The sequence below is a fragment of the Hyperoodon ampullatus genome (assembly GCF_949752795.1).
Source record: "Hyperoodon ampullatus genome assembly, chromosome: 6".
In the NCBI taxonomy this organism is placed as follows: Eukaryota; Metazoa; Chordata; class Mammalia; order Artiodactyla; family Ziphiidae; genus Hyperoodon; species Hyperoodon ampullatus.
Window position 1 is genome coordinate 112,824,177 of NC_136919.1, and position 138,061 is coordinate 112,962,237.

Genomic DNA, 138,061 nt, shown 5'->3' on the forward strand with positions numbered 1-138,061 from the left:
AGCAGAGCTCAACGGGGAATTGGGTCTGGACTCTTCGATTCAGAAGACGTTTGAGCATCCGAGAGTCAGACACTCCGCTCCCCAGTGCACTCGGGCACTCGCACGGTGTCCCCCGCTAGACAGCATGGCAATAAATGGTGTGGTTGTGTGGACACAGCTGCCCTGTTCTCCTGCACCCTTTGTGTCCTCCTGCCCAGGGCTCCACTGCTGATTCAGGCCCATCTTCCTAAGGAAGGCGAATTAAATTCCTTTTCCAGCACAGGGGTGTATGGGGGCAGTGTGTGTGTGGTGGGGGCCAGAGTGGTAAACAGAGACAGGCTCTGGCAGTGCAGATCTGATGTTCCCTGGTACCTACCAGGAACCAGCCTCTCTTGGCCAAGCAGCACTGTTTTTGCGCGGCTTGTCTACAGCTGAGAGCCGGCAGCCCTGGAGACACCACAAGGGAGTGGGCCACCTGAGGCATCTGTATGCAAGTCTCCTTTTTGGTGTTTATGTTGTGAGCGGTAGGACTGCTTTAATGGTGAACAGTGGGCCTGATACTTTAAAAAATCTTGTCCCTAAGTGTATGCATGTGGCGACCCTCTGAGAGGGGTTCCCAAGAGCACTCCAAGGCAGGGAAGATGAAGATGCAGGGTGAGGCCTGACCCGTGGCTTTCAACTCGTTTCCTTTTTTTTTTTTTTTTTTTTGCGGTACGCAGGCCTCTCACTGTTGTGGCCTCTCCCGTTGCGGAGCACAGGCTCCGGACACGCAGGCTCAGCGGCCATGGCTCATGGGCCCAGGCGCTCTGCAGCATGTGGGATCTTCCCGGACCGGGGCACGAACCCGCGTCCCCTGCATCGGCAGGCAGACTCTCAACCACTGCGCCGCCAGGGAAGCCCCGCCTCGTCGCTTTTTAAAAGCATCCCCCTGTGGGTTACCTTTAAAAATACCAGTGCTCCAATCCCGCCCTCCACCAGTTAATCACATCTCTGAGGGTGGGCCCACAGTTGTTTTTAAAGCTCTCCAGGTGATCCTAATGGGCACCCAGGGTTGAAAACTCCTATAGGCTAAATAATGGAAGATCACTGTCTTTCAACGTGGATATGGACCGGTGGGTCTCTCAGACGCTGAGAGAAGGGTAACCAGAATGAAAGGGTTTCTTTCCCTCATTTGGAAGATGTCTGTCTTTAGAGGGAACAAGAGTATTCGTACCACAGCCTCAGAGGCCAGAAAACCAAGATGGCAGCCCGGAGAGGCAGGGAAGGGGGTCTTTGAGGTTATCCTGGTCCTTCGGTGTCAGAGTGGAGTCACTTCAGAAGGGAAACCCAGTCAAGTATTTCCCTGCTCGGAACAAAACCTGTGTGTTAGTGATGAGTGTATGGCAGTAAGCTGTGATCTATTTTCCTCACTTCCTTTGGTTTTCCCTTAAACTTCAGTAAAATTCTTTTTAAAAATAATCCCTACCATCATGATTCAGCTGAGCTGAGGGGAAATGAAGAGAGGGTTTTGGTCTGGCTTTGGGCTGGAGTTGTACCAAGGCAGAGCAAGGTCGGGAGGGGTCTGTCGGAGCAGCTCAGGGAGCAAGAGACTTGGGGCGGGGGGGAGGCAGGGGCGGCTCTCACAGCTCCTCGCCCACCTGAAGCTTCTCCTGGCCTTCTCACTGCTCAAACCTTGGAGGGGATGTAGTCCCATCCCACCTGGCAGGCAGATGAAGGAGCCCCAGCGGGCCCAAGACAGGCTGTGGTGGACAAAGGAAGCCTGCCCGCCGGTCACCTGCCGTCTGGGAAGGCCCGGGTGGTATCAGTGGGATGAGGGAAGGAGCTTCTCTTGAGGGCAGCCACCCTTTCCTGCTCACTTCCAACCCACAGAGACATTTAAGCGGGAAGGCAAAGTACGCAACACCTATTTACTCAGCCAGGGACCCACTCCCTTGGAATGACCTCCCCCAGCACCCCTTCCACGTTCTAAGTGCTTGAGAATCTGGGTGAGGCCCTTACTGAGGCGGGCACGGAAAACGATGAGGAGGTGCCACCTCAGGTCCAGAAAGTCCTCACATCCCCTTAGGGAGTCGTGCCCTCATTGTGCCCTCAGAGCAACTGGGTCCTTGAGCTCTGGACTCCTTGCTCGGTTGAAGGCACTGTCCCTTCTGATGCAGTGCAGGGACCTGCTCCATGGCAATAAGAGATGGAAGTCCCCCTGGGAACCAGGGGAACTGCCCTGCTACCCATGCAACAAGATCTCCACCAACCCCCGTGCCTCTCAGAGGCAAAGCCTCCTCTGAAGCACAGACGCCATCATACAGGGGGTCAGACAGCCTGAGTGTAAGAGCAGGTTGTGCAATTACTGCCCATGGGAACCCAGCTCCTGGCCCACTGACGGCAGCCTCCTATCGGTTGATTGGGACAACAGATGATTCCTGAAGCCTCTGTAAGAGCTGGCTTTGTAGGTCTTCCTCCACCACCTTCCACCAAAAGAAGTTCTCACCCCGAACCTTCGGGGGCTCATTTTGGATACCTGGATTCCGAAAAGCCACCGTCACCAGCACGTTCAGGCAGATGCCATCAGTTTGGTCTTTGCCCAGGTGCTGCAGTCCAAGCAACCCCTTGGTCTCCACTGCCAAGTGGTGCAGGGTCAGACACTCCTGTAGCAGACGCAGGACGGCCATCTTGATGCCACCCCTCTGCTCTATGGGAGCAAAGCCACAGGCGGTGATGGGCAAGTGAGGCATCCCCACTGTGCCCACCAACACCCACACTGTCTGGACACTGGTAAAGGTGGCTACGAGCCGCTGGCAGACCAGACTGCAGGGAAGCTCTTGGGGCAGAAGGAGAGGGTGCCTGGCTTGCTGGCGATACTGGGCGGCTAGCTCTATCAGATGCAGAATGTCGTGGGCTCGCAGCGGGGTGGGCAGCGAGGTTCGTGGGTACCAGCCAGCCTGCAGGGACTCCGCATCTGCCTCCTTGGGAGTCTTGAGAATTCCACCTGGGGGTGATGTAGGTGACAGGGTAGGGGGAAAGGTATTATGCTGAGGGAAGTGCTGGGCCTGGCAGAGTAAAGGGCCACCCAGGCATCTAGCCCTGACCCAGGGGAGGCCCCGAGTCAAGTCCTCAGGATGGAATCTGGAGATGCCAGGTTTGTACCAGCCAGAACAGGGGCTCATCTCACCTGAGGACAAGCTGGGGAAACGGTGTCAACTGCCCTCTGCCCACACTGCCATCCACTGGGCCATACCTGTGGGGCGAGCGAGGAACACAAAGCGGATCCAGGCGGGGCCCCGCTCCTCCACAGATAGCAACGTTAAAGGCTCACATTGCAGCCCGGCCTCCTCCTTCACCTCCCGCTGCAGCGCCTCCACAATGGTCTCCCTGGGCTCCATCCTCCCCGCAGGAAGGTACCACGACCCACGGCACTCCTTCTTGGCCTCCTGGATCAGTAGCACCTCATCCTGAAGGGAGAGGAAGGATCCTCACCCACCACAGCCGGGATGGGAGCTCCTGGGGAGCAGCACAGCCAGCAGCCTTTGCTTGCCCTGGGTCCATAACGAATCTCAGATACAGCTGCTCAATACCCACATTCTGGGGGACACCCTGAAATTGCTGCGCTCTCCAGGCCACTGGCCCTTGTGTGTCTGGGGACTGCAGCTGCCTCTGCAATTCATCCCTCTTTGCACTCAAGTTTCCATTTCAGAAAGGGGCTAAGATTCCTGGGAGCTGCTTCAGGGGCTGGAGATTAGGTGTCCCAGCGAGGGCTGCCATGTGTCCTGCACTGATTCATGTCTGCATAAGTCACTGCATATCTCTCACCTCCCCTTGTGGTTTATAAACTGCTTGTGGCCAGTCCTCACAGTGGAGTCTAGACTTTGAAACACACTCCAAGCCCTCACCCCGTACAACTCCTACCTATGGCTCCGGCCCCTTCTAGCTGTTGTCACAGCAACTTGTACAGGGATCAGCACCAAAAAGAGCATCACACAGGGTGTCAGAAGGCCTGAGTGTAAGTGCAGGTTGTGCAGTTACTGCCCATGGGACCCAGGGGAGGTCTCTGAAGCACTGGACAGGTCTTTAAGAGAGCCCACTCCGCGGCGGGCACTGTGCTAGATTCTGGGGAAAGGAAGAGGCGTAAGATAGCCTCGAGGAACTGAGGCCTAGAGGGATGGGACAGGCAGGCTCCTGGGCCTTTGTTTCTTTCTTTGTACGTCGGGACAATCGCAGGGCTGGGCTGCACAAGGCTCAGATGTAACTGTGAGAGTGCTTTGCAAAACTGGGAAGAGCCACACACCAGCAAGCGGTGCCTGTTGCCGGTATGTCCTCTGTCCCCACCGGGGTTGCCTGCGAGCCCGGGAGGCCTGGTCGGTGGGCCTGACGGGCGGACGCTCACCTGCTCGTTGAGGAACACGGCCAACACCACGTAGCAGACGTTCTTCCGCAGCCGCACCTGCGCCGGCGTCTCCCCGGCCGGCCCCGAGTCATAGCTCTGCACGCGCAGCCCCCGGCCCCCCAGAACGGCCGCCAGCGTCCCTGCCAGGTCTTCCGAGGCCATCGGGTCCCCAGGGAGAAGGCGGGCCCCCCGCAGACCGGCCAAGCCGGGTGGGATGAACTTGGGTGACCGTGGAAGGCGTCGCACTCACACCCTCCCCCTGCGAACTCGGGCCGGACGCGCTCGCAAAGCGGAAGCGCCCGGCGAGCCCTGGCCGCTGATAGGCTGCGCGTCACCGCGGCCGGCCCGGATTGGCTAGCTCGCGTCTGTCACGGTGGGGCGGGGCCAGTCCGTAAAGGGGCTGGGCACCCCGCCCTGGCAGTGCGGACCCCGCCCCACTTCTGCCTCTCTATCGGTTTCTCCTCTCTCTTTCCCGGCGCAGCCAGCCGCCAGCCAAGCTAATTCCTCCCGCGCGCACTTGTCTGCACCGGTCCCGACGATGATGTCATCCTGCCCGCAGGCTGCGGAGCGCCTCAGCGGCCAGCGACGGTGACGTTACAAGCCCGAAGACGTCCCCCGGGCCCGAAGCTTGGACCCACTGTCCAGCTTTTGTCGTAAACAAACCACGGCCTTGCCCGAAATGACACTTCCCAGATAACCTTTCTTCACTAAAAATGGACTTGGATGTCACGTGGCAGGGAGGACACGAGCTCCTGCCTTGGAGGAGATTTTGATCTAGTTGGAGACGTGGACGTAGACATATAATGGAAAGTCAACTGATTTATAAGCCAAGGACTAAAAGATTGGTTTGGGCATGAGATGCTACAGGCGCTCAGAGGAGTGAGGGAGCAGAGCTGGGATGCTCAAGGTGTGCCTGGCGATGAAAGGCGGGATTTGGGGCAGAGATCAGCCTGCCCAGCCTTCAGTATTCTCCCGGCCGCCTGCCTGCCGCATTTCCCTCGCAGGGTCAGGGCCCTCTGCCCTGTGGGGGCCGGGTCCTGCTCTTTGTTGTCCACCCCCCCCCCGCCGCCGCAGTTAACGGAGCCCTGGGATATTGAGAGATGGTGTGTGGGTTGATTTGGGGAGCTCCTGCTTCCCCCGCCGCCTGATCTTTCCTCCTCAGAGCTTCCTTTAACCTCCTCCCAGGACAGGAAGGCAGGGCCAGCTGGAATGAAGCTGAAATCAGCCAAGTCTGAGCTCTTCAGCCCCAGTGAGGGCTCCCCTTTCCCTCCTGCTGGCTTTGGGCATGTCCCTTTTGGGGGAACAGTAGCTTGGTGGAGCAGACAAAGCGCTGGACTTGGAGCTGGATGCCCAGCCACTGCTCCCTGGCTGGCTCTGTACCCTGAATAAGTTGTGGGCCTGTTCGCTCATCCTGTATGCTCCTAACAGCTCTTCCTTCCCAGGACTGTCGGGAAGGTGAGACATCATGAGAGGAGCTCTGTGGGCTGTCTGGCGAGGGTCACCACCACCAGGCAGCCCACCAACCCTCCAGGCTGGGCCCTCCTGGCCACAGCACTTGTTGCTACCACACAAAGGTGCGTTTTCATGAAATGTGCCTACAGGGCCACCATGAACTAGACCTACTCTCGGGAATTCCAGCCACACCAGATCAGCCTCCTTAGGCCCTTCTCACATACTGAACTTACTGCAAGGTCCCTGGAGGCAGGGTGCTGGATTAGGCTGTGGAGTATCCCCGGGGGACCCGCAATCTTTTGAGGCACTTGGTGAACACTGCTGCCCCTACCCCTATCCAAGACCTGGCACGTCCCAAACAACTGAACTCACAGGGCTGAAGTCAGGCCCCCAGGACTGCAGAGCAACTTGTCGATGTATTTGCCGCACATATATGCGTGCGTGCGTGTGCGTGTGTGTGTTTAGACCTTGCTTTTCCCATCTGTGAAGTAGGGACAGTGTTAGTCCCAGACTCCTTTCTGCCTCCCAGGGATGATTTGAGAGAGAGTGAGGTCATGTCTGGGCAGGGCTCTGAGAGTCTCAGAGGCAGCCTAAGATAAATACCAGATGTCCTAACTGACCGGAAGAGCAAAGGCTGCAGCAGACCGTGTCTCCACTCCCCCCATTATCACTGGGAAAAGCGCTCCTCTCCCGTTAAGTGGACCTAATCACCCCTGTGATGAAGAGCACATGAGAAACTTGAAAACCAGTTGTAAACTGTGAAGGGCCCCACGGGCAGAGGGCCCTTGAGGGGGTGTACCCAGGCCTTGGCAGATTCTGAGGGGGACAACAGAAAGTAGACTTTCTCAAGGTGCTGGGAGACAGAGCACACACCAGACTGAGTCAGGAGAGACCCCAGGACAGAACTGGAAAAGCCAAGGGAGGGAGGGGGTCTGAGATAGAAACTTCCAGAACCGGAAACAAAGGTAGGTCTCCATCAGGTTTGCTCTGCATCCTCCTTTCCCACAGTGGCTGAGCAGCACAGTGGACAGAAGTGGCTGAACTGGTTGGCCCCGCGGTGCAGTGCTCCCAGCACCCACAGGAGCCAGGCCTGAGCCAGTCATTTTGGGGCCTGTGGACACACGTGCATGGGAACAGGAAGGCAGTATAGGCAACCTCAGAAACAGGCCAGGCAGGCAGGGTGGGGCAAGGGTGTCTGTGAGGCTGAAGTCATTTAGGGAGCAGCAGCCCTGGCCCTGGACAAAGCAGGAAGGGTGAGGAGGATAGTAGCCCAGAGTACGGGGAGGAGGAGGTCTGGCTTCAGCCTGTGCCCTGCCACTAGCTTGCTGGGTGACCTTGCGGGAGCCACATCTACCCTCTAGGCCATCTGTTAGGTGGATGGGTGGATCCTAAAACAGAAAACTGGTGAAATCCCAATAAAATTTGTTGTTTAACTCATGGTAGTGTTAATATCAATTTCTTACGTTTCGATCACTGTGCCACAGTTCTATAAGATGTTACGGATGAAGGGTAACTGGGAACTCTCTGTAGTATCTTTGTGACTCAACTGGAAACCTCAAATCATTTCAAAATTAAAAGTCTAAAAAAAAAAAAAATAGGACTTCCCTAGCGATCCTAGTGATTAAGACTCAGCGCTCTCAACTGCCTGGGGCCCGGAGTCCCCACCTGGACAGGTTTCATTCCCAGGTCGAGTTCTGAAACATTTGGCCCACCTGCTGCTCGCTAGGAGCCAGACCCAATATGCCCTCAAGGGTGCCGTGACCTGCCATGAAAGGGGAGGCCTCAAAGAGGTTTGGAGGGAAGAGAGGGCCTGTTCCGGGGCCATCACCATCTTCCCACAGGAAGGACCCCGTGTTTGGGGTTCTGGAGTGACATCAGGACACGACTATACAAGGTGAAATGTAGGTTAGGATGGGTCGCTCCGTGCCACTTGGAACGTGATCAGCTCTGAAGTGCACGCACCAGAAGGAGGAGGACAGAGGGGACGGCAAGCCCATCTGCAAAATCCATTAACACGAAGACTATAATGTAAATGAGGCGGCTTAAGTCAGGAAACTTGGTTCAAGTCCCAATTCTGCCACTAAAATTGCTGGGTGACCTTGGGTGACACACTTAACCCCGGCCTGCCCGTTTTCTCTTCTGTAAAATGGAAATAAGTAATGTCGACCCCAAAGTTGTGATAAGGGATTCAGTGAGATCCCTGGCACATAAGTGCAGTAGTTCCTTAATTTCTTCTTTTTGCTTTTTTTCCTATCCCGTGGAAAAAATGAAAATAACCTAGCTTTGCAAACAATGAAGAAACCTAACTTTTTAAAAAATGAGAGATGATTATGGAAATCACTGCCAAGCCACTTAAGGGAATATACACAGCCATTTAAAATAAAGGTTAGATAGCAACCCAGGAAATGATCACAATACATTTTTACGGAAGGAAACCCAGCATGGCTTCCCTGGTGGCGCAGTGGTTAAGAATCAGCCTGCCAGTGCAGAAGACATGCGTTCGAGCCCTGTTCCGGGAAGATCCCCCATGCCGCGGAGCAACTAAGCCCGTGCTCCACAACTACTGAAGCCTGCGCTCTAGAGCCCGTGTTCCGCAACAAGAGAAGCCACCGCGATGAGAAGCCCGCGCACCGCAACGAAGAGTAGCCCCTGCTCTCCGCAACTAGAGAAAGCCCACGCGCAGCAACCAAGACCCAACACAGCCAAAAATAAATAAATACAATAATAAATAAATTTAAAAAACAAAACAGGAAACCCAGTACAAAGCACCCCAATTCAACCATGTGTAAAACAGGTCCCTGGAGAACAGACTAAAGGAAATACACCAAAAGACTAATAGTGGTTGGATTGGAGGTGAGTGGAGGTGGGCCTACAGGTTTCTTTTTCTTATTTTCTAAATGTTCTGAAAGTATATTAAATTTATAATAAAAAAAATTTATTTCATAAAACATTCCCTGAACCACTGCAGGAACAACTGTAACACGAGTTGGAGGATGTTGTGGTGAGATGTACAAGGGCAGGGGAGTGGGTGGAGTCACACCAGAGGGTCCCAGGGGGAGGGAGGGGCTGTCAGCTGTCTCAGACAACCGGCCAGTGGGCATGGGGCTGGCCATGGTTACCGAGGGCAGAAGGCTGGGCAGGGGCTCTCCCGGGCCAGACTCCCGGAGCTCCAGGTCAGGTCAGACAGGAGAGATGGGGTAGCCTGGAGTTCGTGGGGAGAGTGAGGCTTCCAGAATCTCCGGTGCCACACAGGGAGATGGCCTTGCTGCTGTGGCCCAGACCTCTGCCTTGCCCGCTGTCGCTGTCAGGAGTATCCTCAAGGGCAGCCCCCTTGGAAGGCTCCACCTGCTTCTCTGCGGGAGGGAGGGACCCTGCCCCCCACCCTAAGAAGAACAGGCAGGGGTGTTTGAGGTCCCCGTCACCACAGCCTCAGCCCCCTCCCACCCTGCTCCATTTCCACGTGTCCCCTCCCTCCCCAGTCCATGTGGCCTGCAGGAGCACGGCCAACTACACTGCAGCATTCACAAAACAACAGCCTTTAATGGAAATCAAGAAGGAAGGCAGTGAGAGGAGGGTGCAGGGATGGGACCTCGCCCATAGCAACCCCTCCAGCCAAGCCTGGGCAGTGGCCTGACACTGCCCCCTCCCCACACTTCACAGCTCTCCGGCAAGAGGGCAGGATGTCGGTGGCCCTTGTCCAGCACGCCTGCGGTGCAAAGGGCCGCCTGGGAGCCCAGGAGGATGTGGGTGATATAAGCAGAGCTCGGGCACAGGTGAGACAGCAGGAGATGAAGCAGCAGCAGCGGGTGTTGCTTAAGCCAGAATGACTTCCGAGGTCCCCCAAGGAAGGGCTCTTCGTCTCCTGGGTTGGCGGGCAGGGGTTGGAGGGAGCCGGTCACCCCCAGTGTGAGTCTGGTACCATGGAGAGGAGCTCGGGCCGGAGCAAGTGCTAGCCTGCAAAGGGCAGGTGCGAGCTTCAGTGGCACTGTGGTTGTCAGCCTTAGGGCCCAGGTCAGGGGCAGGGAACGGTGTGCCCTGCTTGTGTCCAGAGTGGTGCTTGCGGGATTGAGCAGAAGTCCCCAAGTTCCCCGGTGCCATTCTCTGCTGAAGCTGTGGCTGGGCTGAGCACTGGTCTGCCTGCTCCCAACCCCTACCCCAGACACCTGGGATCCCCCTATTTAGCCTCTTGCAATGTTCCCACAGCCAACTTCACTGCTTGGAACACAGCCCAGTCCATCTAGGAGAAAAGGAGATGACAAGGAGTTTACAGTCACGCCCCGGGCTCTCCCTGCCGAGAACACCCTCCCTGGGTGCAGCTGTGCCGTGGGGGGAATTGGGCAGCACACCCAGGCTCCTGGCCAGTGTCACACTCACCTGGGCATAAAGCAGGCGGCAGTCAGGGGGCAGGCTGGGCCCCTGGTGGCAGAGCTGAGCAGAGAGGGCAGAGGTCTCGGGGGACAGGAAGTGCTGAGTGACACTCACTGTGCTGACCAGCCCCTGCACCTGTGCCAGGGAGGGGGCGGGCAGGAGGGTCAGTGGGGACTCAGGATGACGCACCCTGCCCCACTGGTTCCTGAAGTCTGCTTCCCCAGATGACCCCCACCCAGCTCTCAGAGAGCAGAGGCCCTGGATCCAGCCCTAGCCACCCCCAAAGGGCGTGGCCAAAACCAGGCCAAGGGGATGCCAGAGACGGCACAAGCAGAGTGGGCACCCAAGGACACAACGCCCAGTTGGCTCGATGACTTCAAGACCACTAGGCTTCTCCTCTTCCCCGCAGTGGAGGCGTGACTTCCTGCTCTGCCTAGCTCCAGAGGGGAACTGAGAGGGACTGAGAACACGCTGGGGAATGCCTCCGATACTCTGAGCTCTCCGCAGGGCCCCCGCCTCCACGCGCCGGGGAAGCACCTGGTGGGGAGCCCCCGCGGGCACCAGCACGGCCTCTCCGGGGGCCTGCAGCAGAGTCCAGCAGCTCACACCCCACTCTTCCCGCAGGCGCCGCCGCAGCCCTGCATCCAGGTAGCAGCTGCCCGGGGTGCCAGGCTCCAAGTTTCCCGCCCCGGCAGGGCACACCTCAAAGAAAAGGAGGAATGAGCAAGGCGGGAGGCTAGGGCGGGGCTGCAGGAAGATGGGGCATGGGCTGCCCAAAGGCCAGGGGCACAGGAAAGAGATGCAGGGGTCAAGTCTTGAAGGGCAGGGGGCGGACATAGGGGTGGGAGAGAAAGGAGCGGGATGGTGAAGGGCTGGGGTCTCTCAGGTTGGCAGAATAGAGATGTGGCTGCAAGGAGCTGAGAGGAAAGGATTAAGGGCTCTGAGGCTGGGGGTCTAAATCCCCGCTTTCCCCAGGGCTAGATGCCTTGAGTAGCCTCTGTGGCCCTGGCCCTGGGCCGTCTGCTCCCTCCTTCAAAGGGACCCCTGTCTCCAAAGCCCAGGAAGACGTCCTGCATAACCTCAACTCATAAGCTATCTGCACCAGGAGCTCTTAATTGTGGAGTCCTGTGAAGATCCTGAACTGTGTGCTACACTGTAGGTGAGCAGGTAGCTGTATGTCCCTGGGGAGACAATCCAAAGCATTCGTCAGATTCTTCTAAGATCCCAGATCCAGAAAAGGCACAACCACATGGAAGTTCTGACTCCCCAGTGGATGGACCGACCGGCTTGCCTGTCCAGGCTGAGGCCTCTGAAGCAGGCACAGCTTTGGGGGGCCTTCACCGGCCCAACCAGGGCGGGGAGCTCCTTGGGTAGATGGGAACTCGTGGAGGCCAGGGCCCAAGGAACACCTGCAGAGGTGAACCCAGCATCGTGCTTCAGCTGCCCACCAGCTCCATCCAGCCCTTCAGCTAGAACTTCAGCAATTACTCCTGGGCTTAGGGCTCAGGCCTCCAAGACCAGGCCATGGGAAGAGGGGTGCTGGTGAGTCAGGTTGGACCCTTAGGGTAACCCCAGGCAGGTGCCAAGGAAGTCCAACCTGGAACGAGAGCAGCGTTTCCCAGGCCACCCAGTGAGAACATGCCCCTCAGACCTTCCCGGTGAAATTATCGGGTTTGGCTATGCGGGACTGCCCACAGCCAGCCACACCCAGATCAGACAAGGCCATCTATGTATGAAGGCGTGCTGCTGTCTGCTCCCCTCTGCGTGTTCCAGCACCTGCGTGAGTCCATCCAAGTGCGTGCATCTCCTGTGGGCAGGAGGGTGGCAGTGGACAGCCACATTGACACCTGCACGTCCGTGTGTGTGCATGTGCCTGAGCAGGGGTGACACTTGGTGGGCGTCCTTTCCCCAGGACAGTCAGGGCTCAGCTGGACTTTGGAACCACGGGGCCTTGCCCACCTCCCGCTCACTCCCTCCTCTTCTTCCCTGCCCCCTCTCCTGGCCCCGTGTCTCTCTCCACCTACCACGCTGCCTCCCCTTAGCCCTTCCTTTCTAGCACCTCAAAGGGCACCTCCTCCTAAGGTGCAGATTTCCGAGAGGGGAGCGGTGGGACGGATTCTCAGGTGAGCTTCCTGTTGCCCTTCGGCCAGCCCCACCTGGAGCCTGCAGCAGGGAGGCTGCCTGCCCCCAGGGGTAGCACAGTGTAGCGACCCGGGCTGGGAACAGCCACAAGCTCAGGTCCCAGCTTTACCACTCAGCTTCAGTGTTCTCACCTGCAAAATGGGAAAGCAGCAGTACCTACTGCACGGGGTGGTCGTGACAATTAACAGAGGTAATGTACCCAAGGCCCTGAGCACAGTGCCCAGCCTGTGGCAGCTCTTGCTTCATTTCATCACTAGGTCCCCCACTTTCTGTGCGCCCCACCGCACACCTCTCAGGAGGGCCCAGTCTGCCTTCTCTGTACTAGTGGAATCCAGCTCACCTGAGGCAAGGGAGCGAGCACACGGGGCACACACACAGAGGGAGAGCTTCTGGGGCTGGAAGGGGAAGGGGAGAGCTCCCGGCTCCCTCCTCACCATCTGGAGAAAGCGGCGGATGCGCTGGGCGTCCTGTGCCCGGAACACGTGCCACACGGTGCTGACCTGGCTGCCCGGAGACCAGAGCCCCTCCCCATCCAGGGCTGAGAGGAAATCTGGGGGAGAAAGACGGCTCAGGAGGGCCCAGGGACAGCAGAGACGGCACCTCGCATCTACAGCTTGCGCCAACCCTTGCTTCCGGCCCAGGACGCACCTTTCTGTGTCCGGTGCCAGGCAGGCAGTGGGGCTTCAGCACGTACCAGGACACTGACCAGGTCGGTCACCTCCACACAGAGGTTCTTGGTCCCCAGATGCCCACACTGTGGGCTCACACCTGTATGGAGGTAGAGAAAAGACACTTGGGAATGGGCCCCAGGACCTCGGCACTGACGCACGTGTTCTCGGAGATGACAGGAAGGGGGTAGGGACTGGGCAGGAATGGAGTGGACACTCACCATAGGCCGCCCACAGCTGGGGCTCCAGTAGACGCAGGACAGAGCCCCAAGGGAGGTAGGAGGCCAGGTTGAGTTTCCCATGGCGGGCACAGTACTCTGGGAGTGGCAGGCTGGCAGCCAGGCTCTCTACCCTGTGTGTATGGGGGGGGGGGGTCACACCCAGCAGGCTCAATCCAGGCACCGGAGACCCCGTCAAAGCCCCCAAAGCTAGAGTAACTTCCCAAGGCAAGCACAGAGCACTAAGCATCACAGGGCCAAGGAGGAGAGGCAGGGAGGCCCGGCCAGCCAGCCCTATGGCACCACACACCTGCTGGTGTCCTCGTCCCCCAGAGCTCTGTGCAGCAGGAAGACCGAACCCGCATCTGAGTTTGGGCGAACTAGGGGAAGAGACAGGAAGGCCATTGGCCCGGGGAGGAGCCTCCTCGGCCCAGAGGCCCTGCTCCCGTGGCAGCAACAGAGTCCAGTTTCTGCTCTGGGCTCTGCTTCCAGCTGCCCCCAGGGTCACTCTGGGACTTCGATGCTCCCCCCAGCATCATAGGGGCTCCCAGCTCCTCTTCCCCACATCAGGGATACTCACTCTCAGGCCGGGAGAAGCCCTCCCAGAACGTTGTGCTGCCCAGCCTTGCGGGCTGGGGAGGTCTGAGGGGGGTCAGTTCCTGCACCTGGCCTCCAAGCGCCCCTAGAGCTTCTGTCCCCCACAGGTGGCCTTGCAATGTCCCCTGAATCCCTGACACCAACACAGGCTGTAGTGGGAAAAGAAAGGGGAACACGGGGAGAATGGATGGGGTACCCAACATGGCCAGGCCGGGGCATGGTGTAGGGGCACCAGAACAGCGTGGGGACAGGCCCTGTTGTTCCCTCTGAGGGATGGACCAGGTCTGCCTGGGCCTCGGGATCAAGGCCCTGAGGGTAGGTGAGGCTGTGAGAGCTGGGAGCCTCACCTGGCCCTGCCTCCAGTGCTCCTGGAAGAGGTGGAAGCCTCGCGGAGGCCTGGGCTCCTGCAGCCACAGCAAAGCCCCAGGGGGAGGCAGCCGGGGCCGCACCGGTGAGAGGGGCAGGCCCAGGCCTTTGCGCAGGCCCGGCCTGGCCCGCAGCCCCGGCCCCAGGGCTCTCTCCTGAATCTTCCGTTCCACTACCTGCGCTATGATGCTGTCCAGGATGTTGGTGATGCGGTCGTCCTGCGGGGAGGGAGGGGCGGAGAGGCAGGCGTGCTCAGGACCTGCCTGACCCTGCAGGGAAGGCCAGCCCAGTTTTGGCCCCACGCCCCCAGCCCTCCCTTCGTGGCCTCGCTCACGCTGGGCAGGGCCGGAGTGACAGGAGCGAAGGCCATGTGTATCCGTTCGTGCCCCAAGCAAAGTTTGACAGCAGTGGAGGCCAGTAGTTCACAGAGAGAGGGACAAGGCAGGGGCCCTTGGCCAGCACGGTCCTCTGCCGGGGTCTCTCTGGAGTCTGGGGTCTCTGTTAGGAAGGAGAGTGGTGAGGGGCTTCACCTTTCTCTCGAGGCTCCATTGCCCACGTGCTCGTCCCTCCTCTCCCGGCGGAGTCTGCTCTGTCCTCACTGGCACTGACCATCTCAACTCTGGTCTGGATGCACTTGCCTCCCACCAGCTCTCCTGCCAGCGTGTCTAGGACCTCTCCAAAGGAGGGGCTCAGAACAGGGGTCTGGCTGGAGAGGGGTTAGGAGGCTTGTCCTAGATTTTATTTAGGTTTATTTTCTTTGGAATGACTTGACAAGAGAGATGGTGATGGGGGGTGCTGGGGGAATGGCTAAAGCCATTCCAATCTCTCCTGGGGATTCCAGCCTGGCTCAGCCTCCCCCGCACAGTCTGAGCAAGGCGCAGGGGGCTGCTCACCCTCTTTAATGTCCTTGGTCCTGTTGGTATCCCTGTTGCAGGAAGGTTGTGGAGTTGGGGGAGTTTTCTCCGTCGGCTCCTTCTGTTAAATCCAGCCGCCATCCCACCCCCCATCCAACCAGAGATTTAAAAATGGCAAATGCATCTCAATCCAATTCAACCCACAGGCATTAACAGTAGACTCAATGTTAAGTCCTAAAATCGTGTTTACAAGGAGTGAAATGTCATATGATACAACGTTAGGTGGAAAAAAGTTGCCCATGGACTTATGCATACAGCACGATCTAAAGTATACTCAAGGGCTTCCCTGGTGGCGCAGTGGTTGAATGTCCGCCTGCCAATGCAGGGGACACGGGTTCGTGCCCCGGTCCGGGAAGATCCCACATGCCGCGGAGCCGCTGGGCCCGTGAGCCATGGCCGCTGGGCCTGCGCGTCCGGAGCCTGTGCTCCGCAACGGGAGAGGCCACGACAGTGAGAGGCCCGCGTACGCAAAAAAAAAAAAAAAAAAAAAAAAAAAAAAATAAAGTATACTCAAAAGAGGCTGGAATAAATATATAGGCAAATGACTGGAAAAAAATATGTCAAAATGGTAACGGTGGTATTGTAAGCCACCGCTGTTTTCTTCCTTATTCTTGTCTGTATTTTCCAAATTTTCCACAGTGGGAATGTGTACGGTGCCTGGCACACAAAAGGCATTTGATAAACCCTCTCTTGAATAAATGACTTTTTAATAAAAACATGAACTTCATAAAAACTTTGTGAAATGCACACTGAGCACCTGCTCTGTGTCAGGTGCGGGGAATACTGAGAAGGTGGGCCGACACTCCACCTGTAGGAGCCTGTGCCTGGGAAGTGGAAAGACAGGACTCCAGCAGCTCCAGCAAGATGCTGGAATGAGCACAAAGAGGGTGGGACCTCCAGGCAGACAGAGAGTGAGGACTGCTGCTGGGCAGGGTGGGGGGAGGTGGGGCAGAGGCTGGAGCTCACTCCATGGATCCTCATCCCCAGGGGAAGAAGAGAAGAAGCCTGATTTCACCCAGCTTCCATGTCCCTCATCATTCCCCTCAAAAGAGAAGGACCAAACCCTGCCAAAGTTAGGAATTTGCAGACACACCGCCTAATCCTGGGGCGCACCAGCCAGTGCCCTGTCCCGTGCCCTGCTTCTTACCTGCTGGCTCCCATCCCCAGGGGTCCACACCCGGGCATCAGCTTGGCAGGGGCAGTGCCCCCGGATGTCAAACTTGACCCAGACCTGGTGCATTGCAGTGCTCAATTCTGCCAAAGCTGTGAGGGGGAGAAGGGAGATGGAATTTGCCAGTGACTGCAGACAGGGGCCCACTTCCATGTTGCTTGGCCTCATCAACCAGGAGAGCATGGGATCGGGCCTGAGGGGCATCCAACCAGGAAGCTGGTCTCCCCCAGGACCTGCCCTCTGTACACCCCACCCCTCCAAGAAGGCTCACCCTGGCTGGAGACAAACTGGGTGAGCATCAGGGAACAGGCACTGTGCCCAGCCTCCTGGGTACACTTCTCCATGGACTGTTCCTGAGAGCCTGTTGGGGGTAGGAAAGGAGAAGCTGCAGGTCAGGAAATCAAGATAAACCCAGGTTAAGGTCAGGGAAGAGGAGCAAGGGCACGATATCTAAATCGGGGACCTTGAGAATCTACAAAACATGGGCTTTCTGGGAAACCTGAGTTCCCTAGTGACATAGGATCCTTTGCTTGCAGAACGCAGAGCCGTTAATATGCTGAGTGCGTTGCAAGATGCAAGACAATCATGTAGAATATGGTGTTCCAAAAGGCTTCTGACTCTGGAACTCTTTTTGGCCATGTCTATTGGAACACTGGGAAATTTCAAGTGTTGAGGCGGCGGAATTGAGCCAAGGGAGAGAAAGCTGAGAACCTTGAAGAGAGCAGGACTTGGAATCAGAAGACCTGCCTTTAAATCCTGGGCCCAACACTTACGAGCTGTGTGACCTTGCACAAGTCACTTAACCTCTCTGAGTTTTTCTCGTCTGGAAAACGGAGGCCATAATACCTACTTCACAGTGTTGTCAGGTTTAAAAAGGTGCAAGCTGAACAAGGTGAGAGATAGAGAGTAGGCACTCAGCTTCTTTTAAGGATATGGGCATGGCCCTCTGATCTGGGGAGAGGAAAAGGTCTGCTCTAAAGGGCATTGAGCAGTGGTAGCTGAGGCTGCGGAGGGAGACTTTCTCAGGGAGCCACAGCCAAGAAATGACCATGAACTTTTTTTTTTTTTTTTTTTTTGCCACGCCACGTGGCATGTGGGATCTTAGTTCCCCAACCAGGTAGTGAACCCGTGCCCCCTGCAGTGGAAGTGCAGTCTTAACCACTGGACTGCCAGGGAAGTCCCTGGCCACGAACTCTAGAGCAACCCTCCCGAAGCCCCCAGCTCCTTTCCTACCTTCTTTCTCCCTGGTCCTCCAAGCGCCCGCCATGCGACCACAGGCCACACACAGCCGGTGGCTGCAGCAGGGGCATCGCCAGTGGGTGTTGAAGAGTCCATGGTGGCAGCGGCTACAGCAACGTGGAATGCCTGGGTTGTCCTCTGTCCCGGCTGGCCCCTGGCCTGCTGACCACAGGAGAAAACAGGGTCAAAGGGGCCTCAAGTCAGTGGCCCCTTTGAGGACCTCATGTGGAAGGCCTCCAGGAAGGGATGGACACACAGGAGCAGTTTCCACTGAGGGGCTGCCCCAGAAGGGAGACAGGCTCCCTTGCAGGCACCCTTGAGTACTCGACAGCCCCTGTAAAGAACCTACTCGCTGCACCGTCCGTCTGCAGCCAACCCTCCCAGGCCAGTGCAGGCTGCACCTCCCCGGCGCCTGCCCCAGGGCTCCCTGAGCCACAGGACTCCCAAAACAGTCCTTCATCTCCCCAGCCCACAACACAGTGGTGTTTCCTCAGGGGATTCCTCTGTATCTCAGAAGAGGAAACCTTGGGAGGCTGCTCCTTCCCTCACCCAGAGTTTCAGACCAAGCCCTTGTTGGTAGGTGGGAGGTTGCCAGTGAGCACACGTTCATATACTCATCGACACACACTCGTCCCATCCAGGGCTGGGTGCTGGGGATTCAGAGCTGGTCAGGACCTGGCACTTGCACTCCCAGCACTCACATCACAAGGGGGGAGATGGGCCCATAAACATGGTAATGCTCCTGGCATCATGGGGTGGGTGCTAGAGTATGAGTGGGCTGGAAGGAGGAGGGTGGGGACAGCTGCACAAACGGCCCTGAGCGATGAGTAACTTTTCATTCACCAGGTAGGAATGGAAGGGAGGCGCAGTCCAGACAGAGGGAGCAAAGGGTGCCGAGGCCCGAGGGGGCGGACAAGCTCAGGTGAACCAAGAGGGCCGGGCAGACCGTGATGCTGTGTGCCGGGAACCGTGATGCGGTGTGCCGGGAATCGGGGCGGAGGGGGTGGCAGGGTGGACAGGGGCTGGCTGTGAAAGGGGGAGGGTCTGGACTTCCTGGGACAAGAGGGAGCCACCAGGGGGTTCCATCCAGGGAGTGACAAGACGGCAGGAGTGTCTTGGCATTCCCTGTGGAAGGGATGCAGGAGGGAGAGCCTGGAGCCAGAGGGATTAGCTGATTGCCTCCTCCCATCTCTAACCTCGGCCCCAGTGCTACCAGCTTCCCAGGGCCCAACCGCCCCGCCATCCCGGAAGCCTTCCTTCCCTTGCAAAGCTGCAGGGAGCTCCGCCTGACCCCCGCCTCCCTCCCGGTGCCCTTGCAGACACTTGGCATTCAGTCTCATTTCCCCAGCAAGCCCAAAGCTCTTAGAGGGTTGGGCCAGACCAGGTTTTACACCTTGCCAACATCCCCCATCCAGGCCAGAAACTGGAATACAAGTTGACTCAGAGCCTGAGCTGGGAATAAGGGCACAGTGGGGCAGGAGCTCTCCAGCGCTGGCAGCTGGTTGGTAGGCAGTGCTGGGGGAGGGAGGTCCCATGCTCCTGGTGAAAGCACTGACCACAGGACCGGGCCGTCCCGGGGTCCTGAACGCCTGGTGGGGCCTGCTCACCTTCCCGCTGGGCCCAGGCCAAGACCTCCCGCTCCCTCCGCAGCACGCGGCACAGTCGGTCTCCCAGAGCACTTAGCAGGTGCTTGGCGAGGCCCATGCTGAGCCCGGCCTCCTCCGGGCCAGACCCTCCTCCCTCGGAGCTGGCTGCTGAGTCTTCCTCCTGTGGCTGCTCCCCTCCCAGAGGCAATCTGGAGGTAGGGCAGAGGAAGGTGAGCAGGGAGCCCCACTGGGAGGATGCTGGGGGCAGCCAGGGGCAACAGACTCACCTGGGAACGGGCTGGGAGTGGCAGGCCGGCCCTCCCGCCTCACCAGCTGCCTGGGCACAGCTTTGGCACTGAGTCATGGCTGCCGGGGGAGCCACGCAACGTGTATCCTGGAGCCCTGGGTCCTGGAGGCTGGCCCTGATGTCTCGGGGTCCTGAGGGGACAATGTTGCTGGTCAGGAGGCTGGGCTTCCTGGGCTTCTGTGAACCCCAGGCCCTGCCTTAGCACCCAGCCCGTCCCCACACACAGCCAGCGCTGCCCCTAGGCCCGGGCCTACGAGGCCTGATTCGGAACGAGGGAACCAGGCAGCTGGAAACTTCAAAAAGGCTGAGCCTGAACGTGGACTGACGGGCCAAGTTTGGGGCAGCTGGGGCGCAGGATCCAGTCGGTGGAGACTTGGGTTAGCTCAGCCTCAGCCTCAGTGATACCGTTGGCTGTGTGACAGTGTGAAGAGACAATCCCGACGTGGACGGAGGGCGATGGAAGGTGAGAAGGCCGGAGAGTTTCAACACAGGCCACAGGTGCAGTAACCCAAGAAGTCGGAGGGGCCTACAGCTTCCCGGCCCAGGCAGAGGCCTGGAGGAGCACAGACAGACCCATGCCAGGTACAGGGGTGCAAGACCAGCGAAAGAGTCCTGATCCAGGCCCAGCAGTCTGGGAGGCCAAGAAACCGAGGTGACCCCGAAGAACCGAGGCGATCCCGAAGAACCGAGGCTGGGGTCAGCAGTGCCAGAACCCTCCATGAAGGGCAGAGCTTGACAGAGGGGTCCAAGATGTGCCCAAGTCCTAACACTGGCAGAGTCCAAACTGAGTTCCCACGATCCAGCTGGCCCAGAGAGTAGTTGTTTGTTCCTGAGGCAGGACAAGGGGTCCTTCAGGAGATGTAATCCCCCCGATGGAGGATTTGTGGGACAAGTAATCACAAAAGTGACTGTTCATTGAGTACTTGCTAAGTGCCATTTATGTGAATGATATTGTTTAATCTTTGCAGCACTGTTTATGGGGTAGGTGCTGTCTTTATCCCCATTTTATAGATGGAGAAACTGATTCCCAGAGAGGTGAAGTAACCAGCCCAAGATCACACAGCACCAATCAGCAAAGTCAGGAGCCAGGTATTCTGACTCCGGAGTCCACACTCTGAATCCTGTCATTATACTGTCACCAAAACGCCATGGCTCGGGAGAAGACACACGAAAATAGGAGCCACATGCTGGACGGGTCTGGCCTGTACATGCTAAGGACTCCCAGAGAGCTATCCCATCCAGGTGGGCAATTGGACAGCTGGGTGTGATCCACTCATAAAAGACTTCTGATCCCACCTCCCTGCAAAGCCCCAGTCCCGGTGGCACCCTCCCAAGTAGGGCCCCCTGCAGGCTCTCCCCTGTCCCCTTACCTCTGTGGTCATCACGCTGTTCAGCCTCTGCCTTGTTCCCAAATGATGAGTCCAGCGGCTCCTGCCAACCTCTGGCCCCCTGCCCCACACTGCCCGGGAAAGGGCCGGACGGGCGCTTGGCAGCTGGGCTGCCCACTGCTCCCTGGACCTCAGGGCTGCTTGCCCTCTTGAGGGCCCGCAGCTGGGCTGCTGGGCTTTCCTCCTCCCCAGAGCAGCTGTCTGGGCACCCAAACTGCTCAGAGTGTCGTGTGAGCCATGTCTTCTTCAGCTTGGTGTGATGGCTGGGCGGGCAGGCCCTGGGACCAGGGGCCTTGTTTGCTTCCTCGCTGGATTCACTCGGCCCACTGGTGCCCCCCTCCAGGTCCTTCTGGCACTTCCCACAAGGGCCAAGACCTCCATCTCTAGCTGGTGGGTGAGGTGAGCAACCGTCCACCTGGGTGGTAGGAGGCCCAGGAGAGGGGCACCTTGATATGGCTGATGGCCTCAGCTGGTACCCAAGGCTCCCGCCTCCCGGTACAGCCCAGACATTGCCATGAACCAGGCCTGGGGAGCAAGTGGGCCACGGGGTCGGGGGAACAGTGTCTGGATGCCCCAGGACAAGGGGGCAAAGATTCTGATGCCTGCCGACTCCTGTCTCTCCAGTTCTCTGGAGATGCCCACCAGGGGCTGAGCCCAGCAGCCCAGGTTCCACAGTTGCCAGTGGCTCCTTTGCCAGCCTGAGAATGCTTGGATCCTTGTGGTAAAAACCCTAAAGAGAGGAGAAGGGATTAAGCTCGTGCTGACTTTGCTTCCCAGTGCTTAAAAGGATGGGCAGAACTGATAGCCAGCAGGTGTGAGCCTGTGTGGCTTTAAGGGTTGTGAAAATACTGAAGAACATACTGGTTAATAGGCACTGGTCCCCTAACTGCCTCCGCCACAGCCCTGGCTACCCCAGACCCTTCCCCAGGATTTCTCAGGCCTCCCCATAATCCAGCAACTAAAGGCTTAATGCCTGGCACAGTCAAAGGTCCTCCAGGATCTATTCAGATTATGCGATGCCGTGTACCACACTGGATTTAAAATATTTTACATCTCATCCCTGAGGTGACCCTGGGGGTCACTTGTGGGGGAGGTGCCAGAGGTACAGGCCATGGGGCCACCTGCCCATCCCACTCCCAGATACAAGGCCTTGTCTGCCCCTCCCCCCAGGACGAGACCACACATTCTGAGGCCCCAGTTCCCAGGGCCTTGTTCTGGGTGGACAATGCGTGAGTCAATTCCTGAAATGGCCCAAAGGCAGGTGAGGCCTAATGAAATGGGTTTGCTCAGAAGAGGAATTGCTTGGGGTTGACTACGTCTGAGCTGACAGGTTCCTCCTCTGCCTGGGTACCACCTTATCTTTTCATCAAAATGGAAGGGCAGAGTGGTTTGGCCCCGGCAGGGTTGCTCAGGGGCCACTGAGCCCCGCTGCATGAGCCCCAGGTACCCTCTCGGCTCCAACACTCACCTTGCTGCCTAAGCTGAAGGCAGAGGGCACTTTGGGCTGGACTCCGGAGTACCCCCAGGGGTGTGGGGTCAGGGGCCAGTCACATGGACGCTCTGGGGGCAGGCTGGACACTAGGTAGGGTGGCAGGCAGCTGGGCACCCAGAAGGGAGCTTGCTCAAGGATCTTGGTCTCCAGAAGAAAGGGGCAGTGCAAGGGTCGGAAGGTCACAGGGTCACTCTTGGGAGGGCCACCGTTATGCTCAGGAATCAGTGGGCCGTAGCAAGGTGGGCACGCTGACCCACAGAATGCCAGCGGATGGGTAAGCATCGCCTCCTTCCAGCACAGCGCCTCCTTGCTGCCTGACCAGCTAGCCTTCCTCTCCCCGTTCCGGGGACCTTTGCCCTCCACCAATGGGAGCGTGTCCTTTGGACTCTGGGGGAAGCCAGGGGGGAGCCAGGAGCCTGGGGTGCTCAGGACACCCCTCCAGAAAGGAGCAGGCTCTCCCAGGCACAGTGCTGCAGGGCTCAGGCCATCTCGTGGTGGGGTATCCGGCTCTGGTCCCACGATGCCATTCTCAGGGGCTGTCTCCTCCCAGGCTGGGCTGTCCTTCAGGAAGCTGGGCGTACTCTCCATCACTCTCCTGCCCTCATGGGGCTCTCCCAGAGGGGGTCCCTGGAGCATAACCACCAAGGCATGAGCTGCTTAGGCACATACCTCAAGCACCCTACCGCCTGGTACAGAGTGGGCACCGCCCTGGCAGCCCCAAGGCACCCCAAACCAGTAAGACAAGTGACAACCTACAACTGGGCTCCACATTGCCTGCCACATGAGACTCGAAGGACCCGCCTGAGTGGGATGTTCCAGTGTGGGAGGTCATCCCTTCCCCTGAATGCCTGGAACTTGACAGCCCACCTGGGCCACAGCACCTCAGTAGAGACTGCCGATTCTAGGATGACATGTCCTGGCCTTGTTGAGCCTGGAACTGGTCATGAGCCATGGGGAAGGACAGAGGGCAAGAACCCAAAAGATGAGCTCCGTGGAAGGCACTGCACTGGGAGACAAGAAGGCTGGATCCTGGCCCTGATCCAGTCACCTGCTGTGTGACCTTGGGCAAGTCACGTCACTCCTCTGGTGCCCTTGTGTAAAATAGGGCTGGGAAATGGGCAGTCTCAGAAGCCTCTTCCCTGGGCTGCAGTCTCTGGTTCTGGGGGTGCTGCTTCCCCACCCCCAGCCCTCAGCCCCACCTAGGCTTGTTTGGGTGGGAAGTGCAGACAGGGCAGGCTGGAGTCACGGAGGAAAGCAGGGCTGCTGCCTGGAATCGCTCCCTACACCTGGGCAGCCCCGAGTCTGCCTCTTCCAGGTGCTGTAGTTTCTTGGCTTCTGAGGCAGAGCCCAGGACAACTGCTGAGGGCTGGGATCTCCACCACTGCCCCCAAGGGAGGGAGGGAGCCGGCACAGGGGAGGGGAATTAGAGGCCTCAGCTGGGATGGGTCAAGATGCCCCAGTCCAGCCGGCAGTGCTAGGGCGGCCGGTGGACGCTGGTAACTGCAGCCTGGCCGAGGGGAGGGAAGGAGGCGGGGAAAGCGGGCTGGGGCCCAGAGAGAGGCAAAGGAGGGAAAATTGAACGTGCGTGCAAAGGACCAGGATGACAGGTGGCACCAGAGCCCCGGCGCTCTCCCAGCACGGCCACGTTGGCCCACTGGGGGAAGCCCCAGGAAGGAGGGGAGGCAGCCCAGGGAGCCGTGACACAGGGCGCTCGGGTTTTCTGGGGCCACCGCTCCGACGCGATCCAGCCCCGTCGGGCATCCTAACTTTCAGAGGTGTGGCCAAGCCCAGAGGAGCAAGGGGAGCTCGTTCCCTGCGTGCGGCGCGGGCTCGGCTCAGAAATGCCCTGCTATGGGCGTCCCCAGAAGGCGCGCGCCCGGCGCCCCTCTCGGCCCTTACCTGGGCTTCACGCGCCGGGCGCGACGCGGGCGGCGGCGGTCTTTGTGGCCGACGCCGGGCGCCCTCTCCCCATGGGCTGGCTCCGGGGCCTCCCGGCCAGCGGGCGAGGACTCGTTCCTTCTCCCGCTCACTGCTCAGCGCGCTGGCTCTCTCTTTTCCCCGGGGCGGCGGGGGCGCTCTAGGGCCGCAGGTTGGAGGGGTCGGGCTCCGGGATCTGCAGGATGCGGCACACGGCGCGGATCGGCCGCACCAGCTTCTGGGCCGAGGCCGTGGGTTGCGCCATGGGACGCCGAGACTCCGTGCTGCGCTGCGCGGAGGGCCGGGCCGGGGCTAGGGAGCGGGTGCCCCCGGAGGGAGAGAGGGAGCCGGGCCGGGGGGAACGCGCGCCCCGGGTCGGAGATGGCGGAGAGGGGGGAAAGGCCGAGGGGCCGGGGGAGGGGGTCGTGCCTGGAAGGGAGGCCGATCCCGTGACCCGGGAGAGAGGCACCAGCTACGGCGCGGCACGGCGCGGCGCGGCTAATGGAAGGAGTGCCCAGCGGAGAGGGCAGCAGGACCTCTGATCGCCATCGCCAGACGCGCAACTGAGAGTGGGGAAGCTGCTCCGCCGGTTTCCTCCTCCAGTACCCTGCGGGGAAACAGGAGCCCGAGATTCGGCGGCCCCGCCTGGGCCTGCCCCCTCCCTGGCCCCGGGGGCTTCCGCCAACGCCCCGGCGATGCCACCGGCTGCGCACGGGGAGAATGAGCCCTTTGTTCCCCCTCCCCCCCCCCCGCGGCACCCGGGCGCCTGCCGAGAGAGGCTCCCCCGGGGCAGCGTGCCAGCTTCCCAGCCGCCCCACCCTCCCGTGGGCCCGGCCCCGGAGCCTGGCAGGCGGGCAGCACCCCCACTATAGGTGCCAAGCCCGGGAACTGGAGCAAAGGGCGGGAGGGGCCGGACCAGGCCACGATGGGGCGGGGTGCCCCCAGGGGTGCCAGGGCAGGGCTGCTGGGAGGGGTCAGTGCCAGAGCTGGCAGGGGCAGTCGAGTTCTCACGGGTCAGTGATGGGCACTCTGACCCACGCCAGCCACCCCATGCTTGCTGGACCGCAGGCTCCCGATCCTCTCCAGCTCTGGCACATGGGCACACACGCTGACCCAGGTCTGCCCTGCCCGGTCCTCATCTGGCCAAGCTGCTCTTCACCGTTCCAGACGCAAGCCCCGGTCCCAGGGCACAGTGTCCTGCCTTAGCAGTTCTAGAAAGGTCTAGGCTCTAGTCTGTTCCTGGTCTAAGGGCCCCAGTTTCACCAGTTGTCCAGAGAGGAAGTGGGACCAGATGCGCTCCACCACCTGCTCCAGCCCTGTGTTCTGGGGGTCTGCGCCATCCTGTGCTCCTAGTGTTTCCAGGCCCAGCACTGGAGAGGAGCCCATGGGAGTGGCTCCTGGGAGGGAGCAGAGAGGAGAGGAAATGGGAAAGCAGGGCACCCTCCACCCGAGGAAGCATCCTGGCCCTTCTGCGAGGGTGGTTCCAGAGCACAGACACAAACAGACAGATTCAAACACACACAGACAGATTCAGACACACACAGAAACCCACACGCCCAACAGGCGCTTCCCTTCCCCTCAGGCACCCACGTCCCACACCCGCGACTCCCCTGCCTCCCTGTGGAAGCCATCCTTGGCCTGCCTTCACCCAGCCTGGGACAGAGAGCACCACCCACCCACCCCCATTCCATCGAAGGGATGAGTTTTTGGATGCCTCTAGCCTTGTCCCAGGTCACACTACCATCCCTGGAGCAGGAAGCCACGAGGGCCGCCTGGAGGGAGCCTTCCTCCCAAGAGACTGGAGGGGAGGCCGGGATCCTTTCACCAGTTGAGGAGAAGAGGAGGGGTCCTGAGGAGAGGAGGCCTGAAGGGGTCGGCACCAGGCAAGACTTAGGTCACGTTGGCATAGATTCTCCTGGCCCCTTCGCCTTCCCCCAGAGGCCGGTTCTGTGGCAGGGCAGGCTGGTAGGGGTTGTTTACATGACTGAGTTATTAACACTCCCTTCCTCCCCCAGCTCCCCTGAGGGGTGGCCTGGACCTGAGTGTGCCAGGGGAAGTGATCCTGGAGGGTCTAACCCAGACTGCAGTCCCCAAGCCCCAAGCCCCCGCCTTCCGCTCCCAGGCTGGCTCCAGGATGTGGATGGAGGGCTGGGGTGTGCCTGTAGTCCCCCATCTGTGCCCTCTGGCAGCCAAAACTTGTGGGAGATTCCAGGGGGAGATTCCTGCGGCTTGAGGCCTAGAAGAGGCTGGGCAGGGCAGGGTGGGAGCCTGGGCTGTCCAGGCCCCGAGGGGATGGGGACAGCCCCAGGGGAGTGGGACAGACACCTCCCCCCACCCCCTTTGCCAAGTCTCCTTTGTCAGATCACTGTCTCTGGACTAGACCAGGACTCTCAGGACAGGCTCCTAAAATGCCCAGGGGGTCGTGGGGGGGATTGGGGTGGCGGGGGAAGGGACCCCTTTCCACCCTCGCCCAGCTCCCCATCCTGCTCTACAGCCCATGCCCCAGGCCCACAGAGCCCTTGTAGCCGGCTGTTCTGTGCCTGAGGACAGAGCGGATCTGGGGAGCCACACAAAGACACAAACAGAAGGAAAGCCACGCAACGTGTGGACACAATGCCGGATCCGTGGACAGAGGCGAGCGGACCAGCACCCCCAGACACGCGTGGGTCCGCTCCGGCCCCGCAACGACCCCTCAAGAGCACTGACACACACACACTGATACGCACATTCCCACTGACACGCGCAGCAGCACTCGTGAGCCAGCTGCCCTCACGCTGTCCCCAGAGCCCCTTACCTGGGCAAGCACAAGTGCCCTTCGGGCGGAGTAGCCCCCTGCCCAGGGGAGGGCAGCAGGCGGGGGCGGGGAAAGGAGCCCCGGAGAGTCAGGCCAAGCTGCCACTAATCCGGGCAGGGACGGGGGGGGGGGGGCGCACCCACACGTCAGAGCGGGGACTGCCGGGTGGAGGGCATCTGAGGACATCCCCTCCCACACACGCGGCCGTCTGGGCACCTAGCCCTACTTCCCCAGCCCCTCCATCCTTCAGACAGCTGAGGCTGGCCTCCCCCCACCCCACCCCCACCCTTGGGGCAACGCCTGGGGCGGGGGCATGGGGGAGGGGGGAGTACCGGGGAGGATTCTCCCAGGACCTGGGGAGAGGGGCAGAGGCAGGGAAGTGTGGAGATGCTTCTGGAGCCAGGAGGAAGCTCCGCGGCAGATGCCCCCTGCCCTCTCACCCACCCACCCACATCTCTGACCTCGTTCCTCTTCTCAGTCTGCACCTCACCGATGCCCCTTCTCCTTCCGCCCAACCTTCCCTCCCCTGCCATCCAGCCACCCTGGTAGAGAAAGCTACCTCATTCGCCCCGGGCTCAGGACCTTCTGCCTAGTAACCCAGCTCTGGCTCCCGGGATTTCCTAAGCAGCGGGCCTCATCCTCCTGCTGGGGCTTCTACGCCTACCCAGCTATAGGGCATCCCAGTCCCTGATGCTGGGCGGGGGACAAGGGGGTGAGAGCCGGAGTGCTCACCTCTTCAACCCTTTAAAGGGTGGGGCAGTGCCAGCCACGATGCCCCAACTCAGCCTGGGCCAGGGCTGTGTTGAAACAAGAGGCTAACCACGCTGCTGCCGCCCAGAGTGGCAGCGAAAAATGCAGCAGTGGGGCTAGTGCACCTGGAGGCCAGAGTACGGAAGGGGGACCACGACCGGGAGGGGCCGAAGAGGTAGGGAAAGAGAGGAGCCACCAGAAAGGTCCAAGGGACAGCTGGGCTGTGGGGAGGAGGGAGAAGGGAGGGCTGGGAATGAAGGGCCACCTGCACCTGGGGACTCGGAGGCAATGGGGGCGTCCCTCAGAAGCAGGCAAGATGGATGGGGAGGACAGCGTGAGCGCAAATCGAGCAGGGCTGGTACCTGGGCCGAGCAGATGTGCGTGCTTCCAAGGGGACTGGCCTGGGCTCTTCATCTCCCTACCAGTGCCCGGCGTGATTCGGCCTGGGAAGGCAGTGGGCACACTGGTGGGTGATAGAAGGTGGGGGGCCGTGCGTAGGCCAGAGCAAGGCCTAACCTTCCCCTAGGGGCCAGGCCAGAGAGGGCATGGGCTGGGCCAGTAACCCCATGCAGAGGGAGATGGCGCTGGGCAGATGTGTCAGTGATTCTCAGAGGGACAGGGCAGGCTCTGAGGGAAGCCCAGCCCACACCCAATGCCCCAGTCTCGGGATCACATGTGCTTGTCCAGAACTTGGAATTCTCCTTGCCCCTTCCCTTCTGGCCCCAGGATGTCTTGGAATCCAAACAACTGCAGCAGACATTCGCCAAACATGTGTTACAGAGACCTGGGCATTTTCAAGGGTCTGTGATGGGCACCAAGGAGATGCAGGGTACAAAGATGAATGTACAAGGTCATCCCTGGCCTCGAGGAGCTTCTGCTCACTTGGTCCATGTTCTTTTACCAGCTAACATTCCCTGAAGCACCTTAGGTGTCAGGCCCCGTACTGGGCACTGCAGGTAACGATTGGAGTCGGGCATGTTAACAAACGTTAACAAGGTGCTTCCAGTCCCAGCCTGGAAAAATCAGGGGAGCATCACAGATGCTTAGCTCAGAAATGAGAGACTAAGTACTTCCCCACGTACTACAATATTTCACTTGGTCTAAACCACCGTTTGCTCCGGGCCAGGATACAAAAGTAAGACGCAAATCTATTCATTATGAAGTCACAATGTAGTGTGTGTGGGGGAAATACGATGTGCTCAAGGCAAAAATAGAGGTCCATGCAAGCACAGAGACAGCGTGGTCTAGATGAGCAATCAACCCCAAGGGGCCAAAGGGAAGGTTACAGAGGGCTTCCTGGAGGAGGTGATGTCTGAGTGGGGTTCAGAGAGCAAATAGGAATAGGACAGAGTGTTGGGGGGACAGGAGAAAAGCATGGAGACATGAGAGAGTCCAGACTGATGAGGTGGGGAGCAAGAAGCAGTTGGGGTCTAGGGGAGTCTGGTTGGTCAGGGATCAGAGGGGGCGATGGGCACATGAGCACAGCCCACGGCATCGTGCGCCCAGGACAGGGTGAGTGGGCCAGAGGTCAGGAGCCTCAGGAGGGGTTGGAGTCAGGGGAGGGTTCTTGGAGCAAGCAGATCATGAAGGAAGGCCGTGTCAGCCTGGATGGAAGACTCTTGGGAGCACAGGGGATGCATACAGTGCAGCAAAGGCCTGGAGGCCAATGTTGGAATGAAAGTGATGCGTTCTGCAGACAGAAATAGGAGCAGCGGGGCAGCCAGGCTAGCCAGGAGGCTGGGGCTAAGATAGCCATCAGGGACCATCTCTAATTCAGCCCCGGGGCCCAAGTGACCCTGCTTGCCACTGTAAGGCGCCATCCAAGGAATGAAGGCTGGTGAAGCCCCAGCTCCCAGGAAAACTCCCTCACCAGCCGGCACCTTCAGGCCTCCCCCAGCTGCTCCCCGCTTTGAGTTTTTATTTCATTTTGTCCATTTATCACACACTCCTCTGTTTTCCTCTCTCGGTTCAGGGGTGTGGATCCTGCCATTCCACCCCCACCAAGGCGACTCCTGGGCAGACTTGCATCAGGAGACAGGGCCCTGACCCACAGGCAGAACAATCAGGGACAAGTTGCTTCACCTCTCCAAGTTCAGTTCTTCCATCTGTAAAATGGCTATAACCCCGACCTGACAGGCTTGACAGGAGGATTTAAGGAAATCATCTCTTTAAAATGCCCAACACAAGGTCAGACAAACAATCAATGTTTCTTTTTGTTTTTTCATAAATTTATTTATTTATTTATTTTTGCCTGCGTTGGGTCTTTGTTGCTGCGCGCGGGCTTTCTCTAGTTGAGACGAGCAGGGGCTACTCTTCGTTGCGGTGCGCAGGCTTCTCATTGCAGTGGCTTCTCTTGTTGCGGAGCACGGTCTCTAGGTGCGTGGGCTTCAGTAGTTGTGGCACGTGGGCTCAGTAGTTGTGGCACGTGGGATCAGTAGTTGTGGCTCATGGGCTCTAGAGCGCAGGTTCAGTAGCTGTGGCGCATGGGCTTAGTTGCCACGCGGCACATGGGATCTTCCCGGACCAGGGCACGAAACTGTGTCCCCTACATTGGCAGGCGGAATCTTAACCACTGCGACACCAGGGAAGTCCCCCACAATCAATGTTTGATAACTGCTAGTTTCCTTCTTCTTGCCTCCCAGGCAAGAAACTTTCTCATTTGTTCTAGTTCTGCACAGTGGTTAAGTACACTGACTCTGGAGCCAGACTGCCTGGTTTCCAAGCCCAAATCTGCCACTTACTAGCTGTGTGACCTCAGGCAAATTACTTGCCCTCTCGGTGCCTGTTTTCCCGTTTGTGAAATGGAGATTATAATAATAGTATATACCTCATGAGATTGTTGTGAGGACTAAATTAATATATGTCAGGGGCTCAGAGCAGCCCCTGCTGGGGCAGCCACATTCTAGGTGCTAGCTCTCACTTGACTTTGCATCCCCAGTTTCTCGAAACATGCCTGGTACCTGGGAGATGCTCAATAAAGATTTTTGAATGAATAAATGAAGAGATAAATCAACCCCATGATGCAAGGGAACACCAAGATAGGAAGTCATTGAACACCAATCCACGAGGAGCTAAGCCACCCAGCAGATTAACTACTTCCCCCAAATAAACTCGGATAATCCCCATACCCAGAGCTAATCCACTCTCCTCAGGTCACGCCGGGTGGCCACCCCATCTCCCCTCTTCCTACCCGACACTCTCACCCATCTCTTGACTTAATCCGGGAAAGAAGGGGACGCATGTGGGTGGGACAGGGGAGCAGCCCGGGGACAGTATACAGTGAGACCAGCATCCAGCGGCAGGAGAGGGTAGGGCTGGGCACTGGCTGCCCCAGGGGTTAGAGTAGGGGATGGAGTGGAGCCAGCCAACAGCCTGGGTCTCAGCACAGAGGAGATTCGTGGATGGGACTGGCTGAGGACCAATGACCACGAGCAACAGGGAGGGCCTTTGGAGGCCGGGCCAGAGTTCTGCATCAGCCCTCCAGCCAGCTAGCTGACAAGCCAGCCTCCAAGCCCCGCCCTCCTTGACCTGGAAGCTGGGGGCAGCCCAGACCCTGGCAGCTGCTGCCCTCTCACGGCCACTCCGCAGAGGTGCAAAGCTCCTGTCAGCCTGAGTGTTTACGAACTCGATGCACCGGGAGCCGCCTAGAGGCCTGGCAGACCCTCGGAGGAAATCGGCCTCCACAGCCCTCATCTTCCGCACAGCTTTAGCTAATCCCCATGAGATTAACGTGCTGCCTGAGGCCTCTCCACACCGTCGCTCCCACCGGTTTCTACTTCCCGTCAAGGCCTGATCCCATCACCTCCGGACTGCATTCTTAGACTCTGGACTGCCCCCCCACCCCACCCCACCCCCACCCCGCCACTGTCCCATCCGTGTTCTCAGAGGTCCCCAAGAGCTTTCCCTAATAGTACTTGCCGCATCACAACAACCTGTCGATGGCTATCTGCCCCAGAACACTGGGCCCCTCTGGCAGTCTGTCTGGCCTTTCAGCACTAGGCCGGGGCAGGCTGTCTAATAACACGTGCTGTGAGGACCGGGACTACAAACCAGAAGAGACCGAGCACTTTTACATTTTACAGAGCATTTATTTATCAAAACTTCCACAAACCTGGCCTCATTCACCAGCACAAATCATACAACCAGGACACACACATGGCCTTGGAGAAGGCTGTGAAGTACTCCGAAGGACAGGGAGGAACGAACACAGCTGGGTGAGCTTTGGGTTTCGTTTTTCAGGGGTCTGGGGAGGGCTCTGGTTCCACACCTGGGAAGGGAGAGGGGCGAGGAAGATAATAAATAGAACCCTGAGGCCAGCCTGCTTTGGTACATCAGGGATGCAGCCCCACACGTGGCCCGTAACCGACAGCAAGAGTCAGGAGGGCAGCACCCGGGCAGCTGGTGCAGGCAGGCCAGATGTGCCGCCAGAGGTCCCCTCCAAACAGTCCCAATGCCCTGCAGGGCACGAGGTAAGACCGGTCCAGGCTCCGTAGACCCTAGCTGTCCATGTCTGAAGGCGTGGTCTTTTTCCTCGTCCGAACCTTCAGGGAGCGCGTCGTGCCCTGTGGGGAGAGAGGGCAGGCACACCGTGAGAGATCTGGGCTGAGGCGGCCACCAGGGCAGCTCACTTCCCTTGTGCCTTCCTCACCACCGACCTCCCGCAGCAGCGGCTTCCTCTTGACCACACGCAGGCTCTGGGTGCGGCCCAGAGGCTTCTCTCGGGGCCGCGCTGATGGCTGGGGGACCACTTCTGTGTCTGACCAACACTCATCCTCGGTGTCACTGTCCTGCAGGCCCCCTGCCCGGTACCCTGTTGTGGAGGAGAGGGAGGCCTGGAGGCAAAGCTGGGCACGGACACAGTCTGAAGGCCTGGGGCCCGCTGAGCCAGGCTTTCCTCTGGCTCTGAGGAGAGCCACAGCTCGCCTGGAGGAAGCCATCCCTCTCGGAACAGCTCTGGCTTCCTCTGCCCACTCACCGATGGGTGGCCTGCGGTGGGGTACCTGGTCCTCCAGGTAGAGGGGATCCTGGTAGGTGGCGGCGGGGGCATCGGAGATGGTGCGCAGGTCCTGCATGGAGAAGCTCCGCAGCCTTCCGGCCAGTGCGCCCTGACTCTGCAAGAGAGTGGGATCCGCTGCACCACCTGACGGAAGGGGGCAGGGCTCCTGGCAGGAAGGGGCCTCAACCAGGGGAGCTGCCCAGGAAAATCAAGGCTGACCTGCAAGCAATCCCTGGGGCACAGGCCTCAGAACCGAAAGAAACACGGCAACCTCCTAGCCCTGTGCCTCTGTGGCGCCAGCAAGGAGGTAGGGCCTAGGGTGCAAGAGCAGCCACTCACGGTCAGTGTCAGAGCCAGGGAAGTCTGAACTTCCAGCTCTGTGCTCCTGCCAACACCCCACCTGTCACCTCTCACCCCCGTTCCCCCGGCCTGGACAGCTGCGATCTCTCGGCTCCCTGACAGAGAGCTGGACTCACTCAAAAGGCCCTGGGGTGGGGGTGGGGATGGGGGAGGGCTGGAACCCAGGGCACCTTGGTGGCTGCCTGCACAGCAGCTGAGGCGGCAATGTTGAGGCCCCGCTTCCCAAAGCTGAGCACCGTCTCGTAGCTGCGCTCCTTGGCCTGCACGATGTAGGTGTCGATCTCCTGCGGACACGGAGCGGGGGGGAGGAAAGCTCAGGCGCACAGCCCTAGTCACTCCTCTGTGGCCCAGAGAAACCACTGGGAGCCACACCTCCCAGCCCACCCCACCTACAGAGCACAGGGCTCCCCATCCACTCGCCGGATCCTACACCTCAATGATCGGCCGTGCTCCAGCCTCCCCCCACCATCCCCAAACCAACTTCCAGCTGGTGTTTCACACCCCCAAAAGGTCATTCACATGTGTCCCCATTTGATTTTCCCAGAAGAGGAGGAAGGCTAGGCTCTGTCAAGGCCCCATGGCTAAACAGCAGCAGGACCGGGGTTAGAGCCTAGGTGTCCCCAGTGTCTTGAGCTGCAAGTCCAGGGCTCTTCGCCTCACACCCACTCCTACACTGCCCGCCCTGCCTCCCCCTGGGGTACCTTCTCATGGCGAGACAAGGATGGGTGGACGAACTTGCGGTAAAGCAGGCTGGCCCCCTTGGTATAGGGCGAAAGCAGCCACAGCACAAATGCCATCTTGATCTCGTAGTAGAAAGGGAACCTGTCAGAGCAGAGGGGGCAAGGTCTGCCAGGGAGCCAGGCCAGGGAGGACCACCCCCTCCCCGCAGCCCACAGAACCCCAGTGCCCATACCAGGAAATAAAGATGTCTGTGAAGGTCTCCACTGCCATAAAGAGTGCAAAGACGATCCAGTACATCATCCACCGAACCTGGACGGGGAGGGGCGGGCAGAGAGGTCAGAGGCCAGCAGCTGAGCCTGCAGTGCCAAATCCCCTGTCCTGGGCTGACCCAGCCCAGAGATTCCAGAAAGCCCGTCCCACTGCATTCCCCTGGCACCTGGCTGGCCTTAGAAAGTTGCCTCTGAGAAACTGCCACTCATTCCTGTACCCACACCCAACAGGCTGCACCCACAAGATCCTGCAAAGAATCCCAAGAGCCCATCCTCCATCCACACCCACTCTGCTCCAGGGTACGCCACCAGATTATACCTCTGGAGGAAAGGGAGGCCAGCTCGGACTCCCCCACCTCGCCAAATCCTACCACATCCCCAAGGCTGTGGTTCCCCCCACCTGAGCTGAGCCCTCCTGCCCACCCCCGCACTCACATATTCACGAATGTTCTTGGTCTTCACAGCCTTGTAGGAAGCATAAGTTGGGTACAGCATCCCAAACACCAGCCTGAAGAGCAGCCCCCAAAGCAGAAGGAGAGTGTGAGGGGCGCCACTCCCCACGCCCCTGCCAGGTGGCGGCCTCCCCCCCACCCCACGTTCGAGGTGGCAGTGCCTACCCTGTTCTTCCTGCTTGGCTTGCACAACCTGCACCTGAGTCAGTGCCCTGGAGGCCACCTCCCCACCCTGCTGTTTACAAACATCCCAAGCCTGCCCAGGCCTGCACGAGTGGCCCATGGGTGCATGATGCAGCCAGAGCACAGACAGCCACTCCACGAGGTGAGTGGGGGGCAGGCTTCTGAGCCATGAGAGCACCAGGCTGTTCCCTCCCCTGGACGTGCAATCAGGCCCAGGGCCACCAGACCTGGCACTGCCAGCTTGCAGGCAAGGATATTCCAGCCAGGTGAGGAGTAGGACAGAGTGGGGCAGCTGGGCCCAGGGTGGTGAGTCACGTGACTGACTGCTCCGATGGGAAGCCGGCACCTGGATTCTCTGCCCACAACGTGCCACATCCTGTGTTTACCAAGGGGCGGCTGGCCGGCCTGTGGTCCTCCGTCCCACTCACCTGCCTGCAGTACGTGTGTGACTGCAGGGGGTCGCCATCAGCCAAGTTGGCTTGAGTGCGGGGGAGACAAGCACACGATGCCCAATGCCTTGTGCAGGCCCGCAGGTCCATTAAACCTTGCGGTGAATGTTGGAGGGAGGGGAAATGTGTGACATAGCTCAGAAGAAGCCCCCCTTTCCGCCAGACATTCCCAGCTTCCACCCCAGGGGCGGGCTGACATCCAGGGATAGAGAGGGTATTAGGGCGGCCATACTCACACCACCAGGCGACAGATCATCCAGGACACCATCCTGCAGTCTCGGGAGCGAAGGGAGATCCCTCCAGGAAGACGCCCAGAGGGACGCTCACGCCTGCGCTGGGATGGGATTAACAGTGGAGGTGTGGGAACCACAGGGGCGCTCGGGCTGCCCCTTGGTGGAGGCGGAGCCCACCGCCCACTAACTCCGCAGTGCTGGAAGCCTGAAGAATGGGGAGACCAGCGGGCCGGGGCAAGCAGGAACCGAGTTGGGAGCCGGTACCGGCCGGCACGCTCTTCCGCCCCGTCGCTCGGGCAGTTACGGCTCCGACCCGCACTTCCTGCCCCGGAGAACCAGGCGTTCGGCCCTTGCCGGGGGCTCTGTGGGTCCCGGGCCAGGGGTGGCTGGTCGCAGCCTGCGTTCGTGAGGGTACCCACGGCCCCAGTGCGCCAGGACACCTGTACCGGCCTCGAGGCGGAGTTTGCAACTCACTTGAAAGTTGCACGGAACTGAGCTCTGCCCAACCCCAGGTCTCCGGCGCGTGGCGCAGGCGCAGTGCGGCCGCGGAGGGGGCGGGGCGAGGTCAGGGAGGTGAGAGGCCTGCCCCTTAAAGTGGCGATGCTCCTCCGACTGGTGGATGGGGCTCGTAGGTTGAGTAGCCCTCCGAACGGGAAAGATTTGGGGGTAGGAAGCGGAAACAAAAAGGTGCGGACTTCCCCACTGGTTCAGTGGTTAAGAATCCGCCTGCCGATGCAGCGAACACGGGTTCAAGCCCTGGTCCGCGAACATCCCACATGCCGAGGAGCAAGTAAGCCCGTGCGCCACAACTCCTGCGCTCTAGGGCCCGCGAGCCACAACTACTAAAGCCTGCGTGTCTAGAGCCCATGCTCCGCAACAAGAGAAGCCACCGCAATGGGAACCCCGCGCACTGCAACGAGGAGTAGACCCCGCTCGCCACAACTGGAGAAAGCCCGCGCGCAGCAACGAAGACCCAATGCAGCCAAAAATAAATAAATTAAATAAATTAAAAAAAAAAAAGGTGCGACGGGGGAAGAAAGAAATGAAGGAAATCTGGAGTCCAGAGTTTTCGCGGATCTTCACTAGCTCCCCTCTTTTGCCTCGTTTTTCCCCTCTGTGAAATGGGAATGGGCATGAGATGGGTGGACGCCACCGTTAGAGGCTCAGGTGAGAACTAGAAGGAGGTTTGGCTGGGCGCCAGCAAATCCAGGTCTTATAGCACTTGGTTGGGAGATCGGTAAGCGCCTCAAAGATGCTGAGGTGACCTAGAGGGAAAGTGGGGAGGAGGTGGAGGAGAGAGAACCTGAGGGACTCATCACCCCCATCCCGCTCACCCTGCTGAAGAGTGGGCTTCAGGAGTTGACTTCTCTCTGGGATACCTTTCCAGAGCCCACATCCCTGGGCAGGCTGATTTGAAAGATTCTGGGTGGAGTCCCCAGCCCCCCATGTCTTCTTCCCCAAAAGTTTGAAATCCCACCTATTTCCGTGAGTCAAGAGCACAGATATTCCTGAGAGCTTAACAGTATCAACGACTGCCATTTTGTAGTGCATTTTTGAGCGCAGAGACTTGATCTTTACAAAGATCCTTTTTTTTTTTTTTTTTTTTAACCATTTAGGAAATAGGCTCAATGGTGGAAAGTAACTTGCCCAACGGCACCTGATGGTGAACGATAAATAAATGCTTAGATTAATCAGTCTTCTGAGGGCAGCCCTGGGAGGGGACAGGGAATGGAAAAGCTCCTCTAGGAGGAAGGTGTGTATCTGGAAGAAGGCGGGAGGCTCAAAAGAAAAGGCTTACAATATTGTAAATCAACTATACTCCAATAAAAAGTAATTTTAAAAAAGAGAGAAGGCAAACTTTGCTGCTTCTACAACTTTCCACGTGGGGTTGCATTCTTTGTACCTCTTCTGCTAGGTGCCTCATTACTCCCTCTGAAAATGGGGAATGCATCATCCCCCCCACCCCCGACCCCGCAACCCGCACAGCTTCCCTTCTGCCTCGCAGGGCTGAGGTGAGGGTGACAGCAGAGCTGCCCAGAGTGTGGGGGTGGAAAACTTGGGCAGTTATTACTTTTTATTAGAGCCACAGTTAACACTCACCTTCTATCAAAAGGATGGAATAGCTAATGATGGAGGGAAAGGAGGCTTCTTGGGAATAAATAAACACTCAGTGACTGTATAGTCATAATTATCATCATCAGTTGTATTGGTGTTGCTGAGTGGGAGAGCTTGCAGTGAAACTGGCCCACAGAGAAACTCCCCCAAGGCCCTGATGCCTCCCTCCCCCCGCCTAATTACCTGCTCACATTGGCCCTAGCTCCCACCCTAGTTTGGAGGAACAAGAACCACCCAGGGCTAGGATCCCCTCAGGAAGGTCCCGGCCACCATCCATCTCTGGACACAGACATTGTAATGAAGGTGAAAAGTATCCTTGTCTCCTTGGAGCAAAAGGATATGACTGACCCTCTGGACAGCTCAGGAGGAGCTGGGGGTACAGAAAAGGAAATGGACATCCATTCCTCCAGAAGTTAGGGTACCTGGGCTGACTGTATGCATGTGAGCCTCGGACCTTTGGTACCTGCTGCAGAACTGCCTCCCTTCCCCCACCTTCGCTGCCTTCCAGAGTCACCTGACCTCAGCATCACAGGCCTCACTTTACCCCCATTTGCTGGAGAGGAGCTCCCCTGTGCCCACTCTAAGCCAACCCAGCTGGGACCGCCTCTCACATGGAGACTCTTGGTCCCGATGACTGTGCTTGGAAAAATCTAAGGGACAAGATGTCAGAGGTCTGCTACTGAGAGCATGGAGGGGCGTGAGGCTGACAGCTGAGGGGGTCACCCTCCTGGGCTTTGGCAGAGTGAGTGGACTCTGCTTCTCACGCCCATTGGTCCTGAGCTGTTGACACAGTCACCCGGTTACACTGGGTTGCTAAGCAGCTCTCTGGACATACAATGATCCACCTCTGGCAGGTGACCAGGCAGGCATACGGTGGGCTCCATTCCCCATGTGCAGAAAGCTGGGCGTTCAGGGGGAGAAGTGTCTCCCAACCCTGGGGGGTGCCCTGGGGGGAGTGACAGTCAGAGTGATGTTGATCTTTCTACTGGGCAACAGAGTGCCAACATGTCTGGGAGACACAACCCTCTTTCCCTGGCAACCTCTCCCTGGTACAGCATGAGGGCCCATTCCCCATTTGAAAAAGCAGGAAGGCATTCCCAGGACAGTGTGGCTGGGGGGTCCCAAGAGATACCTGCTAAGCCAAGAGCACGTGAATGTGGTTTTAGGAGGTGGAAACCCAAACACATCACCTATGAGATTCCCTATTGTGAGGAGTGGGCATCTGAGGCTAAAGGCAAGAAGTAGGGTACAGGGGCTCTGAGACTGAAGATAGGTCAGGAACCCTAATCCACAGACAGCAGGTCTCCCCAAAGATCAACCTTCTCCTCGCCCACAAAGCAGCCTTCTCTGAGCCACCTGGGTATCTCCTAAAGTCCTACAATCAAAAAAAAAAAATCTTAGTTCTGTGCCAGACACATGATTCTAAGCCTTACATATATTAACACATTATAAATCTAATGCATTCAAATCTCACGTTAACCCTCTCACATAGGTAGCATGATTATCCACATTTTCCAGATGAGGAAACTGAGATAGAAATAGGCGAAGGAATATGGTTGAGACCTCCAAGCTAGTAAGTGGCAGAATCAGGATTGGACAAAGTAGGTTTTATTATTTACTTTACAGAAGGAGAAGCTCAGCTTGGAGAAATAAGTCCACTTGCTTGAAATCTCACACCTAGGACCGAGGGTGGCAGCGATGACACATATTTGTCCAGCAGAGGGGGGTGGAGAGGAGACGGACTGCTGAGCTTGTCCTTGGCCCTGTTGGTTGGATTTGACCTGACCGAGGGACAGCTTCCAGTCTCAGCGGGCCCCAAGACTGTGATCTCCAAGAAGGAACACTTGACCGTGAGTCAGCCCCAGGTGATGGAGACTAGTCACACTCACCCAGCACCTGAGCGTCATCACCATGAACTCCTGACCCCAGCACCGGCTCACTTTGGGGTGCCTACTCACTCCTCAGAGGGAGGGGAGCAGGGAGGAAGGGGGTCTGAAAGCTGATGCTGGACCCCTGCAAGACAACACAGCTCTGTTCTTAAGGAAACAGGGGCCGTTGACCATCACCATTGGATACCTGAGAGCCGTCAATGGGGTGGAAACTTTTTATTTGTGAATAAATAAAATAAGTGAATCAGAGCATTGTCCCCAAGTGCCCCTGGGCATCCTCCTACCTGGGGGTCCCCACACAGTCTGGGCACAGGGAAGAGACTCCCCGCCCTGTGCCTTCCCTACCAGCCTAGCATCTCAGAGCCCTCTATTCCCAGCGTACAGCAGAGGGCAGCAGAAGCTTGGCTGCCAGGTGCCGCTCCCACAGGACCCTCCCTCCCTCCCCCCTGCGGCACTCAGCTTGCACTGAAAGGCAGTGCTCCTGGGGTGTGCCTCTGTGGTTTGGAGGGGCGCCAGGGCCCCCAGGATGCTCTTCAGCCCAGCTCTACTCCTGGCACCTGCCCAGATGCCTCAGGTGCTTGCAGCGACCCTGGCTTGGCCAGCTGTTGGACGCACCTAAAGGAGCCAACACAGCGCAGGGTCCATATCCCAATGGTGGGGCTGAACCAGGGGTTGGTCTGAGGCTGGGGCAGCTACAGGAAAGAAAAGCAGAAAGGCTTTCATCTGGGTGGTCTCCTGTTCACCAGTGAGCTGGATTCAGGGTCAGAGAAGGAAACTCCAGTAAGCACTGAGGCAGCGCTGGGAAGAAGGCAGGGTCTGCTGGAGCTGTTGTTATTGCTTCGGGCAGAGGGGCTTTGCCCCCAGGAGGTCAAGCTGGTGCCCAGAGGTTGGCACCACCATTCCAATCGTTTTCAGCTGCAGGGTGGGCACACCAGGGCTGAGCAGAGGAGGACAGGTACTCTGTGCCCCTCCAGGAAGAGAGGCAAGGTCATGGAGGGGACCCGCTTTAGGCAGCGCTGAATCTGCATGTGTGCACATGGAGATGGGAGTGTAGACAGGTGTGTGTGCGTGTAACTGAGGGGGTCTGTCCGTGTCCACGTGTGCGTGCACAAGGCGGGTAGCGTGGGTGAGTGCACCCGGCAGTATGAAGGATGTGGCCATGGGCTGCAATGCAGAGCATGAGCAGGTAAACAGACACCTGGAGCACCAACAGGAAAGACCAGAGGGCCAGAAGGATAAGCTGAAAAACAGGAGGGAGCGGTTCAGCCTCCAGCCCTCCCAGGACACCTCCCTGGGCCAGAGCATGGGGAAGGCAGCAGAGCAAGGGAGGCTGCAGATGTGGTGTGGCGTGAACCGGCGTCCACATGTGGGAGGGCACCAGGGGCTGGGTTGTCTGGTGCGTATACAAGACTTCATGCTGATTACAGTGAAAATTAAGTGGCATCCCTGGGCTAGAGTCCACGGTAAGGTCCATGCTCACCAGGGGGGATGTGTACGTGAGGGCATGTATGCAGGTTGGCTACGTGTGTCTTCACACAGGCAAACATGCTGCTCACCTGGAGGCTCCACCCAGCCTCCAGTGCTGCCCGAGGAACCCAGAGGCCTCGGACCCCCTCTAGGCACTGAGATCCACCACCACGTGTCGGTACACAAGTGTCTGTCCCTTGAAGCTGGGGGCCAGGAGCAGCTGGGCGTCCCCAGCAGGCATGTAGCAGAAGGCCCGAGGGGCCTGCACCGCCAGCTCCTGGAACCGCACAAACTTCTGCCGCCCCTCATCCCACTGGTAGATCTGTGTGAAGGAGAAGTCGCTGCCCAGGGCCAGGTAGCGGCGGCCACCCACCAAGAAGGGCTGCAGGGCCAGCGAGCCCCTGGAGGGCAGCGCCTGCACCTCGGAGAAGCGGGTGCCCTCCCAGCGCAGGATCTTGGAGTCGCCGATGTAGCGGCTGAGGCACAGGTAGCTGTCGCGACCTGCGCGGAAGTGTTTCACAGCCTGGGCATCAGGCACCTGGGTCACCTCGCCCTGGGCCACAAACTGCTTCTGGGTGCGACTCCACTGATAGATGATGGGGGCCTGGGAGCTGCTGGACACGATCAGTCGTGGCTTGCCCTCGCCGTCTACAAATTCCAGGTCAGTGTCACGGTGCCAAGCATGCAGGGCCTGGTGAGAGTAGAAGCCGTTCTGGTGCCAGCGGTAGAGGCTGGTGGCCCCCGCCTTGGAGCTGTCAGCCACGGCAAAGTACCAGTCGCCATCGATGCGGAAGGCCTCGAGGTCATTGGGCTTGCGTATGCGCTGAGGGTCGATGTCCTGCAGCTTGGTGAAGCGCGTGGTGTTGGGGTCCCAGTGGTAAATGTAAGAGCCACCAAACAACTGGGCCACCACCACATACAGCTGGCTGTCCACCACCATCGGCTTGCAGTGCACTGCAGAGGGGGCTGCAGGATGGAGGGAAGCGAGTCAGGCAGCGTCAGGGGGCCCGCAAGCCCCTGTCCCACACCACACCCTCAGAAAAGAAGGTCGGTCCCTTCCAACGGTGGAAGTATTCTCTCCCCGCTGAATATCCACTGGGTGCTCAATGCTTTCTCATTGTTTCACAGCTAATAATCAATCTCAGCATCACCCGCCCTTTGCTCTTGACCCCAAGGTTCAAATATAAGCTGACACTGAGCACAAAGTAGGTGCTGCTAGATATCGACCGATTGTATAACTGTCATGCCCATTATTGAACTTTTATTGTGTACAGTCACTGTGCTAAGTGTGAACACATTGCCTCAATGAATCACGCTGAAATACACCCTATTATTTTGTAATTTCACACAGAAAGTAACTGAGGCTCAGAGTCTTAGTGACTTGCCCAAAGCTACCCCACTGGCGAATGTCGAGGCAGGGGAAGGAGAAGGAGTTTGAACACAGCCACAGCTGGTGACAAAGCCTAGGTAAACAGAGCCTTGGAGCCTTGTGTATGAAAACACAATCCCCCAAGAGCTCCCACTTGTGAGAGGGCTTTTATGTACAAGAACATCTGCACCACAACCAGATTGCCCGGACCCCTTCTCAGGCACCGGAGTCGTGTGTGGACACACTCTTGCCTCTCCTGGTGTTCCCAGTCATTGCCTCTCCTCTCCTGCTTGCCAGCGCTGCTTCACCACCCTCCTCCTCGTGACCCCACCTGTTTCCCAAGGGAAGCCTGTGCTGAGCCTCAGGCTGTGGCAGTCACCGCCCTGAGTCCTTTCCACAGCCTTGGTCTGTGCACCCAGATGCTGATGACTCCCCCAGCTCCTGAGCAGCAGCTTAGACCCTCCTTCCCCCCACACCCACAAGCATCTCAAACTCTGGCTGGCCAAGACTGAGTTCTATATCTACCCCCAAACCTGTGTTCTTGATTTCAATCTGTGGCTCCACCCAGTCACCCTGTGAGCCATCCCCAACACTGCCGCCCTCTCCCTCACCCACCGCTGACCAGTCCCTAAGTCCTGTCAACCTTCCCTTCTGCTTTCTCATACAGTTTGTGTAAGATTGGTATTATTTCTTCCTTAAATGTTTGATGGAATTCACCATCTGGCCCTGGAGTCTTCTTTGGGAGAAGGGTTTTTTATGTAACGACTTCAAGTTCTTTCATAGATTCAGGGCAATTTAAACTTTCTGTTTCCTTTTGTGTCAGTTCAATCCCCCCTTATTCTACCTCTCCATCCACACTGCTGCTGTGCCAGTCCAGGCTCCAGCTGAACCCCTCCTGGTGTGCCCACCTGTCTTGCTTCATGCCTGGCACTCTCCACACTGCTCACAGAGGGAATTTTCCAAAATACAGATTGGATTGATTCATACACTCTGCTCAAAACCTGCTCAAAACCTGTCAAAGGCCTGGTCCTCATCTCTCTCGGGTCTCGTCTGCCTCTCTCCACCTTGAACATTACGCTGTCATCCTGTGAGCTGCTAATTGTTTACACGTTCATGCTCTCACATGCTAAGCTGTTGCACACCTTCTTGACTTTGCTCATGCTGTTCCTTCTGCTAGAATACCCTTCCCACATTTCTTCTCCTAGCTAAGTCTCCCTCAGCCTTCTAGACTCAGCTTAAACTCAGTGGATCCCAAACTGAGCTCACTGGCCACTCCTATATCTTCCTTAGTTCTCTGGCACTGTCCAGTTACTTAAGCCAGGATCCTGGATATCACTCCTCCCTCTCCCTCATCCTTCAAGATTCAGCTTAGGCATCCACTCCACCAGGAAGCCTTCCTTGATTGCCCAGGGTAGGCCTCTCCTTTGTGCTCCCAGAGCACTGTGGTCATATCTTCCTCCTAACACCTACGTATTATCTGGATGTTATGTGTGTATGTGTCAGCCTCCCCCCAAAGACTAGAAAGTTCTTATGTGCAGAGACCATGTTTCATCTATCTTTCTACCTATAGGAACTCAATGAAGAGGAACAATGGAGCCCACCCCACCATAAGGACCACCGCAACCCGGCCAGGCGCAGATACCTGGGATTCTATCATAGTCTCGAAGTTGCCTTTCAACATAGTCCCACTTGAGGATGGTGCAAGCGCTGACTCCTGGCTGGGCCAAAGCCAAATAGAGGTCACTGGAGTAAAGGAAGGGCTCGGCCGACACCGCTTGGAAGGACAGGGTCTGGTACAGCACGAAATCTGCAGGGATGGGTCGGGCGGTGGGGGAGGTGGTGGTTAGGGAGAAGGGTAAGAGCTTTCTGGGTGGTGAGGGTTACTCGACTGGCAAGGCAGAGTGCTGGGAGCTTCCCTGGGGAGGCCCAGCCTGATGCCCGAGGTGGGGCACCTTCTTCCTACCTGTGGTGATGCAGTCGAACTCCCGCAGTGGCAGATCCTGCACCTTGTGCTCTTGGAAGCGGGGCGGGCTGGCGCAGTAGATGGGCGCCACCGTGGTGTTCGTGTGTGCCAGCCACTCCACCAGCCACTTCACCTTGCAGTCACAGTTGAGCGAGTTGCCCCGCAGGTCCCTGGATCATGAGGGTAATGGAGGGGACACAGAGAGGGACAGGCTCCCAGCTGCTCTGCCCACCCAGGCCATCTAGGTTTTCAGAAGTAGATACTGTCAAGGCTGCTGTGGGTTGCTCATGTGGCATCTTTGTGCCAGTTAGGAAAATGTTCCCCTTGGGGTGGGTGCAGCCCCGTGGACACGTGCTTGGCCAGCAGAGTGCGGGCTGAGTTTCACCCCCTACTTGCCTCCTTGGCCAGGTGCCTTTTGCAGTGTATGACCTGCACAATTATCTGTTGCATCCCAATTCCTCCAAACCTTCCACAATCCAGGGCTTTTGTTTTCTTGTAGAAATACTGATCAACGACTGTGGCTATGCTATCAGACTTTAACGTAGATTTAAATCTTACATAGATTTTAAAAGCGCATGTTTTAAAAAACATATATACATAACGTCTCGTGTGCATTTTAAGAGGGCCCACAGATGCCTTGAAGAACCCCAACTTGAAAGGCTACCAATCTATATATAACTCAATCTAGCCTTCTCCCTGTCCCAAACCCAAACCCTCCCAGCCTGTCAAGACCTTATGATCTTCCCAATTCTGGCTCCCACACCCCTCCCTCCAGGGACGTGTCCCTCTGTGCCATTGTCAAAAGAAGTAGGCCTTACAAGTCACTCAGGATGTCCAGGGGCCGAAAGATGTCTCTAGGCAGTGTCTTCAGGTTATTGTTGGCCAGTGAGCTGCAAGAGAGACCCCTGGGTCATACGAAGATCGTGACCGAAGCCAAAGTCAACAGGAGACAGGGGGCTTTGGTCTGGTGTACGAGTGTGATGTACTCACAGGTGTGTCAAAGACTTGAGTCCTCTGAAGGTAAACTTGGAAAGTGCCCAGATGTCATTATTCTCAATGAAGCTGGAGAAAATGAGAACTTGTCTCAGCCACCAGTCGGGATCCCAGGCCCTCGACCAGCTACTTCCCATGCCCCACCTAGATTCCAGCCCATGACCCTAAGACAGGCTTCCATTCTGAATCTGACCACATTAAGTCTGTGGTGACAGGGCATCCAGGCGGGTTGGTTTAGGCAGAGGGATGGATGAAATGACCTTCTGCTTGGGTCCTGCAGTCAGAGGATTCAAGGGCTCTCACCCCCTCACGGCCCCCAGCCCTCCTCACTGCCCCTCCCCCTCAGCCCTCCTCCCTTCCACTTCCCAATTCCCCTTTCTTCCCACTCACAGGTACTGCAGGTGAGACAGTCCTGTGAAGGCATTGTCTCCAATCAGTGTAAACTTGTTGGAATTGAGCAACCTGCAGAGACAAAGGTGGATTAGAGCTTCCAAGGGCACACCTGCCGCGCCAGCCCCCAGCCGGCTGCCTCACCCCCGGGCCATGCCTCCCACCCTTGGGACCCCAGCAGAGAACCCCAGAGCGGCCTGGGCGGCAGGTCCAGGCAGGAGCCTGCTCTGGTCCCAGAAGCTCCCAGGGTCCCTATTTACTCCTAGGGTAAGAACAGCCAGGGGCGGATCTCTCCTGTCAAGCTGGGTCCTTCCCCACTGTTCTGTCTCCCACCCTGACCCCAGCTCTCTCCACTCCCTCCCAGATGGATGGCAAGTTTGAGGATAACCACATATATTCTCTCCTGCAACTGGGGCTTCAAACATAAGCAGCCCCTTTTAGAATTCCAGACCCTCCCGTCTTCCCTCCCTTTCAGTCCCCCAGCTTTTTCTTCAGAACCTGATCCCTGGGGTCACTTGTCTCTAAGATGAGCTCTCTCCCCTGCAGTGTCCACCCTCTGGCACCAGCCTAAGTTATTGCACCCAATTCTTTGGGATCTGCAGAGGAGGAAAGTCCATTCCGAACTGGGCCCCAAATACCCCCTTCTTTGCTTTTGTGGGCAACCCCCATCTTCCTTCCCCAAAACTGCTGCCTCCTGCATCCCTCCTGACTCCCCGCTGCTTCACTGTTTGTGGCTCTCCCATTGGAGAGAAAGTAAGGGACGCCTGCCTCTTAACCTCCAAAGGCTACTCACAACCTCTCCCCTCTCCCCAGTCCAGGATCTGTCCCCTTCCCCTGCCCACCCCACCGCCCCTCTCCCCGGCCTCCTTCAGCAAGGCTCTGTCCATACAGGAACTGCAGCAGTGGCAGGTGGGAAAATGCTCCATCCTGGATCTCCGAAAAGGCAGCATTCACCAGCGTCCTGCAGGGGACACCTGAGTCAGTACCAGGGGAGTATGCAGGGACTCTGCTGGGGTGGCACGAGGTGGACAGGGCAATGGTTTCTGCATACCCTCGCCCTGGAAACTCCCCATGTCACCTGGCTCCTCCCCCAACTTGAGGCTGTCTTTCCCTTCTCACAAGCTCACTGCCTGCCTTCCTCATCATCCTCCCCTACTGCCTCTCTGAGCACTAAGGACCTCAGCCCAGTCAAGGTTCCATTACCCGCACCTTCTCCATCATCCAGACACCCACCGTGTGCTGGGTGCTGTTGAGGGATGGGGCACTGGGATGGGGGCTGTGGATTAGCATCTTGCTCTCAAGGACCACACAGCCTGTCTAGTTCCTGAGGCCGCTTGCTGCAAGTGACAGGCTGGCTGGCCCCGTGCAGAGTGGCTGGCCAGACCCGTGCCAGGGCGCTGTAGGAGTGTATCTCACTTCCACCCCTCCCCCTGCTGCCACCCTTCCCCCACAAGAAGCCTTCTGTCCTTGGTCTGACATCACAGGCAGGGGCCCCCATGCTCATGTAAACAACCTCCCCCCTCCAAGTCCAGAGCCCTGCACACAGTAGGTCTCATTGATGCTGATGGTGGTGATGATTCATTCCTGGCCATAAACACCAGCTTTCCCAGCCACCGCTGCTGAGCCTGCATGACTGCAGAGCTCCCAGCCAGGGCTGATGCCTTGAATCTCCAGTCCTGAGGACCCCCTGGAGCCCTCCTGGTCCCCACACTTTGTAGAGGTGGAGCAGGGGTTCTCCCCACCCACTCCCAGAGCAGGTTTTTGCCTTCCTCCCCTCTCAAGCTCTCCCACCCCACCCCACCCCAGACCAGAGCACTCACAGAGAGATGACCTCGGAGGGCAGGTTCCTGGGCACTGCCTTAGAGTCCACGCAGAAGGCGGTGTCCCTGGTGCAGGAGCAGCTGGGCGGGCACGGGGGCGTCTTGGGGGGCCTCTTGGCGCCGACTTGCAGCATTAGGCAGAGGCCCAGCGTGGACAGCGCCAGCAGCCCGAGCCCCGAGCCCGGCCTGGCCCGCAGCCCCGCCATGCTGCCTGCGAGCTCCCGCCCCACCACGCTCGGCCACCCCGCGCGGGCGCCACAGGCAGCCGCTGCCGCAGCTAGGGCCCCAGCTGCCCGCTGCGGAGAGCGACTCCTCGGGCCCTCGGGCGCCGGCGGCCGTCCCCTCCCCTGCTCGCTCCAGCGAGCCGAGCCCTCGGAGAGATGCAGAGATGCGCGGAGACCGGGGCGAGCCGAGGGCTGACCGGCTGGGAGTACGCGGACTGCGGCGGGCGGCGGGGGCGCGCTGGGCGGAGCGGGGAGTCCCGGGCGGGGAGTAGCCACTGAAAGGAGTGGTTGCGGCCCTGGCCGCTGCACACCCTGCGGGCGGTCTCTGGGGCCATCTGCTCGTGGCTGTGCGTGAGCGCGTGTGTGCGAGTTCTCCTTGTGCATCCTGCACGCGTGCACACCTGTCTCTGCACGGGCACAGGCACATGCACATATTCCTCCGGGCAGGCATTTCTGCGCTATGTATAGATCCATGAACCTCTGTGTACCTGTGCGTATATCTTGGCGCTCAGCGGCCTCTAAGCAGAGTTCATGGGCATGTCATGTGTCATAAGTGACATGTGTGTATCTGTGTTCACGTCTCCACAGGCTAGTAAACAGAATGTGCCTTTGTGTCTGTGGGAGCTGAAAGGGGAAATATCACTGGAGTTGGAATGGGAATGTGTGGAATTCCAGAACATTCCTCACTAAATAACTAAATAACCTCACAGCCTGTTGGAGCTGGAAACGGCCTTGGACATTTCCAGTCCAGCCCTTTGTTTAACAAACGAGGAAACTGAAGCCCACATCAAGGGGAAAGCAGCCAAGCTTGATATCACATCTACTACGTGTTGTGTACTCTACTTACTTCATCGCCTCAACCTTCTGAGGTCTTTGATATTAATCCCCTTCTACAGATAAGAAAAGTGAGGCCCGTAGTACCCGAAGAAGAAAATGACAGAGCAGGGATTTAAATCCACTCTGCACAACTCCAAAGTCCACAGCCGTTCTTCTACGCCAGGAGTTTTCAAAGTCTGGTCCAGGGAGCCCAGAGGCCCTTGAGAACCTTCCAGGGAGTCTTTGAGGTCAAAACATTGTTAGTTTTCCTAACAATGTTAAGACATTATTTGCCCTTTTCACTTTCATGCTCTTATAGAAGTACCCTGGAATTTTCCAGAGGTATCTTCTGTTAAACTGAATTAACAAAATTAAAGAAATTTCCAAAAATGTAAAACAATGACACTCTGCTCCCTCATATTTTTGCTTTGTAAACTAGTTAATCTCATTAAAAAATTTTATGTTATGCCGCGGAGTGGCTGGGCCCGTGAGCCATAGCCGCTGAGCCTGCGCGTCCGGAGCCTGTGCTCTGCAGTGGGAGAGGCCACAACAGTGAGAGGCCCGCGTACCACAAAAAAAAAAAAAAAAAAAAAAAAAATTTTATGTTATGTATGTTATAACATAGAATGCGTTTATTATTGCTATTTAATTAAAGTAAATTTAAATTAAATTAAATTAAATTAATTCATATTTTACAATTTCTCAGTAAATATCAATGTGGTAAATATCAATAGGTATAACCCACATAAACAAAAGCACTTTGGGGTCCTCGCTACTTTTTTTTTTTTTTTTTTTTTTTGTGGTACGCGGGCCTCTCACTGTTGTGGCCTCTCCCGTTGCGGAGCACAGGCTCCGGATGCACAGGCGCAGCAGCCATGGCTCACGGGCCCAGCCGCTCCGCAGCATGTGGGATCTTCCCGGACCGGGGCACGAACCCGTGTCCCCTGCATTGGCAGGCGGACTCTCAACCACTGCGCCACCAGGGAAGCCCTCTCGCTACTTTTTTTAAGAGCGTTAAGGGGTCCTGCAGCCAAAAAGTTTGAGAACTGCTACTCTATACTACGTTATTTCCCTGGGGTGTGGAGGGGGTGTCTGATTGTCCCAAGACCTCACAGGTACAGTCAGTTGGCCGGGCTGCCAGTCCAGCACTCTTTCTATCAGTCCAGGAAACCAAGATCACTAGGTATAAGATGCTTCCCCAGCTGTCCCCAGCTTCTGCTGGCAGGGGATTCTCTGGTCTGAGCTTAAGTCCATGTTCTCCCAGCCAGGGATGCCCCTGACCTTGGATGCTCACTTGCTACGGCCCATCCAGCTGCCCGTGCTGCCCTCCCCATGCCAGCTTGTGGGAAGAAAAGCAGTGGGGGTGGGGAGAGTGGCTGGGGCAGCTGGGCAACCATCCCCCCCCCCGTCCCTGGCACGGCTCTGCCCAGCACACAAAGGGCAGAGTGAATCTTGTTCATCCCCTGCGGCTGAGGGGCTGGAAGGAGGAAAAGGGGAGGCACAAACAGCAGTGGCTGCCATGGGGCTCTCCATCACCCACGTTCTCAGAGAGGTTTAACTCAGAGACAGACAGAAAGGGGGAGTCTGGGTCCTATTCTTTTCTCTCTGTTTTTTTTTAAGATTTATTATTTATTTATTTATATTTTTGGCTGCGTTGGGTCTTAGTTGCGACACATGGGATCGTCGTTGAGGCATGCGGGATCTTTCGTTGCGGCGCGCGGGCTTCTCTCTAGTTGTGGCGTGCAGGTTTTCTCTTCTCTAGTGTGGCACACAGGCTCCAGGGCTCGTGGGCTCTGTAGTTGTGGTGTGCCAGTTCCAGAGCACGTGGGCTCTGTAGTTTGCGGCACATGGGCTCTCTAGTTGAGGCGCACGAGCTCCGTAGTTGTGGCACAGGCTTAGTTGCCCCGTGGCATGTGGGATCTTAATTCCCTGACCAGGGATTGAACCCGCGTCCCCTGTATTGAAAGGTGGATTCTTCACCACTGGACCACCAGGGAAGTCCCTGGTCCTATCTTTTTTTTCTTTTTCTTTTTTTTAAAGAATACTCTCCAGCCCTAAAGCTCCACAAATTTTGCTTCCAATTTCTGACCATTTAAAACAATTATTTATTTATTTGGCTTTGTCGGGTCTTAGTTGCGTCATGTGGGATCTTCGTTGTGGCATACGGAATCTTTTGTTAGGAAGGAATCTTTCCTTGTGATGCGTGGGCTCTTCGGTGCAGCGCGAGGGCTTCTCTCTAGTTATGGCATGAGGGCTCCAGAGTGCATGGGCTCAGTAGTTGCGGCACGCAGGCCCGGCATGTGAGATCTTAGTTCCCCAACCAGGGATCGAACCTGGGTCCCCTGCATTGGAAGGCGGATTCTTAACCACTGAACCACCAGGGAAGTCTCCGTCTGGGTCCTATTCTTAGGTACTGAGAAGAGGTGCCCTGGTGGTGAAGTAGATGATGATAGTCATGAAGATTGGACTTTCACATCGTGACGTCATTGGATCCTCACAACAGCTTGGAGAGGGGGACAGGACAGGCTGTATTAGACTCATTTTGCAGATGAACACACTAAAGTCAAGAAAAGCAGAATGACTTATTCAAAGTCCCAGAGCTGAGCTGGCCAGTGAAGCATTGAGGACATACTGAAGGAATAAACTACTGACCCCTCACCAGGAGCCCCCTCATGTTTGGTGACAGTCTTATTATCATTGAATAGAGTTACATGTTGGCTGCGTGCATGCTCCTTGCCCGGAGGGAAGCCTCAGGGAAGGACGGTCTCAGGGCTGGTCCCAGGGCCGGCAGGCTTTTTGGGAAGAAAGGCAACCAAAAACACCCATGTAGCTGATGGGGACAGCAGTGCCTGCTAAGTGGCAGATGAAAGTGCATCAGGAAGGCTGGGCGATCTTGGAGGAGGGAGGGGGCGCCGTAGGCTGGGGTGGTGAGCACAGATGGGGTGTCATTGGTTCTTTCCTGGGCTTTTAGGGTGGGTGGTATTCAGAGAAGTAAAGAAGCGTTGAAGGTGCGTTTTCCAGGAAAGAGAAATGGCTTAAGTAAAGGCCAAAAATGTGAAAAACCTGCAGCAGAGGGCTGGTGTGGGGGACGAGGTGACAGCCATGCATGCCCAGCAGAAGGTCCTGCCCCCGTTCCTGAGCAGGAAGACAAGAAACCTCTACCAGGTCAGTGCCAGCATCTGAACTTCCCTTATGAAACTTGAGCTCACCCTTCCTTCCCCAACCTCCAAATAGGCAAAAACAAGTTAAAAAAGAAAGACGAAAGAAAGAAAAAAACAAAGTTGTAAGAACCACAGTCTAAAGGCAGCCTGCAGGGGAGACTGAGGACCCAAGAGAGCCGAGGCTTCTTTCCAAGAAAGAGATCCCTTTCCCAGCAGCCAGAGATGATGGCAAGCCCTAAGCCCAGCACCTGCTCAGAACAAGCCCCACAGCTGGACTATGTGCCCCCTGCCCCAGATGCCCACAGCGACCCCCGAGATGCTTGCCCTTCTCCTTGGTTCTCCCGCTGGCCCGCTGCCCACCTGGCTCAGGTCCAGTATTCGTGAGTCAGCCCATCAGTTCCAATGTTGCCAGGACAACCGGTGGCGGGAGTGGGGGCCTGGGGCGGGCAGGGGTGGGCCCTGCAGGCAGGCTGTCTCCTCTGCATCTGGCACCTGCAGGCAGCTGAAGCTGCACACAGTTGAGAGGAGGATGCTTCTTCCCCCTTTCTCCCTGGAGCCCCCTCCTCCTCTTTCACTCCTCCTAGGACACTTGCTGCTAGAGGCTTAGGCAAATATTTAAAGTGGCAGCTGGGGGGTGAGTGGGGGCGGGGGAACAAACACTTCTGTCCCTCTCTCCTTCTCTGAGCTTCCCGGGGCTCTCAGCTCAGATGCCATGCCATTGTGCAACCTGGAGGCTGAAGGCTCTCCAGCTGGAGAGGGGGTCCTTGTGGGGACACGGGAGCCTGCAAGGGCTGGAGAGTTGGGGGCCAGCTCATGACTGAAGGGCAGGGCCAAGGTGCGACGGGGCCCCAGCAAGGGACAGGAACTGGGGTGAAGTGTTGGAGTTCACTTACAAGGAGGACAGGGGGTGAGGCCAAGAGTGGCGTGAGGTGTGGGGCTCTGACTTAACACTGGCCTGAAAGTTTAGAGGTGGAGGCGCTGTAGGGATCATCTGGCCCAGCAAGTGGAGGGAGCCCAAGAGAAAGGATGCAGCCATTAGTCGACGTGGTTTAGTACAACAAAACAACAGAGATGGCTTTGAGCAAAGAGCAGGAAAAAGGTAGAGAGGAGAAGAAGATCCAGAAAGTGGTTCATATCTGGGTGAGTAGCATTCTCAGGGCAAATATAGGATCAGAGGACATAAAAAGAAGAGTGTCGAGAGGGTAGGGTGCGAGGCAGCACCAGGCAGGTGGGCTGATTCAGGGACGAGGAGATGGGGACCCCGTCCGTCACCACCCCCAGCCCTGTGCAAGGCGTCTGGTTCTAAGTGTCAGGCATGCAACTGCTATCATAAGCCTCCAGCTTGATCTCTGAAAATGGTTTGCTATTCACTTGATACAGGAAACCCCACAGAATCATGCAAATCCAGAAGTTCAAATCTTCGTGTTCATTTTAGGAACATCTGTGAAACTGCTCAGGCTGTCGAGGGTGTGCATATCCAAAAAGCCACCAAGTATTTGAATGATGTCACTTTGCAGAAGCAATGTGCGCTGTTCCCTCGTTACAATTGTGGAGCTGGTAGGGGTGCTCAGGCCAAACACACCTTGTTACAATTTGGGGGCTGGACATAGGGTCGGCGGTTCTAAAAGTGTGGAATTTTGCTGCACATGCTTCAAAATGCAGAGAGTGATGCTGAACTGAAGGGTTTAGATGTGGATTCTCTGGTCATCAAGCGCATGCAGGTGAACAAGCCTCCACGATGCAGCACAGAACTTCACAGAGCTCACGGTTGGATTAACCCCTGTAGGACTCCCCCCGCCACATGGAGATGATCCTCCCTAAAAAATAGAGCAGATTGTTCCTAAACCCGAAGAGGAGGTTGCATAGAAGAGAAAGCTGTCCCAGAAGAAACTGAAGAAACAAAAACATATGGTTTGGAAATAAATTCAGCATAAAATAAATGCAAATAAAAGTAAAAGCAGGTTAGAAAAAAAAAAAAAAAAAAGCCTTCAGCTTACGAACAAGCCTATGCCAAAGAAAGAAAAACTGTGTGTTAGTAAGCATTTATAACCAGAGGGCACAGTGTTCAGAATCTGGGCAAGAATGACTGGGGGCATGTCTGAGGTTAGGTACGAAATGTGTGGGAGGAGGTGAGGCAGATACTTGAAGTGAAAATCGGATGTTCTCAGAGAATTTATGAACCATTTATGAACGCCCACACTGATGCCAAAGCACCCCGTGCCTTTAGTACTGAACCTGCGGGTCCACAGGGGCTCCCCTTCCTGGAGCTCAGCCCTATGCTTGGGGGAAGTTCTGTTGGGAAATGTGGTGGACCCATTGGGTCAGACCCTTGGTTGCCTAAGAGGTTCAGCCTGGCAGAAGAACAGGAAAAGCCAAAGGACTGCAGGGGCAGGTGCCAGCAAGAATGGCGGGCACGCCAGCAAGACACCTGCGGTGAGAGATGTAGATTGCCCAAGGGCAGGTTTGCTCACCTTACCCAGCTTTGCTCTTGCTGGGGCCAAGAGGACTCATGTGCCAGCGCCAATGGCCCTTAGGCACTCTTGCAGCTAGCTTATCGGGGCCTCGGCTCTGGAGGACCAGGAACAAACAGGCTTCAAAGCTGAGGGCTTGGCTGGCAGACAGGGGCTGGGTCTTTCACCTCTGTCCCCTCTCTCTCCTGGCACATATAAGACCCTAGTCACACTTGGAGATGAGGAGGAGAAGGTGTCTACCGCGAGATGGATGTGGGCAGCAAAGAGGTCTTGATGGAGAGCCCGCCGGTGAGTTTGATCGTGTGTGTGCGCGTGTATGCGGGAGTGTATCTGTGTGTGGCGGGCCCTACCTCCTCCAACCTCTGGGCCTGTTTCCTCATCCAGATTCATTCACTCAACTAACTTAGGACTGTGCTAAATCAAGATAAGGACACCAACCACTAAGACAGAGACTCTTGGAGAGATAGACTTGTCAGCCACTAATTCCCATATGAGGGGCCGTGAGCCACCACAGGGGTCAGTGGAAAGGGCTGTAGAGAGCACTGGGTAAGGAGCCACTACTCGGGAGATCACAGGAAGCTTCGCAGAGAAAATAACATTTGAGCTGGCTCCAGAGGAACTAGTTGGAGCTCACCAGCTTGAGAAGAAGGAAGGCATTGCAGGAAGAAGGGATAGTATGCATAAAGGCATGGATTGGGGGGTGGGGGGCGAGGCAGGACAGAGAGGGACTAGGCATGGTTGGGATGCCAGAGGTCTGGAGGAAACAGCAGGAGATGAGACTGGTGAAACAGTCTCTCTTGGGTCTCTCCAAGCCAGACCTCACTTCTAAGCATCTATGGGTTTGTTGGAATCCAGGCCCCCTCCTCCAGGAAGCCTTCTCCGATCTCCTCAGCCCTTCTCTGCATGTCCATAGCATTGGTTGTTCAGCCTCTGGAGAGTGTGGGAAGGTGTCCTGGCTGTGCAGGGAGAAGAAAGGGCATCCTCATGACCTCACACCTGTCTCCCTCCCTGCCCCCACCACGTCAGGACTACTCAGCAGTCCCTGGGGGCCGGTTCCAAATCCCCTGCTGTCCTGCGAGCATCAAACGCCTTCTCATCATGGTCGTGGTGGTGGTCCTTGTTGTCGTGGTGATTGTAGGGGCCCTGCTCATGGGTCTTCACATGAGCCAGAAACATACTGAGATGGTGAGCAGGCCTGGAATGGGGTGGGCAGTGGGTATAGGGCAGGCCAGACAAAGGCCCTGGGATGGGGTGGGCAGATAGCAAATTGCCCAAGGGGAATGAGGGGAGGAGGCAAGTGGCACCTCAGGGAAGGACAGAGGTGGGAACAGGGTGGCAAACCTGGCCTGGGCTTTTTCACCAGGCCCCTGCCCCATGGTGGGATGACCTGTTCCCTCCAGCACCTGATTCCACTCGGCCTCTCTGAGCTCCCAGGGAAGAAAAAATTGCATTTGAGTATAGAGGACTGAGGGTGGGCATGATGAGTGGGAAAAGAGGAATGCCAGGCAGCACTATGCCCTCCCCTAGGTCCTAGAGATGAGCTTCGCGGGGCCGGAAGCCCAGCAACGCCTGGCCCTGAGTGAGCGTGTGGGAACCACTGCCACCTTCTCCGTTGGTTCCAATGGCATCGTGCTGTATGACTACCAGAGGGTGGGTGTGCCTGGACCTCTTGACCCTAGGGCTAGACCGTGCTAGACGTATCCAGCTGTGGACTCGTACATGTCCACCTCTCCCCCCGCCCCCAGCACTTTTGCCTGAGCCCTAGATTCCAGTATGACTCCCTCCCGTCCCCAACCTAGAGGGAGATGGCCAAGGACCAGAGTTAGGAGCGAGCTAGGCAGCGCCTTCCCGAACCAACTCTGGGGTTCCTGTGCCCAGCTCCTGATTGCCTACAAGCCAGCCCCGGGAACCTGCTGCTACGTCATGAAGATGGATCCGCAGAGCATCCCAAGTCTTGAGGCTCTCACTAGAAAATTCCAGAACTTCCAGGTGGGTGTGTGGGTAAGAGTGGGCTGTCTCCCTCCCAGGGCTGCTATGAGGAGCATTGAAGATGATGGTTCTTTGTCACCTGTAAAGCGCTGCTCCTCGTGGACTGCCAGGTGAATGCCCTCCTGGGATTCCCCTGCACCAAACCTTTCCTACCCATTTACCATCCCCACCCCACAGCCCAGCTGCTGGCCTCAGCTGAGCCCACACACCCCCTGGGGGCTTCTGACTCCAGCACAGCCCCTTCTTTACTCAGAAAGATTGCCTGACACACCTGAGGTCCCACAATAAGGGCCGCAGGCGAGACAGAAACTCAGTTCCCAGCCTCCAAATCAAGTGCTCTTTCCAGGCCGAGCCCTCAGTACCTACCTCTAAGCTGGGCCAGGAGGAGGGCCGTGACACCGGCTTGGCATCCTCCGGGGACCTGGCCTTCCTGGGCAACACCGTGAGCACCCTGTGTGGTGAGGTGCCCCTCTACTACGTCTAGGACCCATCAGGTGAGCAGGTGTGACCTCCTCCAGGGCGCTGGAGCAACAGTGGCCCAGGATGGTCATGTCAGCGGACCAGGCACTGGGGGAACCACGGAGGCGGGGTCACCTACAGAGCTCAGGGGAGGGAAGGTTCACAGGCACCACCACCCCACGTCCCTCTCCCTCACATAATAAACATTGTTCCTTTGCTTTGCAGGGCCTCAGCAAACCCCAAAGGAACAGCAAAGCTCCAGGAGCAAAGGGTGTTGAGCAGACAGGCAGGAAGCCGCTCCTGCCAATACCACTGGGACTGGTCCTGGAGAAATGGGAGCTGTGGGGAGAGGTGGGCAGAGGAGAAGCAGCTCCTAGGGCCCAAGGGGGTTCCTACACCAAAGAATAAAGCAGCCTGATTGAAAAACGAGGGGTGTACCTCGTCTATCCTCTCACATGCCTCAGTCCCGCTCTTGGTGGGGGCCAGCCAGGGGAAGGCTAGGGCCTTGGGCACGCCAAGCGGGCTTTCCCATTCTCCCCCGGTCCCAGGGTGATGAGGCGAGGGGACTGGGGAGCAATCCGCGGGCTTCAGGCGCCCTCCAGTGGCGTCTCCCGAGGGAGGGAGCGAGACGGAGACGGCGAGAGACAGAAGGACAGAACTAGAGGGACAGGGACCGAGATGGGAGAGCGCGAGGGTCCGAGAAAGGCAGAGAGCGAGAGCCGCAGGCGGGGAAACACGGCCCAAAATCGGGGGACGGAGCGAGGCGGAGGCGGCACGATTGACCCGACGGCGTGTTCCGCGGCCCGGGAGGGGCGCCGGGCCGGACACCCCGGGGCCCGGCGCCCCCTCCCCGGCCCCGCCGCCCCGCGCCCCGAGCCTCCCGAGCCCCCTCCCGGCCGGCCGGCTCTACACCCTCCCCGCCTCCGGCTGGCGCACGTCCCGGCCCGGCCGAGCACGGTCCCGGCCCCGAGGGGGGCCGAGCTCCAGGCGAAAACCCGCCCTCCAGCGAGCTCATTTCCCTAAAGAGGGGGAGAGGGAGGGAGGGAGAGAAGGAAAGAGACGGAAAGAAGGGAAGGGAGAGCGGAGAAGCCGGGCCGGAGAGGGGGCGGGAGACAGGAAGGAGGGAGGGCGAGGAGAGGGAAGGGGAAGAGGTAGGGAGAGCGCGGGGGGAGAGCGGGCGGCCGGGAGCGCCCTCCCCTCGCCGCCAGTCCTCCGCTTCCCCTCTCGTCCGCTCCCGCGTCCGGGCGCGACCCGCCGCCGCCTCCGCCGCCGCCGCCGCCACCGCCACCGCGTCCGCCGCCGCCACCGCGTCCGCCGCCGCCGCGCCCGCCAGCATGCCCGGCGTGGCCCGCCCGCCGCTGCCGCTGCTGCTCTGGCTGCTGCTGCTCGCGCGCCCGGGCCGGCAGCTCGACTTAGCCGACTACACCTATGACCTGGGGGAGGAGGACGACGCGGAGCCCCTCAACTACAAAGACCCCTGCAAGGCGGGTAGGCGCCCCCCACCCCACCGGCCGGTGCCGGGGCGCCTGGGCCGGGCGCGGGCGGGCCGGGGCTGGGAGGGAGGCGCGGGCTGCTGAGGGTTCGGGGTTGGGGGAGGACAGTCCGGTGTGGGAAGCCGGGAGCTGCCTGGTTGGCAATGCAGTGGGGAACAAAAGAAAGAGGGAGAGAGGGAGGGGGAAGTTTGGGGGACTTTTAGGGACTGAAGTTTTGCTGCTGTTGGTGGGAGCTGCCGTGGCTGTCTCTGGTCTCTCCCAGAGGATTCCTGCCCGGGTCCCAGGAGAAACCTGCTGCCAAGGAGGCTTTTCCTTCTACTGGAAACTTTTCCGGCCAAACTCCTCTGTGTATGTGTGTGTGTGTGTGTGTGTGCACTTTTCCCTTCTCCCCCATCCCGGGCTCCAGCACACTGGTGTTTTCCAGCCTGTCTGTCTAGGCTGCCCTGGGGCTGCACGTCTGTCCCGCTGGGTTCAGGGAGGCCTATATCTCCAAGGAGCAGGTCTCCTGAGGCCCCCACCCAGCAAGTGGAAGAAGAAAGTTTTTCAAGGGATCCTCTGAGATCATGCCCACTGGGAATCCCATGATCCCCACAGCGGCAGCAGGTTTCTGACCTCGGAGACAGCTGTCAAAGTCAGAGAAGCCAGCCCAGGACAGGGACTTAACTTCTGCCCGTGTGCCAGAGGACCCTACTGAGGCCAAGTGGGGTCGAAAGGGGAAAAACAGAGAACTCAGATACTGTATATCAGTCCTCTCTGTCCCACAGACACTGGAGGCTAATTAGCCCAGGTCAGGGCCCCGGAGTGTGTGTGTGTGTGTGTGTGTGTGTGTGTGTGTGTGTGTGTGTTCTTTGTCCATGAAGACCCCGTGTAACCCTTTCACTCCTCCTGGGCCCAGAGGGATTCCCCCCCACCCCCGCCGCCCCGCCACACAGAGTGACCAGATGGTCATGCACTCCAGCCGTTTGCCTGATCGGATGACCCTGAACAGGCTGCCTGGGACAAGAGAACACACAGGGCATAAGATACCAGAACCTTTCCTCGACTTCCTGCCTCTGACTTCAGACTGTCTCCAAATAGCCAGAGCCAGGGCAGTGGCACAGTGCCTGGAGTTCTAGAAGTGCCTGTGTGGAGCATGAGGTGTTGGGGGGCAGGTTGCCCTGGTCCTGACCCGGGGGACCCCTCTTTGGGTGATGGATCAGAGCAAACTGGAGGAATAAGAGTCCTTCCCGTGCGAGGAGGAAAAGCCAGTCCCTCAGCCCTTCCTCCTCCTCCCCTGCTGGGCTGTGAGCAAACCAGACATTAGCCTCCGTCTTTCTCGCTGGGCTTGGGGTGGACATGAGGCTAAGTGGACAGAGTGTGGGCTTTGGAGGCAGGCAGACCTAGCTGTCAATCCTGGACCCATAACTCATTAGCTGTAGTATCTTGGGAATGGTAATTATCATCTCTGAACTTTGCTTTTCTCACCTGTAAAATGGAACTGATAATATGATTCTCCGATTCTCCGTAGAGCTGGTGGTAAGGATTAAACGTGAGAACATATATAAAATGCATATGAGAGCGTAACACTCAGTAAGCACTAAATAAATGTTAGTGGCCTACCCCCTGTTTTCTGTGCCTCATGCTCTGACTTCATTTTTTTTCTGAGGGAATAGGCTTGGTTTTCAGGAGAAGGGAGTGTCTCCCTAACCCCATCCTGGTGTCACTTATTCTTTCAACTGGTCTACATTTACTAAATGCCTAAGAGGTGCCAGGCCCTGGCCTTGATGTTGTGGGAGATACAGAGAATTATAAGTCATGCCCCCTGCCCTCAAGGAGCTTACAGTCCAAAAGGGGCACAAGACACACATGGACATAACCAACTGTGCAAACCAAGGAGGGAAAGCCCGAAAGGCTCAAGGAGTCTCTTGCCCCTCTGCAGCCCTGGGTGGTGGTGGCAGAGAAACAGCGATTACAGTAAGCTGGGAAGTTTGGGGAGGTCTTCGTGGAGAAGGAGGGCTGGGCAAGGTCTTAAAGAATAGGTAGGAAGCCAATCTGATGTATTTCACTAGGGTTGGAAATTGGAGGGATATCCCCAGTCTCAGATTTCATGGAAGGGAGGGGCTCGCTGAGCTGGAACTGCAAATGAGGACTCTGGAGAAAGTTCTCCAGCTCGTGGGGCTCGTGGGGAGCTGGGCCAGGCCTGAGGGTGGCCAGGAGGGCCTGACAAGGCCAAGATTCAGGGTCAGACCAGGCTTCCCTCCTGGGTGTGACTGGTGCAGCCCTGCCTCCCTCCGGCCTGACTCCTAAGACCCCACACCAACACCCTCAGGCCTCAGGTCCCCAGGCTCTTTCCTCTGTTTGTGTTAACCTCTCCTGCCTTCACCTCTTGCCCCCTCTGAGCCCTGCCCTCCAGATGCGGGAGGTGGCAGTGGCAGGCGTGTCTGGCTTTACTTCCTTTGGATGCACCTGGCTGTGCCTGCTCCCTCTACCCGCTTAATGCTCTCCAGCTCTCTCCTTTTCCTCTCCTCCTCCTTGCGCGTCGAGGACCAAGAATGAAAGCCCCATCGACTCCCTGGCTCACCTGTGATCTCTCAGGAGAGCGGGGCCTCTTCATTTGAGGTCACCTCTTGCTGTTACCATCAGAGTGATGGTTTACTGTTGCAGTAAGGACAAAATTAAGACCCTTGATACCCTGGAGAGGTGCCTGGATCTTCTGGGCAAGACCAGAACAATGGGCAGGAGGCCAGGCTGGCCTGTGTGTGCTCAGAGCTGGTTCCACCAAGCCCTCTCTCTCTCCCAGGGAGATTGCGAGTCAGCCCTGATTTCCTGTACGTTGGGATGCCAAACCATCAAGGGAATCCTTCCCTAAGATTCCCAGTTCCATTTGGCTGCCCCAGATGACTCAGGACTCTGGGAGGGACCTTAGAGGCAGGAATTGGGACACAGCTGCTCCCATCAGCAGAGAAGCCCACAGGGCTTCTCCTGAGCCAGCAAGGACCTTACTTCAGCCTCACCTGGCAGCTCAGAGGTCTGCTTTGGGGAGGTGAGGTGGGCCAGTAGCTCACCAGCCCTTGTCAGCATCCTCATCCCAGGGGCTTTGTAGCCCAGGTTTGGACTTCAGGGGGCCTCAGAGGAGTAGGTTATCAGCTCCAGAGGTTGAGAAACAATTGCTTCTCTTGCCAGACCACATTCCCCCTCCAGACACGCTGAATGAGTCACCCACCCACCTATACCCCTGCTCCATGAGTCACCTTCTCTTTTAGGTGCCCCAAGGGAGCAGGAAAAGTCTTCACAATCTCCCTGGGCTCCAGATGGAGGAGGACCGATGGGACTCACCCAGAAGAAGGAACTCTCAAAAATTTTAGTTTCTCCAGGGGTTTTGGGAGAAGATATTGGGGGAGGGGAGGCAGTAGAATGTATCGCTCCTCAGGCCACTGAAGCTTACCTCCTGAGGATAGCCTGGGGAATCGGCTAATCTCTCTCTCCTCTCCCCTCTCCATTTCTAAAGGTGCCCTTCTCCTTCTGGGGGTGTAGCCTGTGAAATGGGGTATGCATGTGTAGTTCTTTGTGTGTTTGAAAACACTAGGGCTTGCACAGGGAAGTAGTCAAGAGTGTTTTTTGCACCTTTGTGGGTGTGCCCCTGCTTCATGGGCAAGTCTGTTCAACTGTGCACGTTGGTACCCCTGAGTACATGTAAGTGCATGTGCAAATGTGCACCTGTGTGTAAATGTACACCTGTGATTAAGTACACGCAAACACTTGCAGGAGCTTACGCATGTCCTCCCCCAGCAAGAAGCTTGCATCTGTGTAATGGGACATGCGTAGTGTGCCTGGTACACATGGCTTTGGGGCTCCCGTCGCACCAGCCAGCCTCCTCTCCCTCCCCCTAAAAGGGGAGGAGACTGCAGTGAGGAGGCCGACCTGAAGGGTGCGATGCTTACTCTCTTCTTTCCTCTCCTGCTGGGGGTCGGGTGTGTGTGTGTATGGCGGGGTTTGGGGTGTGGGGGGGTGGGGACTGGCTATGGAGCAGCCATAAGTGCTCCTGGCTGGTTTACAGCTGGAAAACAAAACAAAAACTTTTGATCCTGTGTTGAAAACAACTACTATCCTAACCTTGACCCTGACCCAGGGCTTCCTTCCTGGTAAGGAGGGACATCCTGGACTCTCCAGGATCCAGATTCCCTAGCTTCCCCGGAGGGCATCCCAAATGGACAGGGCTTTCAGGCCCAGCTCCTGGCCATCAGGCTCTCCTGCCCAACCCCCATCTCTCCCCTCCCCCCTCAGTTCCCACGCATTCTTCAGTCATGACATTCCCACCACAGGGCACTGCTGGCAGTGAGCTCCACGTCTAGGCTAGCCCAGAGCGTGTCCCGCCTTCCGCTCACCCTGCCCTGCACACCGCCTTGGTCCCACAGGCCAACACCGTTCTGTGGCCTCTGTACTTGGAATTTAAGGTTCTGCTTCTGAGCACCTGGGGACTTCACTCAGCCAGGAGGCCAGTGTGGGTGAAAACTCTATGCCCTTGAAAGTAGAGAGCTGAACTTGATATTATAGGGCTACTATTGGGGCGATATTAACAGTGGCCATTCCATGGCTTCTTACTATGCTCCAGGCTTTGTGCTAGATGCTTCATTTACATGCCTTATTTCATGCAGTAATCCTGGGAGACAGATTGTTTTATTTGGTCCTTTTTTATATAGGAGAAAATTGAGGTTTAGAAGAGTTCATATGACTTGTCAGTGAGAAGTAGTCAAGCTGGGATTCAAAGACAGGTCTGTCTGACTCCAAAGACCTTGCTGTTTGCAGCTATGTCTGAAGATGAGTCTAAATGTCCAGCCACACGTGTACTTGGTGATGTCTGCGGGTGTGGCTGTGTGAGCCTGGCGGTGCAGCGTCTGTGCAAAGGTGCAAAGTGAGCAGAGGTGTGAGGGCATTCACGTGGGACATGAATGCCCGTATGAACACTGGCACATAGGACCCGCCACCACCTCCGTGGGGTATACCTACCATCCCATATCCTTGCTAAGGCCACCCTTCCATGTCAGCTGAGAAGCGCCTTGTATTGCTATCCCATCAGTTGCTGAGCCAAGGCCGCCAAGGGTGATGTTTTCAATAAGAGAATCTTTCTCGTGTGGGGGAAGAACTTCTGGGCCACCTACCAGCTGGTGACCTTGGCCAAGTCATTTCCCCACTCACATCCAAGTGTTTTGATCCTCAAGTCAGGGAGGTGGGCTCGAATCTAGCCACTATCTTATCTCTCCAAGAGTTTGTAATGGGACACTCCTAGGCAAGTGTATGGGTGGAGCTTGGCTTAATGGGCATGTCCCTGGTGGGCCAGGATTAATGAATTCATTAATATGAAAGCACTTTGTCAACTGGAAAGCACCACATAAATTTCAACAGACATTTACATAAGGTGTCATTATTGCTACTATTACTGGCTTAATGGGCTTGGAACTTGCAGTTGGGTTTGTGTGTGTTGGAGCTTCTGCATGTGTGTTTTAGGACTGTCTGTGATGTGTGTATTTTTTGGTGGATGTGTGTGTCTGAGTGAGTATTTAGAATATGGGTTCTGCAAGATGGTGAACTTCAGTGCAGTGAGCACTGGACTGGGAATCAGGAGGCGTGAGTTATAAACCCAGCCTTTGTAGTGACTAGCAGCATGGTCTCAGTTAAATCATTGCCCTTCTGGGCTTCAGTTTCCACATCTGTAAAATGGAAAGTTGGCCTAGATAACTGCTAAAGTCACTCCCGCATTCTGCCCATCCAGCTCCAGGTCACATCTGTAGAAGAGTGTGTGTCTGGGGCACGTGTTTGCAAGCCCAAAGAATATCGACGTGATCCTTCACTTGAACAAACGTTATTGAGTGCCTCCCACCAGAAGGGGTGGTATGGGTGCTGCTTGTGTGTGCAGGGTTGTCTCTGTGACTTTTATAGCTCTGTTTTTGATGGCATGGCTGTGGATGTCACCGTGTGTCTGGAGGAACACTGGCCCATGTGTCTGATTCTGTGTTGATGAGTAGGACTGTGTGTGTGTGTGTGTGTGTGTGTGTGTGTGTGTGTCTGTCTGTCTGTCTGTCCACCCAATGGGCCATCTGGGGAGGCGAAACCTGTGTGCAAGGCCTCAAGGTTAAAACAATTTGTGTAACGCTGCCCACCAGGCCTGTGTAGCTCTTGGGATGAGAAGCAGATGTCACTGTGGGTGGAGCTGGGGGGAGGCTGCTCTCTGCTCCACCTCCAGCCCAGCCTCTCACCTCCCCCACAGCAGCCCAGCATGAAGCTTGCATCTGAGCTCCTTCCAAAGCGCTCAGCTCCAAGGGCCTCTGTTTCTCAAAAAGCAGACAGACTGTTTAACCCATCCCTCTGGAAACCTCACCCCGCAGCTCCAGAAATCAAAATGTCCCGTTAGGGGGGTTCTTTTCCCCCAGGCCTTTCTTCCTCCAGAGAGGGGACTCTGAGACTCAGAATATGAATCACTTGAGAACTATTAAACCTTTTCCTCCAAGCCCATCAGGTGTCCTGGCTCCCTTCAGTATACGCTCCCCTCAATGTAATCGAAATGGCATTTGTTAAGTGAATTCCATATGCTCAGCACAATGCTAAGGTTATGGGCCCCCGAAGTAGACACTCAGTCCTCTCATCCCCTTTTATTTTCTTGGTAGCACCCATCCCTTCCTGGAATTCTCGAGCTCTGTATTTGCTTACTTGTGTTTCTTTGAAGGTCAGTTTCCTGCGAGCAGGGACCTCTTCTGTCTTGCTAATCACTGGAGTAGCGCCGGCCCACAGTAGGTGCTTACTAAGCATTTGCCAAAGAATGTTGGAATAAATGACACGACTGTGGCTTTCAGTAGCTAACAGTCTGGTGGGGATGGGCATCCGCTTTGCTGAGATTCCAACTGAAAAATGATCATGAGTCTCCCTAGAGATCCTCAAAGCCCCCATGTCCCTTCCCCTTCGTCAGAGGGCACTTGAGGATTACAGTTGCTGGGGCCAGGGGCTGTGCCCACAGGGCTGGGCTTTCAGTGCTGGGTTGGGGGACTGACTCGCCCCGGCCTCTCCTCTCTCCAGCTGCCTTCCTTGGGGACATCGCCCTTGATGAGGAGGACTTGAGGGCCTTCCAGGTGCAGCAGGCTGCGGATCTCAGACAGCGTGCAACCAGCAGGTCTTCCATCAAAGCTGCAGGTACACCCAGTACGGGCTGGCCCCTCTCTGTCCCAGAGATGGGTTCCAGAATTGGAAAAACAAGGAACCTCCCTGTTCCCAGCCAGGCCCTCCCAGGACAGAGGCCATGAGCTTCAACCCAGCATAAGGGCTTGTCTTCCCTTGGGATATCTTTATCCCTTCCCCAGAGCAGTGGCAAGTGTAGACATACCCGGAAGCTAAGCACCCACATTGTTTTTTGCTTACAGTCTACAAAGTACTTTCAAAAGCATGGTCTAACTTGACTGTCCCCAAACACCTTCACAGGTAGGTCAGGACAACTCCCACTTTACAGACACAGATCTTCCTCAACTTATGATGGTGTTACATCCTGATGAACCCAGCATAAGCTGAAAATATCTTAAGTCAAAAATGCATTTGGGGGGGCTTCCCTGGTGGCGCAGTGGTTGAGAGTCTGCCTGCCAATGCAGGGGACACGGGTTCGTGCCCCGGTCCGGGAAAATCCCACATGCCGTGGAGAGGCTGGGCCCGTGAGCCATGGCCGCTGGGCCTGCGCGTCTGGAGCTTGTGCTCCGCAACGGAAGAGGCCACAACAGTGAGAGGCCCATGTACTGCAAAAAAAAAAAAAAAAAAAAGCGTTTAATACACCTAATCTACTGAACACCATAGCTCAGCCCAGGCTACCTTAAAGGTGCTCAGAACACTTACACTAGCCTACTGTTGGGCAAAATCTTCTGACACAAAAGCCCATTTTATAATAAAATGATGAATCCCTCACATAATTATTGAATACTGTCCCGAAAGCGAAAAACAGAATGGTGGTCTGGGTACAGAATGGTTGTGAGCGTATGGGCTGTTTCCCGTCGTGATGGTGTGGCTGGCGGGGAGCTGCGGCTCACTGCCACTGCCCAGCATCTCAAGAGAGGATCACACTGCCTCTCGCTAGCCCAGGAAACTCAAAATTCGAAGTACGGTTTCTACTGAGTGTGTTATCACTTTCATACTATCAAAACGTTGTAAGTAGAACCATCCTAAGTCAGAGACCATCTGTACAGAAACTAAGAGTCACGGAGGTAACGTGACATGCTCAAGGTCCCAAAGCTAGTCAGTGGCAAAACTGGGACGGGAGCCCAAGCCTTCTCACTCCAAATCCCAGGCTCTTCGCTGCACATCTCAGTCCCTCCTGGCTTCCTCCCTGCTCCCATTTTGCAAGACTGTACGCATCCTTTAAAGCCCATCTCAAGAGCTGCTCTTGTGAAATCTTCCCCGATCGTCCCTGAGTCCTGACCATGCCACCATTCGCTGTGCTCTTTCCTCTGGGCTTACACGGTTAGCATCTCACAAGTCGCACCACACTGCAATGATGTGTTTATTTGTCTCTCTCCCCAGCTGGACTCAAAGCTCTTCAGGGTCAGGGGTGGGTCCAAGGACCCCCCCACCCCCACCCCAACGAGCCTGGCACTTGTGCATGTGTGAGGGAATGGGAGGGTTGAGGGCCTGGGCTGTCTGGGTTCTGTCCAGCCTTCTCACCGCTCTGGAACGTGGTCCCGCTCACAGGTAACCCTCCCACTGCCCAGGTGGGAGATTCTCACCTGGGACCTGTTCTGAGCAACACTCTGGTGGTGCCAGGCAGTTGTCCTATCTGGCAGGAGGGAGGATCCTGGCATGGGCAGGCCATGGAGTAAAGGTCAAACTACCCCAGAGAGCAGCGGGCATTGGAGGGTGACCTGGTAGCCTGGTAACTAGCAAGGCTTACTTGACCTTAGTGGGGACTAGTAGACATGGGACGAGAGGAAGGCAGAATGGAGATTGGATAACTTGGACTTGCCACTAACCCACCATCTGACTTTGCACAAATCTTGGGCTTTAGTTTCCTCATCTGTCAAACGTAGATAGCGACACTTGCCCAGTCCATCCAGAGAGCTACTGTGTCAAATGAGGACATGTACTTGGGAATACTTAAAGAGGACATCAAGCTCTGTATGCTCCATAAACATGAAGGTTGATTGGCTGAGATGGGACTGTTGCCTAGTCTCAGGTCCCCTGCAGGTCTGGGGAAACGAGTACACCGCTGTTCTCTTTTTCACTGACAGTCAGTTCTCTCTGTTCATGGTACTTATGAATAGAGTTAGAGAATAACCTTACGGTTATTCCATAAAGTCACTGCGAACACTGAATTAGCAAATTCTGAGCCATTACTCCTAGGAGAAATAGAGGGTTAGGTTCCTGCAAGCCTCTGGTCACATTTTCATCAACTCATTAATACGTAACCCAGTCTTATGTGTGTTTCTATTTAAAGACACCTTAATTAATATAGCATTGATTCATTAACGTTGAACGCATGGCCAACAGCACTGTAACTCATGCCTGAACAAAGCTTCTCTAGCCCAGGTATTTTCTCCATCAGGTACATCCCAGCCCTCTTGCACTTGGGAACACCAGACAGCCCTTCAGCATTACAGGGCGGTAATGGGAGGGTCATTTTAAACAGCAAACTCACCAAGAAAAAGCACGAAATGCAAAGAATGTTGCACTAAACAGATCGTGAAAAAGATATTTACAGTATAAGCCGAAACAAGAAGGCAGCCTGTCGCCTTGTTCAGGCTCAGCTGGGATCATGCCTGTTGGGCGACTTAAATTTTTCACTGCTCTGTGCATGACAGCAAGTGACCATGAAAGAGCCGAAGGTATTGACTTGGGGGTTACAAAGAACTTTTACTGAGTGGGCAAATACGGAATCCCTAGATAATGAGGATCGGTTGTAATTTGCTTCCTCTTGCTCTTCATTCCCTTGCTACCAAATGCCTTCTTCTTTCAATTTCAGGAAACTCTTCCACCCTCAGCTGTCAGAGCACTAGTGGGCAGCCGCAGAGGAAAAGTCACGGGAGATGGAGAAGCAGGTCCCGGAGCCGGAGGGCAGCAACGTCTAGACCAGAGCGCGTGTGGCCCGATGGGGTCATCCCCTTTGTCATCGGGGGAAACTTCACTGGTGAGCATGATATCGGGCGTGTGGGGAGCAGCCTGCACCCTGGCCTGGCCTCAGGACAGCCCCGTCGTGCATGATGGTGTGAGTGGTGCCTTCTGCCTGTCCAATGAACGGCTGACTCTTTAGCAATGGGTGGAAGTGGGCCCACCTGGACAACCGTGACAGCCTGGCCTCCCTGGTCCTGGCAGGCAGCCAGAGGGCAGTCTTCCGGCAGGCCATGAGGCACTGGGAGAAGCACACCTGTGTCACCTTCCTGGAGCGCACAGACGAGGACAGCTATATTGTGTTCACCTATCGACCCTGCGGGTGAGCAGGGGCCCCTGGGCACTGTACCCTCGGCCGTCGCCCCAACCCACGTTCTGTCCCGAGCACTGCAGCTGTCCCATCTGGGCACGGCCCTGCGTCATCTGTCCCCTCCCGCCATGGGGCATCTCCCCAGGAGCTGCCCCGGATGTGGCTCAGACCCCAGCACACAGTCCGGGCATCCCGCACTCGGGTCCCTCCCCAACCCCTCCGCTCCCTGGCCCCCCTGGCAGCCACACCCGACCCCTGAGTGGATGCACTCCCCCAGCTCGGGACCGCCCCCCTGAGCTGGCCCCGCCCTCCAGGTGCTGCTCCTACGTGGGCCGCCGTGGTGGGGGCCCCCAGGCCATCTCCATCGGCAAGAACTGTGACAAGTTCGGCATCGTGGTCCATGAACTGGGTCATGTCATCGGCTTCTGGCACGAACACACGCGGCCCGACCGAGACCGCCACGTCTCCATCGTGCGCGAGAACATCCAGCCAGGTACGCGCCTCTACCTGCCCCTCCAGGGCTCCTGGTCAGGGTGGGAGCTGCTCCCTCAAGCCATCGCCTTTGGTCAACTCAGCATTATAGTCCCAGCCAGCTGGGTAGTCACAGCCCTGCCTGGGGTCCAGACCCTTCCCCTGCAGCATCTCCTCCCTGTCAGTAGCAGCTCAGGGACTGCAGATCAGTTGTCAGATGGGGGGCCAGGCCGTGGCCAGGTCCTGCACACAGGGGCTGTCTGGAGCAGCCAGCCAGAACCCACCTGGCCTTTAGGGTGGCGGGTGGGAAGGGGTGGGCCCATCCCCCATGCTGCCTCAGCCTTTCTCTTCACTTTTCCCCAGTCTCCCGCTCTTGGCCTATGCTGTCCTCTAAGGGGTTTTTCCTCTCTCCTTTCTCCCCACTGTGCTCTCTTTCTTCCCTCCCTTCCTGCTTCCTCCCTTTCTCCCCAGGCCTCCTCCACTCTTCACTGCTCTCATCTCCCTGTGGTTCTAGAAATGGGCACCTCCTTCCCATCTTCCCTTGAGCCTTCCCTCCAGCAAGTCCTCAACCCCACCCCCCACCCCCCTGCTGGACAGACTCTTCTAGAGACCCGCCCCTCCCCCAGGCTTCCCTTGGCAGCTGCCCAGACCCTCAGGTAGGGGGGGCACCTCTCAAGTGCAGGGAGGAGGACCCCGTTCCCCACCCTGAAAAGGTAGCACTGCATCCCGCACAGAACCGCCCGCTCCCACCTCCCCACACCCTTTTCCTGGTCTTCGCAGGGCAGGAGTATAACTTCCTGAAGATGGAGGTCCAGGAGGTGGAATCCCTGGGGGAGACCTATGATTTTGACAGTATCATGCATTATGCCCGGAACACATTCTCCAGGTGAGCGACGGGGCCCCGCCTCTTCCGGGGCAGCCCAGCCCCGCCCTCCGTAGGCCTCCCGCTTCGCACTAGCCTGCCCTGCTGCGGGCGTTGGCGAGGACAAGGGTGGGCCTCTGGGTGGCTGCGGCCCCCGAGCAGAGGACCCGTGGGTGCTGCCCGCCCTGCTGTCCTCTTCCACGGTGGGTCCATGGCAGGGCCGGGACTCACAGAGCCTGGGTTCTTCACCTAGTACTGGGCACACCTGGCCCCGGAGGCTGAAACCCAGCTGCTGTGCAGCCGCGTGGTGTGCTGTGGCCCCGGAACCGTATCCGCCCGAAGGAGCTGAGTTTTTCCCCTCAACCCTCAGCCAAAGGGGGCATGTCTTTCTGATGGGTCTGCCTTTTCGTAATTGGCTGATTGGCACAAAGTCTGGCTTCTGCCCTGGACCAGCCCCGCTCCCCAGCTCACGAGCACGTATACACCTACTCTTTTTTTTTTTTTTTTTTTTTTTTTGCGGTACGCGGGCCTCTCACTGTTGTGGCCTCTCCCGTTGCGGAGCACAGGCTCCGGACGCGCAGGCTCAGCGGCCATGGCTCACGGGCCCAGCCACTCCGCGGCATGTGGGATCCTCCGGACCGGGGCACGAACCCGTGTCCCCTGCATCGGCAGGTGGACTCTCAACCACTGCGCCACCAGGGAAGCCCCCTACGCCTACTCTTTATCCTGGGCCTAGGTTCCCAGAAATCACAGCCAGAGCTCCCAGAAGTAGTGGCCCAGCCTCCCCGTCCCAGCTTCTCCTTAGCAGAGTGTGGGAAACAGCCCCTCCTCCTTCTCAGCCTCCCCCCAGCCCCCTGCACCCCAGCTCGCACCCCCTCCTGGCCTTTCCCATGCCTGGCTCTGTCCTCATCCTCCGTCTCTGCTCTCCCAGACCCTGGCCCTCCCCCTCTCCTCAGACACTCCTTCTAGACCCACTCTTCCTGCCTCCAGACCTGAGGGAACAGAGACCAAGGAAGGGTGGTGAGGTCATCCCACCTGCCGCACCCACAGACCACCCCCTGTACATTTCCCACCACATCCCACCCCACCTCCTGCTGAGTCCTCCCCGGCTGGGTGTGAGTCAGGGGCCCTGGGGAGGTGGAGCGACGCCTGCTGCCCCTTCCACCTGCTCCTCCCCGATGGAAACACCCAGGACCTAGCAGGCAGGAACTGAGGGGACAGGGGACACTGATGGATCGGGAGCTAGCGGGGCTGTCCCTGGGGTCTGGTCTGGCCACGGTGGAGCCTGCCCTTTGGCCTTGTCCCACGTGACATCAGGAGTAACCCGTGCCAGCAGGGCGAAGTATTGGCCCTGGGTAGTCCTGGGAGAGGTGCAGTCAGGGCTGAATCAGCACAGGGGGCCTCAGAAGCAGGGCCGGGCAGGGCTGAGACATGACTGACTAGAGGTCTGGAGCTCTCCCGGGGCTGGGAGTTGGGCCAGACTGAGCCGGAGCACCAGTGGGTCCCCAGGGCCTCCTAGGTCCGTGTCCCCGGCCTCCCAAAGCGTTCCTGGGGCTCCCCCAGGCCCTGTGGTATGGCTGCCACGGAGCAGGGTGGCTGCTGGTCAGTGGGCAGTGTAATGACAGGGTGAGATGTCTCCACCCATCCCTGACCCTGCTGAGGAATGTCTGGGCTCTTGCGGGGTCGTGACCTCCGGTGCACGCAGGCCAGCCGCCCTCCTTCCCATCGGACTCTCACCCAGGCTGGGCTTCTCCTCCTCAGGGGCATCTTCCTGGACACCATCGTTCCCAAGTACGAGGTGAATGGGGTGAAGCCTCCCATCGGCCAGAGGACCCGGCTCAGCAAGGGGGACATTGCCCAGGCCCGCAAGCTCTACAAGTGCCCAGGTCGGGGCAGGGGTGGGGACAGGCCAGGGTGGGGTGGAGGGCAGGCCCTGGGGCCAAGAAGGTTGAGGCTGTGAGACTTAGAAAAGGCTGAGGCTGCCTGGTGTCGGGGGACGGGGCACCCAGGGAGGGGGGGTGTTCAAGTTACAGACCCAAAGTGGGGCTTGGATCAGGTGGGGAGATGCCGAGCCACCCGTCTTCTGAGGGTGAGAGTGAGGGACAGTAGGAGCAGAAAATGGGGGGCGCAGAGCGATTCTCAGGGAGTGAGATGGAGTGAGGCCCCCCGAAGGAGCTTGACCTTAACTCTGGAACCCATGTTGCCTTGACAACAGGGCATCCTGCAGCACTAGGTAGAAAGGAAAGGAGAAGGGATGGATCTTAAAGGGACAGGGCCATCCCAGACTCTCTCCTCTCCCCCAAAGGATGCCAGGGCTCAGGGCAGGGAAGCCAGAAAGTTGGGGGGATTGGGCACGTGCAGCCAGCAACCCAGTCATTTCCTTTCCTTGACAGCTTGCGGAGAGACCCTGCAAGATAGCACGGGCAACTTCTCCTCTCCCGAGTACCCCAACGGCTACTCCGCCCACATGCACTGCGTATGGCGCATCTCAGTCACACCTGGGGAGAAGGTAACTGAGCATCCTCTCCTCTGCCAGGACCCCTGAGTAGGAGAGCTTAGTCCATGTGGCTGTGAGTGACCTCCCTGGGAATGTAAACTCATTCACCCTGCAGGATGATGAGAGGCTTCTACTAATAGTTGTATATAAATGCTAACTTGTGAATGGCATTTACTATGTGCCAGACATTTTTCCAAGTGCTTCTCAGATCCATTCACGGGCTTTTTATGTGGAGTCTGGACCTCTCACCCACCCCTGGACCTTCCATGTCCTTCATATTTTTATTGCTCCCAAGAGTCAGCTTTAAGGCTTTATTTCCCTTGATTGGAACTTGGTTCTTAATGTCCTAGTGCAACCTTGAGCTGGGTTAGATTTTATTACCGGTCGCGTTGCTCATTCCAACAGCACTTTGAATCAGAATTCCACCATCCAGCAGGTAGCCGTCCTCACTCTGCCATGAGCTCATTTGATAAACATGTCTTCTGGGTGTTCCGAACCTGGCCTTTGATCAAAATATTGAACAGGACATGAATTAAAGCAGATCCAAGATCTCCCTCTGAATTGACATTGACCCAGTAATCGGCAGGCTTGTGGCAAAACTATTCCACTAGCTATGACTACGCTAAATGTCATTACCAGCCAGCCACCGGTCACCACCTTATTGACCAACCACCATATGAGCTGCTTCTGAGACCAGGCCTTTGTCATCTTTATGTCTCTGGCACAGGAAGTGATTAATAAATGCCGAATACATGGATGAATTGCCTTACGAAAACAAATCCACCAGTTTCACCAGTTGGTAAACCCCCTTTTAAAAAGGAAGTGAGATTTGCCTGATGTACCTTGTTTCAAGTGAACCCCAAAGTAGTCAAGTGTTTCTTTTCTAAATGGTCATAGACCATCTGTTTAATTGGGGATCACCATTGAACTCAGTGGTTTGCAATTCCCAGAATTCACTCTAAACCCCCTTCCCAACACACGCATGTGCATGCACGCATGCATACAAACCCCTTCTGAAAACTGGGAAAGATTTTGTTCTGAGTTCTCAAGATTACAGACACTGCTCACATCTGCAAGTTATTTGAATGTCCTCTGATGTCATTTTTGAGTCTAGAGGCAAAAGCCAATTTAAAGAGGCGCTCGCTGACTCTCCTTCTGTATTATTGGGCTTCTATTTCCTTTCCAAACGATGCTGATTTTATTTTTTATAATCTGAAGATCGTCCTCACTTATGATAGACTTTTATGGAGAGCTGAGTAATTCCCTGTCTCCCTTGGCTAACTTTCTACCATCTTCCCTCAAAAGTGAACCCACCCCTTCCTTGTTCTTCTTGTTCTGAATCTAAGTTAAAAATTGCAGTCCTTTTCACTGTCTTGTAGTGACCTTGCCCTGGATTCCTTCATTCCTCTGCTGAGGGTCTCCAGCCTTCGGAAATCTCACCGCAGATAACAATAATAATAATAACAACTAATGATTATTGAGCATATGATTGGCCAGGCATGTGTTAAATCTCTGTGTTATGTCTTTTAGCACAACGTTATAGGCTGGGTGCTAATGTTAGCCTCATTCTGTATATGAGAAAACAAACTTGGAAAAATTAACTTGCCCAAGATCTCATAGATCCTAGATTATGACATAAAAGTCTGTGATTGAAATACTCTGTGTATTCCAAAGCCTTGTCCCATTCCAACAACTAAGTGCCCTTCGGCAACTTGTGTGGCCACTAGGTGCCCAGTGCCGGGCCCAGCCCTGGGGATGGACAGGTGCACGAGACAGTCCGCGGCCCCACGGAGCACAGAGTAGGGTAGAGCATCACTTTCTTTCCCATTCAGGAGGTTTGCTCAGTTGGCAGGCATATGGCAACTTGGTCAGGACCCTCTTCTTTCCTTGCTTTGTGGGCTGGCATGGGCTGGCCCTAGTCTCTAGAGAACACATGGCCTTGCCTTAGGAGCCTCTCTCTGCCTGGGACCTGCTCCCTTCATAGCTCCCACAAGACTCCCCATCCTTTTTCAGAGGCCTGCCCGGAGCTCAGGGAGAGAAGTGGGCTACGGATAAAAGATTAACCAGTGCATGATTGTAGAAATGCAAAAAGTAAAACCCACCCATGGTCCTGGTTGAAACTGTAGAGTTGTAACTGAACCAAAGATGGAACCCTGGGGGACAGAAACATTTAAAGGCTGGGGAGGCAGAAGAGGATGGTATCATAAAGTTGGCATGGCCACTTTTTGTTACTTACCAATTATGTGCCAAATTATTGGCATCGTACATGCGTGATCTCGTTATTCCTCACAGCCGTTTCATGACGTAGGTACTGTTATCCCTACTGGAGAGTGGAGGGAATTGAGGCTTAAAGTGCAGGAGGAGATCTGGCCAGGTTTGCTCAGGTAACAGTGGTGGAACCAGCATTCAGTTCTAGGACTATGTGACTCCAAAGTCTACTCTTTCAACAGTAAACCTTAAATAAATCCACGTGTGTTAGCAGATGGACTTTGACATCTGTTTGGCTCCTGAGAGGTTGTTGTTTTTCACTTGCCTACCAGTTCTCAGCTTATTGCCAGACATGCAAGTGATGATATGTAAAACTTATCTTGTACAATCGTGCAAGTCGTAGGGATGTCAGGCAGGAGAAAGAGCCGCTCTGGAGGACTCCTTGGAGGATCCTCAAGTCTTTACACTGCATGTAATTAGCAACTGCCCTGAAGAGGATTTACAGTGTTTCCCAAGCAACGAAGGGAACTCCTTTATGAGCGGGAAAGTGGTTTCAGAAGGAGACCGTAGTCAAATGTTGCAGAGGAGCCAGGAAGATAAGAACTTAAAATGTTTTTGGATTTGGCCGAATCCACCCTCGTTCCCATCAAGGTCCCACCCAAATTCTGGCTCCTCCCATCCCCCAGCTGGGCAGAGATGACCCCTCCCATCCCTCCTCTGCAAGGCCTGGGCTGGGCCCTCCCTTAAGTCCCTCTTCTCAGGCACTGAAGGGCATAGAGCTCTGAGCATGGAGGGAAAGTTGATGCTCGTTCTTTGCACAGCCGTTGGGCAAAATTGATTGGTAGGCCTGGGGAGGCCACATGGAATGGAGGTTAAGGGTATAAGTTTAAGATCCAGAGTGCCTGGGTTTGACTCCCAGCTGTGCTCTGTACTGGATGTATGATCTCGGGGAAGTTGCTTACCCTCTCTGTGCCTTTGTTTCCCCATTTGTAAAATGAGCCTGGTGATAGTACCTCCCTCATGGGGTTGACACGAGGATTAAACAAGTTAATGTACATAAAGTGCTTAGGGCACTGCCTGGAACATAGTGGGAATTCAATCAGTGTTAGCTGCTAGTATCATTCTACTGTCCTGCTCTATTAAATGAGTGAGCCCCGGTCAACTTCCCCGGGTACCTCATTTGCCACCTTCTATTTCCTGGATTCTGATCCGGACCGTCCTGTGAACCCAGTATCAAACTATCTAAGCAAATTCAACTCCAGGAGCGAAATTAATGTTTATCAAGTGGCATACCCTGTCATATGGATGTGTGACATGTATGTATGGCACCCGTGTCAGACAAGGTCGTAAATTTTACATGTATTAATTTGATTCCCCTAAGTCCTATGAGGCTGGTACTATTACCGTTACCATCTTACAGATAAGGAAACAGAGGCCCAGAGGAGTTACATGAGGCCTAAGATCTGACTGAAGCCAGACAACAGGTCCCCCAGGGTCGGCGTGTTCTCCCATCTCCTCCCTGAGAGCACCCAACAAGCATGAGGAATACTTGCCACACGCAGGGTGCACCTGGGGACTCTGGACCCGTATCTCATTTACCCCCGACTCCCCAGTGGAGTTCTTATGGTCACCTCCATTTTTCAGACAGAGACAGCGAGGCACAAAGTCAAGCCATGGGCCGGAGTCACCAGCCAGGAAGTGGCAGAGCTGGCCCAGTTTTCCTTGGCAAAGGGCAGTGCCCCTGCCACCAGCGCACAGCTGTTTCCACACGACAGAAGTTGTTACAACTCTTAATTAGACACCTCCGGTCTCAGTATAACTGTGGCTGCACCTCCCTGTAGGATGCCCCTGACTGCTCGCCCAGGTCTCTTCCTTCCACGTGAGGTGGCCTCTGCTTCCTCCTGCCCGTGGCAGGTCTTGGGTGGGCCCTGTGGGGCTCTGCTGGCTGGGCACGGTTTCTTTTTCAGAGGCCTGAATCCATCCCCCCTGGACAGAGTCACAGTTGTTTCCGGGGAGGAAGGGAAAGTGGCTGCCGTTCTCAGGGCTGCTTGCTGAGTGAAATTGATTGGCAGGCCCAAGGAGGCCACGTGGAGTAGGGGTTAAGGGTGTAAGTTTAGGAGTCAGGGAGCCCTCACTCGGCCCTCTGCATTCCTCCTTCCACCCAGCAGCTCTTCGAAAGATATTTTTGTTGTTTGCTAGATATAACAATAACATATGCATGTTGTAAAAATTTTGAGCAATATAGGAAGGCCTAAGGTAAAAAGTGAATTTTCTCCCCTTGATCATCCTCCAAATCCCACTCCACAGAGACAACTAAGCATTGGTAACACTTGGGATGTCCTTCCAGACCCTTCTAGTGTGGGGGTTTGGGGGTGGCCTTCTGTAACTTGCCTTTCACTCAACAATAAATCACAGTCATCATTCCATGTCAGCACATATAGATCTACCTCAATCACTTTTGTGGTTGCTTGGCATCCCATCATCTTGATTGCCCTTAAATTATTTAATCATCCCCTCAGGTCTCTTGATGGATGCTGATTTAAGTTCTTCCAAGCTTTTATTACTGCCAAAATAAATACCTTGAAACTTAAATCTTTATACGCTTGGGCAAGTATATTAGAATAGATTCCAAAAAGCAAAATTCTATTCAAGAAATATTTATTAAACAACTATTATGTGCCATGCACCGAGGATTCCATAGTGAATCAAACTTCCTCTGTGGTCATACTTGGTCTTTTCTAAAAAGGTAAAATATTGGGTCATAAGACACTGGCTCTATAGCAAGAGTTAGAACAGATTTTCAACTTCAGTTTTTCAAAATGCCAGGACTTGTATTTTTATCATAATAATAATAATACTCCCAATGATGATTAATCATCATCATAAAGAGTAATATAGTGCAGTTTTCGGGGGTTCCCTGGCAGCCTAGTGGTTAGGATTCCAGGCTTTCAGTGCCGAGGCCCGGGTTCAATCCCTGGTTGTGGAACTGAGATCCTGTAAACCATGCAGCGCGGCCAAAACAAAAAAGAGTAATATAGTGCACTTTTCATGTTTTTTTAATTTTTAGATTTTTATTTATTTTTTGGCTGTGTTGGCTCTCCGTTGCTGCACGTGGGCTTTTGCTAATTGCGACGAACGGGGGCTACTCTTCCTTGCGGTGCGCAGGCTTCTCATTGCGGTGGCTTCCCTTGTTGCAGAGAATAGGTTCTAGGCGCACAGGCTTCAGTAGTTGCAGCACGCAGTCTCAGTAGTTGCGGTACGCGGGCTTAGTTGCTCCACGGCATGTGGGATCTTCCCAGACCAGGGATCGAACCTGTGTCCCCTGCATTGGCAGGCAGATTCTTAACCACTGCGCCACCAGAAAAGTCCCCTGTAGTGCACTTTTCAAAACGTGATCTCACTCGATTACATCTCAGAGTAACAAAATTAATGAAAGCCCCCCCAAACACAAACATATTTAAACTCATGTGTGAATCAAAAGAAAATATGAAAGATGGACCATGGGTTCCAAGCTAGGTCAGAAGAAATGTGAGTACACGGGGGTGAAAGGCAGTGAAAGTACAACAGGCTCAGTAGATTGAAGGTTGCAGTGAACCGGAAGGATCGTTGAGCTCTGTGTACAGAGGGAGTGAGCAAGGAAAGATTGGGGCTCATGGATGTAGAGTGGGGTCCTTGGATTTGAGATTATGGATGATAACAAGGTCGAGGGCATGGTGTGCTGGCTGAGAAGGGGCAGAGAGAGGGTGAAAGAGGAGGTTAGGGAATTCAAAGGTCAGGAAATGGGAAGGATAGTGCAGGTGGATATTGAAAACACCAAGAAGGAACTTCCCTGGTGGCACAGTGGTTAAGAATCCACCTGCCAATGCAGGGGACATGGGTTTGAGCCCTGCCCCAGGACGATCCCACATGTCGCGGAGCAACTAAGCCCATGTGCCGCAACTACTGAGCTGTGCTCTAGAGCCCACGAGCCACAACTACTGAAGCCCACATGCCTAGAGCCCATGCTCCACAACAAGAGAAGCCACCGCAAAGAGAAGCCCACGCACCACAACAAAGAGTAGGCCCCGCTCGCTGCAACTAGAGAAAGCCCGCGCACAACAACGAAGACCCAATGCAACCAAAAATAAATAAATAAAAATAAAATAAAATTTAAAATTAAAATTAAAGAAAAAGAAAACACCAAGAATTCTGACGGGGTCGGTGCTAAAGTGACCATGAGCCAGGAGCTCTTCCTTGACCAGTGGCAGTATTGGCTGCAGACAGCAACTGCCAGCACCTGTGGGATCTTTTTCATTCTGGCCTCCACTCTGTCTGCCTCTAACACTGCGGTGAGCCACAGGGGAGATGGACACCCTTGTCCCCTTCTCCTCCAGCAGGGAACCCAGCTAGCACCTAACAGGTGGGCCCCTTGGGCCTTCTCATGCCCACTGCATACTCCTCGCAGATGCGGGTGCCATTCTCTGGAGTCCCTGCTTGTTGGACTCTGAACATACAGCAGGCTTCAGGGCTCACTCCGGAAACTACTAAGGAAGCAGTTTCCCTCCTAGGAAGTGTGCTTCTCTACCTGTTCATATGCCCCCCTGCTGGGGAGACTTGGTACTTACCGAGGTATCAAACGTTCCTCCAGTATTAGGTGAACATTTGACGAGTTCAAGGGCTGAAATAAGTTTATGTGAAGGAGGTGCTTAGGGCAGTATCTGTACCCATGTATTGCTGTGTTAGGGTGAGATGCTGTTTCCTCATTTTATGCACCATTCATTTTATGTACCATTTTATGCAGAGGCGAGATTCAAACCCAGGCTCGTATGACTGGAATCTGAGTTTTTCACTAGGTGGTCTTTTCATGCATATGTCTTATTCTTTTAAGTCCTAAGTTCCTTGACAGGGACATATCTTTTTTTTTTTTTTTTTCTTTTATTTATTTATTTATTTTTGGCTGCGTCAGGTCTTTGTTGCTGCGTGCAGGCTTTCTCTAGTTGTGGTGAGCGGGGGCGCCTCTTTGTTGAGGTGCGCAGGCTTCTCATTGCGGTGGCTTCTCTTGTTGTGGAGCACGGGCTCTAGGCGCATGGGCTTCAGTAGTTGCGGCACACAGGTTCAGTAGTTGTGGCTCGTGGGCTCTAGAGCTCAGGCTGAGTAGTTGTGACGCACGGGCTTAGTTGCTCTGCGGCACGTGGGATCTTCCCGGATGAGGGCTCGAACCCGTGTCCCCTGCATTGGCAGGCAGATTCTTAACCACTGTGCCACCAGGGAAGCCCCTTTTTTTTTTTTTAATTGAAGTATAGTTGAGTGTCTTAAACCCATTCTTGGGAGGCATGCAGACCTGATAGTCCCTTCAGCGGTTAGCACGAGCCCTGCCTAGAACCAGCATTCAGTAAATACGTGATGATGGGTAACTCAGGCCTTCTTCCCTCTGCTCTTCCGCTCTGGACCTTTCATTCCCGTTCAGACCGCCCCCTGCCCCCAGTCCCACATGCCTCCCTGGGCCCTTCCTCTCACCAAGGAGACCTCTTCCCTCTAAAGATGCTGTAATTTATATTACTTAAGTTGACCATGAAGAGAGCTGGGTTTGTTTAACCCTAAGCAACGGCTCCTTACTAAGGAGATCAGTGAAATGAGACCCAAGGTCTCAAACATATTTTCAACGAGGCTGTGCATTTTAAGTGAGGCCTGGCTTGGGATATCTGGGAAGAATGCTGACTAGAACTGGCAGATGGCTGGAGATGAGGGACACTTCTGTGCCAGGAGCTCCTTTCTGGAACACTTAACTATTTATAACCCATGGCAAACAGCCTCACGAGGCAGGCAGCGGTCATGGGGCTGGTGGGCGAGGCCGGCGGGCGATGTGTGGGCAGCGGTGTCACCTTCTTCCTCCCCCACTTCCCCAGATCATCCTGAACTTCACGTCCATGGACCTGTACCGCAGCCGCCTGTGCTGGTACGACTACGTGGAGGTCCGAGATGGCTTCTGGAGGAAGGCGCCCCTCCGAGGTACCGGCACAGCCCTGCCTTACTTCCTCCACAGCTGCGTCCTTCTTAGAACTACTCACGTGACACGCTGTGCATCCTCCCCCCAACACTAGCACTTGGCTATGGGCAGCACCCTAGCATGGGAACCAGGAGTCCTGGTATAGTCAGTGCTGCCAGCTCCATCACTAAATGTGTGACTTTGGGCAAGTCTCTTCCCCAGTCTGGACCTCAAGGTCCTCAGTATGGGCTTCCAGGCCTCCCTCAGAGGGTGGCTGTCAGTGTATAGGTGTGGGCAGTCACACAAGGTGACAGAGGGAGATGGACAGGCCCGTCCTCTCAGCTCCAGGCTCTCTTCCTCATCTGGGCGATTTCAGAGGCTCTGTTTTCTGTCTGCGAGATGTGGCCTGAGGGTGCCCACAATGCAGTCTGGTGCACCACAGAGGCCTACATTCCTGGCACGGCCGCCCAAACTTGTTTGCACAGGGTGCTTTGTCTCAGGGTAGGGGAGTGGGTAAGTGGGAGATGGATGGGTCAGAACCACAGGACAGAAGATGCTGTAATGGACACAGAGTTAGAGGCTGAAGAGCTACATGAATTCTCCTTCTTCGATCTGGATGTGAGCCTAAGTAGCTCAGGACCGCTCATTAGCATTAGAACTTTGTCTCACAGCCTCTGCCTGAAGCAGGCTGACAAATCCTTGCTAACCATCTCTTTTTTTCCCCCAGTTTCTGATGTTCAAATATTTCTTATTAGTCACCCAAAGCAGCTGTCATTACGACACTTCTTGCTACAGAAGTGTTAGCATTTCCAAGATTGCTGTTTCTTTCTTTTTTTTTTTTGCAGTTTCTTTTTCATAACTTACATTCCTAGGGCAGCACCCTCTGTCCATTGCTGAAAGTTGGGAAACACCCATCTTATTACGAACACACAAATCATCCCTAGTCAATTCTTTTTTTTTTTTTTTTTTTTGCGGTACACGGGCCTCTCACTGTTGTGGCCTCTCCCGTTGCGGAGCACAGGCTCCGGACGCGCAGGCTCAGCAGCCATGGCTCACGGGCCCAGCCGCTGCACAGCATGTGGGATCTTCCCGGACCGGGGCACGAACCCGTGTCCCCTGCATCGGCAGGCAGACTCTCCACCACTGCGCCACCAGGAAAGCCCCCTAGTCAATTCTTGACTACAAAGAATTCCACAGATGGCCAGCCTCATCCGCTTATGTGGATTCTTGTCAGGTTTTATTTCAAAGAGGACATTTTCTCACCCAGTCCCTGGATTCTGGGATTTATTTGGGGTCCCATGGCATCCCCTGCATTTGAGCAAAAGAAAACTGTGTTTGTTTTTGGTTATTACTTGTTTGCATGGAGAGTAAATAAGAAAGGATCAGTAGTGATGGTGATGCTCTTTTTAAAAAGTAAATAAAACACAGGTACCATTGGCTAACGTGAGGAGTCACCTTTCCTCCCAGAAACAGACTCCTATCCTTTCCCTCAAGGGCATGAAATCTTCTAGAGTGGACTCTGGCTCTTCAAGGCCAAACTGGACCTTGGACCAGATGCAGGCCAACTTGAATGTGTGTCAAGTGTAGACCAGGGCCAGAGCCCCCGAGCCCCTCAGAGAGGTGGGGAGGGCTTCCTGGAGGTGCAGCCCTGGTGCGGGAAGGGAGAGGGCCTTGCTTTGGGCCTCAATGCCCCCTGTCCACGCCGTCTGTGCAGGCCGCTTCTGCGGGGGCAAACTCCCAGAGCCCATCGTCTCCACCGACAGCCGCCTCTGGGTTGAATTCCGCAGCAGCAGCAACTGGGTCGGGAAAGGCTTCTTCGCGGTCTATGAAGGTACCGAGGCAGGGGGACGGGGGAGTCAGAGGTGGGGTCCTGGGGCACCCTAGAACCACTCCCTCCTGGCACCCCAGGGGCAAGGCCGAGGGCCCGTGAAGGAGGAAGCAGAGATCCCACTGGGACTGGCCAGGGCCAGGGGCACTGGGAAGCCGGGGATGTAGGTGGGCAGGGCTAGAAGAGGCGGGTAGAGGGGCTCTCGAACATTGCAGAGCGTTCTGACTGACATCCTGTTTTTCCCACCTCGTCCCCTGTCCCCAAAGCCATCTGTGGGGGAGATGTGAAAAAGGACAACGGCCACATCCAGTCGCCCAATTACCCCGACGACTACCGGCCCAGCAAAGTCTGCATCTGGCGGATCCAGGTGTCCGAGGGCTTCCATGTGGGCCTCACCTTCCAGTCCTTTGAGGTGGGTCAGAGACCTCCAGGACGGCCCACCTCCTGCGGGCTTCCGGGGCTTGGGTCTGGGCCACCAGGGCTCCTCCTGCTGACGGAGCCCCCGACCCCCAGATTGAGCGCCATGACAGCTGCGCCTATGACTACCTGGAAGTGCGCGACGGGCACAGCGAGAGCAGCACCCTCATCGGGCGCTACTGCGGCTACGAGAAGCCGGACGACATCAAGAGCACGTCCAGCCGCCTGTGGCTCAAGTTCGTCTCTGATGGGTCCATTAACAAAGCTGGCTTCGCCGTCAACTTTTTCAAAGGTGCCTCCTTCCCCACTCCCCTACCCCGGCCCACTCCTGTGGCCAACCCACCGCCTTTGTTCCTTCTTTTTATTTTTTAAAGTTTATTTGACCGTGGTAAGAACACTTAGCCTGAGATCTACGCTCGGAACACATCTGAGTGTACAAACCAGCATTGCTGACCGAGGCACGGTGCTGTGCAGACCTCCTTGCTTGACGGAAACTTTATGCCCTCTGATTCATGACTCCCCCCCAACCCCCTCCCAGCCCTGGGCACCCATCATTCCACTCTTTAATTTTATGAATTGGGCTATTTGCGATACCTCATGTAAGTGGAATCATGCAGAATTTGACTTTTGGGGACTGGCTTATTTTACTTAAAATAATGTCCTGAAGGTTCATCCGTGTTACCGCATATGGCAGAACGTCCTTCTTTTTTAAGGCTGAATAGTATTCCACTGTGTGTCTGAACCATATTTCCTTTCGCCTCATCCGTTGGTGGACACCTTGGCTATTGTGAATGGTGCTGCCATGGCTTCGTTCATTCCTCATTCACTCACTCAACACACTGTGAGGGATTCGTAGACCCTGGCGCCCTGCCCTTGAATTTATGGCCTAACTGGGCAGAAAAGGTCCCACTGAAACACTACATACCTCACTGAGTAAATGACAAACGTAGGTAAAAGTAGCTGACACACGGTAGGTGCTCGACAGAGAACTGACATAACAATTCAGGAGTTGCCTGAAAGTCCAGAACTTTGTACTGAAGGAACATTGGTGAGATGTGCAGGCAGGAAGTACCCTAGGAGCTCAGGGTGGAGACAAGGCAGCGTGGACTTTTCATCGGCGCGAACCTGGGCACTGAGGGTGTTCTGCCCAAACCTCATTTCCTCGTCCGTAAGCTGGGCACAGTTACAGCCCCTCCATCACAGGCTTCATGTAGGGATTGAAGCAGAGGTGAAAGAATAGTACTCAGCCGGGGACGGCACATGAGAGGCCCCAGTGAATGGTGGTGGCCACCAGCCCAGCCAGTGTGGTCAGAAAGGAAGGCTCCATGGGTCCACCTGTCCCCTCCTTCAGGGCACTGCCTGTCCCTTTGGAGTTGTCACAGACAGGATCCCCTGGGGACCGAGTGGGGTTCTGAGCAGGTCACAGCTGACTTCCTCCCCCTGGAATGGGACTGGGGGTGGTCCTAGTAGCCTGAGGGACCCTGGACTTGACTCTCAAGCAGAGGGCAGGAGGAGGGACCCAGGCCCCGGACTGGGAGTCACTGACACCCTTTCCTTACGACCGCAGAGGTGGACGAGTGCTCTCGGCCCAACCGTGGGGGCTGTGAGCAGCGCTGTCTCAACACCCTGGGCAGTTACAAGTGCAGCTGTGACCCTGGGTATGAGCTGGCCCCTGACAAGCGCCGCTGCGAGGGTAAGTGCCCCCAGGCTGCCCAGGACCCTGTTCCCTCTCCCACCCCAAACCCTCCAGCCTGGATCTCTTCTGCCCTTGGACAGACCCCTTTCCAGAAAAACTAGGATTCCCTGGCACTTTGGTCACTACTCATGGATAAGGAATACATTGTCTATTTCAGTCCCCCGGAACACACTGTGACCAGGTGTGATGTACTCTGGTTTGGTTTTGTTTTCATTCTTGTTCTTCTTTTTAAATGCTGATCTTGATTGATTTCATCACCCAGCAGTAGGTCATGATCCACAGTTTGGAAACCACTGTTCTTAGACAGGCACTGAGTTCCAGCCTCTCATTATAAATATTCCCAGGAGGTAGTGAAACACTCTCTGGCTAACTGACTCCAGCTCAGCCTGGTCTTGCTGCGGGGCTTCTCTCCACTCACCTCTGAGCAGCTCCCTCTCCCTCCGTGCCTCCCAGTCCCTGCCCCCTGGTCCTCCCTGCCTCCCTCCCAGCCACGCCCCACCCCGCCCACTGGTACTGCCTTTCTGGAGCCCCTCACCCCACCCCCCACCTCTAAGCAGACGCCTGGCCTGTTCTCTCCCAGAGAAAATTGAAGTGACCACACATCTCCTCCTACTCTGAAGACACCCCCCTCTCCTGCCTCCTTCCCCATAGAGACCACACACAAGCCCCCCAGGCTGGGGGAACCCACAAACCCCCTCCTCCTCCTTCACGCACCCCAGCCTGTGTCCGTGCCCTTCTCTAGAGCAGGGACTCCTGGTGGGTGACGCCACCTCCCTTGTTCCCCCAGCCGCCTGTGGTGGATTCCTCACCAAGCTCAATGGCTCCATCTCCAGCCCGGGCTGGCCCAAGGAGTACCCCCCTAACAAAAACTGCATCTGGCAGCTGGTGGCGCCCACCCAGTACCGCATCTCCCTGCAGTTTGACTTCTTCGAGACTGAAGGCAATGATGTAAGTGCCCGCCTGGGGCTGGGGAGATGCAGGGAGATCTGAGGCCTGCGAGCTCAGCCTGGTGCCTGCTTCCTACCCTCCGAAAGAAATACTCCAGGAATGTAGAGGCGGCGGGTGGGGGGGCGGTTCAGGGGAAGCAGGGGAGGCTCAGGGAGGAGGGCCTTGAAGGCCAGGGAGCACGTGGCACGTGGGAATGAGGACGTGGAGTCCAGAAGCCTGTGGGGAGAGGCAGGGCTGGGGGCTTGTGTGGGGAGCACAAGAGGAACTGATGGGGTGGGGTGGCACTTTTTGAATCGTTAGATGTGGCAAAGCAGGTAACTAAAGGCGAAAGGACCCACAGAACAGGGAGCCTCCTCAGGCGAGGGTGGTCAGGAGAGGCTTCCTGGAGGAGGTGGGCCTGGAGCTGCGCTGCCCCACAGGTGTGCAAGTACGACTTCGTGGAGGTGCGCAGCGGACTCACGGCCGACTCCAAGCTGCACGGCAAGTTCTGTGGCTCCGAGAAGCCCGAGGTCATCACCTCCCAGTACAACAACATGCGTGTGGAATTCAAGTCCGACAACACAGTCTCCAAAAAGGGCTTCAAGGCCCACTTCTTCTCAGGTAACCCCGGACTCCCCAGCTCCGAGCCCCGCATCCCTTTCTTCCTGCCGCTGCACCCCTGTACTCTGCAGCCCCTCTGGTGCCGGGCAGCAGGGTCTGTCCCCTGCTCCCCCCACTGGCCCTCCACCACCAGGACAGCCCTCCCCGCCTGAACCCCGCTATTCCTGAGCCCTCAAGGCTGTATGGGAGCCGACCTGAGGCCGGGCAGGACGTAGGCCTGCAGAAAGGAAGGGAGAGGGCGCTCCAGGCCTCAGGGGCCGCAAGCCAAGACCCGAGAGAGGTCAGGCCCTGGGAACAGGGAGTTCAGTGAGGCCGGCTACTGCCGCATGCAGAAGAGGAGGGTGTTTGCCTTGGACTGTGGGGCGGATTATCTGGCAGCGGCTGGATCTTTAATCGGAACCTGCACACACCAAATGGGGTCATGCCGGGGCCTTCAGAAGCGATGAGGAGCCTCCCTTCCCTCAACCCCAAAGCCTTCCCACTCCCCCGAGGCCCACGGTGGGGGACTCAGATCCAACCAGCACATGTCTGTTGACAGCTGCCCCATGTAAGGCTAGGGGTCAAGTCCCTTTGAGGGCCCCATCTCCGGGCAGACAGGAGGGCATGGGCTGGCTGGAGCAGACAGTTAGTCGGTGAGCAGCCCAGGGATCCTCATCCCCTGCACGCCTGGTGGGCCAGGCATGGGCGGCAGGAAGCCCAGAAGCCTCCGGCCGGGTCCCCGCTGCCTGCCTTCTCCCCTCCTTTGCCCAGGGTCCTGCATCCTCAAGCCCCCTATGTGGCCGCCCTGCACCCTCGCCTGCCCCACTGGATGCCATGCACTGCCCCTGTGCACTGGTTCCCTGCTTCGTACTGCCAGCCACCCCGCTCTGCTTACAGTACCTCACAGCCCCTGCCCCACTGCTGGCTGAGACCCTTGCAATGCGACTCCCTCTCTTCCCTGGGCCCACCTGGAACCCGTGTGAGGTGCTCACCAGAGGGCTGAGGGGACGTAACATCTACTCAGGGATGGGCTCGGCCCCGGGGAAACCATTACCTGCTTACTCTTGTCTCTTCCTGCCCTTCTGTTGCTCCAGTCTTTGGGGGGGGGTGGCGGGGGACCAGCACCCCATCTGTCAGACCTAGAGCCCAGGGCTCTCCACCCACGGTTACTGCCCTGCCCTGGCCCGACACTGTGCCACCCTCAGCCCACCCTCAGCTCTGCACAGACGCGCACGCACACACACACCTGCACATGCACACTTGCACCGCCCCTTCTCACGAGAAACCTGCAGAGGACCCTCACCGCTGGGCATCGAGGTTCAGCCCTCAGGGTCCAGGGCATCTGACTCTGACCCCCCAGGAGGGGGGCTATTTGGACTTTTGGGACACCCAGCGAGGAGACCATAAGGCAAGAAGAAGAGAGAGCCTGAAGACCTTCAGTGTGACCCCAGCCACCTGCCGGGGCATTTGGCACTGGAGGGTGAGTGCCATCTCCTTGTCCCGGCCCGTGTCCACTCCCTGCTCCTGCCCCTCCTGCAACCTGCATCCCTGGCTCCCAGGAGAGGCTGCCCCCAACCATGGCAGAGCCCCTCTCCGGGCACTAAAGCAGCCCTTTCTCAGGGCTCACCGCTCTCAACATTGCACTCAGCACTCACTCACCCACTCACTCATTCATTGGGCAAGTATTTCTTTTACCCCTACAATGTGCCAGGCACTGTACTCGGTTTTTGGGGTGCAAATATGAGGAAGGCATGGGGGTCAATTTCAGGACAATCTTTGCTCATTCCGTGAGCTGGGACTCCTGAAGCTCCCAGCATAGTCGCCAATGAGTTAGCTCGGTGAAACCCCAGGATGGGTTGTAGGGTGCCCATCACCCCACATTCTCACAGGGCTTGTGCAAAGGCAGCTTCCACAGGGTCCTCTGTCAGGGTCCCTCCCAATGCTCTAACTGAGGAGACCTGGGGGAGGACTTGGGGACTCCACCTCTTGACCTTGGGTTGTTTGGGTCCCACGGGGTCTGGCTCACCTGAGAGTGGACTGGAGAAGCAGGGCCGTCTGGGAGCCAGTGCTCCAGCCCTCAGGCCCCTCTCCCAAGGGAGACCCGGCACAGGGCCGCCGTTGTCACAAACTCCGCCTGGCCATGTAAATGTCAGCGGGCATCTTTCTACCTCGGGGCTCATCTCTGGAATTCTGTGTGTCCACTCCCCCTCCCTGAATGCCTGCCTCTGCGCCAGGCACCCAGTACCCAAAATGACCATGGAGAGACGAGAATATGTGTTTGTGATGTACCCGTCCGTGCCTGTGACCACGTGTCCCTCTGTGTGTCGGTTTCTGTGTTCATGGGAGAGCTCATGTGCAGATCCACCCGAATGGGTGCAGCTGCGCCTGTGAGCCCTCCCGAGTCCGCAGTGGCCTGCTGACGAGCCCGTGGTCTCTGCATCCACGTGTGTCTCTGTTTGTACCTGTGCTTGTGTGTGCCTGTGCATGCTTCCTCACGCACAGGGAGTGAGCCAGCGGCGTCTATCCCTGTGTGCACGTGTACACAGGTGGCTGATGGCTGATGTGTGTGAGTGTGGTGTCTGTGTGTGAGGGGCTGACGTGTATCCTGTGCACCTGTGGGTCAGTGTCTGTGCTGCCCTGTCGGGACGACGGTACAGGGTGAGGGATGATATGTCTGTGGGTGTGTTGGCGTGAGTGTGTGCCTGTGTCTGTAACACACTCTGTAGTTGCAGCACCAGAAGGAGAGAGCCGAGCTCTGGATGAGGCCCCCTTCCCATGGACTGCTCCCCTCTGCTAGAGACTCGACGTCTCCTTCCCCAGCGTGCGGGCCTCATTCCCACCCCCAAGGCCTTCTCCCTGCCGCAGGCTTCCTCCCGTCTGTCCCCTGTCGCTGTGCCTCCTCCCACCCGCTGCCCCTCCGTGGCCTGGCTGCTCCGGACATGGCCGTCCTGCATGTGTGTCCTGCTGCCCCCCACCCCGCGCTGCCCGTGGACCCCCCCTCGGAGCCGGGCCTGGTTTTCATTGCTCTCCCTCCCTGGCCCCCGCCCTCCACCCGCACCCCTTGGTCCCTTTTCTCCTTCTCTCTCTCGTTTCAGAAAAGAGGCCAGCTCTGCAGCCCCCCCGGGGACGGCCCCACCATCTCAAATTCCGAGTGCAGAAAAGAAACCGGACCCCCCAGTGAGGCCCGCCTGGCCTCCCGGACCCTTTGTTACTCAGGAACCTCACCTTGGACGGAATGGGCTGGGGGCTCAGCTGCCGCCCACCCCGACCTCCGCTCGGCCATGCCGGCCCGGCTCCCCCCGGCCGGACAGAACTGGTGCTCTCCTCGCCCCCGCCCCCGCTCACGTGGACAGGGGACCCTCCCTGCCTCCCGCCCCTCCCATTTTGATGGTGTCTGTGACATTTCCTGTTGTGAAGTAAAAGAGGGACCCCTGCGTCCTCCTTTCTCTTGCAGTCTGCTTGTCCGTGTGTCTATTTTTCCACTTGTCCGTCTGTCCAGTAAGCAGGTAATGGTAGAGGGTTCCCATGCTGGTCCGCTCCAGACCCCAGCCTCCCTCCGTCCACTCCTCCTTTCTCTCCGCACAGCTGGGCCCCCCTCAGCTGCCTCCGCTTGATGCAGTGCCCTGGACCCCCACCATCGCCTTGACCTCCGCTCCCCACCCCGCCTGTGGGGGGGGCGGGGGAGGGCGAGGTGGACGCCCAGCCAGTCCTCCCACTTCCCCTGGGGTGACGCAGCCCTCAGCCCTGCACAGACCGGTCTGCCCTTGCCTGTTCCCCCTGCAGACAAGGACGAGTGCTCCAAGGATAACGGCGGCTGCCAGCAAGACTGCGTCAACACCTTCGGCAGCTACGAGTGTCAGTGTCGCAGCGGCTTCGTCCTTCACGACAACAAGCACGACTGCAAGGAAGGTAAGCGCTGCCGGAGCCCCCGGGCGCCTTCCCCTGCCCACGGCCTGGGGCCTGAAGGACCGAGGCTGGGGAGCGGGCTCAGAGGTGCCATCTCCTTCGGCCTCTCCTTGGACTCGAGAAGCTGAGTGACCTCTGAGGTCACCTCGTTTTGCCTCCCGCCTAGAGCACGGACGCCCCCCCATCCCTCCCCACCCCCCCAGCAATATCCAAGCCACACACACTTCTGGAGAGGAGGGGCTGCCCCCAGGCCCCATTGTTAGGCTGTTCTGGTAATTAGTGCTCCTTAAAATCCATGTCCAAGTCTTTCTCTTTGTCCGACCTCCCGCTGTCAGGGAGGCAAGCTGGGACAGTGGTGAAGAACACAGACGCTGGTGCCAGGCTGCCTGGCCCAGCCCTACCACTTAGCCAGCCACGTGCCCTTGAGCAGCTGACTTCCTTTCTCCGCACCCGGGTTTGCTCACTGAGTGACTCCTGGATGGCACTGGCACCCTCCTCCTAGGGGTGGGGCGCTGTGATGTGCTCCGAGCAGTGCCTGGCTCGTAGCAAGCAGTCACGTATGTCACTGTTATCGGTCACATCTCTGACCCCTGGGGACACCCAGAACAGGGCTGCTGCCTCCCTGACATTGAAGCCCAGCAGATCCTTGGAAACAGCTCTCGGGTCATTGCCCATATCACGTGATACCTCTCTGGATGCAGTACAACCCTGGCCCGCTCCCAGTTGCTGATTCCACTGTGGCCCGTGCCTGCTGCAGACGTACTATCCCAGCAGCACAATGTAGACTCGCCTCTGACGCTGAGAGTCTGTGTGCCATTGGGTGAGTCATTTTGGCTCTCTGAGCTTCAACTGCCTCACCCATGAGATGGTCCTAAGCTTTAGAGCCCTTGCTTTGAGCACTTAGCACAGTGCCTGGCAAATGCCTCTTCTCACCATTACTAGGTGGACAACCAAAGTACCAGCAAATAAACTGCCGACTAGAATAAACAGAGGTGAAGCACCCAACGGACATTCCAGGGCTTCCATCCCCATCACTTCAGGCTCTCCAAATACAGAGTACCTGACTCACGGAGCCCCCTTATCTTTTAGCTAGGGGAGACCTTCTTCTGATGTTGTCTAAACTACATGCCATCTCTGTACTCTCTATGAAAAACAGGGTTTTGCTAAAGAACCCTCAGCATTGACATCAACAAGATAGCAGGAGGAGGTGTAAGCTTCCTGGGAAGATGGCCTGTGTGTAGCTCCGATTCACTTTAGAAGAACTCATCGTTTCTTACTCAAGTGCTAGGCTAGCAACAAATCAGTATTTCCTGACCCCCTGCGGAGGGTGTAGCTCTGTGCAAAGTTCTGTAGGGGGTTCAAGAGGGGATCCCTCTGCTCCCGAGGAGACTGCAGTGTAGCTGGGGAGAGAAGTGGGCATGGAAGGAGAAATTAGAGGGTGGGGAAAAACTGGTGTAAAAATGGGGTGGGGGGCAGTGAGTGTGGACATGGGAAGGTGAAGATGGGTAATGGAAGCAGCTCATAGCTCAAACGTGGAGGCCAGGAGCTCCACCTGCCTCCACCCGGGCTGCTGGGCAGCCTGCGAGGGCACTGCCCCTCTGGACCCTGGCGGCTGTGCATTCATCCTGTGAGCCTCTGACTATAGGCACAGCTGTTCGGCCTGCACCCCACCCACCCCTTTCTCCTCCCCAGTCCAGCAGTGCACTGGCTTTTCCTCAGAGGGACCTGTCAGATTGGATGATAACGCATAAGAAGCATCAGCCTTGGAGTTTGTGAGGCCATGCCGTTCCGAGGCAGAAGGCAGATTGCAGTGGATCAAGGAGCCCTGAGTAGTGAGAACATGGTGTAGCAAGTTTTCTTGAAGACAAGGAGACAGGATGGGTGGGAGCAGGAGAGCGTTGTTTCAGGATGGGCAAAGCGTAGGAAGGTTCGTGGCCTGGCCGAGCTGGCAGAGGGAGTGAGCGCGGGAAATGTGTGACACGAGGGTCCCCAGATGGTGGGCAGCAATGAGCTCCAGCTCCAGGAAGGAAAATCCATTCCTGCCCAGGAGGAGTGGCACCTTCTCTAAGACAAGGCAGGAGGGAAGGTGAGTTTGCAGGTAGGGGTTGGGAAGTTGAAGTTGTTCATATCTGAGGGCCCTGCTTTTCTCCAGGAAGCAGGAGGTGAGGTGGTCTGCTGGGAGCGGGGCTGGGAGTTGAGAGGGCCGAAGGTTCGGAGCCGTAGCTGAGGAGGTGGGAGATGGAGCTGGTGAAGGACGAATCCAAAGAACGTCAAGGGAGTGGGGGCCCAGCCATGCTTGGAGACCACGAATGGGGTTTTCCAAGATGGTGCCGCTCAAGCATGGCCCTTGATGAGCAGTTGGGGTGATGGGCCACATGGTCCAGCTGATAGAGAAGCAAGTTAAGTCAACCCAGGAGGAAGTATTGGGAGGAAGTGGAAGGTTCTCTCTAAAGCTGGAGAGGTGTTAGGGAAAGGGAGGGCCTGAGCGCCCTGGAAGAACGGGAGGTGGCCACTGCGACGGTGGTGTGTTTGTAGCATCGAGAATTGGAGGGTGATGACGAAGCCTTGGGGGTGAGAGGTGAGAACCCATAGAGCTGAGAAGGTCGGGGGCATGAGGCCAGCGTGTGGGTGGACCATCCATGTGTTTGTTGACATCACCTAGGATGGTGGCAGGAGTGGGGTGGAGAGAACTGAGTCAGGTGCCAAAGTCTTCTGTGGATATGGAAGCGTGGCAGGAGATCAGAGGATGGCAGCTTCGTGGAGGGCAGAGGTGGTATGGCCAAATGGCCTCCAAGGTCCAGGAGTGTACACAGGGCGCCTGGGAGGGCTGCTTCCGTGGACGGTGCCAGGTGAGGTCCAGCTTGGAACCAAGCAGCTCGATTTCCCCGGGCTGGGTGACTGAATGGGAAAGAAGTAATGTGAGCTTTCCTGCCACCTCTAAGTGGGGGACAAGAGAAGCAAGAAAGGAGGAGGAGGGCAGGGAGGGGCTTCTTCCTTCCGTTCTTCACAGGGGCCATTGGAGCACTGGGGTCCCTGCTGATCCCCTCCCCCTCACTCACCTCTCCACAGCCGGCTGTGACCACAAGGTGACATCCACCAGCGGCACCATCACCAGCCCCAACTGGCCTGACAAATACCCCAGCAAGAAGGAGTGTACCTGGGCCATCTCTAGCACCCCCGGGCACCGGGTCAAGCTGGTAAGGTGCCCACTCCCCACCCCGCTCCTCTGTGCCATCTGCCCATCACCTATTTCCTGTCAGCTTCAAAGCCCCACGTCACTCAGAGCACTGCTCAGGGCCATGCAGGCTGCGGGCTGGTGGCCTGACTGAGCCCACAGGGCTGCCATCCCTGTGAGAAGCCCAAGTCTGGTGTGGACAGAGGCCCTTTCCCAGCAAACAGTGGGTTTGTACCTGCCGTCACTTCCTTCCTAGGTCCTCCCCGTCTCCCATCCACCAGCAGTGGCCACTGCCCTGGTGTCCGTGAACTGGGGTTCAGGGGCCTTGGTTTGTTGCCACCTGTTGCCCACGCCTCCTGCCCCCGGCCACATAATTCCTAATTCGCTGTCCTCCCTCATGCCCTCCAGACCTTCATGGAGATGGACATCGAGTCCCAGCCTGAGTGTGCCTATGACCACCTGGAGGCGTACGACGGGCGTGACGCCAAGGCCCCCGTCCTGGGCCGCTTCTGTGGGAGCAAGAAGCCCGAGCCCGTCCTGGCCACGGGCAGCCGCATGTTCCTGCGCTTCTACTCTGACAACTCCGTGCAGAGGAAGGGCTTCCAGGCGTCCCACTCCACAGGTGAGCCCACCACAGGCCAGGGTGGGGGCAGCCGGTGCCCTATGTGGTCATTTGTCCTGGAGGCATCTGCTGATCCTGGTCTCAAAGGCAGGCCCTGGGCTCCAGTCGGAGGTTTACAGAGAGCTCCTGAAGACACAGGCCCAGCCCGTGGCCGGGTGGAGAGACAGCATGTCCTGAAGGCCAGACCAGAGGGGCAGAGAGTCAGCCTCCTGGGCCAGGGAGAGGAGGTCTGGATGAGGGGTGCGAAGGTCAGAAAACAGGGCAGTGACAACAGTGGGTAGAGAACCAGAGATGGGGAGGGAATCCCCTGGAGTCCCCAGAGGTAGGACACTTGACTGTGCAGTAGGCCACCCACATTCCACCCCCCCAGATTCACGCGTTCATTCATTCCGCAGACATTTGTGAACACGTGGCAGGTACGCGGCAGCATCCTAAGTGCGGGTCACAAAATGAACGAAGCAGGGCTTCCCTGGTGGCGCAGTGGTTGAGAGTCCGCCTGCTGACGCAGGGGACACGGGTTCGTGCCCCTGTCCGGGAGGATCCCACATGCCGCGGAGCGGCTGGGCCCGTGAGCCATGGCCGCTGAGCCTGCGCGTCCGGAGCCTGTGCTCCGCAACGGGAGAGGCCACGACAGTGAGAGGCCCGCGTACTGCAAAAAAAAAAAATGAACGAAGCAGACAAACCTCTCAGTTCTTGAGGGGTTTACTCTGCATTTACTTGCTCGTTTATTCAGCAACCTTTCTACTGAGCCCTGGGCCCCTGCAGGAGACTCAGAGGGGCACGGAGAGATGAATCAGGTGTAAGCCCTTCACCCTGCCCACACGGGGACCCACAGCCCAGGGGAGGGACAGGACACGGAGAGATAATTACAGCAGGAGACAAAACACGATAAGGGTCTCGCTCTGGGTGTGAGGTGATGGGTCATTGCAGGCAGGGGAGGAGACCAAGCACAGCCATAACCCCAGACAGCTCTGGGCGTACACAGGTGACTGCAGGTCATTTAGTTTGGCTGGAGCAATGGGCATGTGAGGACAACAGTGAACTGGGAATGGTGTGGCTACAGAGAAAGGCTGGAGCCCAGTCCTGTGAGGCCTGGGACATCAGGCCAACGGTGACCGCTGGGGGCTTAGCAGGCTTCTTGTGGGTCTTAAGCTACCTGTTGGGGAGGCCCCAGAACTGATGGGTCCACAGTCCCGCTCCTCCCTTTTAACTCAGCCCCTGACCCAGGCCTCGCCCATCCACTCCCCACCCGTGAGCCCAGGTGTCCTGGAGGCCAGAGGGCATAGGAAGGGGTGGACGGGCTGACCCTGCCCTGCCTGCTCTCATTTGCCCCTCCCAGCACAGGGTCACACACTGGAGGCCCGGAACTCCAGCTGGCCCTCAGACTTGCTCTGTTTGGCCCACACTGTGTTTTTTAAAAACATGAGCCAACGTTGAAAAATTAGGAGTTTTCGCATAAAATCCACAAGTACGTCTTCTCGCTTAAGCATGGGAGCTCAGGCGACACAGGGCCCACATTCTTCCGTGACAGCCATCAGCTGGAGCCAATTAGCAGCAACCTCTCCCTGGGGCTTCCACTCAGAGTGGCCTTCCACCCACCACGTCCCCGGGCCTCCGCGGGCATCTCTCCAGAGGGAAAGCCACAGAGCACTTGTTCCAGGCCAAGGCCTGGGCCGGGTCCAAACCCACCTATCACTAGCCATGTGGCCTTGTCCCAGGGCCTCCATCCGGCCAGGAGGCCTGAATAGGGGGAGGGACAGTGCCTGGGCCGCAGCCGTGCTCGGGGGGGGGGTGGCTGATCTTGTGTCCTCCTCCCCCCTCAGAGTGTGGAGGCCAGGTGCAGGCAGAGGTGAAGACCAAGGACCTTTACTCCCACGCCCAGTTTGGCGACAACAACTACCCCGGGGGCGTGGACTGCGAGTGGGTCATCGTGGCCGAGGAAGGCTATGGCGTGGAGCTGGTGTTCCAGACCTTCGAGGTGGAGGAGGAGGCCGACTGCGGCTACGATTACATGGAGCTCTTCGACGGCTACGACAGCACGGCCCCCAGACTGGGGCGCTACTGCGGCTCCGGGGTGAGACCCGCCACCCCTCACCTCTGCAGGCCTGGAGTCCCGGCCCAGGGGACAGCACCTGCCTGGCACGTTGTAGGAGCCAGAGGCCTACAAAGTGGGTGGTCGCTCACAGAGGCCCGCCCCACCCTGGGCCATCCCCACCTAGGAAACCAGGTCCTTTTTGGTCAACACAGAGGTTCCTGCAGCCTCTGGGATAGGCCCTGCCCTGACCCAAGCCTGCTCAGCACCAGTTTGGTTGGGTCTCGAAGGTAGTTTGCATCTGGAGAGGGGGATGGAGTTCCCTCTGCCCTCTGATTCCCTCGTCCCAGTCCAAAGGCAGCTGACCAGGGCCCGGAATGAGGGCAGAGGTTGGGGCAGGAGCCAGAGACCAGGACTGAGCTGAGTCGTGCTAGGCAGTCGTTCTGGCGGAGCTATACAATACCCTCATCTCTTCCGCTGCCAGTTTCTCTTCTTGGTGAAAGGCCAGCTGGTCCCAAAGCACATTGATGTCACTGTCCAAGCAGATACTGAATATTACTTCTTGGTCCATAAAATAGCACTTTCAGAGGCAGTGGGCAAAAGTTTGCTTGATGGGGTTTTAACTAAGGCCACAGGAAAACCACAGAGGTGGGTTTATTTTCCTCCAGGCAGAGCTTGTGAGTTCTTTTGTTTTTTTCTTTTTCTTTTCAATCCTCTCCTCCTTCAGTGAATGCCATCTTCCCCTCGCCATTCCACACACACACACACACACACACACACACACTTTTGCACATGTACTCACACTCATAGGCACACTCAGACACGCCCTCCTTCCCGTCACTTCCCTGGTCCCCTGCCTATCTCATGGCCGTGCTCCAGGGCTGCCTGGGTGCCCCAGGCAGGGTTAAACTTCCCAGGAGCAGCAGTAGCTGCTGAACCCAGCATTGGCCAGTGGAATATCCCCTTAGGAACAGAGCTTCAGCCTTTGTCAACTGGCAAGGGCTGGGCCGGGCTGGGACAGGGTGGAGAGCTGGGGAAGCGGAGCACACAGCCCCCTTGCCTGCCTGCCTCAGCCGCTCCAGAATCCCCAGGCTACCAAGCTAGTGCCCCCTCCCCACTTAGCTCTTTATGACTCTCTTGATCTGACACCTTTGGGTGAGTCACACACCAAATTGGGTGTCCCCAGGTGGCTTCTTCCAAAGACTTCCATCAGGCTGGAGCAAACGGGAGGGGACCTGGGGAAGGAACCCAGTTCCGTCAGGGCTTCCTGGCATGGTTGCTGGAAATGTCCCCAAGGGTTTCGGAAATGGTCGTTTCCACGCCTTGAGGGCCAGGGCCTCTTGGTGCTGATGCCCTGTGGGCAGCTGTCATCCTGAGGGCCTGCACACACAGGTGAGGAGGGGCTTGCAGGAGCCTAGGAAGGGGCATCCCCCGGAGCTGACCATGGCCGGCATCGGGGGAGGGCAGGAGCGTAGTGGCCGAGTCCGGGTCTGGGGGACCCAGCTGTCCTGTCTTCTCCAAGAGACAGCCGGGACAGCAACAAGGCAGCCACTCAGACAAGCTGCTCCCTTTCACAGCTATCCTCTTTTTGTTCCTGCCACCAGCCCTTCTAGGCTTGGAGAGCAGAGAGCTTTTGCTCCTATTTGCTTCTGAGGGAAGCCAGGCCCAGCGAGGGGCAGTGCCTTGCCTAAGACTTCACAGCTAACTAGTTAGTAGCAGCGCTGGATGTGGAATGAAAGTGTAACTCTGCACTTAAGACAAGCTCCTCTACCCGCTGCTACCTCCCCTCCTCCAGGCACCCCATTAAACCCCTGCTCCCAAGAATCCTCCTCCTGCTTCACGGCGCTGGGGGAATCTGGCGGAAGTCGGGAGCTGCCCGCCTTCCTTATAGCTGGGGAACTCGGGAAGGGAAACAGCAGCCCAGCCCCTGGTCCTCAGTCTCATGCCCACCCCTTTCCTCTGTCAGCCTCCCGAGGAGGTGTACTCTGCGGGAGATTCTGTCCTGGTGAAATTCCACTCGGATGACACCATCACCAAAAAAGGCTTCCACCTGCGATACACCAGCACGAAGTTCCAGGACATGCTGCACAGCAGGAAGTGACCACTGCCCTCACACGGCGGGGACGGGAGGCCCGCTGCCCTCAGTCAACTGAGCCGGACAGCGGGGGCCGGGCAGAAGGCGGGACCCCGTCCCCGTCCCCCAGGTGCCAGGACCTGCGGGCCAGTGGTCCAGGTGAGGCAGGGCACTGGACTCCTACATGAGCCACTGCCCCACGATCCCTTCCTCCCTTGCCCCCGCCAGGAGTGAAGGGCCAGGGCCAGGGAGCCAGAGCTTCCCCTGAGACACTTGAAGTGGCCATTCCTCTCTGGGGGCCCAGCCCGGTGGGAGAGGGTCTGTCAGCGGGACCCGCCCACCTTCCCTGCCCGTCTCTACACGCTGTATTGTGTATGGCCGGTGGCATATCTTCATTGTAATGTACATTTCCCACCCCTTCTCCAGCCCTGATTTGGTTTTATTTTAAGCCTCCACTTCCCCCTCTTTCCTGGGGCGTGAGTTTCCGTACACGTCCCACAGGAGCCAGGGCGGGAAGATGCAGGGGAGGGGGTGCGGCAGCAAGACAGGGCTTCGCTCAGGCCCAGTGGCTGGTCGGCCACACCGGGGCACCCCAGCCAATAAACCGAAAGTGTTACAGCCAGTATCCTGTGCCAGATGCTGTCTGGGGTGCGGGGGCGGCGGGCGTGGGGTGGCTCGTCTCACTCCAGATGCGCAGGCTTGCTGTGTCCGGGGCCGGCCCACAGCCAGGACACCTGGCCTCACTGGCTGCCTTTCCTTCCGTCAATTCCAGGGCCCCAGAGGGTGGGATTTCACGGTCGGGCACACACAGATTCGCCTCGCACACTTCAGCCTGCAGGTGCCCCATGTACACACACTGCTCGCAGCTCTCCCACACGACTGAAGGGGTGGAACGTTCTGTAAACAGGCTGTTCGGTGGGGAGAGAGGAGATATGTAGAAGAGGATGGCGTGTGTCTGTTCATCCAGTGTCCATCTGGGTCTTCTGTCTCTGGGTCTGGGTGTTGGGCTAGGGGAGCCCACCAGGACCCAGAACACCAGCATCAGCCAGTACAGATCCACCAGCTGGCCCCCAGTGCCCGCCCTCCTGAAGGTCGGACCCCGAGTGCTGGCCTCTCGGATCCTTCTCTCCTCAGTGGGACAAGAGCCAGATGCTCGCAGCCACTGAGCAAACATTCCAGCTCTGGCCCCCTTCCCAGGGTGACCCATGGCTGTGTCTTGTCTGGCTTCTTCCTTCCTGCCATTGCCTTCTCCCTCTCCAGGCAATAGTGAGGCACAGACCTGTCTCCCCGAGGCCAGGTGGAGAGAAACTACATCCCTGCCCCTTCCCTTCAAAGGAGGCTCTCTCTACCCTTTCTCTCCGTGGATCTCACAGGGAAAGAAAGCCCAGAGAGGACCCAGGTTCTCTGCCTGGACTGGCCAGTCCCAGATTCCAGAGCGAGCAGGCAGCCTGCTCCAAGCCCTGGAGCTCCCTGAGAGCCTTCGGGGGACTGTAGGTCTTTTACTGGCCCCAAACTCGTTCCCATTGCAGAGGCAGATGTTGTGCCAGCTGCTGTCTGGACTGGGGGGGGACCTACCCCCAGGGAGCAATACGGCACGGTGCATCCCATATTGGTCCTTTAGGCAGAAAGCAGCAGTGGAAACCAGACACATGGCTAGTATCTGATGCGCATGCAGGATCAGCTCCCATGGTCAGGTTGCAGCCTTCTCTTCTAGTCCTGAGCGCAGGTGAGGGAGTGGGTGCTGGCCGGAGGGCCAGTGAGGTCACAGGCTGTGATGTCACGGCCACCCCTCCACCTCCTCTGATCAAAGTGCTCAGGACAGCTCAGAGGGCCGTGAACAGAATACAAAAACCCCCAAACCATTGGAGCCGCCCAGGCATCTCATCTGGACACTTTGCCAACAAACTTGGCCTCAGCTCCATAGCAGAATTTGTAGTCAGTGGTCACAGCTCTCCTCACCAGCCCTGCAGGTTCCTCTGAAGCTCAGAGGACTGCGCTGCCAGTTTACAAGCCACATGTGCGCAGAGAGGCAGGACCACAGCCCCGTCCAGACTGCAGGACTGCGGCCCAAGAGAGTACCCAGTCCTCCCCCACCCAGGTCAGGGCCCCTGTGAACAGCAACAGCACAGCCGGAGGCAGCTCAGGACTGACCCATGCAGCCACCCTGGGCACCCGTCCCAAGACTCCATCACAACCGTGGACTCAGGCCCCTCTAACGACTCAGGGACCCGTGCTAGTGGGCCCTCCCAGTCTTCCCTGGGCCCATCTTCCCAGAGGCTGCCTCTGGGCACTGCAGGCTGATCAAGAGCTGGCTGCAGGCCATTGACACACATTCCAGAAGTTAATGAATGTGTTCTCCAGACCCGGCCTACCCTCACCTTCTGGCTACTTCAGGCTTCTAGACTAGATGAACTCCAGCGCAGCTGCCCAGCCGCTCAGGTGATTCCGCGTCAGAGGACAGAACCCTTCCTCGTCCAACTGTCTCCAAGTCCCTGAGGTTTCCTGGGTCCTGAGTGTGTGGCCAGCAGCAGAAAAGCTAGGATGGACCTGCCCCAGACTGCGCTCCCACCCTGGTAACCAGGTTAAGATAAACACATACCCTGGAGCTCCGGCCTCTTCCCTCTGGGTGCACCTCTCTAGCCCTCGGAGGACAGGACACCAGCCCTGGCCCGGCGGTCAGGAGATCTGGCTCTGCCTTGCTTCGCCCTATGACGCTGACCGACTGTCCCCTCCCTGGGCCTCTGCTCCCCAGCCTATCACCTTTCCCCAGCAACCCTTCCTGTCGGGGTCTAGTCTCCAAGAGCCAGAGGACAGGGCCAGGCTCCTGAGGCAGCTGGGGGCTTCCAGGGCCAACTGTTGGCTCAACGGTAAAAGAAAGAAGGTTGGATGCCCTGCACTGCCCCCTCACTCCTTTTTATCTCTCCCCCTCCCCCTTACCCCACATTCTTCTCAGTAGGTCTTGAGAAGGTTATAAGCTTGAATGCAACACAGCCAGTTTGAGGCTTCCCTGGTGGTCCAGTGGTTAAGACTCCACGTTTCCACTGCAGGAGGCACGGGTTCAATCCCCGGTAGGGGAACTAAGATCCCACATGCTGCGCGGCACGGCTAGAAAAATTTTAAATAAATAAAAACATAGCCGGTTTTGAATACAAGCTTTCCCATTTGGTGGCTCCATGCCCCTTGGTGAGTCATTTAACTGCTCTCAACCTTGGTTTCCCCATCTGGATACAGAAGATGATAGCACAGTGTTTCAAGAAAGGAAGAGGTGGACTTTGGAGGAAGCCTGTCACAGCGCCTGGAAAACAGGCTCTCTGTAAATGGGCCTTCTTTTCCTGTCATCTGCCAAACAATTCTCCAGTTCCTGGATGAAGCTCTTCCTATGCTAAAAGGAAACTTCTGGGTCCACCAGGTTCCAGTCGTGCGTTAGGAGTTTAGCGCAGAACTACATGTGCCAGAGAGGGCAATGCTTAACCCACAGCAAGGCGGGGCTTGCGGGGCAGCGGGGGACATATTTCTGGCTAGCTGGTAGCCTTTCTGGGCACCTCCCAAGTCACACCCTGTGCTTGACTGTCCTTACACACAAAGCTGATTCTACAATATGTGAAAAGATTGGCTGCCCCAGTTTGCAAAAATAGTAGTGCCTGACTTGGGGAGAGGAGTAAGGAGGAGAGAAGGAGGCCAGATGTTTTCCCCTGAGAGTCAGAAGGCCCACCCCCTCACTGACCAGCCTGCTTCTCCTGCTGCAGCCCCCTCCCAGCCTCCCAGCCCTCCCCTCCCCCATCCCAGGAACATCTGGTTCCAATCTCTTCCAGATGCTGTGGCCAAGCCGTTTTATGGCCAATCACCTCAGCTCAGCTTCCTGAAGGCCTCCCTCCATTTCGGGGAATGGTCCCTCCTCGTCCCTTTCCTTGGGACCTTGGCCACCTCTTTTCCTAACATGGAGAAGAGACACATATCGAAGCCAAATGAAACTGTGAGGGTCCTCAGAACTGGCACCTTCCTTCCCACTTCCCCCCCTTGACAGGGGGCCTGTCATCCAGCCAGGATTAAAAGAAAGATGCTGTCCCGGAAGGAAAGGAATGGATAGGGAAGTGTGTGTGGGTGTGTGTGTGTGTGAGTGAGGTGTGAGTGTATGAGGCTGTGCCTATATATTGGGTGTGTCTGTGTTTGTGTCTGCACAGCAAAATACCCCACTGTAACCTGGAAGTGCCCCTTGGTGGCCACCACCTCATTTTCCCTCCCTGCCTGCACTAGCTAACTCGGGGCCCCTCTGCTGGACAGTGGCAGCTGCAGCCCAAGGTTGTCCCTTACCTTGCAGCTCTCTGTGGCCGCCAAAGCTGTCTTCCCTTGCAGCTCTCTGTGGCCGCCAAAGCTGTCTTCCATATCCAGCCCAGGTAGGCGGTGTGTGGTGTGTGTGTGTGTGTGTGTGTTTATGCACACATAGACCTCTCTCTCTCTGCCAGGTCAGATTAGAGGGACACAGGCCAGAAGGGACCCCGGGGCAGACTCTGGCAGATGCCCTGACCCAGCTCTATGTGACAGGTGCCTGGAGCCGCCCAGGGCTGGCCGAGTGCCGGAGAGCGGCCATCTGGAGAGAGGAAGGAGGGACAGCCTCTCTGGAGGAAACCTGTATGCAGCACCCCCACCACCCGTGCCTCAACTGGCTCCTTCGTCCCCCACTAAGAGGACTCTGGGAGCCAATCTCTCCTCCTAAGAAACCCAGAAGGGTTTTGCAAAAGGAAGATTGAACCCTGTGCCTCTGGGAGACTCTGAAAACCCCTCAGCTGGTGCTGGGGGGTGGTCCTGCCCAGAGGCGGAAGGATGGACCCTGGAGGTCACCCCCCATCCTTAGAATCATGGACTCCAAATATTCCCCACTACTCCTTCAAAATAAGCTTCCTTGGTATTTTTGGCTCCACAGCCCCCCCTGGTGTTATTCGGGAACTAGGCATGGCCATGGTCAGCCAGAAACGCTGTGGAGACCCTTGGGTGGGCCACTGTGTTCGAGACCTGCCCCGCCCGTGTCTTACTGTCCCAGGTGGTCCCTGGCATACACTGGGGAGACAGGGCAGTGAAATGGAAGGATTCTAGCTTCTGAATTAAATCCTGGGCATTGTTGCCTACTGGCTGTAAGACACGGGCAAGCCTTTTAACCTCTTTGTGCCTCAGTTTCTTCATCTGTTAAATGGGAATCATACGGTGCAGGGACATTGCGAAGACTAAAGGAGCTGATGTGTGTGAAAGCATAAAGGAGCTGATGTGTGTGAAAGCACCTGGCCGGATGCCTGGCACGTAGTAGGCCCTCAGGAAGTGGCATTTGACCTTCAGCTTTCCTTCCTAGTGCAAGGAGGCTGTGCCCCAAGCTTTGGATGACACATGTTCATTTGGCCCTGAGCCAGGCAGTGTCAGGGAGGTGACTCTGTTTTTTTCTGGAGTTTTTCCACTCCAGCAGAGGATCATTTTAATAAGTCCATAATAATAGATGCAGAGGTGACTCAGATCTGCAAACGAGGAGCCCTGCTGGGGAGCGGACACTCGGGCTCTGGGGGAGGGAAATTCAGTGGCATCTGAGTCTGATGCAGTGGCAGGCTGCTGCAGTGGGAAGGGCTCCAAACAGGGGGCCTGCGGACCTCGGTTAGGCCTCCAGATTGCTCCAGGATGTCCCCTAGGAGGCCTCAGTTTCCCCATCTGCAGAGTGCGTGGTGGCGCCAAATTGACCTCCAAAGTCCTTTCCAAGCTGGAGATGTGGCTCTGCTTTCGGAGCCCTGCCTCTCACAGTGAGATGTGGAACAACCTTGGAGACGGTTCCAGGTGGCCTGCCTAGGGGGCATCCTCATTCGAGCTCTTCTGTGACTATACAGCTTGCCCACCCCACCCCTCCCAGAGCCCAAGGAGAGGCGGGGCTCTCAGGCCATGGTGGTTTATTGATGCACGTCGCAAGCACAGCACACAGGCGGGTGTGCCCCCAGCCCAGGGCAAACACGAGGCCAGGGGAGGGCAGCGGGCCTTTTCCGCTGCCCTCAGCAGAGGGGAAAGGGCCTGGGGCCCACGTCCTCTCCTCCATGCATCTCCCACGGCCCCCAGCCCTGATCCATGCCACGGAGACAGCTGACCACACCACTCCCTGTGGCTACAGAAGAGGCAACCAGCTGTCCTATCTGCCCACTCACTGAGCTATGGCCTTGTTGGCCTGCTGCCCGCTTCCGTCCTTCATCGCAGAAATCTGGCTGTCACCTTGGGGGCTGCCTCCCACCACCTGACATCACCTCTGGCATCCTCCGAACAGCTGCCTGTCTTAGCTGACACCTCTCCCCATCACCCCACGCAGTCTGCTTGTCCCCAGGGTCCACTCTCACCACTCCCATGACCCGTACAAAAGTAGGAAAGAGGTGAAAACGTTGAGTGGCCCAGGAAAGACCTCACCAAGAACTCCCCAGGGAAGGGCTTCTCCGCCAATAGGCTAGCTTCGCGGTGGGTACCCGACAGGGCCAGTGGGCAGGGGCGCGAGGAGGGGCGGGGCAGGGAAGCCACAGTCCAGATGACACACAGGCACAGGGCAGTGGCGGCGCCGCGGCAGAGCGAGCGAGCAAGCGCGCAGCCAGGCGGGGTGCCAGGGCTCTGGGGGAACGCCCTCACTTCCAGTTCCACGCCGGGTCCCCCCGGCGTGAGGCCGCCCACTCCCGGCTGAGGAAGGGGTCCCTCTGGGTCTCAGGGGTCTCTTGCCCCCTCCTCGACCCCAGCGGCTGCCTTTGCAGACCCAGCACTCTGAGCAAGGGAGAAAGTACGCCGGGATTTACACCATCTCCAGACGGAGGAAGGGGAAACACCAGCAGCCAGGTGCCCCCGAAGCTAAGAGAAAAAGAGGGCCCTTTTCCAGAGGGCAGATGGAGAAGGGGAGGCACAGCCCTCCCCGTGCAGGAAGAGGGTGCCTCGTGGTAAGAAGCAGGGGGCGGGAGGGGGCGGGAGGGGGGCGGGGCTCACAGCGGTGCAGGAGACTATTTATAGAGGGAGAGGGTCGGGCCTGCGGTGGGAAGCCCCAGGCCCGACTCCCGGGGAGGGGCGTTCTGTGATTGGCCCTGAGCGGGAGGGGGTGGGGTTAAGGAAGAGCACGCCCACAGCTCTCGGCTCACCTCCGGAGGCAGGCAAGCTACAGGTGGGCCTTGGAAGGGAAGGCTTCCCCGGAGAGCCCTAGGCGGCAAGTCTTCTGAGATGGAGGCCTGGGATGAGGCAAGAAACAGCAGGGCAAGGAGACCAGAGGAAAGGGGAAGTCTCTAGAAATCCACCCGCCCCCCCCACTCCCGACCAACCTGCTGAGGCTAAGAAGCCTTCCCAACCCCACCAGGCATGGGTGGGCCATGCCTACCAAGGGACCACCCTCCGTTGCCTCCAGTGCCCTGGGGAAGGGAAGGGAAGGGAAGAGGGAGATGGATGGCATGGACGGAGCAGGGCGGCAGAGGAGAGAAAGCCAGCTCCCTGCACCCATGCCACCCATCACCACCCTGCCTGCCAGCTCTCCCTGGCCCCCCAGCTCCCCAGAAGTCCCTAGCGGCCCACGCTGATGTTGCAGGTCTTGCAGCTGGGGTCTTTCTTGGCGTCAGCAGTGGACAGGCTCATGAGCTGGTGCCCGCTGATCTCCCCCAGGGTGCCCAGGGACAGGTCGACAGGCTCGGTGTAGATGATCTCCAGGATGAGGTCCTGGGCGTGGCGGAAGACCAGCTCCCCATCCTCCACGCTGCAGGTCAGGAACTTGTTGCAGGCAATGTCCAGGAGGGGCAGGCGGTCACGGCAGAAGCGATCCCCCAGGGAACCCTTGGGGGCCAGCACCAGGATGGCATAGTGGTAGGCCGTGTACATACAGTAGAAGTCCGCAAAGTAGAGGTTGGTGCTGGGGTTGAAAAGGCGCTGGGCAGGGATCTGGAAGCGCCAGCGGCCGTAGGGGGAGTCCTGTGGGGGCTGGCCTGTGTTGAACTCCGTGTTGCAGCTGAAGAAGACCCCGTGGAGCATGCCGCTGGTCGGGGAGCCATGGCTGCCACTGTTGTCCTTCAGGTAGGGCTGCAGCATGTTCCCGCAGTGGGTCCTGCCCACCCCGGGCGAGGGGAAAGGCCCAGGGGAAGAGAAAACGCCATTGGTTAGCTGGACTGAGGCTTGGCTGCTATGTGTGACCGAGGAGGGTGTCAGCCCAGCTCCCAGCTCTCCCACCAGCTACCGCCTCCACCAGTCACAAATAGAACATTCCAGGATGCAAGAGAAGGGAGGGCCCTGGAGACAGGCTGATCCAGCCCACTTCTTCACGGAGGAGAGATCTGAACGCGCCACTCCCCAGCTTACAACCCTTTGATGGGACTTGCACAAAAAGCAACACCATAAAGATCTGGTCTTTCGGGCCCCATCTCCCAACACCCCCAAACGCACAGGTTAACAGGTAACATCCTCCAGCGGGAATCCCACCCCAGGTCTTTCCTGCCTCTGTGCCTTTGCAGTGCTCTTCCCGCTGCCTGGGCTGCCCCTCCCACATTTTTCCACCTGGCAAACTTCTAATCATCCCTCAGGTGTCCCCTCCTCTCCAGAACCTTCCAGGAACAGCAAGCACTTACACTCAACAAAATTTCGACTGCCTACTATGCGCAGGACACTGAACTTTACTCAGCAATCACACATACTTATTATATTCCTTCTGTCTGTACTTCCCCTGATAGACTCTGGGGTTTACGAGAGGGGGGGCTATGCCTTTATTCATCTTTTTGTTTTTTTCCTGAGCCCCACGGCATGCAGGCTCTTAGTTCCCTGACCAGGGATCGAACCCATGCCCCCAGCAGTGGTAGCACAAAGTCTTAACCACTGGACCACCAGGGAGGTCCCTATTCATCTTTATATTCTGGCACCTATGGGTGCTCTCTGTCTCTCCCTTGCTTGCTGATAGAGGAGCCCAACTGGCCGTTGTCCTCACCACTCACCTACTGCCTCTCTTCTTTCGTACAAACACCAAAGAACCCCTCCCCAGGGTCAGGTCAAAACGCCCCGCCCCAGCTGACTGCAGTGATGAAGACAGTAACAGGGGCAGCTTGCCCTGGCCCCCTTAGAAGGACGAGGACTTGGAGCACTAGCAGCCAGCATGGTGAGGATGGGCAGCCCCTGGTCCAGCCTCACTCTTGCCTGGTTCTGCTGGCCCTCTGGGCCTCAGGCTCCCCATTTGTAGGCTGAGGGTGTTGGATGGGGTCACCAATTTTCAAACATTTTTGAAATGTTTCGAACATTCAAGCAGAACCCCTCTCTTTTATCCCCAAAGGAAATTATACACAGGCAGGCCAGAGGCAATTAAATTGAAGCCTCGGGCTTCCCCGGTGGCAAAGTGGTTAAGAATCCGCCTGCCAATGCAGGGGACACGGGTTCGAGCCCTGGTCCGGGAAGATCCCACATGCCGCGGAGCAACTAAGCCCGTGCGCCACAACTACTGAGCCTGTGCTCTAGAGCCCACGAGACACAGCTACTGAGCCTGCGTGCCACAACTACTGAAGCCCGTGTGCCTAGACCCCGTGCTCTGCAACAAAAGAAGCCACCGCGATGAGAAGCCCGCGCACCACAACAAAGAGTAGCCCCCGCTCGCCGCAGCTAGAGAAAGCCCACGCACAGCGACGAAGACCCAACGCAGCCAAAAATAAAATATAAATAAATAAATAAATAAATAAATAAATTTATTAAAAAAAAAAAATTGAAGCCTCTCTGGTTGGGTGACAGGTGCGGGGCTCAGCAAGCCTCATCCTCTGATTTCCTCTCCAGTCCCTCAGCACCACCTTAAAGGGCGCCCTGAGATCCTTCCCCGGAGCCTCCAGGTTTCCCAGCACGCAGTGTGAAGACCACGACTCTTCGTACAGAGAATCCTCTCATTCTGTATTCCCTTCACCACCTCCCTTGGGACCCAGGGCCTGAATTGGAGGGACAGCTGACCTGCAGCCCTAGAACCCAGTGAAAGGAACTCTCCGAAAGGAGGATCAAAGCCAGGACCTCGTCCACTCATGACTGTTAGCGTGGTGCCCCCAGGCAGCCCCATCCTGAGAGCCCTCTCCTTCCCTGGAGCCTAACATCCCCCCCAGATCCAGCCTGGGTTATGGGCGTGGTGAGGACTCCAGAGGAGGGTCTGGCAACTAACAGGGGTGGGGGTGACGTCAGACGGCGGGGGCGGCGGCCAGATCCAGGGCAGGAAGGAGAGACCCGGCCGTACCTGGCGTGCTGGAAGTACTCCTTGTGATGGTTGCGGTAGAAGACGGAGAAGCGGAGCATGCGGCCTGCGATCTGCTCGGCCTTCTCCTGCAACTGGGCCAGGTGCTCCTTGGCATAATCTGAAAGAGTCCAGGTGGGTCAGTCGAGGGCCAAGCAGGGGATCGCAGCCTGCCCCACAGATCACCCACTGCCTACCGTGAACGCCGGCCCGCCTCTGTCGTCAGGGCGCAGGGGAGACCAGACAGTCACAGCACCTTGGACCAGTTAGGAGCAGACCACCTGGCCTGGCTGGGAACATGAGCAGCTGGATGCTGTCTGTCCTTGTCACCTCTGGGCCCTATTGCCAGAGGCTCAGGGCTCTGCATCAGAAAAGGGCAGAGGGCTGCCCAGTTATACAGTCATGTACAGCGAGGGCCCCAGAGGCGATGATCCCAGACCATCCTCGTGTGAAAAGAGGACCAAGAGGCAAAAGACTGAGAGGAGACAATCTGAGGTCCTTTGGGGAGAGCCCCTCAAATCCACCAGGTAGGAGGCTGCCCACACCACCGCATGGAAGCCAGTTGTAATTTCAGGTGGAGAGTCAGGAGGAAACTGCAGAGAACCAAGGTGAATATTTAGGCAGACCAGGGTCTGGGGCATCCCATGAGAAAGGAGGAAGGTTGGAAACGGCATAGTCAAATTGGACTCCCTGGGCCAGGGCCAGAGGCTGGGGCCGTGGAGCCCAGTCAGGGCTGCTGCTAGCCTAGACAGTGCCTTTGCACAAAGTAGGAAGAGGTGCCCTTCCCTCCTTGCTGATGCAGCCCTGGCCAGGGTGCTGGGTTTGACAAAAGGAGGAGGAACTGAACTGCAGCCATCCCCAGCTCCCCAGTTTGAATGACCTCCCACTACATGTAGAGTTCTGGGGTAAACCAAGAGGCTTTCCCTGCAAGGTGCAGGAGCACCTCCAGAGAGCAGCGTTTTGCAGCTGAGCTAAGAAAAAAAACACCACTCAAAAGAGAAAGGCAGGTCAAGGAGACTTGGGGCACAGACTTTGGCAGAGGATGGAGTCAGCAGCCTCCGAGGCCTGGGGCTAAGGATGTTCATGCCCCTTCCTTGTGACAGAGGGAGATCTGGAGCAGTTCTCACCGTGGGCACCAAAAGAATGGAATATCATGGGGCCGATCCTGGGTCATCAGTGAGCAAGTATGCAGAAGCCCAGTATTTGTTCATGTTGGAATTTCCAAGCTAATAGGTGAGTTTGTGGAATGGTTTTCCCAGCCTACGTGGAGGCTCAGGACAAACAAAATGTGATTGTCCTACAAAGTGTCCATCAACCAATGATCAATAAACAAAACATGGTCCATCCACACAATGGGGATGAAATTCTGACACAGGCTGCAACATGGATGAACCTTGAGGACATTATGCTAAATGAATAAGCCAATCACAGAAGGGCGAATACTGTGTGATTCTCCTCACATGCGGTACCCAGAGTAGTCAGATTTACAGAGACAGAAAGTGGAAGGGTGGTTGCCAGGGTGTGGAATGAGAGGGGAACGGGAAGTTGTTGTTTAAGGGGCATAGAGTTTCCGTTTGGGAAGACGAAAAAGTTCTGGAGATGGATTGCACACTAATGTGAATGTACTTAACGCTGCTGGACTGCAAAATGGTGAAGATGGTAAATTTATGTTATGTGTGTTTTCCCCCACTTATGCTTGCCCCAAGCCAGAAAAGTAACTCCATCCCTTTCTGGAAGAGGTATTGTCAACATAATTAGCAGTGCTCGCATCTGCCTCCTGCATCAGACTGCAGGCTCTGGGGGGGCACGGGTGGGTCTCATTCATGGGTGCCTCCCTGTTGACCGAAGCATGGTGCCTGCGTACAGCACGTGTTCCTAAGTGCATGCCGGGTTAAGAGGAAGTCCCCTCCTGACCGTCACTAAACCAGATGTGCCAAAGCAGCCCGACAGCAGGGCCTCACCCCCGGTGCAGAACTCGACTGTCTCGCTCCAGCCGGACACGAGGTACTCCCCGTCGCTCTGCTTCACGGCGGTCTGCACTGCCACACTGTACTCCGTGCGGGGGCTCAGGAACCAGTGGCCTCTCACCGTCATGGGCAGCGGCACGGCCTTGGCCACGAGCTTGGTGGGGACATCCTGAGACATGGGGCGTGGACAGAGAGCCGAGAGTCAGACTGGGGGTCACGTCCACTCTTGGCATTCCCCCAGACCTCTCACTCCCCCAGATGGCCACCTTCCTGCTGAGGACAGCCAGAGCCTCAAGGATTCAATGGCTCGGTGCCCTGGCCACCATTTTCCTGCAGAAGCAAGCAGTGGCTATTGGGAAGGCCACACAGACACTCCCTGGCCTCCACCCCCTTAACCCCTGATGCCCGTTCTCTTGGGAACTGAGGAGAAAGACCACTGGGGTGGAGGCCCACAAAGTTGAGGGCGGCGAGACCTTCTTTTCCGAGGGAGACTTCGAGAGCTCTGCACACTGCAGTGCCGTCTCCACGGCAACGGCAAATGCTGAGAAGCCAGGGAGGAAGGGAAAATATGCCTTCTTCTTTGGGGGGGAGGGTTAAGGGGGTGGTGTTGAACAGTCACGTCACCGTGGCAACTGGCCTGCCAAAAGACACCCAGATTGGAGAACCAGTTCCAAAGAGAGAGAGGGCAAGTAACCCACACGATGCGGTCGTCGTGGGAACCAGCTCCTTCCCACCTCACTCTTCCCCCTGCCTCTCCGCCAGCTTGAGAAGATGGGAGCCTTCCTCCCACCCGCCCCCACGTCGGCTCCAACCCAGGGAAAGGACATCCCAGCCAGTGCAGGATTCGCCATCCCTCTTCTAAACCCAGCAAAGAATAGGCCAGAGGGTCGGGGACAGAAGAGGATCACAGGGGCCTGAGGACCAAGCAAAGGGGCACAACACTGTTCGTGGCCCAGGTTGCCCACCCGGTCAACAATAAGGCTGCTTTCTCAGTCGGGGGCTTTGTCGGACCCCTGAGACGCCACCCCCAGGTGTGACGTCTGAGGCCACACCCTGGGTTTTCCCACCCCATGTGAAGGTCCAGCCATGATGCCGATGATGGTGTCTGCTGTGTGCTGGGCCGAAGCCAAATACCACACAGACAATTACCGCAATGAAGCTTCTCCCAAGCTGGCATTATTATTATTCCCTTTTTACCAGTGGAGGAGAGAGGTTAAACAACTTTCCCAAGATTACACAGTAAGAGCTGGACTGGAGTCGGGCCTCTCTGACTCCCAACTGTCCCCTCTAGGCATTCTGTTATCCTGCCCCCTTCAAGAGCAGGGGCTCGGAGGAGGCGCCTCTGGGCACCCTGCACTCACCCGGTGCTTGAACTTGTTGGAGTTCTTATTCTCTTTCTTGTTCAGGTCAATGAAGTAGTGGGTGACCCTCTCCAGGTCACTGTTTTCCATGGCCCAGGAGATGCGAAAGGAGTCACAGGTGATGTTGCTGACCTCGATGCTGTGGGGCGTGGACAGCAGCTCCATGCTCCCCACTGGTTTGGCTTCTGTGTGGACTGAGGCAAGAGGAAGACTCAGCACCTCCCTCCCCGCCACGGAATCTTCTAGAATGTCTTGCTCGCAACATCACTTGCAAAGTGGAACCTTGAGGAGCCATCGATTGCACCTGCCTCATCAGATCTGATGGGAAGATAGCACGAGGAGGACTGGAGGGGTGGGGCCGAAGGTGGGCTGGGGTGGCCCCCTCAGGGGCTCTTGGCTCTCCTGGGAGGTGTCTGCAGAGCAGATGGCACCTGACAGGTGGCGGAGGCAGTGGGAATGCTTCAAACGTGGGGCGGGACAGATTTGCAGCAGATGGAGCCAAGGAGGGGGGCCCTCAGCCAGCAGGCGTGAAAAGAGAAAGGGGTGGGGTGGAGAGAGCAGTGCCAGGCGGTGGAAGAGCGGCAGGAAGCCCCCGCCGGGAGCAGGGTGTGAGGGTGAGGCCGGCAGGGGGCGCTGGCAGCCAAGAGGCCCAGGATGCCAGGGCTCTCGGGTTCAGGCCCCCCTCCTCCCTGGGGGTGACTCAGCAAGGGCCACCACAACTCGGGGCTGGGAGTACGAGTGCCACCGAGATGACGTGAATCCACTGGCGGTGGGAGGGGACGTCCAGCACGGCCACGGTTCTCTTCCACCTGTAACATTTCAACTCTCGTTCTTTTTCTTTCAGCAGATCCTCTGTCGCTTGACTCTTAAATTACTAGTTTTTACCTTTACATCTCTTGCAGGCCAACTACGTGCTAATAATTTCGCAAACATCATCTCATGCAAGCCTCACAATAGGTAGGTACTATTATTATCCCCATTTTACAGATGAAGTAGCTGAGGTCGGTGGGGTGGGGGTGGTACTAAGAGGTCAAAGGTCACACAGCTGCAAAATGATTTGAACTCAGGTCTGTCTGATTCCAGGGCCCAAGCTCTTTATCATGAAGCTTAGGTTGTGTCCCCTTGTGTGTGTGTGTGTGTGTGTGTGTGAGACACGTGTGGAGTGTGTGTGCACAGGTGCACGTGGTTTCACCGCTATTTCTTTTTCCTCCTTCCATCCTTCCCCTCCAAGGAATTGCTTTTTCTCTCACCTCCCTCTCTCACTCCTTTGCTTCTACCCCTGGCTGCTGTTCCAGGTGTGAAAGGACCGCACCACCATTACTCTCAACTGTGCTCTAGCTAGGATGAGCTGACTCTGGCCTTGACTTTGGCCTGGCTCACGGGAGCTCCGGAGAACAGGGTGGGGAGTGAGAGGAAGGGGGAGTGACTGTCTCTGGGACAAGAACGTGAATGTGGTTGGACTCTGTCCTGGGGCGTGTGCTCGTTACCCCATCGAGCTCATGCCTGCCTCCAGCCCAGCCCAGCACACCGCAGAGTTCTGGAGTGTCATCTCCATTTCTCCCCCTACCCTCTTCCTCACCCAGGCGCTAAGGGTGCGCGTACCTTGTGCCTTCGAAAGCAGGTACTTCTATTTATAGCTCCCAGAAGGTCCAACCCACACCTTCCTGTCAATTAAGCCTGCTCCGGGCACTGACACCTCTAAATTAACCCCCGGGCTGCCTGGGCGGCAGGCACAGGGCGAAGGATATGGGTGATGGCCCTCACCTGTCCCAGGATGTCACCTGAATCCTCGTTTCATCTTAGCTTCCCACCCTAAATCGTGGGCCTGCCTGTTGTGAAGTTCAGCCAAATGCCAGTGGCTTCGCGTATGGGGAATCCTATGGTGAATAAGCACAGGGGTGCTACCAGGGCCACCCCGAAATCAAACAGAGTGGGATCAGTGTCTAGAAACAACTGTATGATAATAAACCAGCTGGTAATTCCTGGGGACAGGTGTGGAGCGGGGGGGGTTGCCATCCCTTGGGCTCCCAGTGAGGATCTCCCCCCGGGAGACACATGTGTGCCCCCCACATGCACCCACACACACGCATGCACCCACGCACACCAACACAGACACACGGCCACCCCAGAGGGCCTGAGCGGCCACCTCCCACCCACATGGGACACAGTCTACGCCTAGCCTGTGGGTGGACACCTATTCCTGTCCCTGTGCTCCTCTCCTCAGCGTCTTCCCAGAGGCAGGGGCAGCAGGGGCAGCCGTGTTTGGTGGCAGGGTCTCCAGGACCTGGCTCCTCCTTTCTTCTCTCCAGTTCTAGGAGAGCTCAGGTCACTCCCCCATGCTAGCTTGGGGGGAGGCAGTGAGTGACACTGGGGGAACAATGAAGCCGAGTGGACCAAGGATGGGCGTGCACCCGGGTCTCCAAGCCCCCATGATGGAGAAGGGCAGGGTTTGAGGGACAGGCTGAGACAGCACCTGAGAAACACCCACGGTCCCGTGTAATCCACCCCAAGACGAGCATTTACACACCCACACACAGGCAGGCACGCACGCACACAGATGCACTGGGTATGCCCACCCACACCTGCCACACAGGGCTGCACACGCCTCCTCAGACATCCTCGTCCCACACACTCACCTACGCACTCAGGTACCCTCCGCCACCTTCCACGTTCTAAGAATGTCCCACAGTTGTCCCTCCACAAGCTGCCACCTCCACACAGACCCACGCACGTTCACGTCCGCAGGCTCTCACACACACACGTAGGCACACACGCCTTCCCACAAGCCATATTTGGGGAAGAAAGGAGGCCACAGGCACCAACATGCATGCGTGCCGCCTCCACAGAGGCACGCTACCCCTCCGCCTGCTTGCACACACATGTGCATTCGCACACACGTCAACCTCTGCCCACATTCTGGTGTCCTCTCTCACGGCTTCTCCAGGCTCAAAGCCACAGACTTTGAAAACGTGTTTGTCTCCGCCAGGCTCCGCCAGCCCTGATCCTTCACATGCCAACAGGTTTGCACACCTACGCACGCGGGCCTGCCCACGGACAGAGGCTTCTGCCCGCTCTCCCCACCTCCATCCCCCTTCTGCTCTGGAGTTGCGCCTCCCCACGTAGAAACCCTCTGGTCGCATGCAGTCAGCCCCCCAACAAAATGCACTCCCACACGCGTGACAAGTGAGATGTCCACCCCATAAATAAACTGCCTCACACCAACCCCCGCCCACACAGCCCCCAGGCTGCTCAGATAACTGATCCCCCCCACGGACCTCACATGTACATGTATGTTCCCAGACCCGCCACACGTGAGCATAAGTGCAGGCAGACAGAACTATGTACGCAAGCAAGCCTCCACTTCCCCGGCAAGCAGGCACTCGTGCTGAACACACCGATACCCCCGGCCCATGCCCATTCAGAACAGCCACCACACGCCAGAGGGGACGCATCCCCCCACCCCGCTGTCCCCGTTGGCATCGCTCACTGCAGCAGAATGGTCACGGGCTGACTGTGGTGCCCCAGGGACTGGATCCAGCTGTGAACCCCTTTGCCAAGGGCCTGGGGGAAAGGGGACAAGGTCGTCAGCCCCGGCTATCCAGGTGGGCACCTCGGGCAGTGGCAGGACCCTGGCGCCCCCAGCTCCTAGTCCCTGGCCACCTGAGTCCCTCTCGGGATCGACAGCGGGATCAATCCTCTGGGGAGGAAGGACACTCACCTGGCTCCACTGGGCTCTGCAGAGGAAGATCTGGAAGGGAGGGAGGGGAGAGACCTCTGCGTGGACAGTCTCCCCAGGCTGAGGGGCAGCGGCCGGACGCCTGGGTCAAAGGCAGCAGCGCTCTCTCGCTCCCCTGGCTCCTCTCTCAGCTGCCAAGGAGGCTTCTTCCATGCCCCGCAGGCAGCTCCTTCCTGGCTCTGCAGCACAACGCTGCTGCCCCCCGAGAGGCGATGTTCCCAGCCGAGCGCCAGGAGAGAAACAAGAGCGAAATCAAAGCGGCGGCGTGGAGGAGAGAGAGGCAGAGAAGGCGAGAAAGAACGAAAGAGCGAGACCGAATCTGGCTCCACCAATGGGATCCGTGGCTGCCCAGCGTCAGGTGACAATAAGCAAGCTTGGTCCCTGCTCGCCTGGGCTGGTGGGAGGGGGAAAGGGCAGAGGGTCTCCCAGGGAGCTACACTGATGTCCTTGGAGACAGTGGCAGTGCTCACCTTTCCCCCATTCTTCCAGGACAAGCTGCCCTCAGAAGAAGTCCCTCCAGCACACCTCTGCTTGGAAATCTCTCACTTGAAGGCAGCCCCTAAACTTCAGGCTGCTGGGAGAGGGGTGGGGCTTCGCCTAAGGGCTCAGGAGCTCGAAAGCAAGGATTCTGATTGGCAGATAGGGAGGGGGGCTGTGAAGGGGAAGGGTTCACATGGGGTATGTGAGCTGCAGGCGGGCAGGAGGGGGGTTCTGTCTACAGTCTGGATTCTCTCCTCAGGGCCTTTGGCTGATCTGTGGCTCCATTTTCTTACCAACTCGGTCAAGAGATATCAGACCTGCAGCTCCAGGGCCCCCTGATCGTCAAGGGAGAATGTCTGGCTACTTAAGTTCCCCAGGGGGGATAAAAAAACAAGAGAAAGAAGTTGTGGGGCAGTGAAAGAAGAGCAGAGGCAAGAAAGTGGGGGTGGGAGGGACACACGGAGCTTGGAGTGTCCTCAGCCCAGCCAACCACCTGGGCTCGGAGAAGCCAAGCCCTGAATACCTTGACCAGAGGGATTCCTATCTGCTGTCTTAACAACAGGAAGCTTTTCTGCCACCCAGAAATGAGGACCCTGAGGATGCCACCATGAATAACACTCAAGGAAATCTGAGTCAAGCAAACAACAGTGACAAAGAGTATGTACAGTGTGGAAAAGCACAGACTCTGCAGTCAGACAGATACGGTCAAAATTCTTGCTGTCACTTTCTAGCTGGGTGACCTTGGACAAGTTACTCAACCTCCCAGAGCTTCAGTTTCTCCATCTATCAAGTGGGATAATAACACAGGTTTGTTGTCATCACTGAATGAGAAATCACACCATAAATCTCAAAGCTCTGGCTGATCTACCAGATGTGCCCAGTCATGCATCAGAGCTGTTATCATCACCATCATTATTGACCGTGCCTGCCTGCAAAGAGCCCTCTGTCTTTTAGGGGAGAAAAGATGGGCGTTTAGAGACCCAGTTAGAGAACAAGGCGTATAAAGCTAAATTGAGGGTACAGATATGGATGCACAAAAGGAGTGAGGACCAGCTCCAGAGAGCAGGGGGAGCACAGCCAAGAGGAGAAGGCGGAAGCAGCAGCGTGGTGGAAGCTGGGGAGGTCTTGGTGCAGACACAGCAGACACAGCAGGCAGGCCCTGGGTGAGGGCCTCAGAGAGCCGTAGGAGGCCTGAGCTGAGTGTAGGGACACTCCCTGAGAGGGACTCAGAGGCTGCAGACATCGGCAGCAAAGGTTAGAGGAGGTGACAGTGGACAGAAAGTGAACAGTTCACAGAAAGCAAAGATAGCAGAAGCCAATCCTACCCTAAATGGGCATGGAGAACCCGGGCAAGTTTGGTCAGATCCTGAACCTCACAATGCGGTGTGGGGTGTTACACCGTGGCAGGGTTAAGCCCTCCCTTGGCCAAACATGAGTAGGTCCCGCTCCTCACACACCTACACTGAGAAGTTGAAACTCCAAAGAGATGCACCGTGTCATCTCATGGTCATGGCCAGCATCAGACATCTGGACCGACACCTGGCCCTACAACCCACCTGAGGACAGCAACTCGGTTTCCCCATCTGTAAAGGAAGACTAGTCTCAGCACACCCCCGCCTCCCACCTTCACAGGATGGCACACAGAGACCGCATGAGATCATGTGTCCCAAGCAGAGAACAGTCGCTATCTGAATGCACTTTCGTGGAGCTGGGCGCTAGTGTCAAGGGAAGACACAAACCCTCTCAGAGCTCCTGCCTCCTCTTGCCTCAGAGGACTTCTCTGCAGATCACATGAGAAAACACATGGTAAGAAGAAAGCACGATAAGCCAAATATAACTCCGGATGAAACCAAACAACTGCCAAGATGCACTTTGGCTGCATTTTTTAAAAAATAACTTTTTATTACACAAGCCATACATGATCATTGTAGAAAGACGAGAAGAATTAATTCTAAAATTTGAGAGAATTAAAATTGCTGGTTCCCTCACCATTCAGAAATAGGTGTATATGATATATACTTTATTAGCAAAAATAGAAAGTACAAATACCGTTTTATAACTTGCTTCTTTCACTTACCAATACGTTTTCTGTTCATTACATAGTCTTTCTACAGTTGTTTTTTTGGTTTCTTTTTGGCCACACCGCTCTTAGTTCCCTGACCAGGGATTGAACCTGGGCCTACGGTAGTGAAAGCACCAAGTCCTAACCACTGGACCACCAGGGAATTCCCTACAGTATTGTTTTAAATTTAAATATGTTCTATTTCTTTGGAGCCAATTCCCATCTCCTCTGATTAACTTAGTTTACATTTTCTCCATTCTAAACAACACTGCAAGGGACATTCTTGCAGCAAAATCTCTTCCCACGCTTTAATTATTTTTTCCAGTAAAATATTAAGAGGTATAATAAATATAAACGGACCTTATTTGGATACTGATTATATTAAGAGGTATAATAAATATAAAGGGACCTTATTTGGATACTGATTTCACAGCAGTTAAAATTTGAATACTAACTGGATCTTTGATAATATTTAGGAATTATTAGTTCTGATAATGTTTTAGGGTTATTCTTTTAAGAGAATATCCTTCAGCGATACACATTCTAATATTTATGGATGAATAACATCATATCTGTGATCTGTTTCAAGATAATCTCGGGGGGACATGGGGTGTGTATATGAAAGATCAGCATGGGTGGATAATTATTGAAGCTGGGCACTTTGAGATTCAATAAGCTATTGTCTCCACTTTTGTCCATGCTTGGAAGTTTCCATGTTAAATATTATATCTAAGCTATGATTACAATTATAAGAAAAGCGTCTATTAAGCACCAAGACACAGTGCTAGGCATGCGATTCTCACAAGGACCTTGAGGGGTGGATCTATCAACCCCATTTTCAAAGGCGGATAGTGGGAAATGAGACTCGATCCATAAGAAGTCAAGCTAGAGTCAAATCACGTCTGAGTACAAAGGCTGGGTTCTTCGTGGTAGAAGGGCACAGAGCAAATATAGAGTCTGAGGTAACAGAGAATGAGTCTGTAAGTGAAAAAAATCTAGTCTTAACATTGCTCATGCACTTTTTAGACTCAAAATGTTTACGTCTGTTTCCCCACGGTTGAACTACGTGTGGAGATCTCAGGGGCCAATGAATGCAGACACATCCAGACAGCCCATAAAAACCACCTTGTTCATTTACAAGTGTCGACAATGACAGGAGTGGGCAGTGACTGTTTATGAGAACTGTGTGGATTTCTCAGTGTTTATTTTCTTTACCTGTTCAAAATTATGTTTAGACCTCCTACAACCCTCACCAGTCACCTATTTCGAATTTACTAAAGAACATTAATTCTAAAATCTGGACACATTCCTGAGTATTCATTCAACTAAAGAATATAATACGTTTTTTAGCTTTTTTAAACTTAAATATGTAACAACTTTAAGACATGGAAAAATACCGAATTATATTTAAGGACTCTGAAAAGCTATTAGAAGAGACACTAATGAAACGTTGGAGGGGCAGAAGAAATTTCAAGGGAAGAAGATCAAGAACAATGAAGAAAGAATCACAAGTGAAATGAGAAAGGGAAGGACTAATCAGATAGAATGAAGATACTGGAATAGTCACTAAACTATACCTGAAGTGAACCAGCATAGTGTAGGAACTATGGAATACCCCTGGGCACAGCATGGCAAGATACCTGGGACAACACATACTGAATACGTGAACTCCTGCCAGGCTGGAAAGGCTTCCCTCCACACTCTATTTAGAGAGTTGCATAGGAAAGAACCTATAGAGAAGACATAGGAAAACGCAAGGCAAAGATGGCTTTTACATCAATGGTGCCAAAGTTAAATTACAGATACAGTCCACCTGGAAACAATCCACCCTTATTTTTCTTTTTTTTTTTTCAAGATTTTTTTTTTTTTTGGATGTGGACCATTTTTAAAGTCTTTATTGAATTTGTTACAATATTGCTTCTGTTTTATGTTTTGGTTTTTTGACCGCAAGGCATGTGGATTCTTACCTCCCCGACCAGGGATTGAACCTGCACCCCCGGCATTGGAAAGCGAAGACTTTTTTTTTTTTTTTTTTTTTTTTTTTTGGCAGTACGCGGGCCTCTCACTGTTGTGGCCTCTCCCGTTGCGGAGCACAGGTTCTGGACGCGCAGGCTCAGTGGCCATGGCTCACGGGCCCAGCCGCTCCACGGCATGTGGGATCTTCCCGTACCGGGGCATGAACCCGTGTCCCCTGCATTGGCAGGCGGACTCTCAACCACTAAGCCACCAGGGAAAGCCCTGGAAGGCGAAGTCTTAACCACTGGACTGCCAGGGAGGTCCCAACCCTTGTTTCTCTAATGCACATCCAGATGGGCTACTTGGTCTCACCACAAACTGGAATCCATTCATTCATTCAACAAAAATGTAGTGGGTGCTTCACTACATATCAGGTGATGTTTTAGGCAATGAGAATATGTAGTGGGAGGAGGGGAAAAAAATCCCTGCTCTTAGGGGTTTACTTTCTGGTAAGGGGAAGACAGACAGTAAACAAATTCTCTATTAAGTGGTGATAAGTGCTATGGAGAAAAATAAGTCAGTACATAGGGATAGGGAATGTCATGGGGAAATGGGAAGTTACAGTTTTAAACAGGGCCATCAGAGAAGGCCTGAAAAAGGTGACTTTGGGCTAAAAAGCCTGAAGGGAGGGAGGGAGCCATACAGAATTATGTGGGGGAAGAGCATTCCCATTAGCAAGAGCGGAGGTCCTGAAGCACAGGCCCTGAAGCGGGAACATGCCAAGTTGTTCCAGATACAGCAAGGGAACCAGTGCAGTGAAAGAAGAGGGAGCAAGCAGAGGGTGGTAGGAGTTGAGGACAGGGAGGTGGTAGGTGGAGGGACAGATTATGCAGGGCTGTGTAGGCCGGTCTAAAACCTCTGGTTTGTACTGCGAAATGGGAAGCCACTGGGCAGTTTAGAGCAGAGACTGACCTGATGTGAAATATGTTAATTATGCTCTGTTGCGACGTGGCTGAGGGCGTCCAGGTGGAAACAGGGATGCCTGTTAGGAGGCTATTACAAACATCACAGCCTCCTCATTAGAGGTGGCCTGGACCAAGGCGGGATGTCAGGGAAGGTGGTGAGAAGTGGTATATATCTGGAAGAGCCGATGTGTTAGAGGTATCGCATGAGAAAAAGAGAAGAGTCAAGAATAACTCCAAGATTTTGGACTTGAACTCCTAGGAGGGACGGAGTTGCCATGTACTGAGATTGGGGACACCCTGGAGTAGTTTGAGGAGGAAGATCAAGAGTTTGGATGTGGATATAGGTTGGAGATGCCTGGCAGACATCCAAGTGGAGGTGTGGGATAGGCAGAGATACATATCTGGAGTTCAGAGAGGTCCAGATTGAGATAAGCATTGAGGAGTTGTGAGCATACAGCACATAGTTCAAAGCTGAGAAACTGGACAATTGCAAAGGGAGCAAATATAGAGAAAAAAGGGAAGAGTTCTGAGAACTGAACCCTACAGCTCTCCAGTGTTTCGAGGTCAAGGAGATGAGGAGGCAGCAGCAAATAAACGGCTGCAAAATGATGTAAACGAATTAGGATAAATTATTCATAGAGAACATGTAATAGCTCGAACTTGGATAACATTTTCAGACCACATATTCCTTTTATTCTACTGATGTGTATTCAGAAGTGTTCTTTATTCATTTAGCATTTCCAATGCCATCAAGAATCCACAGGAACAGGCTTTCGACATAATCAGTCTATACCTTCTAAAATCTGCATTTAGACTCCAAAAAACTGTTCTTAAAGACTTTGATTATTAGTTTCATTAAGTTATCAGACAAAAATGAGATTATTGTCTTTACTATGAAATGTGTAAAAATAAAATGCAATGTTATTAATCACAAATTAAGGTCTGCTAGAATCACAGATATGATTGCCCACGGTTTGGCTAGTAATGATTTACAACTTTCTTTTGAGGCTAGATAAGAGAATGAACACTCGTCCAGAGAAAATGAAGAGGGAGGTGCTGGAGCAAATAAGGAAAGCAGGATGGTGCCTAAAGTATATCAGCCTGATTAGAGGGAAAATTGGAGAGTACTCTTAATGGGAAATTATAATAATTGCTGCTAGGAAGTAAACCCCAAAATGTAAAAGGTAGAAGGCTTAAGTATTCTTTCCTCTTGTCCTTTCGGCCTGAAAAGTGCTGCGGAAATCCAAGAAGCAGTGCAGTAAGGAAACTGGTTAAGTAAAGTATGATGCAAGACAACAATTTGGAATAATATTTAGCCATTAAAAACCATAATTTAGGGCTTCCCTGGTGGCACAGTGGTTAAGAATCAGCCTGCCAATGCAGGGGACATGGGTTCGAGCCCTGGTCCAGTAAGATCCCACGTGCCGCGGAGCAACTAAGCCTGTGCGCTACAACTACTGAGACTGTGCTCTAGAGCCTGGGAGCCACAACTACTGAAGCCTGCATGCCTAGAGCCCATGCTCCACAACAAAAGAGACACCGCAATGAGAAGCCTGCGTGCCTCAACGAAGAGTAGCCTCCACTTGCAATTAGAGAAAGCCTGCGCACAGCAACAAAGACCCAACACAGCCAAAAATAAATAAATTTAAAAAACCAATTAGAATATTTAATAACTCAGAAATGTTTATAGTATATTAAGAGAAAAAAGCAGATTATAGAACCATATATAAAATGTTTCCATTTTTAATTTTGATATAATTTTTAAAGGTTACTTTCCATTTCCAATTATTACAAAATATTGGCTACTTTCCCCGTGCTGTACAATACATCCTTGAGCCTATCTTACACCCAATAGTTTGTACCTCCCACTGCCACACCCCTATATTGTCCCTCCCCCACCCCCACTGGTAACCACTAGTTTGTTCTTTATATATGTGAATCTGCTCCTTTTTTGTTATATTCACTAGCTTGTTGTATTTTTTTAGATTCCACATATAAGTGATACCACACAGTGTTTGTCTTTCTCTGTCTGACTTATTTCCCTTAGCACAATGCCCTCCAAGTCCACCCATGTTGCTGCAAATGGCAAATTTTCGTTCTTCTTTATGGCTGAGTAGTATTCCATTGTGTATATATACCACATCTTCTTTATCCATTCATCTCCTGATGGACACTTAGTTTGTTTCCTTGTCTTGGCAATTGTAAATAATGCTGCTATGAACATTGGGGTGCACCTATCTTTTCAATTAGTGTTTTTTTTTTTTTTCAGATATATACCCAGGAGTGGAATTGCTGGGTCATCTGGTAGTTCTATTTCTAGTTTTTTAAGAAACCTCCATACTGTTTTCCACAGTGGCTGTGACAATTTACATTCCCAAGAAGAGTATACAAATGTTCCCTTTTCTCCACATCCTTGCCAACATGTTATTTGTAGACTTTGATAATAGCCATTCTGACAGGTGTGAGGTGATATCTCATTGTGGTTTTGATTTGCATCTTTCATAATTAGTAGTTTTGAGCATCTTTTCATGTGCCTGTTGGCCATCTGCATTTCTTCTTTGGAAAAATGTCTCTTCAGTTCTTCTGTCCATTTTTTAATCGGGTTGTTTGCTTTTTTTGATGTTGAGTTGTTATACTTCATTTATAGTTATTATACTCCATTTACAGTTATTATAAAATATTGGCTGTATTCCCATTGTTGCACAAGATATCCTTGTGGCTTATTTTACACCTAAGAGTTTGTACCTACTGTTGTACCCCTACTCCCAGATTGACCATTCCCCACTTCCCTCTTCCCACTGGTAACCACTAGTTTGTTCTCTATATATGTGAATCTTCTTCTTTTTTGTTACATTCACTAGTTTGTTGTGTTTTTTAGATTCCACATATAAGTGATATCATACGGTATTTATCTTTCTCTGTTTTACTTATTTCACTTAGCAATAATGCCCTCCAAGTCCATCCATGTTGCTGCAAATGGCAAATTTTCATTCTTTTTTATGGATGAGTAGTATTCCATTATGTGTATGTGTGTGTGTCTCTCTCTCTATACATATATATGGATGCTTTTTTAAAATTTCCAAATTTTCTACAATGAATAAGTATCTTTGTAAAAAACAAAACAAAACAAAAACCTAGGAGCTGCTAGAAAGCTGCTGGACCTCAAAGCCCAGAGAATGAAATCAAAGCAGTTTTTTTTTTTTTTTTTTTTTTTCAAAGCAGTTTTATCTAGTGCCCCAGTCAGAAGCTAAGAGCTGCTATGCGTAGCTCTGTAAGGGACAGGAAGAGGTTTCCTTTGGTTAGGTTTAGTTATATAAAACCAATATGGAGAAAAGAAGTTGAAAAAAGTCCGGTTTAGAAACCAACACAACAAAATATTAATATATTATTAAATTGACAAAATTTTTAAAAATGTAAGAGCCAATACTCAGAACAATGTGGCAAAATGTTATGTATATTCTTATAATATATGACATACATTTATGTATACATTTTCTTACCGGTGATGCATATCAGCACAACCCTTTTTGAAAGCAATTCAGCAAAATGGATGAACAGCCATAAAATGTGCATGTTCAAAATGGTACAAGCCACTGTGGAAACAGTTTGGCAGTTTCTGATAAAATTAAGCATACAACTATCATTCAACCCAACAATTGCACTTGTGGGCATTTATCCCAGAGAAAGAAAAACTTACACAAAAACCTGTACGTGTGTGTTCATAGCAGCTTTATTTGTGATAGCCCCAAACTGAAAACAACCCAGATGTTCTTCAAAGGATGAATAGTTAAACAAACCATGGATATTCAGCAATAAAAAGGGATGAACTAGTTATACGTGCATGATACATGCAACAACTTGGATAATCTCCAGGGAAGTATGCTGAGTGAACAAAGCAATCCCAAGAAGTCACATATTGTATTATTCCATCTTTGAATGATTTCCACTCTGGAAACAAAAGTATAAGATAGAGAACAGATTAGCAGCTGCCAGGGATGTGTGGGAGGGAGGGAAGTGTGGCTGTAAAAGGGCACTAGAGGATCCTTGTCGTAATGGAAATGTCTTGTATTTTGCCTATCAATGTAGATATTCTGGTTGTGATAGTGTACTATAGTTTTACAATATGATACTATTGGGGAACCTGAGTAAAACGTACTTGGGATCTCCGCATTATTTCTTACAACTGCACGTGTATCTACTATTATCTCAAAATAAAAAATTTTTACTTAAAAAAATAAAGTACGTCTTCTTTTGGCCAGTTATCAGAAGTCTGGAAATTTGCTCTAGGAATATAATCCAAAAGAAGGAAAAACTTTAAAGGCACCAGATGTTCACTACAGTGGTATTTACAATAGGGAAAAGAAACAATTTAAGTGTCCAAACAGGAACACAGACAAATCGTGGCATAGCCACCCAAGAATTACGCAGTCATTTGATGCATCAACAAAGCAACGTTATTTGAAAAGGGAGGATTCAAATTGTGGTACAATATGAAATCTCTGTGAGGGGGATTGTAATATATTACAGAAGTTTTAATAGTTATACTATGTGAAATTCTAACAAATATTTTCCTTCCCTCAAGCTATCTGTAAAGTTACATGGTTTTTACATGGTTTGGGGGTGGAGGGAACGACAGTAAAGGACATTTTTTTATGTTAAATTACAAATGTCGGAGTCACGATAAAAGTTCTTTAAATCTGTCCCTCAGAACCAAGAGAACAAACTTCGTTTTTCAGGTTCCAGGGTGGGAACAAGAGTGCGTACAAGGTCCCACAGTCACGAGCCCAGGGCAGGTGCCATTAGGCACCCGATTCATCCGCTGCAGCTGCTCCAGCGCTATGCCCACAGCCCAACCCCAGGATCCCACCAGGAGTCCGGGGAAGGGACCCCCGAACAAGGGCGAGGATGCAGCCCGGAGGTGCAGTGACCACTCCAAGGTCACCAGCGAGCTGGCAGTCGAGGCTCGGCCCGGCCCAGCCCAGGGCTCCCTGACTCTGAGTCGGGGTCTCGCTCTCTCCCCCGCGTCCCCCGCCCCAACCCAAGCTTCGACCCCAAGGCTCCGCAGCGGCGAACTCCCACGTTGCGTCCAGGCGGCCACCCGGCCCCCAGACCCTGAGCTGGCGCCCCCACCTCACGCCGCCGGCCAAGACCCCCCGAGCGCTGCAGCGTGGCGTGGCCTAGACCATCCCCCGCTTCCTTTTTCGCCCTCTCAACCCAGCTTTTCCCGACTCCGGGAAGAACCGGGAAGAGAAGGCGGAGGGGAGCTAGGCGCCGCCGGATAAATACTGTGGCTCGGCCCCGCCCACCGACCTCACTTCCGCCCCGCGACAAGATGGTGGCGCCCGCGCCGTGCCACGCAGACTTCCGCCCGGCGCCGAGGCCCGGGGCCGACCGCGGGTCGCCTCGGAGGTGAAGTCGGGACGTGCGTGGTGCGGAGCTGTAGCCTGGGTGCGCTGGGGTGCGTCTTGCCTCGTGCCTGGTCGGGAGTCTGGGGAGACGGCGAGCCAAGGGGTCTGGCGGCGGTGGTCCGGGGAGTCTCGCCACGTGGGAGGGGGAGGAGCTGAGACGCTGCGGGAGGGACGCGCTGATGGGGGGCGGGAGGCCACGTGGGTGGGGTTCCGCCCAGGGTCCGCATGTCTTCCCCCTCGAGTGACTTCGTTACCCCTTTTCTCCTTCTCTCCCAGGCACCATGTCAGAAGGAGACGCCGCGGGCGAGCCCAGTGCTCCAGGAGGGCCCCGACCCCTCCTTTCTGGGGCTCGGGGGCTTATCGGGCGGAGGCCGGCGCCTTCCCTCACCCCGGGCCGCCTTCCCTCCATCCGTTCCAGGGATCTCACGCTCGGGGGAGTCAAGAAGGTACCCGACGGCACCTTTCTAAAGAAACCCAAACTACCCTGAATTCTAGGCACCTGGGGGTTTGACTGATGTTCCTGTAGGGCTTAGCGTGGTGTTGGGCCTCACGAATCTTGTCCTCAGACTTACGCCTACAATTTCTGGGGAGCCTACCCTACGTTCAAATCAAGATACTGGGTACAAAATGTTGACATGGCTCTCAGAGATGACTGAAGAGCAGAGAATCCTAATTAGCTCAGAAGCAACTTGAGCAGTGTTTATTTCGTTTTTGTGTGTGTCTTGGATACCTTTAACAAACCCATGAAAGCCACGCAGACATAAACTTTGCCTTCAGTTTGACCCGGATCCCAGTGTGCAAACTTCTGATCCAAAGTATTATGATTCTTAGACATGGTATCAGAGGCTCTGAGTCCTTTCTTATTATGTTTATGACTGTAGATGTAAAGGGTAGCCCTTAAAGAAGATGGGGAGGATGACAGCATAAAGCAGCCAGGTTTTTTTTGTTTGTTTGTTTTGCGGTACGCGGGCCTCTCACTGCTGTGGCCTCTCCCGTTGCGGAGCACAGGCTCCAGACGCGCAGGCTCAGCGGCCATGGCTCACGGACCCAGCCGCTCCGCGGCATGTGGGATCTTCCCGGACCGGGGCACGAACCCGTGTCCCCTGCATTGGCAGGCGGACTCTCAACCACTGCGCCACCAGGGAAGCCCAAAGCAGCCAGTTTTTGAAGACCAAAGTTTACCTTTGGAAATTCTGGTGGCAGTCTAACCCGATCCTCTGTTTGTGAGTGCTGGCAGATCTCTCCTCCCTACTTGAGCCTTGCTGCTAGAGCTCTTTCCCTCTGATACTGTCTGGTCTCTATAGCAGTTTGAAGACAAGGGGTGAGGTTAGGTAAATTGCTTTGCTATTAGAAGTCCTGAGGGCTCTCCTTTCAGGGGGCAGAAGCTGAGGCTGCTATTTAAATGTTTTTTGATGTCCCTTTTCTTCTATGTGTAACTCCACTGTCACCATGACATGACATTCCTCCTTTTCAAACACATGTCCCTTTCTGTAAATCTTTGACAACAGTGTGGAATGTGCAGAAGAGAGCCATGTTGGTGTTTGTCCACAGAAGATGCCCCTTTGGAAGTTTTTATTTTCCCCTGTACTTTGGGATCAGAATTTACCAAATCAGTGACTCCTGTATTTTACTTTCAGAAAACCTTCACCCCAAATATCATCAGTCGGAAGGTCAAGGAAGAGTAAGTAGCTAGGCCTTCTGAATACTTGCCCCTTATTTTCTTCTTCTGAATTTGGGCCTTTGGGGAAATAACTAAGTATGTGGCTCAGAAATTAAAATTTGTAGATTTAATTCTTTTCAGTAGTGATTTTCAACCCTGGCTCCCAGGTGATTCTAGTGTGCAAGCTTTAAAAAAAATACAGATGCCTGGGAGTCCATCCCTAAAACAGTGGTTTAACTTGTTTGCAATGAAACAGAGTGATTATCTTTTATAGCCAGAGTTGAGAGGCAGTAGTTTGGGCAAAGATGTATCAGGTTTTCCCTTAAGTTCTTTTGCAATGCAGCTTCCCTACTTTCAGTCAATACCAAAACATCCACATTTTGGGGCAGTCTCTATAATTCAACTTTTGAGTTATAGTTCTAACATACACTCTCAAACAAAAAAGGTAAAGGACAGTAAACTGAAAGGACTCTGCTTCAGCAAGGAAGTGGAAAAGGTGCTAGACTTAAGATTGGGTGTTCTGCTTCTCATGATGGAGTTGTTGGCTCATGTGGAGCGGAGTGTATGGGAGAGTAAGACCAGTTCTCAGAGGCCGGGGAAGGGAGTGGTTCCCCTTAATCCAGTGTCTTTTCCAGGCCCAAGGAAGAAGTAACTGTCAAGAAGGAGAAGCGTGATAGGGATAGAGACCGACAGCGAGAGGGCCATGGACGGGGCCGGGGGCGCCCAGAAGTGATCCAGTCCCACTCTATCTTTGAGCAGGGCCCCGCTGAAATGTTGAAGAAAAAGGGTACAAAGCTGCCGGGGCTCCGGGAGGAAGGAATGGGTGGATTTCAGTTCCGACTGCTCAAGAGAAGGGCAAGGGCGGTGGCATTCCCCTGCTTGCTCCCAGTTTAGTGTTCCTTGCTGTTGGCCCCTTCCTTACTCCTGGTGAACTGGGTGGTTTCCCACAGGGAACTGGGATAAGACGGTGGATGTGTCGGACATGGGGCCCTCTCACATCATCAACATCAAAAAGGAGAAGAGGGAGACAGATGAAGAAACAAAACAGATTCTGCGTATGCTGGAGAAGGATGATGTAGGTACCAGCAGGCTGGGGGGATGGGGCTGCTTTGTGTGATGAAAAGCTCTTCAGGGGAACCAAGTCGGGGGAAGCGGAGCTCTCTGATGTCCCGGAAGCCTGGTGAGCGGCGGGCATCTTCGATTAGAAAAGGACTAAGGTGGACTGCACTCCCAAGTGTTTGTGTATGCTGGCCGCGCCATGTGACCCCCGACTTTTCTTTGGCAGTTCATCGATGACCCTGGGCTGAGGAATGACACTCGAAATATGCCTGTGCAGTTGCCGCTGGCTCACTCGGGCTGGCTTTTTAAGGAAGAGAATGAAGAACCAGATGTTAAACCTTGGCTGACTGGCCCCAAGGAAGAGGACATGGAGGTGGACGTGCCTGCTGTGAAAGGTACCCTGTGTCCATTAACATCTTGTCTCCTTTTCTCCAGCTGTCCCCCAAGAGTGAGTTTCCCAGACTGCTGCTGCTGAGCCAGTCCTCTCCCACCCCACAGGACCTGAGCACGCTCAGCGGGTTCGTGCTGATGGGGATCGGTGGGCCCAGCCTGCGATACTCCTTTTTAAATAAGTCACACAGCTCCTGGATCCCTCTTTCAAAGCAGAGTTTCCTCGCAGCTTCCTGGCTGAGTGACAGTGGAGCAGACCAGGCCGAAGGGATGGGTGCAGTGAGATGGCATAGGGGCTGGCCACTGATAGCCCTTCCAATTCTGTTATCTCGGGCAGTGAAAGAGGAGCCACGAGATGAGGAAGAGGAGGCCAGGACGAAAGCTTCCTCCAGAGCAGCCAGGAAGACCCCGGGCCTCCCGAAGGACGTATCTGTGGCAGAGCTGCTCAGGGAGCTGAGCCTCACACAGGAGGAAGAGCTGCTGTTCCTGCAGCTGCCAGACTCACTCCCTGGCCAGCCGCCCACTCAGGACGTCAAACCTATCAAGACGGAGGTGCAGAGCGAGGACGGACAGGTGGTGGTTATAAAGCAGGAGAAAGACCGGGTATGTTCACGATTGAGTTCTGTGAAGATGCAGGGGACCAGGAGGGGAAAGAGCCACCTGTAGGGGGAAGCAGAGGTGTGCCGCCCACGCTGAAATGCCAGAATAATATGCGTTTGTTCTTTCTGCCCGCGAGGGCCTTGGGGCTTTGTACTTCAATCCCAGTTGTATGTGTGTTTTTCACAATGAAATATTTTGTGGGTTTTTTTTTTTTTTTTGCGGTACGCGGGCCTCTCACTGTTGCGGCCTCTCCCGTTGCGGAACACAGGCTCCGGACGCACCGGCTCAGCGGCCATGGCTCACGGGCCCAGCCGCTCCGCGGCATGTGGGATCTTCCCGGACTGGGGCACGAACCCGTGTCCCCTGCATCGGCAGGCGGACTCTCAACCACTGCGCCACCAGGGAAGCCCACAATGAAATATTTTGAATGTGTACAAATCAGAGAACATAAACTCTCATATACCATCACCCAGCTTTATCAGTTACTGGTATTTTGTCCGTTTATTTATGTTTGCTGTGGTTTGGGTTTTGTTTTGTTTTTTGACCAGTGTCGGGCAGCCCCAGGAAAAGGCCATGTCGGGAGAGCTAAAGGATGGAGGGAACGGCTCCTTACCCAGTTTCCATCCCCTCATTGTCTTCACAGGAAGCCAGGCTGGCAGAGAATGCTTGTACCCTGGCTGACCTGACAGAGGGTCAGGTTGGCAAGCTGCTCATCCGCAAGTCGGGGAAAGTGCAGCTCCTCCTGGGCAAGGTGACTCTGGACGTGACGATGGGGACCACCTGCTCTTTCCTGCAGGTGAGAGCCTGCTGGGTCGGGATGGAGGCTCTTCAAGACACTGAGGAGTGTTGAGGACTTGGTGCTGAATATGGAGGAAGGGTTCTTGGGATTATCACGTTGAAATCACAGGACTGAGCAAGCGATAGGCTATGCGGTTTCGGTTCTCATCTCTGTTTCTCTTCATTGGCAGGAGCTGGTGTCCGTGGGCCTTGGAGACAGTAGGACGGGTGACATGACAGTCCTGGGACACATAAAGCACAAACTTGTATGTTCTCCCAATTTTGAATCCCTGTTGGATCACAAACACCGGTAAAAGGAGCAGATGGAGGATGGTGGTGATTGTGTCCACGGCTGCTGCCTGCTCCAGACGTTTTCTTCTCAAATCTGTTCAACCCAGAAGGCGCCTGTTTAGCCCACCCACTCCAGCCATTGTCCCAGTTTTCCCCACATGGCTCCTTCCCGCAGCAGCTGTGAACGGCGTGATGACCTTCCCACAGCACGGAAACTGCACACCCTCGCTGCTGGGGGGCTTGTCTCTGCTATTTATTTTTATATTTACGGCTTACCTCTTCAACTGACTGCATCCTCCCCAGGTGGAGAGGGGGCACGGTCTGGGAAAGGACGGGCTCCTTCTCTTGGTGACGTCTTTGTTCTCAGGGTAGGAAGTGTAAGGACAGCTGCTGCTGCTGCTCCCTCCTTCCTCCCAAGAGGCGGCACCAGAGAGAGAGCAGGGACTTCTCGAACCTGAGACTCAGCCCCAGCTCTGTCCGTTACTAGTGTGTGATTGACAAACTACCTAACGTTTCTGAGCCTCATATTCCTCATCTGACAGAAATGAGGACGATACCTACCTCACAGGGTTGGCATGAGGATGCAGTGGAATACTGTCGATGAAAACTTGCACAAGGCCAGACATACACATTAGGTACTCAATAAATGTTAGTTTAGTTTCCCTTCGACTTAATCTATTTTCAAACAAGAGAGAGATTCTGAGAATCTCAGATAAAGTGAATGGAGCTGCTTCATCCCACGTTCTTACTCCGTGTCCTGTCCCCCCAGCCTGATGCTCTGAAGGTTTGGGTTTGGGCCCTTCTATGCCCTGTTTTTCCTAAGCACTCTTAGGCAAGTTGCTTTTTGTTCATTGCTGCGAGGCCCTAGCTGTAGGTGCCATCAGAAGTGACAGAGTCAGAGACTCACTCCTCCCAGTGCCCTGCAGATGCCTTCGGGTGACATGGTGGTCCCAGGACTCCCTCCACCCTCACTCCTGCAGTAAGTAGCTGTTACTCTTCCAGCAGCAGCAACTGGAAGAGTAGCTGCTTCCACTGTTTCTCAGAAGAAACCTGTGACCACTCCTGGAGAATTATCACCACACCGAGTCAAATACTGCTGAAAAACAACCCTGGCTGAGACAGTAAGTAGAGATTTATTGAATAATGGCCTCACTTTGAATTTGAGAGGCCCACCTCTGTCTCCTGTCCTGGCATCAACTTGGATTCCACTGCCACTAGCCACGCTGGCCTTGTAGTTCATTGGTCTGTGGTCTTGTTCCTTTCAGCAGCTCACCACACTCTTGACCCTTCCAGTGTGTGGTCCCTAAGGAGCAGCTTCTCTTTCCTTGTCCCTTGTCTGCAGGGCAGGGTCGGGGAGGCACCTCGGAGGTTGGGGAAGGCCTCCTGTTGCAGTGTTCGTGGTCATTAGCCACCGGCAACGCAGCTCCCTTTGCTGTGAGCTTAGCAGACCACCTCTGGAACAGGTGTGAACCACACAGACTCCTCTTAACTTAGGTGGCCCAAGAGGTTTTGGAAGGATATGCCTTTCTTTAGTCTCGCCGCCTTTCTGTTCCTTGAGCCTGTTTTTTATTCATCACCACTGGGGCTTCTCCTCCACCGAGCCCCTCAAGCTGCCTAGCCAGCAGCTAGGAGGCAGGATTGACTGTGTAGTCCCCACATCGCCCCTTCTGTAGCTAAGAGCTCACGTGAGCTCTGTTGGATGGTGCTGTTCTGGTCTCTGTTCTCACTGCAGAGGACAGGTGAGCAGAAAGGGTCTTGGAGATGTGTGCCATGGAAGTCCTGTTGGATCTAATGCTGAGCTTTGATGAACCAACTTCTTTTTTGTTCTCTGGGCTTCAGCGTTTGCTGCTTCTCCTTTTCCACAGCTAATGCGCTGCCAGTGAGTCTCCATTGTAATCCTCTCTTTCTCTTGGTTACTTTGGTTCACAAACACTCTACTCCTTTTCCCGGCTAGCTCAAAGGCCCTGCTTCGTTAGATGTTTGGTGTTTTGCAGTCTTTAGTTCTTTGACTCCTCCACGGAAGCTTGAGGAAGAGTGTGTACCACTTTAACGTTCACCACTTTGCCATTTCAAGTATCTTGGGGATCGACCTGCATCAGAGTCCCCACGATCTGTCTCTACGTTCCTGATACACAGATTGAACATCGTCAATAAAAGTGTGGCAAAAAGACGAGGCAAGTCTGCTTCCTTGGCCAAGCCTCCAAAGCATACATTTCTACCAACAAATAAATGCAAATAACAGGAGTAAAAAGCCCAAAGCCAAATTCATGTATGAGTGCAAATGGATGCAAATTTATTACTACCTGCATCTGTGTGTATGCATTTTGTTAAGATGCCGAAAGCAAGCTGTAGGCTTGTTCATTTCTTAATTCCATGATTAAGTGACAGAGTGTGGGCCTTAGAGTCAGGGTGGGGTTTGAGTCTAACTCCACCAGTATAACATTGGGGAAAGTCATTTATCCTCCCTAAGCTCAGTTTTATTCATTTTCTATAAAAATGAGATAATAGTAGCTTTTTAATAGGGTTGCTTTTAAATTACAGTGGACATAAAGCATTTATTTCATGCCAGACCGGAAAGTGCTTCTGTCAGGACGTGATCAGCACAAGTAACAGAAAACTAGACTGACAGTGACGTAAGCAATAAGAATGTTTAATTATCTCATGTAACGGGCAGTCTGGAGATAGATGGTTCCAGAGTTGGGTGGCAGCCAGAACATCAAGATTTTCTTGGATGCATCTGTTCTGCCGTCCTTGGTGTTACAAAGTGGCTGTAACAACTCAGCATCACTTCTTCAAATGACAGTGTCCAGAGCCAAAGCAGGAAGCAAAGTAGACAGCAGTAAAGGAACTTTCTCCTCATTCTGCTCATATCAGGGAGGGATATCCTTCAGAGGCCCAAAGAGACTTTCCCTTATGTCTCTGATAGAGCGGACCACATAACCACCCTTGGATGGGCACTGGCAAAGAGGGATGGGTGGACCCGTTTGTCCCCTGGCACTGACGTCTTGTTGCCTTTGAGACAGGGTTTTGTTAGCAGGGAAGAAACAGGAATGGCAGTTAGGTATAAACGGTCCATGATAGTTGCCACCATGATTAAAAAATACTGTCTATTGTACTAAACTCTATATCTAGGTAGAATTTTTTTTAATGTTCAATTACCTTTTATTCTACTAAATAAACCAGTTTTAACATTTTAGTGCATATTCTTTCAGACTACAAAATTGCGTATGTTACATATAATGATATAAACATGCTGTTTTATCACATTTCATCTCACTCAAAAATACAGTTCTTTCATGATAATGGTAAGCATCTTGTACTTCAGATACTTCTGATCTAGCTGAAAATATCAGAGACCGCGCCCTTTAATCCTCCCAGACCTACCCACATGGTCCAATTGATCACTCACACTTGGCTCTTGAAAGGAAGAGGCTTATTTCCTAGGTATAGTCACAGTGAAAAAAGTGACGTCCATTGCCTATTCATCCCACCCCCAGCCTAGTGCAGGATACTTCCACAGTTGGGGCATCCCCCTCTTAAGATGGCTACAGCTATAGTGACAGATGCCATGTTGACAGCTGCTCTTGGACTGTGGTTCAGCTGCCAAAGTTCTACCGATGGAGGGTCGGAACTGGAGTGGGCTTAGGTCTCAAGGGCATCATCTGAAAAAATGCCAGTTCTAGGAACCCCTCTGTGTGGCCAACTTCTGACTCAGCTCTTCTGAAGCATTTCTTCTGTCCCCTTCCATGGGAGCAGTCACTGGTCCAACTCTCGGAAAGCTGAGGCAGAGAGGTTAGACTTCCTTCTGTTTGGCTCATTTACATTTAAGACCCAGTCAGTTGGAAAAAATGTAGTCTCCATCATCACTGGCCCAACGGTTTTATCTTGTGTACTTTTCAGGATTCAGTGGAGAAATAGAAACCATTCTAGGTACTCTAAGCAGAAAAGTTTAATACAGGAAGGTAAGTATTTTTATTTATTTATTTATTTTGTTACGCGGGCCTCTCACTGTTGTGGCCTCTCCCGTTGCAGAGCACAGGCTCTGGACGCGCAGGCTCAGCAGCCATGGCTCACGGGCCCAGCCGCTCCGCGGCATGTGGGATCTTCCCGGACCGGGGCACGAACCCACGTCCCCTGCACTGGCAGGCAGACTCTCAACCACTGCGCCACCAGGGAAGCCCAGGAAGGTAAGTATTTTTAGACTCATTGGAAAGCTGGAAAGAGTGAGCCATAGGTTGAGTCTCCAGGATTCAGAACCTTAGAGCACTGATTTACCAGGGGAGCTACACCCTCTGCTAGAATCAGGAAGGCGGAGGACCAGGATCGAGCTATGAGGACACACTGCGTGGCTGCAATCTAGGGATCAGTCAGCACCCACAGTCTCAACTGCCTGGAGAACCGCAGAGTTAAAGGTTGCACCCTGGAACACCTGAAGAAAACCCCCCACATCCTGAGTGCCCTCTGTGTACTAGGTACAGTTCAAGCGTAATGTTTGTCAGTGACAAAACAGAAAGGTCTCTGTCCTGGTGGAACTTGCATTCTAGTGAGGGAGACAGACAATATAAGTAGGTTACATAGTATTTAGAAGGTGATGAGTGCTTGGGAATTTTTTTTTTTTTAAGGGTAAGGGGAGTCTATGGGTGGTATCACAGTGAGTAGGGTGGGCTTCGTTGAAAAAATATTTGAAGTGAAGCAGCAGGATCACTAGGCAGTGGGGACAGCTAGGAGCTGACACTGAGAGAGAGGGGACAGTATCAGAGGTGCGGTGGGCAGCCCAGGTCCTGCAGGGCTTCGAAGCCATCGTAAGGACTTTGGCTTTATTCTAAGGGAAATGATTAGCTGTTGCAAGTGTCTCTTAGGTTTCAAAAGGCTCCCATTAGCTGCTGGGTTGAGACAAGGGTAGAAGCAGAGGCACCAGTTTGGAGGCTGCTACATTAACCCAGGCAACAGACGGCAGTGGCTTGGACCAGGGTTAATGGTGGAGGTGTTGGGAAGTGGTTGGATGCTAGACACTTATTTCAAAGGTAGAGCCACCTCCATCTGCTGATAGAGTAGATGTGGGGTGTGAAAGAGCAGAATCAAACAGCCAAAGCAGTAGGAAGGTGGGCCATACTTCCACCTTTCAAATCCCAATTGGTAGAACCTAACTCACACCTAGCATTCTCGCGCAAGTGATTTTGGGAAATGTAGCATCCCCCTTCTAGCCCCAGTAATCCAGGCTGGCACTTTATAAAGTGGTGGTTGATGCGTGCATGTTCAACCACATTCAGCAGAGTTGGCTTAAGGATCCAAAATTTGAAGGTAAAGCTTTCTGTGGCCATGTCGTGCTGCCAATACAAAGTTCTCTGATTCATTTCCTCCAAACAGTATACTCCAAGTGAAAACACAATACCCAAGACCGACTGTACTCAGTGTGACTCACGCATTTTCCCAGCGCAAGATAATACAGGAATTCTTCCGGAAACAGCTCTTACACTGTACAATATAACATTAATGGCTACATTAGAATGCATCTTTGGACTATCAAAATTGACCCCAATATTTCCTGATTTCTGGACAATTTTGGTTTTTCCAATTTTTCACGATTTTAAAAGTGATGTGATAAACAATTTTGTAGTTAACTTGTTTCTGGTATCCTCATTATTTCCTTAGGATGTTTTTAAATTAAAAATGGCTTTTTTGACATTAAAAGTATCAAATTCTATGCCATCTTTAAGGCTTTTGGTAGATAACGCCCTCCAGAATGCTTGCACTTGGTCCACATGCCCATCAACAGTGTGTAAGAGTTGCTTGTGCATTTGTAAAGTTAATGTATAATCAAGATTCTGGTTTTGAACTATATAAATGTAAAAAGATGCTGAGTAGAGACCTGACCTGTACTCAGCTGACCCTCAGGGTAGATAACTAATGTTTTCCCTCTTCCCTCTGTCAGACATCAAAGGGGGTTGATGTGTGAAGAACACGCTGCCCCCGCGGTTGGGTTATATGCTTTCCAAAAGTCAGTTGTGTTTTTCCCAAGCTTGCTTTTGCCAGTTGTGTTCACTATTGTACTTACATAATTCAGTTAAACATGTTATAAAATAAAGTATGAGGATTAGAAGGAAGTATTTCTGATGAAAATAAGGTAAGCACATAATTTAAGTGTATAAACTGATGAAATATAAGTGCTAAAATAAAGTTCTTATTTCTGTGTAAACCAAGGTAAATGCGTTGGAAAGAATAAACGTGAGTCACTAAATACTACCATTGAATTAAGTTTAGGCAAGATAAACGTAAAGATGGGGGCAATCATAAGTATCTAATTCACATTTCTCCGCACGTTCTCTAGTGCTTTGACTTCACATTCTGCTTTTGGAGGTATCACAACTGGTGACCTTAGCAGTGCATTGTAGGTGTGTGTAGTTTTCATGGAATGCTAATCAGTGGACCCATACTCAAAGAAAAGGACTTGTCCCTACACCAAAAGGGGATGAATGTGCATTTATAAGTGTTAAGTTAAAATATTTAAAATAGATACATTTCTTGTATTAAAAAATTTCCCCAAAATACCAGTTAAGATTAGGTTCAGCTAAGAGAAATAGAGCCCCCAAATAACAGTGGCTTAAACAAATAGACTTTTGTCTCTCATAAAAATCTCAAGATGCACAGTCTGAACTGGTAGGGCAGCTCTGCTCTACAGAGCCCCAAGGGTCTCCGCTCCTTCCAGCTTACCTTCCCATGGTGTCTAGGGTGTGGCTCTTATCCTCAGCTTCTAAATCGAAACCAGACCTCTGTTCATTGCATCCCCACCCCTGGCAGCCAGATGAATGAAAGGTTTACATACTTCCCCATCCCCCCACCCCTTGCCAAATGACAGGGCATGTATTCAATATTATATCTTCTTTAAGGAAGACACCTAAGAGCTGTCCCATAACGTTTATGATTACAGGTGACCCTTGAACAGCACAGGTTTGAACTGTATGGGTCCACCTATGTGGGGATATGGAAGTGACTTGAGCTGACTGTAAGGGAATTGAGCATCCATGGATTTAGATATCAGCAGGGGGTCCTGGAGCCAATTCTCCTGGGATATGGAGGGGTGATTGTACACACCATTGTCCAGAAAGTAGTGACATAGCGTCAGCCTCCAAGGAGGCTGAGAAATGTGGTCTTGACCTGGAATGAACAGGTACCCTCCTAAAAAAATCAAGATTCATTATCATGAAAGAAGGAAACTGGATACTAAGGATCAACCAGCAGCCTCTGGCACATGTATTTCACTTACTTTACGAATAACTGGGGCTTCCCTGGTGGCGCAGTGGTTGAGAGTCTGCCTGCCGATACAGGGGACATGGGTTCGTGCCCCGGTCCAGGAAGATCCCACATGCCGTGGAGCGGCTGGGCCCGTGAGCCATGGGTGCTGAGTCTGCACGTCCGGAGCCTGTGCTCCACAACTGGAGAGGCCACAACAGTGAGAGGCCCGCAT

At 55.2% G+C, this 138,061-nt stretch overlaps 9 protein-coding genes across 13 annotated transcripts; 3 read left to right on the forward strand and 6 right to left on the reverse strand.

Moving 5' to 3' along the window:
* Window positions 1–1,872: 1,872 nt before the first annotated feature.
* NUDT18 (nudix hydrolase 18) lies at window positions 1,873–4,519 on the reverse strand (the record flags this gene model as incomplete). 2 transcript variants are annotated; one of them, XM_079706932.1, is made up of 3 exons in its annotated part: window positions 1,873–2,962; window positions 3,212–3,425; window positions 4,358–4,519. In XM_079706932.1, the coding sequence occupies 3 exons, from the start codon at window positions 4,517–4,519 to the stop codon at window positions 2,367–2,369; spliced, it is 972 nt and encodes a 323-aa protein (XP_079563058.1). In that variant the 3' UTR covers window positions 1,873–2,366. The 2 variants fall into 2 exon arrangements, with proteins under 2 accessions (XP_079563058.1, XP_079563057.1); XM_079706931.1 differs by having other exon boundaries at window positions 4,259–4,519.
* A 4,810-nt stretch (window positions 4,520–9,329) lies between these two features.
* HR (HR lysine demethylase and nuclear receptor corepressor) lies at window positions 9,330–22,853 on the reverse strand (the record flags this gene model as incomplete). 2 transcript variants are annotated; one of them, XM_079706174.1, is made up of 18 exons in its annotated part: window positions 9,330–10,046; window positions 10,184–10,312; window positions 10,715–10,879; window positions 12,754–12,869; window positions 12,968–13,087; window positions 13,209–13,339; window positions 13,516–13,585; window positions 13,786–13,951; window positions 14,150–14,386; window positions 14,503–14,666; window positions 15,062–15,143; window positions 16,230–16,345; window positions 16,525–16,614; window positions 17,487–17,651; window positions 19,100–19,287; window positions 19,366–19,516; window positions 20,756–21,503; window positions 22,242–22,853. In XM_079706174.1, the coding sequence occupies 18 exons, from the start codon at window positions 22,851–22,853 to the stop codon at window positions 9,984–9,986; spliced, it is 3,513 nt and encodes a 1,170-aa protein (XP_079562300.1). In that variant the 3' UTR covers window positions 9,330–9,983. The 2 variants fall into 2 exon arrangements, with proteins under 2 accessions (XP_079562300.1, XP_079562301.1); XM_079706175.1 differs by lacking the exon at window positions 10,715–10,879.
* A 1,398-nt stretch (window positions 22,854–24,251) lies between these two features.
* HRURF (HR upstream open reading frame) lies at window positions 24,252–24,557 on the reverse strand. The gene has a single exon (XM_079706176.1). It carries the CDS (start codon window positions 24,445–24,447, stop codon window positions 24,343–24,345), a length of 105 nt encoding a protein of 34 aa, XP_079562302.1. The 5' UTR covers window positions 24,448–24,557; the 3' UTR covers window positions 24,252–24,342.
* Window positions 24,558–31,799: 7,242 nt separating this feature from the next.
* On the reverse strand, window positions 31,800–35,384 carry REEP4 (receptor accessory protein 4; the record flags this gene model as incomplete). The annotated part of the gene is made up of 8 exons (XM_079705918.1): window positions 31,800–32,288; window positions 32,382–32,536; window positions 32,702–32,837; window positions 33,253–33,366; window positions 33,784–33,904; window positions 33,996–34,072; window positions 34,468–34,540; window positions 35,353–35,384. The coding sequence occupies 8 exons, from the start codon at window positions 35,382–35,384 to the stop codon at window positions 32,223–32,225; spliced, it is 774 nt and encodes a 257-aa protein (XP_079562044.1). The 3' UTR covers window positions 31,800–32,222.
* A 5,584-nt stretch (window positions 35,385–40,968) lies between these two features.
* Window positions 40,969–47,561, reverse strand: LGI3 (leucine rich repeat LGI family member 3; the record flags this gene model as incomplete). Its single annotated transcript, XM_079706127.1, has 8 exons — window positions 40,969–41,786; window positions 43,832–43,996; window positions 44,153–44,322; window positions 44,971–45,042; window positions 45,143–45,214; window positions 45,536–45,607; window positions 46,425–46,496; window positions 47,356–47,561. 8 exons carry the CDS (start codon window positions 47,559–47,561, stop codon window positions 40,969–40,971), a joined length of 1,647 nt encoding a protein of 548 aa, XP_079562253.1.
* Window positions 47,562–54,273: 6,712 nt separating this feature from the next.
* SFTPC (surfactant protein C) lies at window positions 54,274–56,821 on the forward strand (the record flags this gene model as incomplete). Its single annotated transcript, XM_079705959.1, has 6 exons — window positions 54,274–54,315; window positions 55,054–55,212; window positions 55,555–55,677; window positions 55,906–56,016; window positions 56,363–56,510; window positions 56,701–56,821. The coding sequence occupies 5 exons, from the start codon at window positions 54,274–54,276 to the stop codon at window positions 56,498–56,500; spliced, it is 573 nt and encodes a 190-aa protein (XP_079562085.1). The 3' UTR covers window positions 56,501–56,510; window positions 56,701–56,821.
* A 988-nt stretch (window positions 56,822–57,809) lies between these two features.
* BMP1 (bone morphogenetic protein 1) lies at window positions 57,810–98,290 on the forward strand (the record flags this gene model as incomplete). Of its 3 annotated transcripts, none has more annotated exons than XM_079706955.1 (20): window positions 57,810–57,963; window positions 65,016–65,138; window positions 67,933–68,097; window positions 68,283–68,400; window positions 68,703–68,881; window positions 69,640–69,745; window positions 71,483–71,607; window positions 72,115–72,230; window positions 80,312–80,414; window positions 82,106–82,222; window positions 82,486–82,631; window positions 82,733–82,928; window positions 84,204–84,329; window positions 85,120–85,280; window positions 85,700–85,880; window positions 89,643–89,768; window positions 92,835–92,962; window positions 93,349–93,562; window positions 95,386–95,636; window positions 97,561–98,290. In XM_079706955.1, the coding sequence occupies 20 exons, from the start codon at window positions 57,810–57,812 to the stop codon at window positions 97,693–97,695; spliced, it is 2,970 nt and encodes a 989-aa protein (XP_079563081.1). In that variant the 3' UTR covers window positions 97,696–98,290. The 3 variants fall into 3 exon arrangements, with proteins under 3 accessions (XP_079563081.1, XP_079563080.1, XP_079563082.1); XM_079706954.1 differs by having other exon boundaries at window positions 65,016–65,129; XM_079706956.1 differs by lacking the exons at window positions 89,643–89,768; window positions 92,835–92,962; window positions 93,349–93,562; window positions 95,386–95,636; window positions 97,561–98,290 and adding an exon at window positions 88,955–89,312.
* Window positions 98,291–105,210: 6,920 nt separating this feature from the next.
* Window positions 105,211–111,389, reverse strand: PHYHIP (phytanoyl-CoA 2-hydroxylase interacting protein; the record flags this gene model as incomplete). The annotated part of the gene is made up of 4 exons (XM_079705740.1): window positions 111,213–111,389; window positions 109,846–110,020; window positions 107,888–108,005; window positions 105,211–105,745 (listed from the first exon to the last, which is right to left on the reverse strand). Exons 1-4 carry the CDS (start codon window positions 111,375–111,377, stop codon window positions 105,211–105,213), a joined length of 993 nt encoding a protein of 330 aa, XP_079561866.1. The 5' UTR covers window positions 111,378–111,389.
* Window positions 111,390–126,100: 14,711 nt separating this feature from the next.
* POLR3D (RNA polymerase III subunit D) lies at window positions 126,101–130,619 on the forward strand (the record flags this gene model as incomplete). Its single annotated transcript, XM_079706123.1, has 8 exons — window positions 126,101–126,265; window positions 127,457–127,500; window positions 128,115–128,266; window positions 128,430–128,554; window positions 128,765–128,933; window positions 129,266–129,531; window positions 130,172–130,324; window positions 130,497–130,619. The coding sequence occupies 8 exons, from the start codon at window positions 126,101–126,103 to the stop codon at window positions 130,617–130,619; spliced, it is 1,197 nt and encodes a 398-aa protein (XP_079562249.1).
* Window positions 130,620–138,061: the final 7,442 nt, after the last annotated feature.

Coding starts and splice junctions, on each gene's coding strand:
- HRURF (XM_079706176.1), bottom strand. CDS start 24,447: ATGGCGCAACCCACGGCCTCGGCCCAGAAGCTGGTGCGGCCGATCCGC.